The sequence below is a fragment of the Numida meleagris genome, chromosome 4 (assembly GCF_002078875.1).
Source record: "Numida meleagris isolate 19003 breed g44 Domestic line chromosome 4, NumMel1.0, whole genome shotgun sequence".
Lineage (NCBI taxonomy): Eukaryota > Metazoa > Chordata > Aves > Galliformes > Numididae > Numida > Numida meleagris.
Window position 1 is genome coordinate 78,536,185 of NC_034412.1, and position 136,326 is coordinate 78,672,510.

General features: G+C 35.3%; 1 protein-coding gene and 1 long non-coding RNA gene across 7 annotated transcripts; both read left to right on the forward strand.

Annotated features, from left to right (window-relative positions):
* LOC110398332 lies at positions 25,620-28,291 on the forward strand. The gene is made up of 3 exons (XR_002438327.1): positions 25,620-26,346; positions 26,588-26,642; positions 27,959-28,291. It is a non-coding gene; the product is annotated as an uncharacterized LOC110398332 (long non-coding RNA).
* Positions 49,407-102,710, forward strand: LOC110399060. Of its 6 annotated transcripts, none has more exons than XR_002438858.1 (6): positions 49,407-49,796; positions 49,918-49,972; positions 88,339-88,400; positions 92,646-92,708; positions 95,038-95,217; positions 102,682-102,710. XR_002438858.1 is itself a non-coding variant. In XM_021397208.1 (6 exons), exons 1-4 carry the CDS (start codon positions 49,577-49,579, stop codon positions 92,664-92,666), a joined length of 555 nt encoding a protein of 184 aa, XP_021252883.1. In that variant the 5' UTR covers positions 49,407-49,576; the 3' UTR covers positions 92,667-92,708; positions 95,038-95,217; positions 102,682-102,710. The 6 variants fall into 6 exon arrangements, 5 of the variants coding, with proteins under 5 accessions (XP_021252883.1, XP_021252882.1, XP_021252884.1 ...); XM_021397208.1 differs by adding an exon at positions 53,043-53,118 and having other exon boundaries at positions 49,407-49,972; XM_021397207.1 differs by lacking the exon at positions 92,646-92,708 and adding an exon at positions 53,043-53,118 and having other exon boundaries at positions 49,407-49,972.

Sequence of the window (136,326 nt, forward strand, 5' to 3'; positions counted from 1 at the left end):
AATGTCCCAAAATCAAGGTAGGCCTTACTCTACTACCGACGATAAGACGGCCGGAGAGCGAGGTGCTGCCAAGATGAGAGACGGCGGGAAAAGGGACGAGGTCTTGTGATCTGCAAGTTTTTATACTGCGAGCTTTTATCTTTTCCCTCCGGCTGGAAAATGGTAACAAAGGAGCAAAGTAACATGGGGAATGTAGTAGTCCTTCTCTTCTGAGAACTAGGTATGTCCACTACATGATGTTATGATGTGGAATAGCAATAACCGAAAATCACAAAACCATGACAGACAGTCTGACAAAATGGCGTCTTACAGGGAAGTGTGTATGAAGCAAAGGTGATTTTTCCATTAGGAAAAAAATGCATCCATTAACATTTAGGGAGGGCAAAGAGTGGATGTGAGCACAGCGAAGCGGTGGGTAGTGCACTTTCAGCTGCAGCAACAGTAACACTGTGTCACCTGAGCTGGTGCCCATGTTTATGAGCTCAACACACAGACTCTTACTGCTGGCAAAAATGCATAGGTAATCATAGAATCATAGAATGGCTTGGGTTGAAAAGGACCTCAAAGATCATCGAGTCTCAACCCCCCTGCTAAGTGCAGGGTCACCAACCACTAGACCAGGCTGCCCAGAGCCACGTCCAGTCTGGCCTTGAATGCCTCCAGGAACAGGGCATCCACAGCCTCCCTGGGTAACCTGTTCCAGCACGTCACCACCCTCTGAGTGAAAAACTTCCTCCTAATATCTAACCTAAATCTCCCCTGTCTCAGTTTAAAACCATTCCCCCTTGTCCTATCACTATCCACCCTTGTAAACGGTCATACCCCCTCCATTTTATAGGCTCCCTTCAAGTATTGGAAGGCCACAATAAGGTCTCCCCAGAGCCTTCTCTTCTCCATGCTAAACAAGCCCAGTTCCCTCAACCTTACTTCATAGGAGAGGTGCTCCATCCCTCTGATCATCTTGGTGACCCTCTTCTGCACTCGTTCCAAGAGCTCTGCGTCCTTCTTGTGCTGGGGGTCCCAGGCCTGGATGCAGTACTCCAGATGGAGTCTCACAAGAGCCGAGTAGAGGGGGACCACCACCTCCCTCTCCCTGCTGGCCACTCCTCTTTTAATGCAGCCCAGAACATAGTTGGCCCTCCGGGCTGCCAGTGCACACTGCTGGCTTATGTCCAGCTTCTCGTCCACCAGTACCCCCAAGTCCCTCTCCGCAGGGCTGCTTTCAAGTACTTCTTCCCCCAGGTTGTATAAATACCTGGGATTGCCCTCGCCGAAGTGCAGCACCCTGCACTTGGCCTTGTTGAACCTCATTAGGTTCTCGTGGGCCCACTTGTCCAGCCTGTCCAGCTCCCTCTGGATGGCTTCCCTTCCTTCCAATGTATCGACTGCACCGCTCAGCTTGGTGTCATCTGCAAACTTGCTGAGGATACACTCGATTCCATCATCTATGTCATTAATAAAGACATTGAAGAGCACCGGTCCCAGGATTGAGCCTTGGGGGACACCACTCATGACTGGTCTCCACCCTGACATAGAACCAGGGTGATACTGGTGACTATGCTGAAAAAGAGTGTTTTGTAGCTGAGAATTTGCTCTATCAAGTAATGTTATTGTGCTCTTTGTTTTAGTTTTCATGGAAGTAGAGTGCATTAGTTTAGGAGTGACTTAACGGACATTTACTGAAAAACTAAAACAAGGTGAGGGGAAGGATATCAGTCTTGTTTTTTCACCAGCCAAGTTATCAGTTCCTAGGCCTACTTTTTTTTAAGTGTGGAAGCAATTCCTCAAATCAAGAGCAAAAACTTAGTCTAAAAGTCAGCCACAGGAGTTCTGCCAGAGCCTGAGGTTAATTTAATTTAATTATAACAAAATAATTTATAAGGCAAGAAGAAAATAAAATGTCTAATATAGGGTCATGTCTAATATGTCTACAGTGTCAGCTTATCAGCTAGGGTGAACTGTTAAAGTAAGTTAAACTATGCTGATTATATTTACTCCAAAAATTCAGTCTATTTTACATATATATTTTGGAAGACATGGAGAGCAGAATACAATAAAGCTATATTTACAAAGAAAAATAACTAGATGAAACAGGTTATTGTACTTTTTGAAAGTATTTCTTGAATTTAAGTGCAATCCAAGTAACTTTCACGATATCTTCTGCTCTTAACCAACTTACAGGCTCCTGAAAGTCTCCTATAATACTACAATTTGTTGCTTATTTCTGTACATAGCAGAACCAGGAGCAGAAAGTTCACTGTGCTGAAAATGAAAGCAGATCTATGTTTTCCAAAACAGTATGCAGAGGTAGAATAATAATAATGCTATGATAATTCTGGATTTTTTCTAATTTGTACATTCAGAGTAAAAGGGTAAAAACTTCAAGGAGATTTTTTTTTCTGTCATTATCTACACAGATATAATATGCATACAAAACATAATATATATGTATATGTAATTGCTTGTGATTGAAAATCCAGGGCGTAGATTTTAGTCTTTCAATTTAACACACAAACAAATTAAATGCATTTTTGTTTCCTCTCCTTTGTCCCTGTTCCCTTGTTTCTGTAATAAAAGATAGCAGATGATATGTAGAAATAAAGTAATCAGAGATGTTCACATTAAGAAAAATTTGTCAATTACATATTTTTAAAAGAGGAGATGCCATTTAAACATTGTCAGAGAGTAACTACGTTTTTTTGTACTATGACAAATGGAATTCTTTGTTGTGAAATTTTTTTTCAAAGGCATAGTAGATGATGATATCACTTACTATTTATGGTGATTTATTACCAATTTTTTCACAAACTAAGAAGAAATATATATTAGACAATTAAGATACAGTTGGGTAGTCGTAAAAAGTTGTTCAGCATAGCAAAGTGCAGGGTTTTGCGCTTGGTCAGAGTAATCCCAGATAGGTATACAGACTGGAAGAAGAACTCCTTGAGAGTACCCCTGGGGAGAAGAACCTGGGGGTCCTGGTGGATGAATAACTGAACATGAGCCAGCAGTGTGCTCTTGCAGCTCAAAAGGCCAGTGGTATCCTGGGTTCCATCAGAAGAGGGGTGGCCAGCAGGGAGAGGGAGAATATTGTCCCTCTCTACTCTGCCCTCATGGGGATCCATCTGGAGTACTGCATTCACATCTGGTGCCCCCAGTACAGGAAAGATGTGGAGCTGTTGGAGAGGGTCCAGAGGAGGGCCACAAAGATGATCAGAGGGGTGGAGAACCTCCCATACAAAGACAGGCTGAGGGAGCTGGGCTTGTTCAGCTTGGAGAAGAGAAGGCTGCAAAGAGACCTCATTGCAGCCTTCCAGTATTTAAAAGGGGATTATAAACAGGAGCAGGGAAGGTTTAGATTGAATGTCAGGGGGAAGTTCTTTAAGGAGAGAGTGGTGAGCTGCTGGCACAGGCTGCCCAGAGAGGTTGAGGATGCTCCATCCCTGGAAGTGTTCAAGATCAGGTTGGATGGGGCCCTGGGCAACCTGATCTAGTACCAGATCTGGAGGTTCGTGCCCCTGCCTGTGGCAGGGGAGTTGGAACTTGATGATCCTTGGGGTCCCTTCCAACCCAAGTCATTCTATGATTCTGTGAAATTATCCTAGCAAAATAATGGCAACAAACAGAAACAGGTAGAATTTAGGTGAAGCTAATGGTTTCTCTCATCTCAAAGAGGAAACTCTTCAAGGGAAATCCAAGATTTCATTTTGAAATCTCTGTGTACAGGCAGGTATTTGTGAGATAAACTGAATATTCACATATTACAGTAGGGAAAGAAAAGGGGAGCACATAACTACCTAGAGCACACGGGCCTGAATCTAGCACAGATAAAGTATAACAAATATCTGAAAGCTGGGTGTGCAGCACAGCAGATGCATGGGACTATTCTGGTTAATGTTATGTGGATAACTAACACATAGGTCAGTTGAATGGTCAGAGGTTTGGAATACATCACATTTGACAGGCTGAAAGAACTGGATTATTTTGGCCTTAAGAGAAGACTATGGACACATCTTTTTACTATCTACAACTACATAATGGGGAGATATAGAGAAGATTGAAAATCTTCTTGACTCTGCATGGTCACAAAATAAAAATAAACACAAATTGGAATGCTAGGAATCTTTATTAGAGAATGGGAAAAATAGTTTTCTTGTGAGAATGGCCAAACATTGGAAGAGAAAATCAGAAAAGTTGTAGAACCTCCATTCCTGGAGACTGGGAAGGCACTGATCATCCCTATTTAACTGCTGGTGCTCTGAGGAGAATAAGTGACCTTTAGAAGCCCCTACCTATCTAAATTAATTTGTGATTCTATTATTAGGTATTTATGCTGTATTTTTAGAGCAGAATACAATTAACGTCTTTAATTACAAAAATTATTTTAAAACTATTTACTTCATTTTCAGAGATGACTAGATATTTTTAATTAAATGCTATGTCTTCTGTAAACACAAAAAGATTTAGGTTTTTGTCATGGCTTTGTGATTTTTGGTTATCGGTATTCCACATCATAAGATCACGTAGTGTATTGGGAGTTAAAGAGTTAGTGCTCCAGTTCCATGGACCATGGATAGTTCCGGGTACCTGGCTCTCAGAAGAGAAGAACTACTGCATTCCCCAGAGGACTTTGCTGCTCTGTTACTATTTTCCGCTCAGAGGGAAAGATAAAACTGTTCGCATATCACGAGACACTCTCTCTTCTCTTCCCATCTCTTGTCCTGACAGCATCTCGCTCCCCAGCCATCTCACCATTGGCACTAGAGTAAGGCCTACCTTAATTTTGGATACTCTCTCTCATTTTATTGGATTTATTAGCTTAAACTGTAATTATATTGTACTATATTGTGTTATTTTGCATTCCGATATCTTATATAGTAAATTAGTTTGTTTCTCTTCAGATCGTTGCCACTGTTTGCTCTTAGGCCCATCTCCCTACCTTTTTTCCCTTTTCCCTTTCCTGGAGCAGGGTCCATGGGTCCCTCTGCCCCAGTAGTCATGGAACCAGGCCGAATGCCCATAAACTGTTGACGGTTTTATTGGGAGAAAGCACTATTTTTCCACTTATCTGTATTTTTCAATGAGAACCGCACTGAGTTATGCTCTTCTGCAAATGCTTTGCACAGCTAACTTAATGTAAGAACTCATTTTGTCTGCTAAAGCTGATGGCAGATTTGTATTTGTGAAATATTTGAATTAAGTGAAGGAAATGATGCTTAAATTGTGGCAACTGTTTAATCAGTGAATAATTTACTCAATGTGTGAAGTATTTTCTATGGGCTCATTTATGATAATAGACATTCAAGGCTCAATCAATGTAAGCAATAGATTTATGATGTATTTAGTCATAACATAATCCAACTTAAGTACTCTTATTTATTACTATTCACGGTTCTTTTTTTTTCCTACATAGAATTTACAGCATTTAACTAAACTCATACAGAGTACTTAGCAGAATTTTTCAAACAGCATTTATTCACATCTGTCTTAGCATATTTTTGCATTCAAATGTTGGACTTCAAAACACAAGTCTATGATCTCATTTGCATAATTACATGAATAGAAGGGTGCCCATTTTATTCCCATTTCAAAGTAACAATTAGAGAAATCATTAACAAGGAAATTGATCCATTCCTCCAAAATTTTTTGTTTCTTTTTGTCAAAATATTGGGGTCTATTTTTCAGTTTATATAATCCTGATTTTCCTTCATAAACTTTTCATTTGCCTTCTGTTTCTTCAAATACAATACCAAATTATTAACACTGTAAATTATGATCCTCTGGATACTAACAGAGGCAAAAAAACCTCTAGATGATTGAATGCATCATAAATAGTATTCAACTTTTACATACTCCAGAAGTCTTCCATAATGATAATGTGTAGAGTGTCTATAAAAGACCCACAAGATTAAATTAGGAGAGAACCAATTGTCACCTACAGGGATACATAGTCTTTGGTTAATTATCCTTAATTGTTAGTATTCTGCTTTTAAAAGGAATTTTTCCTAGTTAAATAAAACAAAACTGATGTGATTTTCATACATCATGTATTTGAATTTTCTGAACTAATAAGAAAAATAGATTGCTACAAGAAATAAATGCAGATCTTAGCATATGACATTTTGTATGATGGTCAAGATATCTACTGTAATGTATAAATGCCAAAGACTTCTGCTTCAGCAGCAAAGGATGATCAGTTAGCCAAAGATTGTCTGGTTATAAGGGCAAATCTTGTGATCTAGCCTGCCAATTTACTTATCACATCTGAAGAGTCTGCTAGAAGAACAGACATCCTTGCAATCCTCTCAACCCATGAAGAGTCTGGTTGATATACAGTATACATTATGACTATACTATAGAGATTAAGAAACTGTCCATGGAGGAAGATGAGATGTAATGGAGCTATATGAATATACAGAATTAAAATAATTAACGTTATGCCAAAGTTTTGCATTTAGGTTTTTTAACAAAAGAGTAATGGACAGAACTTCCAAGCAATTTTGATCTGAAAGTTAAGAAAAAAATTCAAAATTTAATTAGTGAGGTTATTGGCATTGTACTTAAATGTCCATTTAGAGGGAAACTGTACAGTATTTTCTATTTCAGACTGACTAGGAACAGTTTACTTTCAGTTCTACATGAATGGCCAAAATTATGAATAGAGGTAGGTTAGAAGTAATTTTGTCTGAAACAAGCTTTCTAAGTATTTTCATTCTTAATTCAGAAAAAAAAAAAAAACCATTGAAAATTTAAAAGTTTATTTGGGTTTTGGTTTTCAAATTGGAGAAACTGAGATATATTCAACAACTTAGTAAAGGCCAAGGTCGAATATATCCTATTTAAACTAGATCTGCATATAGTTAAAAACAAATTACCTGTAGTTTACTGAAACATCTTCCAGATTCTTTTGTTTCCCTTCATTTTACTATAGTTAATTTCAGTATGTTTTCCCCCATCTAGATCTGCAATTACATACCATAAACCTTTTTAATTTTATCCTATAGGTCTTAACTATGTTGAATTTCTCCTTCTGTTCATAAATGAAACAGATTCCTGTTTATCTTCTTCAAGACTGATAACTTTGGGTGGCATTAGATTAAGCATAACTTGGGCTGTACCCAACTAGTAAACTCTGTGGCTATCCATCATGTCAGTTTAGTGGTGAATGTGCCAGTTTGTCCATATTTTAAACTACACAAATAAGATTAGTTTGCTACTGACTGTTCCATAATACTCTGTGAAATTGCCACTCTAGCTATGTAAATGAATTGGAATTCTTGAAGGTCAGAATGACCAGACGTCTTCTTTTGATTCAAAATAATGTGTAGATTAGTTCAAAACTAATGATACCTGCTTATTTCTATGGAAACTACAATAGAGATGAAGTGCAAAATAACACTGTTTTATAGAGCAAATTCTTAGCTACAAAACACTGTTTTTCAGTGTAATCACCACCATTATCTATGTATTTTCACCAACAATGAAACAGAGCCTGCATGCTCGTAAAAGTCTGCATCAGTGGATGAATTAATTAAATTAATTAAATGACACATCTGTGTTTCATATGCACTTCCATGTCATACTCCATTTTGTCAGACTGCCCCTCTGCTGCCATCTGTTGCACAGCAACAAAATGTAACGGAATACAGGTGGGAAGCTTCAGCCTCTGCTCTCATGCCACCAATGTCTGCTTCTGGAGTTGTGGTCCAACATAATAAATATGAGGCATTACTTTTGGAGCAGCTCTCATACATTCTTTCTTAAACTCTCAAGTTGTTATTTTGGTTATTGCTGAATGATGGGTATGTGTGGGGGCTGGGCTGCTCAGTAGGGGAGAGCTGTTGCAATTATGGTGTGGTAACAGGGTGTGCAGGGGACTATGCAGGATAGGTAGCCTGGATTGCCCAAGGGGTTATCCCATACCACATAACATCATATTGAAAGCTACAAAGGGAGTTGACTGCAGGGCCAGCTGCTGCCTGCAAATTTGCTGGGCATTTTTTGGTAGGTGGTGAGATGTTACACTGTGTTGTGTGTATACATATATATATATATATATATACACATATATATATATGAAGTTATTGCTATTTTTTTTTCTTTCTTTTCTTTTCAATCTTAGTAAATAGCTTTTATCTCAAAAGGAGTTCTGTTTTGTTTCCAGTTCTCTCCCCCATCCTACTTTTGGGGGGGAGGGGGGATGAACAAATGGCTGTGTGCTGCTTAGCTGCCTGCTCAGTTAAAGCACAATACTTTGTTTTACGGGCTAGTAGGAACTAGTCCAAGAATCATGAAAAACTGAGTTTATTTCAAAATTTTAATAGGTGAATCTATCACATGAAACAAATAAACCTTGTTTAGACAGCAAATACTTTCAAATTAACATCAGTAACCAATGTGGATTAAGAAAAAAAGTAGCAATGACAGACAACAAACAGACAAATTAGCTTTTGAAACAAGAGGCCCTTTTCTCAATGTTTTAATGGGCTTATGTGAACAGCATTTCTCTGTTCTGCTTGCTTATGCTGTGTACCATGTTATTTATAATTATCAAAAACATTTCTTTTAGGTCAAAAGTGTGTTTGATTTGATACAAATAACTTAGAGACAAATTAGACAAAATGAACTTTGAAATTCATATCTCATTTCATTACAACCTATCACTAATTGAAGGCCAAGTTGCATTATTTTTTGTTGCAGAAGTTATCTGTGAAAGCAGGAAAAATGTATGTTTTTTTTTTCTTTTTTTTTTTCCTTGCTTTTAAACATTTGGTTATCATTCTGTAGAACTTGCTATAATGTTTCATTTTAATGCACAGTCCTATGTTACAATGTTATACAACCAGTAAATAAATACTTGGATGATGCTACAATTGCATGGTGCTATATGACAGTTTCAATGTCTGTTACAAAGCATACAGAAAACAGTGACATTCTAAGTCATTTCTTACCAACATAGTTTTCTAGTTAGAGAGATTTCCTTCAAGATTTTTTTTTCTCTAAATTCTACTAAAATGTTATGTAACAGTATTAAGGGAAAAGTACAGTGTATTTATTAAAAATTGTAAAGAGACAGAGGGAAAAAAAGACACAATAGGGAGAAAGCTGAAAAGGCTATATTTGGCTTTATTAAGAGAGATCTTTAACGGTGTAATTAATCAGAAATTAATTACTTGAAAGTCATGGCAAAGAGTTGTGGTGATTCTGCAGCAAAACTTCTCTTGCTCATAATTTTTGATAAGTAGATGACATTGTAGAGTGACACAGATTAGGAAATCTAGAAGACATTTTGCATAAAGTTTCCTTATCTTAGATTTTATGCATTTGGAGCAAGACCATGGTTTTAAACATACTTTTAAAATCTGAATTTCGTGCCTACCAAATACCCTAGCAAATACAACTACACGGCTTTTTCAATACTTTGGATTATGGAGTGCTGCCATGACTTCTATCCATATTTAAAGCCATAAAAGAAAAATTGTGTATACTGGATTTACATTTGATATTTAGTTTGAGATAAATGGCAAGCTGGTCCATATTTTTCTACCTTACCTTCCTTCTTTTCAAAATATCTGTTTCTAGTTGCATTTATCCTTCCCTATTGTTTTTTATTAGCAAATCAAAAATGTAATTGATTTTATGGTTTATTATTAAGGGACATTTAAATGCTATTTTTCTATATACTAATATCATGTTGTTCTTAAAATAGCTATTTTACTATTGAAATTATTTTTGTTTTTGACAAAAGAAAAACTCTAAGAATGATTTCAAACATTCATTAAAAAAAAGAGGGAATCAATCTTAATTCTTGGGAAAATAGGTATTAGTGCCTTTCCTATTAAAATGTAGAACTAAATGAAAAAACGATGTATATGTACATATATGCATGTTCACCTGTATATATGTGTATGCTGTATTTGTAAGCATTTAGATATGCACCTAGATGTTACAGTAGAAACTAGTAATTCCAAAAAGGCTGTCCTACAGGGTTTTGTTCATTTGTTTGTTTGTTTAATGCTAAACTTTTTTGTATTATACTTTTTTTGTATTATACTTCTGCGTCAGTCAACGAGGAAAGAGTGATGGATGTCATCTACCTGGTCTACTGTAAAGCACAATATCCTTATCTCTAAATTAGAGAGGTATGGATTTGAAGGTTGGACTATTCAGAGGATAAAGAATTGCTTGGATGGTGCCAGCCAGAGGTTTTTTGGTCAATGATCCAACTGGAGGTCAGTCAGAAGTGAGGTCCTCCAGTGATCAGTCTTGGGACTGGTGCTCTTTAAACATCTTTATCAAAAAGATAAAGAGATTGAGTGCACTCTCAGCAAGTTTGCTGATGACACCAAACTGAGTGGTGCAATTGATACAACAGAAGGAAAGGAGGACATCCAAAGGGATCTGAGCAGGCTTGAGAAGAGACCTCACATGAACTGAATGAGATTCAACAAGGCCAAGTGCCAGGTGTTGCGCTTGAGTTGGAGCAATCCCAGATGTGTGTACAGACTGGGAGAAGAACTCCTTGAGAACAGCCCTGCGTAGAAGGACTTGGAAGTCCTAACGGACAAAAAGCTCAACATGAGCCAGCAGTGAGCGCTTGCTGCTCAGAAGGCTAAAAGTATCCTGGGATGCACCAGAAGAGGTGTGGCCAGCAGGGAGAGGGAGAGGATTGTTCCCCTCTGCTCCACCCCTCATTTGGCCCCATCTAGAGTACTGAGTCCAGGCCTAGGGCTCCCAGCACAAGGAAGATGAGGAGCTGATGAAATGGGTCCAGAGAAGGGCTACAGAGATTATCAGAGTACCTGAGCACCTCTTCTGTGATGAAAGCCTGAGGCAGCTGGGCCTGTTCCACCTGGAGAAGGTTCCAGGGAGACCTCATTGCCGCCTTCCAGTACTTAGAAGGGGCTTATAAAAAGATGAAGAATAACTTTTTATATGGTCTGATGCTGACAGAAAAAGGGGGAATGATTTTAAACTAGAAGAGGGGACATTTGCATCAGATGTTAGGAGGAAATTTAGATTAGATGTTAGGAGATGGTGACCCACTGAAACAGGTTGCCCAGTGAAGCTGTAGATGCCCCATCCCTGCACATTCAAGGCCAGGTTAGATATGCCCTGGGCAACCTTATTTAGTGGGTGGCAACCCTACCCACAGCAAGGGAGTCAGAACTAGATGTTCTTTCAGGTTTCTTCCAGCTCAAAGGTATCACAGAATGGAGCAAAGAAAAATAATTTCCCCAAGGAATTTTATATAGGAAGATTAAAATTAAAAACAAAACAAAACAAAAAACCACACAGTAGAATAAGGGATATTTATTGGATAATTAAAAACAAAACAAAACAAAAAACCACACAGTAGAATAAGGGATATTTATTGGATTTTTAACTATTAATCCACGGATTATATTGTATATTTCTAACTTTATTCAATTAGTGCTTTATGTCTGGACTAGAAATAATGATTATTACGTTGGGTGATAATCATAATACTGCTATCTTCTTTGTGAATGAAAGGGTTTGCTACAACTGCCTCCTGCCAGGGTACAGAAGGAAAATAATGTATGTGAGTCACTTCCACAAATCTATGAGATATTAATTCATTGGGATGTCATTTCACACTACCAATGCTTATATTAATATCTGTCTTTAGCATACTATTTATTAATATCCTATGCATCCTAGATATTGCCTTCTTGTATGTTTCCTGTATCTTGCGTTTTGCTGTAGAAGAAGAGTAGGTAATGGGTAGAGAGAGTTCAAAATATAGTCAGTAATCTTTAGTCTTTTAAATATTAATTTTAACCAAGTATGTTTTAAAATCCTACAAGTAAAAAGGTGAAAGATCCAATTTCCTTTGGCATCTAGAAACTCCACCTATGAAACTGGTTTTGGAGCAGCCTTTGAGTCTTTTCTTTAGATGGAGAGTCATGTTTACCTTACAGCAAACAAACTAAAGAGTTAGACTCTGGATTTCTTCACTACCTAATCACAATGTATTCGATGGAACATATATGGGGACTTCTGGATGCTTTTTGGATAGTAGATACTGTACTTTTTGGAGGAAAGGGGACAAAATTTATTTTTCCTTATGTCTGTGGGTGAATTTGTATCAGCAGAGAGGGAAATGGGAACATTTTTTGCTTTGGTACTCTAGAAGTCTGAAATAAAGTAAAACACAAGTGGCTACCAACTACAGGGAGAATTTTAGGAGAAAAATTAAAGAAGAAAAGTTGAATTGTATATGCTCTTAGATGGTTGTGTTAGCAGTGTCTTATAGAGGGAAATAGCCAACACTGTAAGTCATTATGGAAATTATTATAAATGAAGATATTTATTCAGTCCATGGCAGACCACGGGAAGAGATTTCCAGAAGGCATGCCAGATGGTTAAGAGAGTTTTATTGCAGATCTATGCTGACCCATCCTCAAGTGTTCCAATAGTTGCCATCATGTCTGTGAGACACTGTGAAATCAATAGTAATATCAACTGAAGTTTCGTGTGATGCAGGATTGTCAGAGGTAGAGAATGCATATTGTTGCACCTAAGTTTCAAGATTCTTAACACAGTGTAAGAATTTCCTCTGCTCCTTGGGGAATTTAATGAATTGAGGGCAATTAGCAACTGACCATTTCAAAATGATGTTTTAAAAATAACATACTTTTGAACCTTTTCAGAACTACTCTATATCTAACAGATTTTCCCAGCACCCATTTTCACTGAATTTGACACTTTTCCTGAAGGGCAACTGTTATTTTAAAAGCCTTCAGCTCTGCTATTAACTAAATTTCTTGTATATTTTTAAACATTTATACACTTTAAAGAATAGTTTCACTATGTCAAAATTCCCAGACATAAAGGAACCCTGTAACATGGTAGTAGAGTAATATGTAGCAGACCAAGCTAATATGCAAATAAACTCCCATGTCTTTCTAGAAAATTTTCCTTTGTGAGTACTACTTTCCCCAGTATCCCCAGTACAGTATTGTCCTCTTACAAAAAAGTTTCTTACTGGAAAGTCTTTCCAATGGTGTCCTTAAATTTTATTCAAAACAATAAGATTACTACAACCCCACTCTGAACACCTTTTAACTATTTATCTTTTATTATGCTATTTTATCATAATTCTTTATTTTCTAATCTTGTTCACAATGCACTGACCTGTATTCCTGAAGGTATTAAGAATCAAAAATGGCAACAGGAAAGTGAAATAGTCACTCTACTTTTGCAACAAGTTCCCAACAGAAAGGCTTATTTAGTAGACTGACTAGGATTACTCAATTTCCTGCTTCATCGAGAATCATACCATCTTAGTCAGCTCCCTTGGTTCTGAGTATAAGGAGCTTAATGAAGAAAGAAATTAATTCTCAGTTGCAACCACCTGTAGCTACTAACTTATTCACTCATATTCACTCATGCTGTCAGTCCTCCCTGGCCCCCATCAGACTGTGAGAGCATTTGTCACTCATCTAAATCCCATCTTCTGAGTATTCTAGAATGATACCTTGGTTTGTGTTAGAAAAACAGCAAAATAGAGTGGCTACCAACATTTATGAAATATCTTCTATTAGGAATAGTTGATACATTTCATTACAGTCCCTCCAGACAACAAGTCTAGGCACTTTCTAGGCCTCTGAAATGTGACTGCTGGACTATCAGCTATTGCTTGTACCTGGATATTAAAATAACTGGGTAACTTAATAAGGTACTGCAGTCCATACAGAAGTTCTCAATTCCCAGATCCCTAATCTTAAAAAGTACTTGACTATCTGATTTTAAATCTGTGCACTTGTTTCCTACACTATACCGAAGGCTGTGAACTCCAGCATGTCATCACTCAAGAAAGAAGGCATTACATCAATAAAATCCAGTAGAAGTCTTGATTCTGTAGATAACATCAGTCTATACTTAACACACACTGACATGATTAGACTCCCTAAGAAATCTAATCTTTTTCTTTTATTTTTTAGTATTAATTGTATACCTCATTTTTTTTTTTCTGATCTGGAAAGAATAGTTAGTCACATACCCCTGAAGACTAGACATTTAATGTGTTAGCTGTATCCAAAGAATTAAGTATCTAGGAGCTTTGAAGCAGAACCCAAAACATGCATATGGGTTAATAAGATAGGAAAGAACATGCTGCATTAAATAAAAATCTACACACCTTTCACAGAGTAACAGAATCACTAGTACACAGTCTGAAGACAGATGTCTGCCATCACTGTTGGCTATCATCCCACTTATATGCAATTTAGGTTCATTTTTATGATAGTAAGAGATGAAAATTCACTTTTTTTTTTTCCTTAAAATTAGGGAACATATTTTATTCCATTCATAAATTGGAATAAAGGGTGGTGAGGCATTGGAACAAGTCACTGAGAGATGTGGTGGAAGCCCCGTCCCCAGAGACATTCAAAGCCAGGCTGGATCAGGTTCTGAGCAACCCTGGATGTCCCTGTTCATTGCAGGGGAGTTGGACTAGATGGCCTTTGAAGGTGCCTTCCAACTCTAAGGACTCTATGATTCTATGATTCTAAGTTTCTAACCTGCAAGAGGGATCTTTTGGGTGATCTTTTCTCACCACTGTGGTCAAAATAATCCTAGCATTACTTCTTTGTTTTATAACCAGTTCTGAGAACAATGACTAACCTCAGGGTTTTTGTTTCTCACAGAAGTACCCTAGCCCACCGGTTAGGAAAAAAGTATATATATTCTTGCTTTTTGTTGAGGATTTGATGTATATGGAAGCGAGCTGATTAGCCCCAAAACATCTAACTTTGCCGGAAATCTAATCACATTAAAGCACATGCATAATTCTTGCGGAAAATCATCTGTAATCTGTCTCCGAATGACAGTCAGTCAAAAGTGTCAGGTAAAATATGACAGAAAACATTTTCTGAGAAGACTGAAACCATAATTTTGGTAAATTCACACAAACATAAATACTTGGTTATATAAGTATCTAGGCTTTCAGGACGTGCTTATTTTTTGTAAGTATTTTGATGGAAAAATAATCCATCATCTAAGATTTTTGAAATGTCCTAAGTCTGAAAAGCCTACAGTAATACTGTGTTTCATCTTGGTTTATTTCATCTTCACACTTACTAACAAGCAGTGTGATAACAGTTCTTGCTAGTTGTTATGACAGAGTTAGATGAAATAGTGATCCATCTTACTATTTACAGAAGCTTCATTGAAAGTATCAAGACAAGTATTTTGTGTAATCCATTACAGAAAAAATTGAACAAAAGTACTGAACACTTTTACTGTCATGATCAATGTCACTTCATATTTCAGAACCAACATATGGAAGGTATGTTTAGCATTCAGTAATGACAGATATGGCATATTTCTATTTTGATGTAAAGAGAAAAATAAATAACTAAATAAAGAAATGGAAAAAATAAGAAAAATATATAGATCAGCTACTGCAGCTGGGAAGAGAGTAAATCTTTTTTTTTTCTTCTATAAAAATAATGAAAAATTATTATTCTTTCTCAAAGGATGCTGAACTTTAGAGGTTTATCCATGAACACAATACTGTTTTAAAGAATTTTGTCATTCATTTCTTCTCTAGCATTTAGAACTCTGTAAAAGCCTGTGAACAGCTGACAGAACTCACATCTGGACAAAATCCATATATAGCAGAGTAACAGTCTTGTCAATAGGATTGTTCTATCTATAGTTTGGGTATCTTAATAGCTTCATAAACAGCCACGAAAATAAAGAACCTGCTGTCAGTAGAGTGAAGGATATTTGACAAATGCTGGATGTGCACTAGAAAATGAGACTGTACAGCATTAAACTAGTCATAGAGCATGAAATCACAAACACACAAACTTATTTATGACTTTAAAATTATTGTTTATTTAAAAATGTATATTTTACTGGTGCAAGTAAAGCTTTAACAAGTTTTATCCATTATTAGAAAAGTTTTACAAATTCTTCTTTAAAATATATCCTCTTTAATTTATTGAACAGTGGCTGAGTTTACTAATAAGCATTGTGAGTTAGTGTTATAAGAATTATAAGGTAGCATTTATAAATCTATGTTAAAACTTTCCAAAAATATTCCTCCTAATACAGACTAAAATCTGTTGTTTTACTCAGTAAAATGAGGTTAAGGAAAATCCTAAGAGTGCAGAGTTGTTTCTGCACTGTTGAGATGGTGACTGAACAGAGCAAACATGAAAATTATGAGAGAGAAGTTCATCAAACCAAAAAAAGAAGAGATTTTCCGGTCATAATTCCTGTAGCTGATCTGCAATGGACTCATTAGGTATGACAGATCTCACATACAGAGAAGGGGTAGGCACATGTATAACAACCTGCAGGTGATCTGAAATGTATTAACTGACTCTTTGCTTGGATAGTGTTTCAGATACCTGCCAATTTAAGCCTAAGTATTTGCAGCTTTAACCAGGCTGCTGGGAACCCAGAAATACTGGTTTAGTAGCTAAATTCTCTTTATTTGGTAAATAACTGTAGCTAGAAAAGGAGAGCATATCTACAAACATATAGGAGCACCCAGATCAGTTTTAAATGAAAGTTTTTACATTTAATATTAAACTATGGGAATGCAGAAACAGAGTATGAGGAAAAAATTGAAAGCTTTCCGTAGAATTGCCATGATATTTTCCCAGTTTGCAAATGTACAGAACAAATAACATTTTGCTCTAATAACAGGCCTGCATTTTCAATATTGTATAAACAGCAAAATTAATTTTCTCCTTTTAATTAGTAAGTCTGATGAAATGTGTTTCATTTTCTGTCCACTTCCTCGATGTTGTAATTAACATTTTAACAGAAATATATATTTTTTTGCATAATTTTTAACAGTGAATGGATAGTGCCATAAACTTATGTGGAGTGAAATAATAAATGTGAGGTGACTGAGTAAAGCAGATTGTAAAGTATATTCTTCCATGCTGAAATCTTAGCGATGACAGATTACTGTCGTCATTAGAGACTGAGCTCTATTATTTGCCAAATGATTACACAGTTCTGACAAATAAGCTGGAAATATTTTAACACAGAGTATTTGAGGCAGAAACATACTTCACAAGAAAAATATCTGTGTTAATGAATATCAGAATATGTGAAGCATCCCAGTTTGTAGAACTGCACGTGCTTTCAGTTATACTAATCTGTTTTTGTTAGCTGTTCAAGAAGCTGTTAAAATCTACCTTCACAAAACTCCATTCTTTCCCACTGATTTCCTTTTTTCCTGATAATCATGCAACCCAAGCTTACTCAGCACAACCTCTTCCTACTTTCTCATCACATACTTCCTTTCTTACTGTCAGAAGTCCCTCTGCTAACTTTCTGACTGTATGGATAAATTGTACGGTAGAGTGAATTATTTTTAGATTGTTTAAATTTTGTTTAATTGTAATGTACATTGAGAAAAGGATCAAATGGAATTTGAAATTTGAAAGATTTACACTCTTCATATAATACACTGTAGGGGAAGTGGAAAAATGATACTCATTCTATATTTTGACATGAAAAGACATAGGAATGAAACAAAAACAGACATTTATCACACTCTGACTAGGATTATACTTGAAGGAGTGGCCCTGAGCATTTTAATTTCCATTTAAAATCAGGTAAAAAAACCATGACAGTTATTCATATACAAGAGCAAGAGAGACGCTGACTTGTTATGAACTCAATGTAGAAACATATAATGCCCAGATTTCAAGGTTACAAGAGGATTTTGGCAAAGATCCATTGCATTGTTTAGATACAAATAAAACAAAAACTACTTAATGCTAGAAAATAATGAAGTGCAGGTTGTGATGTACTATAATTCTAAAGGGCAATAAAGCCTGTAATGCACATGAAATCTGGTAACGTATTCAAGCCTTTTATTTAAAGCTGTTAATGAATAAAATGGATTTTAAAAGGAGTATATTGCTTCAATCTTTACTTTTGAGTGAGAAAGTCTCTCATTTGTGAGAACAAATAGCATACAGAAAGTGCTTAAGCAAATGATGTGAATATTATCATCAGTGAACAAACCAATTGTGTTACATGGACTTAAAGAACAGAGATAACTATTTGGTCACTGTCATTACATAAACAGTATCCAGCTGGAAGTAATATGAGCTGATATGAACTCATTAGAATCATTCCTCCTTAATTAGTGCTTCACCAGCAGTAATTTTTGTTGTGTTTTTATTAGCTACTTTAAAAAGCCATGGAAAATTCAAGCAAGAGTGTTAACAGGGAGAAAAATCAATGTTAGATAAGAGAAATAATAAAATAGTTAAAATTAAGGTGCAATTTTATTAAATATTAATGGAATTGTTTTGACTTCCATGGAGAAAGATGTTTTGTAGATGCAATAATTTTTACTTAGATGCCATGGAGGACCCCTGAAAGTAATGTTCTGTTTCTTCATTCCATTTTGTGAGGTCATTTCTCATTTAGAATCATTCACTGACCACTCATACATCAGCCACTAAGATTATACTGGCACCCAAATATTCTCCAAAATTTATTAGGTTCCAAATACAATGATTAGATGTAAATATAATTTTTAAAAACCTTTAAAACATACATATTTTTCTTTCTAGCTAAATTTAGGTTGTTGAACAATTTTGAAGGCAATTCAGTTTGATCCTCCTTTCCCCTTTTTTGTAAATAACTTTCATTGATGTAATTTTGTTTATCATTCCAGAGGAAAAGTACTGATGATTGTTTTTATTACCTAGCACTCACAGGTCTGTGAATGTCATCAGCAGCAATGGTTTTAGTATAGCTATCAAGATGACAGCTACAGTCAGCAAAACAGAATATCAGGAAATGGGAAGAATCTAACAACACTATTTTTATTAAAGTTCTAAAATTCTTCCTTTTATGATTATATAAGTTCTAACTTTATGTAGAAAGTCATTGTAAGACTCTCAGACTACTAGGAACTTCACATCTGCAAGGGTTTCAATGCCCAGTGCAGCCATGAGTAAGTGAGTAAGGGAATTCTATGCTAAAGGTGGTTTGTCATTTGGTATCACAGTGGGATTGCTGGGCTCAGTTAGATTTAAAAATCATTATGAACTACTGAACTACTTACTTTTCTTGCCTGGGCTGTATTGAGTGAAGATCAATTGATGCATACAAAATATATAATATAATTAATTATATAAGTAATTTTTTAATTTTTTTAGATTTTTTAATTAAAATATAAAGAAAAAGGAGGGCAATAAAAGCATAAAAGTACTGTGATATGTGACCTTGTTTTTGTGGAATAAGTAAATCCATGTCTAGTTAATGGAAGTAGATGCAATTCTTAGTGAGTTTTCACGGTGCTCAGTAGAAATTTTTGATCTAATTTTAATCTTCCTGTGCTTCATCCTTGAAAGCAGTTGCTCACAAATGTATGTGATGACATGAATAAGGCTTGATTATGAAGCAAGGGATATTTTTCTCTGGTAAGACAGGTCTTCTAAAAGTCTAGTAAAGACAGATGATCAAATTTTTCTTTGATTTGAATGTCTGATTGCAACTCTATACATTCCATTTGAAAATTTGCAGATAATGTATTTATGTTGACTGAAAACAAAGTCACAAGTATACAAAAAATGATGATGTCTTCGGGAAATCTTGAAACCTATTCTCAAATTCCTTTCACAAATTGGAAAGCATATTTTTTGCTGCTCACAGGACTGTACTTAGCCAACGTATAAAAATGCTTGAAATTATTTGCCATAACTTGAGCTTGCTGTAATTAACTTTCATTTTGAATACTGTTATGGTTTGAAACATATACAGATAAGTTAATTTTCGCCTTGAAGATGCATGTTTAACTCATTTAAATAAGCATTCAAATCTATTTAAAAAGCTAAATCAGTGAGCCATTTTTCATCTGGCACAAATTTTCTTTTGATTCCATAAACGTCTAGATTGCATTTTTCAAATCATAAAATCTTTTTAGCATTTCACTCTGACTTAGCCACTTTCCATCAGAAAAGTATATGATGTCCCCATAACCCGCATTCATACTTTTAAGTAACTCCCGGAGTTGGTAATGATTCAGTCCCCCAGACTTTATGAAATTCACAGCTTTGATGACAATTTGCATAACATTATACATTGTTAAAGCTTTTGCACATAAATTTTTCTTGATGCAGTGTTATTTAATCAAACATGAGTTGCTGGAAGCAACTGCATCACCTTCCAATAATTACATATGTTTCTCTTTTTAATGAACCATCACAGAAGTGCCATCAGTAGCTACAACAGATATGTTGACAGAGATTAAAGAATATCTCTTTAATGTAATTTTTACTGCTTCATACAGATCAATAGATTGACTTGTGTCTTTTAATCACACCAAAGAAACCTTTTTTTCAGTGACATTATATTCATTATCAGTATCTTTAATGAAAATTAAAAGCTGAGCCATATCATAAATCATCATAGAACGGTTTGGGTTGGAAGGGACCTTTAAGATCATCTAGTTCTAACCCCCCTGCTATAGGCAGGGATACCTCCCTCAAAGCCCCATCCAGCCTGGCCTTGAATGCTTCCAGGGAGGGGCATTCACAGCCTTACTGGGCAACCTGTTCCAGTGTCTCACCACCCTCACAGTAAAAAATTTCTTCCTGATATCTAGCCTAAATCTACCCTCTTCCAGTTTAAAACCATTTCCCCTCATCCTGTTGTTACCTGCCCTTATAAAAGGTCCCCACTCAGCATTCCTGTAGGCCCCCTTCAGGCACTGGATGCTGCTATAAGGTCTACTATAAGGATGCCTTCTTTTCTCCAGGCTGAAGCGCCCCAGCTCTCTCACCCTGTCCTTGTAGGGGAGGTGCTCCAGCCCTCTGATCATCTTTGTGGCCCTCCTCTGGATCAGCTCCAGCAAATCCATGTCCATCATATATAACCAAAGCATACAATTCTAAATTAGTATCTTTACTCTACAAATTTCTTTTGATAAATTTCTTATTTCTTTAATTTGCGTGGTTATTGTTTGGTAAGACAACTTGATTAGGAATTTTTTTTTTTTAATCCAGAATAAATTATATCTGTCAGTCTTCCCATACATTGCCTAATAAACCCACAATCAGTAAACTCACCTTTCACTGGGCACCACCAAAAAGAGTCTGGCCACATCCTCTTTGCATCTGCCTCATCCTGTATTCATTTTTGAAGCTGCTGACTTCATTAAATGTTTAAATTTATTGTTAACTAATGCATTCTTTAAAGCAAGGCTGAATATTATTGGGATGCCCAATGTGCAACTTACTAGTTGCAGGAGGCAGAATGCAGTCGTTGTTGGTATCAAACCTCATGCTTGGCTGGGAAATGCAGATGTTTGTGGATGTTCATGCATATAAGAATATGCTCATGCATATGCTCACCAATATGAATGTGGAATATCAATCCATCACAAGGGTTGCAATGGTGAACCTTTACTGAGTTTTAAATCAATGAGGCTTATGTATTGTCCAGATACACTATACAGAACTATACAGGTACTCTAATGAAGATTAAAACCCAAAAACATTAAGATCATATTCACTGTAATGAAACAAAAATAAAATAAAATAAAAGTAGTCAGTTGTTAAAGCACGGTTTCAACTGGTACTAAATTGTATTTTCCTACATAATCTTATTTAGTATTCTAAAAAATATTTTAGTATATTGTTGCCAAAAATCACCCAAGAATTTTTGCAATGTCTATCATTTAAAGGAGCAACAATAATCTCTGTCAATAATCTTATATGAGAATAGACCAGACTAGACCAGACCAGACCAGAATAGAATCAAATAGAATAAAACAGTTGGAAAAGACTTTCAAAGATCACCTAGTCCAACCACCTGACCACTTCAGGGCTAACCAAAAGTTAAAGCATATTATTGAGAGCATTATCCAAATGCTTCTTGAACACTTATAGTCATGGAGCATTGGACTCCTCTCTAGGAATCTGTTCCCGTGTACAACAACCCTCATGGCAAATAAACTTTTCTTGATGTCCAGCCTTGAATCTTTCCTGGTGTAGCCTTTTGCTGTTCTCCTTTGTATCCTGTCATAGGTTACCAGGCAGAAGAGATCAGCACCTCTCTTTCCACTTCCCCTGATCAGGAACTGTATATTGCAGTAGACAAATGTAATATATAGTAAAATAACCCTCTTCCTAACTAAAAGAATGTTCTCAGAATACAGTTGTATATTGTTAAGCTGTTGATATGATTACAGTAAATTTGTATTTACCTATGTTCAACAGATTACATCAAAAAGTCATTTTTGCAGGAGTAATACTTCAGTGGCAGTAGAACTTGCATGTAAGGAAGTGAATAAATTATGAGGTTAAAGATTAATTAAAAATTTAAATAAATGTGAAGGAATCTTGAAAGAAAATGTTGGAAAAGGAAATTTGAACAGATACTCTTCAGGGCACAATTGCATGTGTTTAAGCTTATACAATAAAATGTTAGAATACAAAATTGTGTGATTTTGTTTAATGAGGACTTCCTTACACCACTGATGTTTATTTTTATTATTCCGTAAAAACCCAGAAAGCCACAGAAAAAATAATGTTGATCATTATGTGTATTTTAACACACAAGAGAGGATTAAAGTGTAATCATTTAAGTACGCTTCTGAGACAGCCTTTCTTCAAAAGAGTAATTGAGGGAAACAGTCATATTTTAAACACCTATCTGCATGTATGAATCTTGTATTTCTGTTTACAGTTTACAAAAAAAACATATTTAAAGCATGTACCATTACTAAAAACTCTATTCAAACATTGCTAATCAATTGTTTCATTTGCATTTGCAATTATAGAATTAAAAATATAAGGAATTAATTAAGATTTAACCTACTGGGAAAAAAAAAAAGAGTGGTGGCAATGAGCATTTCAGTAGATATGCCCACTACAAATTCTTTAGTTAATACTGAAAGATTAGACAAAATGTAATTTGACTTGTAAATCACAGTTTAGGTCTGTTTCTCTAGGAAACAATGGTCTCTCAGAGAGTGTAGTAAGAAGGTTGTGATGAAAATAAAACTACTGCTTTTTCTATCTTTTCTCTGCATTGAATGTCTATATTGCACCAGATAATAAGAAGAAGCTAGTTCTGGGAGCCCCGTACAAAAAGCAGCTGAGTCACTATGATTGTTATGGTACTATTCAAGTCACTCCAAGTCAGGATTATATTCTATTCATTTATTCCAGTACATGCAGGATTAAACAAACAAAAACCACAATCAGGTGTCACGCTATAAAATAGCTCACAATTTAGGATTTATAGGTTTTTTTTGCTCCCTGAGCTGCTAGTGGCTTTGATTAGGCTTCCTTTGGAACTATAAGCATTAGATACTCAACAACAAAAGCAGAAACTCCTGAGGAAGTATAGGACAAGAAGGTGTGGGATCTAATTCAGGTATCAAGTACTGTGACAGTTGCTTGCTCAGCATCAGACTTTTAGTATGATTGTAGGCATGTAGGCTAATGCACCAATAACTACAATTCTCAGCCGAGGTCTGCAGAGACCTGGCAAGATGCCTCATACTGGCTTATCCTTCTTTTTCTCCCCAGGGAGAATAAAACTGCACAAACAACTGAAGAATAAGAATAGAAATGTGGCCAAAAATCACAACTCTCTGAAGAGATGTAAACTAAGGCTTCAGAAGTGCAGGTTGCATCCTAGAGCCAGATTCAGATTTTATAATATATTTATCTCATTATGTTTCTATAATAGAACAGCTCCCACCAGATTCTGGTATGGTAAGTAATGAGATACAGCAGAAAGGAGAGTTTAATTTATCTGTACTAATGAAAATGTTTATATGTCATGCATAGCTGTACTTAATACAATGTAACTAAAATCCCCAGTTATGCCAGTGGTTTGAGCACATTCCTAATCTGCAAAAAAAAAAAAAAAAAAAAAAAAGCCAGTTTGGTCTTCTGCCAAAATAAATCACTCACAGAGGATATCACAAATAGTAATAAGATGAGAAAGCATGGCCTCTGAGGAGCAATCATGGTTTATTTAGATGAGAAAAAACACAGGGAGGAACACAATGATGTCTTTGCAATTTAACCAGCATCTTCACAAAGAGGGCAGTGAAAAGCAGCTCTTGCTGTCTGCTGTATTTCCTTTATTGAAGTAGTTTTAGTTTGAGAGATGTTGCTTCTCTGTTTTCCCAAGTTCGAACTTAGTGAGCTCTGTAATAATACTAGGAAAACCCATGTTTAACTGGAGGCTGAAAATTATTTTAAATCTTTCACTATGCCCACCTACACCTATTACTTCGCAGAAGAAATGATGTAAAATGAACATGAATAAAATATCAGCAAAAGGTTACACAAAATTAAAAATCACCAATATAAAGCCCATTTAGCTTTAGTCTTTCCAAGAGGAGTGAGAATAGCCATCAAACATAAGAATTGCAGATGTTTAAAAATAAAGAGATAGGTGAAGTTCCTCTGAATGGAAAATGGTAGAAAACTAGTGAACTGGTGTGTTTGGAGAATGGCCAATAGATTTTTTAGCTTACATTTAAGCTTTTATTTGTAGTGGATGTATATACACACCTTAGGCACTTCAAGATACCTTAGTAGTAATAGTATCAGATATTAGATAGATTACAATCCTTTTCAATCTGTGATGAAATAGATGCAATTTTATTCCTAAAGATTGATTTCCTAGTAGTATCCTTTGAAGTAAAAATTTTAATTTAGACATAGGTAGGTTTTCTTCATTTATTTTGTCTAATAACCTTAAATTCTACATTAGCCTCATGCATAAACTTTCTTTTTCTTATATTGATTCTCTGGTACTTTACTGTTCTATACGGTAATTAAAATTTTAAATTCAATTTTTTGATCTGAAAATTTTAACAGAAAGGAGACCAATTTTTTTACATGAGCAGATAGTGATAGGACAAGGGGAAATGGCTTTAAGCTAAAAGAGAGAAGATTTAGGACAGATGTTAGGGGGAGATTTTTTAATTGGAGGCTGATGAGGCACTGGCACAGGCTGCTCAGAGAAGCTGTGGATGCCCCCTTCCTGGAGGTGTTTAAGGCCAGGCAGGATGGGGCCCTGGGCAAACTGATCTGGTGGGTGGTAACCCTACCCATGTCAAGGTGGTTGGAATTAGATGATCCTTAAGATCCCTTCCAAACCAAACTGTTCCATGATTCTATGATTCTGTGATAAATATATTACTTCAAGATGTAAGTTTCTCTGCGTTCTCTTTTTTCCCAATTTCGATCCTGAGAGAGGGGCTAGAGAAGCCAATATAGTGAACACTTTAACCACTGAGCTATTTTCTCACTGCAATTCCTGTTTGCGCTTCCGAGTAAAATAAAATTCCTGGTAACCATGCAATTACATTCAGTTCTACCTGATTCACAAGTTTACACTCCTGGACCTTAGGTATTATCTTGTTTCAGCAATTTTCAACATGCCATGGTTTTGTGATGTTTTGTTGTCAGTATTCCACATTATAACATCATGTAAAGCACTGGCAGTTAAAGAGTTAATGTTCCAGTTCTGTGGACTGCCATTTCTGGGTGCTTGGTTCTCCGAAGGGGAGGGGACGAGCTGCATTCCCCGCGGATCTTTGCGCCTGGAGGCGGTAGGGGAAGCTGCCTGGCTGACCAGGAGTTGTTCTCTTTGTTCGCTGCAGAGAAGCACGTGGTCCCCCTGCAGTTTACAGAGCAAGGCCTCGGTTTCGGACACTCTCTCTCATTTTGTTTGATTTCTTGGCCTCAATTCCGATATCATATTTAGTGAATTAACGTTCATCCTCAGATGGTTGCCACTGTTTTGTTTAGACCCTACCCTTCCCCCATTTCCCCAGGGTGTGGGTCTGCGAGTCCTCTGCTTTATTAGTCACGGGACTGGTCAGGGCAGGCCTGTAAACTGCCGACACTTTTTTTTTCTCCTTTCTTTCCTTTCCAGGCTGGAGGGCCTGTGGGCCTGCTGTCCCCCTGTCACGGGCACAGATGCAGAGATAACTCTGACAATTATTGGTGGAGAACACGGGCACGCTTAAAGTCAAGGAGTTGCAGAGTGCTGTAGCTAGCTTTGACCTGCGTAGATTAGATTATAGGCCAGGTGGTCTGCCAGACTCTAAACACTATACAGAGCTGTATTTTTTTTTCCTCTTTTCCTAGCAAATGCTGGATCATATACTACTCTTTGATTAATACCAACAATCTAGTTTAATGCAGTGAAACAATCAACAGTCTTTACCACTCTGCTTTAGTAATACTTTGGATAGAGAACTAATATCACAAAATAATTTTAAAATGTATATTTCTGTATGAGAAAAACACTGAACTGAATCTGGAGCAGAGAATGTTGAACTGTGTTTAGTAACTGGTAAGGAACTTAGTTGATTTGACAATATTGACTGTAAATTCTACATCTATTAAATAATTAAATATCAATGCTTGCCATTTTTCAGGATAGCTTTTTGCACTGAAGTATGTTATAGCCACCTTTGCCCATCAGATGCTGAAGGAATAAAGTTACTGGTGTTACAGTATCAATATTAAAGTGTTTTGCATATTCTTCTGATAAAAATTATCATTATTTTCATGTTTTTTCTCAACTCTTGTAGTGCCCTATGGTGGATTCTGCAATGGTGCTGAACAAGGGATTCTCTCTAAATATATGTAAGAATTATATATTATTGAGGAAAGGGAAGAAAATACAGCACAGTAAATTAATAATCTAGGGAGTAAAAAATACGTAATAAAAACTAATGTTTTAAAAAACATTAGAAAAAACGTGATTTGCTGCCTTGATTCAAACCCTCTGTTTGATTTACAGGGCACTTGCTTTAAGTAATACACATAGCATAAGACATTTATAGCTCACTGAAAAATGTGCTCTGGAACAGTTGATGAGAAACCAATGAACACACATACTTAGGTGTAGTCATCTTTTAACAAAGCAGAAGCAATTTAAGGAAGTGACTTTCATAAAGGAACCTTCATAGTGAACTAGACAATAATAAGAGTATGTTTAGAAAAGTTATGAAATCGACTGGAGTGCCCTTCTTTATTTCAGTTTTGAGCATTGTGTGTTTTTTTTTGTTTTTTTCCTCAGGGAAAAAATAGTGATGCAGATTAAAAAAAGCCCACAATATAATTGTCTAAAGCAGTTCCTGAAAGTTGGGGAAATTAATTTTCATACACATTTTCAAGTCACCAGTATGGGATATTGTACATAATATTATGAGTGAATAAATGAAGTTGTTAGAAAAAAAACAAAAAACTTCTCTTGATTTGGGAGGAACAAAAACTAAGTGAAGGTATTAGACATAAGTAGATCACAGTATTACAGTCAATGAATAGTGTGTTTGTGATAAAAAGTGAAATGAGACCAATAATGAAGTTTTACATGAAGATGCAAAGTATTAATTATAGGGCTTTTTTCATACAACATATTTTTTGTGTTTTATGCACGTATATTCGTATACATAAAGACAGAATGTCTTTTAGTGATAAAAGTTTCCAATGTGATTGAAAGGCCTTATACTTCATTTAAAAATATTTATGATATTTGCATTGAATCTAACAAAATTTTATCCTTCAGGGAAGTGTTTCAGAAAGAAATATAACAAATGACAACTTCTCTTAAACCATCTTTTAGACAGAAACCTGCGAAGGTTCCTCCTAGTCCCTTTAGCTCAGTCCTACTGGGACTACTGGGACCATTCAGGAGTAAGACAATAAAATTGTCATTAAGATCTTTATGCCCCACCAAATTTTCCTTTTGCAACTCTTATGTATATATGCATATAGGTGTGACTAGTATAGTAGCACTAGTTGAACTTTTTTTACCTAGGGTAGCAGGCCAAATAAAAGAAGTAGTGATTCAGTTCAGCTTTTGTGTAGCTACTGGTATTTAGGCAAACACTAAAGAACATCTGGCTGCGCTTTCCCACCACAATGAAAAAAGAGTTAACCTCTCTTTAAACTTCCAGAGTCAATGTCCATACAAAATTCAGGTTGAGCGTACTTACGTGTCTGTAGCCAGCAACTCTGGACTCATAAGGTGAGAAGGATGGCAAAAAGTGGAGGAGTGGTGCCTTGTACTATTCAGAAATGTAAGTGAACAGCTTAATTGCAATATCTGCACCAAAGGATTATACCTCTTATTCAATATATTGTTTTGAATTAAAAAACGAGAAATTAAGAATCAAAATGCAGGAAACAAAACCTATGGGAGGTCTGCACCTTAACTGTGTCACTTACTCTTGAGAAAAACAGCACAACAGCTTCTAGATAGACAAAAAACTGCAACACACAAAAAGTAAGTAACTGAATACAAACAGAGCTAACTATTTTAATTAGAACTATGGAAATATTAAAAGCCCTTTTCTTCATTTTTTTTCCTATCTTTTTATTTTACCAATAGCTTAATTTTTTAAAAAATATAAATTATAAAAGCACTTCAAACAACAACTGCATCTAATTATTAGTTTTGAAAAATCTTTTTCAGGTGCTCACAAATAATGTTATAAAAACAATACTGATAGCCAGTTTTGTAAAAGTCACGTAGGGACTTAAAATAATCGAGAAAAATACTGAAACAGATATGTGGTTATATAGAAAGGAAGTCTTTCCACTGCTTACAAAATTACTTATTCTGCAATTGAACTGATACAGCTATTACAGAATAATTATTAATGTGTGGGGATGATGGTTACTAAAAATGTACTTTTCTAAAAGGAGTAACAGTAGCCTAGCAAGAATGAAAATAATTAAAACTTAAGTAGTGTGTAAAATGTAATCAGCTTGATTCATTCTGTGAACATAAGGAAACATGGTGTTTTCTGCTTTCCAATGATTTGCATTAATGTGTAAAGCAGTACCTCAAATGAATCTGTTTTTAATAGGGGTTAACTTATAGAGGATTCTGCCTTATTTTGCCTCAAACGATTTTTTTTTACAGCTGCAAACAACTTTTTTGAAGTAAACCTTGTTTCTGTGAAGAGGAGTATTTTAATGTAGATGTTGATGGTGTGGGAGACTTGACATTCAGAAGTTTCTGCTGATCAGCAGTGTTTCCTACAGAATTTACTACAAGGACAGAAGAACTAAGAAGGAGCTAGTGAAGAAGTTACTGAAATAAGAACTGAACTGGGGTGAACATAGAGAGAGAAACTATTTGAGAGCTGCATTCCCATAGGATTTAATGTTGTCTTGCCATATAGTATAAAAAAAAAGTGATAGGTGGTGACTTAAGGGGTGACTCTATCAGACTGTCAAGATCTGTGTTTTGATAAATATAACAGAGACAGCTCCTAGACATGATATGAAACTATACTGTAATTCATGTATGTTTGCTTTACTTATTTGCTTTATTAAATGGTGTGTGATGGTAGAGAGAGATTATGAAACAAGCCAACAAATGATAACAAAGCAGCATTCTGACAACTTTGTGTAAATGATGAATGCATTCCATACACTTCAGATGGTTTTACTGGTATTTTCCTCAACAGTTACTTGTTATTCTGAGATAGTCACTTGTAAGGAGACTTTAAATGAAGGATTGAATTAAACTGTTTCCCTTACTTATATTGAATCACCTGTGCATGAAGCTTGAGGCATGAAGCAACAGCAGGTTGCAAACAGTATTACTTTCTATGCACTCTCTTGAACCTTTTTAGTAATTAAACACTACATACATACTAACAAATATGCTTATAAAAAATTCTCATTATAGTTATCTTCATTTTAGAGGTATAAGTGAAACCAATTAACCTACTTTTTCCTCTAAATAGTGGCTAAAGCTGTTGAAATGTCAAGTGGTATATATTGGGGATTACCCTGAAACATAAATATTGCCTAGCAGCTTTTAAGAAAATTGATTTTTGCTAAAAGTTGCCCAGCAATAATTTTTTACAGATTTCAATTCCAAAGTGAGGTCTGGGTGCTGGATTCCTTTCATCCTAACAACAGATGAAATACTTGCAGGAGGAGTATAGGATGGCCCAATCACAGATGTGGTGTTTTGAGTGACTTCGGAACAGAACATTCTGTTCACTTGAAAACTGATCATATTCTGAAGAACTGTCGTGATTCCACTTTGATGTAACTCTATGAAAAAATGAGTTACTCAAGTTCAAAGCATGCAGTTGCAGTAAGATAAAACTTAGCATGTCACAGCTAAAAGTACTGTCCTGCAGCCTCTGTTCATAAATGTAAAGTACCTTGAAGTGTATGTATAGGGTGACTGAAGAATGGGAACAATTTAGAGAGATGTATTGGGTTTGTAGCTACTAGATGAGGCTGCAAATAAAGGCACTGAAGAAATACTTGCTATTTATTCAACCTGTCCATAGCACAGAGTTGATTGTGTGTGTGTGCTATGTTACTAGTTCTACCTTTGTGTCACTTAGCCTGTAATCAACAGTTATTGAGCTATAAAACACATGGATATTGATTTCTTTTAAGAACAGTATTAGTCATTATGCAGTCCACAAATGTAGCTACTTTCAATCCTTATGCACCTTAGCAAAAAAAAGGTAAATGCTGATGGCACTACTGTATGATTATTGATTGTTTCTATAGAATTATGTTTCATTCATGATTGATTTTTTCTTTTAAAATTCACATCTTCAAAAGGGTGTTATTAAAGGTTCCTGATTATTTTAGCTGCCCTGAGCAATTTTTCTTCCCCAAACTGATCTGAAAAATTACAGTGCACTGTGCACAGTGTATTAAGGTAAAACATTCAGACATCCTTCATCCTCATGCAGAAAGGGCAAAACTAGTTCTGCCAGTTCACTCTGAGATTTGATTGTACAAGTGAAAACACACACCTCTTATATCTATGACAGAGTTCAGGGGAAATCTAATCAATGCAAAACTCAGGATCCACAGCATCACATTAAGTGAAATTATATGTATTATATTACATTTAAGTGAAGTTTGGTCTGTGAAAATTAGTTGGTTGCAAATATTCAAGTCAACTTATAGCTGAATAAGAGTAAGTTAAAAATAGAAACTAAAGTTTATGTTTGTTCACCCTGATATGTGCTGTATTTCTCTGTTAGTATCATACTCTGTTTTTCTAATACATTATGCTTTTCATACGTCTATACTGGTTTCCTTATCCCGAGATACCTTTTGTGAAGTACTGCTTTGTGTCATGAATACTTAACCAGAAATGCACTTCTTACATGATATATGCTATCACAGAAGAGTTTGTTTTCATAGAGGATTTTTATATTCCTCTGTAAAGTAGAACCTATTCTGTCAATCAGCTTTGGATGACCAGATATACCAGAGATACGTTCTTGCTGAGAGCTTGATTATTTTCAGGTGAGGTACTAGCAGAGATTAATTTGACTATTAAATAAGAAATTCTGTTTTCCCTAAAATGAGTTGTAGTCCTCCTGTTCATCTAAGAAGCCTTCAATATCTAAAATTAGATTAGGTTAGATAAACAAATGAATAGGCTTAAAAACTATGCAGAATATTTTACATTTCCAGCCAGTTAGATGCTTGCAAGAGCACTAGCTGAGCAGAATGTCTCTTGATTACAAGAGGAATGGTTAAATAGTTTTAAGAACACTGAGTATATAACAAATACTAAGAAGCCTGTGAAAAGTAAAAAGATGCAATTAAACAAACTTTAATTGATTTATTTTCCTGATTGATTTACTATCCTGACTAATTTTCCTCAATAGTATTTAGGGTAGAACAAATTTAACTGCATTTCTTCTGATCCAAAATTATTTTTATTTACTTTGTAGGAGAGGAGAAAAATGTCTAATGGAGCTCAACAAAGATGAGATTGTTTTCTGAAGCACAAATCAGAGATGCTTTAGGCATTGTGATGACATATTATTATTGTATTAGTATTATCACTTTATTAAAGAAAATTGGGAATGTAAAGTTGACATGCACTGCAAATTTGTGATGCCTTGTAGATGTGTATTTTTTATATACAAACACTACAGTCCAGTATGAATTTCTATATCTTCATTACTACTAGGGACAGCTTAGGAATCATACAGTTTTTGTTTATTCTAACTGCAAATTCACACTTCCAAAGTGACCTAATGATATGCATAGCATGTGTTTCAATTTCTTATTATGTAAGAGAAAAGTAAAGTAGTTCAGAGGAAGGCTGAACAGCTTTTCATCTTTCTACAGAAGGAATCCTGTAACTAAGAAGTTCCTTCTGATAGTATGATTTTTCACCATTCCTTTGAAAGATAGGGAAGAGGAGAAAAAAAAAAGGTTTCTCATATGTAGGAGTAGAATGTGGAGATATACAATAGTAAACTAAAACCATTATACACACGATTTTTCTTCTTGAGAAGTCAAGCGGTTTTCAGAGAAACAGAAGATAAATGGTGGACAGAGCTTGAGAAGAATGACAGCCGTAAGTGGTGAAGTTTCCCACTCAAAAGACTAAATTTTACATTCAGGGTGTAAATACACAGATATTTTCAGGATTTCTGTGGAAGAACAGTAAGATATCCAAAATGTTCCTTTTTTCTTGAACACTTCAAGAAGGAAATAATTTATCCTGGAATAAAAATGAAGAATGAGATGGATTCCAAAACTTCATATGTAATTCCAAGCTTGGAGCCAGAATTAAAACTGTATTACAAAGAACAAATTATAATAATGACTGTTCCCTAAGCCAGGGAGATGAACTTAAAAATAGTTTTATATCTGACTAACTTCCTTCAGATGTTTATTTCTTTATAAGTAGTTTTCTCTTTCATGGTGTGAATAGAGGTTTTTTTGTTTTTGTTTTTTGTTTTTTTTTTAATGTTGAAGGCCTTACTTGATACTAACTTCACTACTCTTTGCATCAATTTCCGTATGTGCTTTACATTAAAAGAAGGGTTATAGCTGAGGCTGTTGCTGCGGAGAGGCTTTTCTGCAGCAGAAATATATCTTCATTTTAGGCCTGGATTTTACAAAGATTTTCCAAGTTCCACAAATAATCTTTGTTTAAAAATATTTCATATATGCATTTCCATGCAATAATAAAATATTATTAATTTTATCTTCAGCATGTCCTGAGTTTTACCTTAGAAAGACTCTCACTTATGATGTCTTAGTTAGATACGTGGTGTAACTAAGCTGTGCCAAATCTGTATTCAGCAAGAGAATTCTGTGAAAGTCTATACTATAAATGGAGTTGAATATTGTATCTCTAGAGGAATTGTTATAATTGGTACTGCAGTTAAGACGCATGCATTAGGTAATAATTTGCTCTTTGTGGTGAGAAGTGTAACTATATTTGATTGATTTAAACAATATTTAACAGCAGCAAAAATCCTTTTTAACAATAAGGACTGCAACTTTCTGAATCACAAAGTAAGAATTTCTTAAATATCTGGCTAATATCATTAATTTCCTGACTTAATACTCAAATAAGACTTATCTTACTGGTTTTATTGTATTGATTTAAAATTTAATTAATTTAGAATTAATCACAATACGCATACTTCAAATAAATAAAGTCCATAGAAAAATACGCACATAAACCAACGTAAGATTAGAAAGTGTAGTTTTCAGTAATTTCACACTTAGAGCTATTTAAACCCTGACCCTCTTGAGCTTTGGATAATAGGTCTGGAGGAAGAAGGAGGTGCTGGTAAGAGCCAGATAAAGAAAATTCATATTAGAATACTAAACTGCCATAAAAGCTTACTACAAAAAGTTGCCAATAACATTGCTGCAATAGAAAAGTCAGTGAAGATAATACTTTGAAGGACATAAATAAAAGAGTGAAGCAAAGCAAAGCAAACATTTCTTTAGCTGAAGAAAATGCTAACAAAGCAGAATAAAGGATTTTAAAATGAAAAATTGTATTCAAATGGTCCTCTTGCATTAAGAAAGCCAAGCTTGGAAGAATAAAGTTCAGTGCTTTGTAAGCATTTGTTAGGAAATGGTACTACAACGAAAAATTCTAGTTCTTTAGGAAAAAAAATGAAGTGGGACTCTTTATGACAAAATACAAAAGAGATAGCTAAAACAATAAGGTAGAGACCTAACATGCTTTTTAGATATTGTAAGAGATTATTCTTTTTCCACCTTTGCCTCAAAGCTTGCTGAGGAACACAGATGGACAAGTCCAGCAAGTCCTGGTCAAAGTTGATAAGATCTTTTGTCTGATGATTTGCAGGCCAGGGGCAAGGAGGGAGAGATAAGTAGCAGCTTAATGGCCAGGAAGTGGTCTTTTGTGTGGGCTCATCTCGAGGGAGATAGACATCTCAGGGGTGCTGCACCTGACTCTTACCTAAGAGCCCGGGAATGCCACGTTGGCAGAAGAAAAGGATAAAAAAGGGACCTACAACCAAGAGGTGAGGTGTCTGACATCAGATGCCTCATGATGTGATACCTGCCAGCTGCTGGACTCTCCTGGGCCTGCTACTTGCTTGCTGCCTGTTTCTCCTGAACTCGCTGTCACTGTACCTGCTTTCTGCCTAAGGGTGGCCACTCTGCTGAATCCTTCTCCTGTGCTCCCGCTCCTTTATCGGCCTTGAACCATAAGAACATCATGCAACAGGATGCTGCTGGATCTTTGGTGGTGACTGTCCCCACTTTATGTAATTCTTGCTCCTTTCCTATCTTTCCTATCGCCCACTTTCCCTTCCCCATCACCCTAATTCGTAATAATTGCTGGCCTTCCCTTCCCCATCTCCCTGATTGCCTAGGATTTGTAATAAACTGGTTGCACCAACATTTGAACCATTGTTTCTTAATCTCATGTTGAGTATACGTATATCAAAGAACCTCCTCTCGCTATGATAATCAGAGTGAGACAGATATATGGACAGAAAAGGAAGTTTATTCAACAGTTCTGAAAAACTATGCGTCTTATACAGTCAGATGATTAGCATAGGTTGCAATAAGGCATTTAAGTATTACTTATGGATTTATGTCATGTTTTTAATAGAAATGGATATTGAGGTAACAGCAACAGAAAGCTTAATGTTTCATAAGTGTGAATCAAGTTCCTTCCTTTCTCATTTCACTGTCTCTCCCTTCTTGTATGGCTAGCACAGCCTTCTCCCTACTAGCACAGACATACCCATCTACAGAGCACATGTCCTATTTAAGAACTCTCTTCCTAACTCACTGAGTTCACAGAAGCCTGTTTCAGCTGAGCAGCTCTTAAAGAAATTACACTTTTTTCATTTTTCAAAACAACAGTGCATTACCTATCTTTATTAGTGTACTTTACTCTTCTTAACTAGGCAAATCATTAACTAATGCAAGGAAGATGAGGGGGTTGAGGGCACCCTCAGTAAATTTGCAGATGACATCAAGTTGGGAGGAAGTGTCAATCTGCCTTGGGTTAGGAAGGCCCTACAGAGGGATCTGGACAGGCTGGATTGCTGGGCTGAGGCCAGTGGGATGAATTTCAACAAGACCAAGTGCCAGATCTTGCATTTTGTCCTGTCATGGTTTTATGATTTTCGGTTATTGGTACTCCACATCATAACATCATGTAGTGAATGTACCTGGTTCTCAGAAGAGAAGGACTACTACATTCCCCACGGCATTTTGCTCCTCTGTTACCATTTTCCAGCCGGAGGGAAAACATAAAAGCTCACAGTATAAAAACTTGCAGATCACGAGACCTCGTCCCTTTTTCCGCCGTCTCTCGTCCTGGCAGCACCTCGCTCTCCAGCCGTCTTATTGTCGGTAGTAGAGTAAGGCCTACCTTGATTTTGGGACATTCTCTCTCTCTGTATTGGATTTATCAGCTTAAATTGTAATTATATTGTATTATAGTGTGTTGTTTTGCATTCTGATATCTTATTTAGTAAATTAGTTTGTTTCTCCTCAGATTGTTGCCGCTGTTCTTTGCTCTCAGGGCCATCTCCTTACCCTTTTCCCCTTTTCCCTTTTCCCGGGGCGTGGGCCCGTGGATCCCCTGTCCCCTTCGTCACGGAACCGGGCTGAACGCCCGTAAACCGTTGACAGTCCACAACAAACACAGGCAGTGCTATAGGCTTGGGGCAGAGTGGCTAGAAGACTATGTAGAAGAAATGGACTTGCGAGTGTTAATTGACACTCAGTTGAACATGAGCCAGCAGTGTGCCCAGGTGGCCAAGAAGGCCAATGGCATCCTGGATGCATCAGAAATAGTGTTGCCAGCAGGAGCAGGAAGGTGACTGTCCCTCTGTACTCAGCGCTGATGAGGCCGCATCTTGAGTAATGCGTTCATTTTTGTGTCCCTCAGTACAAGAAAGATGTTGAGGCCCTGGACTATGTCCTGAGAAGGGCAACGAAGCTGGTGAGGGGTCTGGAGCACAAGTCTTAGGAGGAGTGGCTGAGGGAGCTGCGATTGTTTAGTCTGGAGAAGAGGAGGCTCAGGGGAGTTTGTGCTTTATTTTGCCAGTTATTCTTTACAAAAAAAAAAAAAATTCTTATATAAATTAAATTCAGTTCTTCCCTCTTTGTTACTGAAATGAAAATTGCTGCAGAACCTGTCTAAACCAAGATGCTTAACATAAGTTTTTTTGAGGCTATCTGAATGAAGTGATGCTTTGCAAGCAAAATTCAACTTCTGTCAACATTCATATTCTTCATATGCATTTTTACTTCTTAATATCCTGAAAACTTGATGTAAAATAAGCAATTATAAACAGGTATGTGAGGATTCAAAGATCTAGAGCAATTTAAGAAATTCAGTAGGTTAAAACTTCCTGTGTGCTTCTACCATTTCCCTACTTAATATTTGATCTTTTTTCCATCTTGAGAGTAGGAAAAAAAAAGACAAAAAAAACACAAAACCACAACAACCTTGCACTTATATAACATCTCTTTATTTTATCTTCCAAGAAATTCTAATGCTGTATGACCATAAGTAGGCATGTAAATTTTTTGTCATGTAGAGGTTTGCATCATCACTTACAGTATCCAACCATTTTATTCTGTATATATCAGACATGTTACTGCAAATACAACATTGAAATTGTTGCTTTTAACATTAGGGGAAAGAAGACAGGACTCAGCGTTTGCCATTTCATCTCATTTAGTACTTCTTTTGCCAGAAAAAAATAACTGAGGATCTTAAATAAGAGTTGATACATATTATACCTTCAACTTATCCTACCTTAAAACAGACCTTTCTAACTTAGTCTCTTGATGGTTTCTTCCTTGTCTTCATTTTTCTTGGGGCAGTTGGAGTTTATTTCAGCTTCTTATTAATTTACATACCTTATAAATATAAGAATAGTGTCTCCATGTCTGTAATGTTAAAGTATCTAGTTATCATAAAATTCAGACACTTTGAATATATCTAATTTGTAGACATCAGCACTGCAGCGTGAGAACGACATTTAGGGATCTTGGGTATTTCTTGTCTAATAGTTGTTCATCAGCTTGTACTGTAGCATTATGACATTTGAAATTCTTTTCTTAGTCTTAGCAGGAGATCCAGTGTTTTAGATTTTATTTCCTTGACAGTTACAGACTAGCAAAGTGAATGTTTTTTCTTTTTTCTCATTTTCTTTTCTACGAGAACTGCTTTTATCAGGATTGTTTACTGACGATAAAGAAAATCTAAGTAGACTTGCCTTGCTCAAAGATGGAAGTGACTGTAAAAGTGCATGTCTGTCTAAAAAAGTAAATAATTGTTTTTCATTTCCTCTTGAAAATTTCTAAGTGTCTTTCTTTCTGTTCTTGGCTTTAAATGACAAAAACTAAGACAGTGAAAGAGCCTGAAAATCAGATATTTTGGATAGTATTTTGTGTACGTTACGACTTTCTTTTAATATACTTGGTAGAAGGAGATAAGAAACTGATGTAAATAATGCTTCAAAAAAATCTTCAATTCAATGAAACATTTTTTACCTTTGTCTCATGTCCTGGGATGAAAAAGAACTCCTTCCTGCTCGCTGTACATTTTGTCTACTGTTCAAAATCATAATGTTCTAGCAAGACTACAATATTTTGTCTGACATGTATATAGAAGTATTATTTTTTGCCCTGTAGTGTTGTAAAAATATTTAATAACTTTAACTTCAAATATGTCTTTCTAGTTTCATTTGGTAATATACTCCAAAACTATTGCAGAGTATTTAACAATGTACTTTGTTCAATATGTTTTTAAAAACCCTATATCTTCTATTGCACAATAGTATTCTTTATTCTGTATTTTTCTATATTTTGAATAAAAATAGAATAAGCATTGGATCTCTTTTAAGTTTTCATTTATGTCCATTCCTCGCAAGTTGTAAATGTTGATTCTAGCTAATATGAAGTAAATGTGTAATGACTGCAGTGCAGCTCACTATCTTTAATGTTTTCATCAGTATTCTCAAAGAAAATTTGCAGATTTACTGCAAGAAAATATGTTCCTGACAGTAGATTTTGGGATATGAACTGTATGTCACTCATGACAAACAAGACAAGCTATGTCCTGGAAATCTTCACAATTCCTTCTGTGTTGAACGTCACTCAGATTTCTGCTCAGAGAGAAAAAAAAAAAAAAGGGAATAAAAGTTTCCGTCCTTTCTTCATCCCTTAACAAATAAATTCTCAACAGCAAGCATTACTGATCTTTTATTTGTTCATTAATGGAAATTTATGTAACTCACTTCTGATCCTAAAGATATGGGTTGCAGCAGCTCACTGGGCAGCACTGTGGGCTTTTTAATTTATTCCTCTGGAGATCTCATTCTGGAGTAGATTGACGTAAGTAAGTAAATTCTGATTTAAATAATCAATTTTAATGTTTTGTTTTCTAATTAAGGTTTTTCCTAAAGAAATGCTATTCTTCATTAGCTGATAAAAGTTGTTGCCATCTTTATATTTTGTATCTGTTTATTTAAGCAATTAAGCCATTTAATATGCATTTATTCAGATACTGCTGAATTTCTATTATGTTTGCAAATAAAGAATGAAGATCTTTATTATTATCTAAAGAATGGTCTACATTTACTCATTACTTTTGTCACCTTTATTGAAACGGAAATTGGAATTCAATTATAAATAAGCAAAAGAACAATTTGATAAATAAAGTGTCTGCACACATTAGGAAAATATTTATCTGAGGTTTTTTTTCAGTGATAACTACTTGCTTTATAATAAATGGAGCACATGTATCGTAGTGAATTCACTGAAATAATTCTTATGTTCCTGGCCTTTTCGATCTCTTTTTATAACACTTTCTTTACATTTATATGCTAGAAAATTCTTTCTTGATTTTCAGTAGTCTTTTGACTTTGAATGAACTAAACACTGACTGCCATTAATTGAATAAATACAAAGAAATGTTTTCTCTAATAAGAAATAAACTAGTTTAGAATATTCAACTTATTTTTGTCTACTTTGATATACAGGTATGCTCTGAAAGTAAAGTCTCCCATTTTTTTATGTTGTCCCATAATGTCAGAGGCAGATGGTGGTGGTATGGCAACAGAGGTTGAACCTTCCCACCAATATTCCCTTACATTTTGTAATTACATGTGACAGATGGCAGCAGAGGGGTAGTCTGACAAAATGGCATCTGATGTGGAAGTGTGTGTGACATGAAAGCGTGTCACTGAATTTCTCCATGCAAAAAAAAATTGCATCCATTGTCATTCATCAGCACTTGCTGAACATGTATGGAGACAGAGGATGTGAACAAAGTGAGGCAGTGGGTGGTGCATTTCAACAGTGGCAATAGTGAGAGTGAGTCACCTCTGCTTGTACAGATTTGCACTAGCACAGCGTGCAGGCTCTTATTCATTGTTGGTAAAAATGCGTAGCTAATGGTGGTGACTGTGTCACCACTGAGAATTTGCTTTTTCAAATAGAGTAATTGTGCTCTTTGTATCTGTTGTAGTGTTCATGGAAATAAATAGGAGGCATTACTTCCAGAGCATACTACATAATAAACATTTGAAAAAACCACGGTTCAATAATAAATTATTCTTTAACAGCAAAGCAAATCTACTTCAGCCATATCTTATGCCAAATACTGACACCTGTTTTGGAACACGTTACTTTTGATTATCTATCAATAGGATAGGTTTATTGTACATGAAAAACTCAGCAGCCAGACACTGTCTGGAATTTAAGTAATACCAGGAAATCCTTAAAAGCTGCACATAATCTTTCATACATTTTTAAATACTGGAATATGTTTATGTCTGGGGCTTTATCTTGCATTCACTTCAGTAGATTACATGGTGTCTGACCATATAAAAGCCTGTTTTAATGGAAAATCAATATTTTTCATTACAATTAGTGGCTGTAAATTAATTAGCAAAGTAAAATTATTCTAATTTAGTCAAGAATAACAAAAAAGTTCCTCAATGGAATCATATAAGCATAACATATAAATTTCATACTGCTTTCTTACAATTGATTTTTTCCCCATTTTTTTTTTCTTCTCAGCAGACCTATTTTTTCAGTAGCTCTTCTAGAAACCCCCTTGAGAGACATCAGATCTTTTAGTAGCACACTAGCTGACAACCAGCCTGATGAGTTGAAGACGTGATCCCCAATCAGCAGAAAGCTTAATGATTTATTGCTTTTGATTTGTTGAAGATTCTCATTTGTCTTCAAAGACCTGGAAAGCCAGTCAAAGTCTTCTGGGAAGTAATAGACTTTTAAAAGCTTCAGTAGTTTATAGTCAAGAACATACCAACTGATCACTGAGCCACAAGTTCATAAGATCATGTGAGATACTTTATCTGATTTGTATGGCATGTTTGTCATGCTGGAGCTAAGGAATATTTGTTCATTTTACTTAAGAATTGTTAAGTAATACGCTCGTATAAATCTGCATGGCTGGTAAGAGGTAGCTTGTCTTTTTTGTCACTGTCACCACTGCTGAAACACACCACCCACTGCCTCACTGTGCTCACATCCTCTGGTCTCCATAAACGTTCAGCAAGTGTCGATGAACATCAGTGGGTGCAATTTTTTCTGCACAAAGGAATTCAGTTACACACCTTTGCTTCACATGCACTTCTATGTCAGATACCATTTTGTTAGACTGCCCTCTGCTGCCATCTGTCACACATAATTACAAAATATAATGCAGTATTGGTGGGAAGGTTCAACCTTTAGTGCCATCCCACCAACATCCACTTTTGACATCATGGGCCAACATAATAAGATAGGAGGCATTGCTTTTGGAGCAGCCCTCATACATGGTCTCCTACAGATGTCAAATCTCCATAATTGAGATAAGATTCTAGGAAAGCGTAAAGCTTGCCACCAGATGAAAAAGCAAGTCATATAAACAGGATTTGGAGTAATATATTACTGCTGACTAGATGCAAGCAGAGGTATGTAAATGCTGTAAACATAAAAGCTATTTCTTTCTTCCCATGGTGGTACATTTTACAAGATGCTTTCATTTTTGTACTGCATTTCTATGACATTTGCTACTGGAATGCGTTCTACTGTTCTACTGTTGTTTTCCCCTTCTCTGTTTTCTTTTTAAAGAACAAGAATTAGAATATTGACATAATTCTGAGAAGAATGAAACATATCTTTCATTCAAATGGAAGTAAAACTCTCCATTGATAATATGGTGTCTTTTACCAGATTGATACATGTTATATATTCATTGTTTGGATGGACTGCATAATGATGCAACTAGACTGCTTCTTCCATAAGATATAGGATAGTAATTGTCATTATCACAACAGGTTAATTGATTTTATATTGCAGCTAGAACATATGATATAACTCTGCATGTAAGCATGCGAATAGTATGTTTTCATTTAATACTGCATATATCAATGAAATATTAAAGCACAACTAGATACATTTCCTGCTTTTATTTCTTGGAAATCACAATAATATACTCATCCACTGTGCTATTAAGCAAGATTACTGGTTAGTTTATTCCATAACTAATCGATACGCAATATGAATAATCAGGGCAGTACATCTCTAGAACACCAGAGTACTGGTGGTGTACAATATGTACAATGTACAGAGTGCACAATGGTATACTCATGCAGGATTGTGCCACAGTACATGGTAATGGTAAGTACACACTCCTAATAGATCTGGCCTTGGAACAGACTGATCTGACAACTCTTTAAACAGTAGTTGTTTGCAGCACCTGGACCTCTACCTGCTTCACCAGTGCAACTCTAAGCATGAACACTGCAAAGAATTTCAAGTGCTCAGGGAATTCCCCAAGTAAGCTTGGTCTGGCTGTCTATAGATCAGTCTTTGAATCACAGCTGTCAATTTAAGTGTCCAAAGATACAGCCTAATGAAGAACTTCTATCAGGCTTCCCAAGGAATTGTCGCAGACATTGTCAGTGGTACTGGATGGTATTTGGAATGTTTAAAGATGTGTTAGGTAAAGCAGAGGTGTAATAAGATGTAAAAGTATCTGTAAAAGTATATTAAGTAGACTTCAGTATGAGCTTGTTTTGAATTTAAACCTTAAGTTTATAATTGTGTAAACATTTTTTTTACCCAATGCTCCAGTAAAAATAGAATTTTCATTGCTTGACTGAGGACAGAGGCCCCATGGTAACTGTGCTTTACGTGCAAGGCTCGAGTCATGGCCTATTAAGCTTGTTATCAACATGTTATGAGAACTTGTTGCGTGAACCAGAGCTTCATATCAGGTGTCTCTTGTTATGATGTAGTTTTATCATGCGATAACAGCAAAGGCCTGAAAATATGGGCACAGGTTGAAACAGAGGTCCCAGGACTGTAAACAATTTACTGGCGGCCAATTACTGATCTCTGAGAAAATACAACTTTGGGAAATGAAGAGGACAGTTTTTACTTTTAGAAAAGCAGCAGCAGCTAAGCAAAGGAAAAAGAAATAGCAAAGCAGAAGGATAAAGCAGACGCTATGGTCTAGGAAAGTAATCCTGCCTCAGTGTTGCAGAGTGCATAGTCTAGAGGGAGGGGAGTCCAAGGTTGAGCCATTCTCTATAAGCTCAACAAAAGGAAAAGATACCAATTTTGAGGAGGAAGGAAAAGATAAAAACAGAATGCTACTGCATTTTCAGCTTCTCTTAACAGCAAGCTCTCAAGGCTGACTACCTTGACCTTGATGACTAAGACTTACAAAGGCTGTAGCCATTAGCTATGCATACCGTGATATACAACTAATTCAGAATGTGATTATTATGAACTGTTTGGAATAAGTAGAGATAATGATAAAATACACGTAAGAGCTCCTTTGATAATACAGTGTATTGTTAATGAATGTCAGTCTAGGAAAGTTTCATTTTAAAGTTTAAAACTGACTTATTACTCCTTTATACACTACTATCCCAACTTAATTCCTTAAGTGATATATGTATAATCAGTTGTAAAACACAGTGCGTAGGTCAAGAAGGCCCATCAAAGGCAATAGAATAGTCATACAAAGGGAAAAAAGTCTCTTTATCTCTATCTTGAAAGTCTGAACAACAGTAGCTAAACCATTGATTGAAGAGTTTTTGTTCCAGCCTGCACATTTTGGCTATCATTGTGGCCCATAGGCATGTAAGCAGTGACTTCTTCCTTATCTCCAAAAAATTCTTGTTTGTTGTTATGCTGCTTCATTTCTCTCTCTGAAAATTTTTTCTAAAAGATACTATTGACTCTAATCAGATATTGTAATAAACAGAAATTCTCATATTAAATATAGCTGCCTTAATTCTTAATGCACAGGTGTAATATTATAACGCGTACAACTACCCTTCATTGAATTTGCATTTCTAAATAAAATGAACCTTGTAGCATCTACCTACCTTTGTATGCAATTTCATCAAGGAAGTGGCTTTGTTGTCATAGTGATTAATGAAAACAGTGTGAAAAGTATTTACCATTATCTGTGTCCAAACTCAGTGGCTGCTACTGTCTGCATTATCTGTAAAATCTGCATGTTGTTTTTTTTCTTTAGTAATCACTCCATTCAGTGGTAACTCTTACCACTGACATTTATTGCATTTCTTTCTTTTACACGCTACTATAATGGCCTCAACTGAATCTATCACACAGAAAGAAATGCAAGGCAAATAGCACATTCACAAACATTTCTTTATATAGCACTAAGATGAAGTCACAAGAAAAATAAGTTTTACTGGTTGAATTTGTTACCAATTCATAGTTAATATTAAGAAAAATATGTTTATGCTATCTTGCCATCTTCTATTACCATGCATGTTTTATGATGCACTGAAGGAAAGCATAGCCCAGCAAAATGAGCAAATGTTAAAAAAAAAAAAAAAAAAAGCCATTAAAAAAGCAGGGCTCCTCTGCTAGAAGTGCAAGATACAATAAATACTTCTTTTCAAGTACTTGCTTTGTTAAAAAGGATACATTTTCCATGTGCTAAAACTGAATATATTTTAAGCCATTCCTGAGATTTAGAAATTCCTTTATAAAGAAATATCCTTTAAAAGATTTTACTAAGTAGACAAATGAAATGCAAAGCAGAGGACATTGACAGATTGTAATGTACTGAAAAACTTTATTACTTACAGAATGTTAGTTAAGATGGCTTTTTAAAAATCTGACACATAACAATGATTTCCTATCTTCCCTCTACTTCAGAAGAACAAAAACTTTATACTGAGAAATTTTATTTATTTCTATAATTGTTATTTTCTAAAGTTAGTTGCCATTATTAGTCAGACCTTCATTTTGCCTCATTTTTTAAGCCAAAATATAAGCAGTTACATGGTGTCTACTTTAATTCTCTTACAATGTAAGAATCACCTTAGTAAAGTTATTTTCGTTATTCTAGAAATAAGTAGTACATTAAACTCAGAGTTTGTGGCACATTTCAGTACCTTTCACCTGCCAGGAATAGCAATAGCCAGATTTACATGTTTCATGTTGGACTCCTAGGGAAGTCCTTAACGTTTCTTTTGAGTGAATAGACAGTGTGGACAGGTGATACAGTATAATGCTTCCAAAGCACAGAGTAATAGAGATGAAGAAGGCAGACTACAACTGGCAGGAATTTTGGAAGAACAGAGGTTAGTAAATGAAATGATTTAAAAAAAAAACAACTTTCCTGAGATGTTATCTGTGCACTTGTCACATGAAAAAGCAATTCTAATTACTCTTACCTCTTACTAACTACTTACCTCTTACCTCTAACTTACTAACTACTCTTACCTCTAACTACTCTTACCACTTCTGTCTTGACTGTGTGCAGTATCATTTCTTTTAGTCATAGTTGTTAGCCAGCATGGTATCACCTGTACTGAGCAAAGAAAAAGTGATGTGTAATCAATTTCTTCCAAGTAATCAGCATTATATACCTGTAATATTACTTTCCAGACCCAACAGTCAGCAAAGAAATTGGTTTCTCTGGGGAACTTTGACAACTTTGTACACCAGCTTTGGAACTACTATTGAGCCAGTTTGAATTGTCTTTCTATAATATTCATTCACATGAACATTTCAAAAAATCAAGACAAATGAAAATCAGATCTATTGCTTGTGTTCGGTGAATTATAGTATGACTGTTAGTGAAGTTTCAAGCTTAGAACAATAATATATAATAATATTAAATTATTTTTCTCTCAGAAATTCAGTTTCATCTTAACCAAAATACTTAATGAGAATTCCATCTGCTAAAAGAGAATGTGAAAGAAAAACTGACGTGAGATTTAGAAAGAGAATGGAACCCATTAAAAATGTAACAGAGCATCTTATTTCAACTTATTTTGATATAATTTCATTTATATTGCATTACACATAGGCTTGTCCAGCTGGTCTCATGTGGTCTATATTTTCTTTAAAGGAATGATTTTGATGGTGAGGCTGCTTTGCGGCTTTGATTGTGAGGTTTCTGCTCTGAAAGATGTGAGAGGTGTCTCTTTGCATGACTTTAGACTCTGACTAGAGTCAGAGAGGTTGAAAGTAGGGAAGTGATTGCACAGCTGTGAACTAACCTTATTAACAAAATGGAGCAAAATAACAGTGGAACAAAACAGAGACACTCAATCCTTTCCTAGCACTGTTGAATCTGCTTTTTAAACTATATGAAGTCTCTTCCCCAGCTGCAGTTGTTAAAATAGATTTCAGCAGTAATCTATACTTTCTTTTGTAGTATTCACATAAAAGCAACATTGCATCACTCCTCTCACTGCTTCCCCACTGAAAATGGGACGAGCTTCCCTTGTCTTCCCACTGTATGAAGAAGGCAGGCAGCGTCCAACTGTGTGTAAGTTGGCTGGAATCATTTGCTCAAGATTCTCGGAGACAAGAACAGCACCATCGTCATCTCTATAAGCCGGCACTGTAGCAGCTAATACGCAAAAGCTGTATATGTACTAAATATATTAATGTATTAAAGTAGATAATGTACTTAATGATGTAAGTAAAGGGAGCGAGAACAGTGTGTCCTCAGTGGCTCCTTCCTCACCAACACTTTTTTCCCTGTAGATAGAAAAGCGAGTAGCGCTGAGCGGTTTACTGTGATTGATTTAGCCCATACCTATTTAACACAGTGAAATGTTCACACTATTTTCTCTTGCATACTGAATGCCACGATGTTTTGAACGTGACACGTGTATTACAACAAGGCAGACAGTGCAAATATGAAGACATAAAGAACTGGTGTATATGTCCAAGAAATAAAATAGGTCTTTGTTCACCCAAATTAAGGTTTTAATAAAATCGAAGAACACAAATGTTTGGTGAGCAATAATGAGATTGCATTTGGGATGTGATGTTTGAGCAAAAATAATTCTCTCTTTATTACCTAATGTTTTAATTCAAGTTGTTTGGTTGTGCGTGTGACAATATGTTTTGAATGAATTGTGTTGAACCCTTGTCAATATGTTCATAATGACTGTCAGCTGTGAATCAGAATGAAACTAAGTTCTTCCTGTAACAGTTTGGAGGAAAGGCAGCATTCTGAACAGGAGTGTGATTTTCCTAAAACACTTAGTGCATATTTATGTGGGGTAGACTTTGCCATAAATACACTAATTTTAGTGCAACACGGAAATTTACAGTGGTTGAGGGTGTCTGGATTTATCATCTATAGAATAAGATACAGCCATTTCATATCCATATTTTATATGGTTCCTTTGTTATTTGTTTTAATTGTTCTTTTTTATCCAAATAATAATTATCTACTGCTTTCCCATTCCAGTAAATATTTTGAAGAGCAAGTTATTAATCTTCACATAACTTCACATGCAAAGAATGACATGTTAATATTTCCTTGTGGTTATATATTACTACTTAAAGCAATGGAAGAATCAAAAAACAGCACTGAATCCACCATCCTAAATTCACTCTGCAGTATCAGTTTCATTATTATTAAGAGTGCATTTGCTCTGCTAGCTTTTTGCATATATGATAATCAGTAAAGTTCTAAGCAGTAAAGCTCTACTGTTACTTCAGTAACAGACTTTCAATGCCTTGTGCCTTTGCTTAAGAAAGCATGAGCATTAAGCAAACCCAGTTGGCAAAAGTAGTTAGCTTGTCTGCGATGTAAGAACTAGTTCAGTTATAGCAGGAATAAGTCATTAATGGTAATACTCATACAGATTCACGTATTGTCCCTGAATATTCTACTGCTGATACCTTAAGGAAATTCTACATTTTTAAACCTGTATATATGGAAGTTTCCTTGAAGAAATGGTAATCTAAATGTTTAAATAATTATAGTGAAACAATTGTCTTATCAAATGATTTTTTTTGTTTTGCACTTTTTAACATCTAAACACTTAGAATGTAATATTTGAATATAGTTTCTTTATACATTTATAACAAGTGTTACTTAAAAATCTGCAGGCATAAAGGTGAGTCTTTTTTTTTAGAAGTACTGTAAAAATTTGATTAATACACATAAATCTTGACAGATATGTGAAAAATCAGAAATCAATTAATTTGATTCATCTCTTAAACTGTTATTACATAGGTTACTCTGAGAATAGTGCCTCTTATTTATTTCCATGGAAACTACAAGAGATACAAAGAGCATAATAACACTGAGTGAGCAAATTCTCAGCTACAAAACACTATTTTTCAACATTTTCACTGCCATTAGCTATGCATTTTTACCAGTGATAAATAAGAGCCTTCATGCCACATTTGTAAAAACCTCCGTGGTCGTCTGGAACATTACTTGTCATCACATCACTGTCACTACTGCTGATACACACCACCCACCGCCTCACTATGCTCACATCCACTGTTTTGTCTTCATAAATATCCAGCAAGCATTGGTGAATGTCAATGGATGCAATTTATTCTTCACAGAGAAATTCAGTTGCACACCTTTGCTTCATACGCACTTCCATGTCAGACTGACTCTCTCATGGTAACAAAAAGTAATAGAATGCTGGTGGGAAGATTCCTAACCTCTACTGCCATAGGACCAACATCCTCCTATAGCATCGTGGGCCAACATAATAAAATAGGAGGCATTACTTTCAGAACAGCCTTCATAAAAATTCCACATGAATGGAGAGTGATAACTAACATTATAGGTACAGATACTTACCGTATTTCTGGTAGTAATCTGTCAGAAACATCAGTACTATAAAGCTGAATTGTGTATAATTAGAATCTAAATCAGTCTATAGTAATATAATACTCAGTGTCCACAATTCTAGGTCAATGCTCATACAACAGAAAGAAGGTGTTGTAATAGGCGGTTGTGAGGATACGAGATGCGTGAGTAAGATGTAACGAGAAAGGCCCCTCCCCGAAAGAAAAAGGACTAGTCAACCAAAGAATGTACCCGTGACGCAAGAAAAATGGCAAACTAAGATGATCCGATAAGCTACCTTTTGATATGTCAATAGATGGAAAATACTGCTTCATGCTTCACTGCTACATGCCTCAGCAAAAATATCCAATCAGCATTAAGGGAGTAAGCTTTAGATGGCAATAGTAGATAACAAGTATCATAAAAGGAGTGCTACACTTTTGAATAAAAAAAAGCTTTTTCTTGCTGTGTGTGTGTGTGTGTGTGTGTGTGTGTGTGTGTGTGTGTGTGTGTGTGTGTGAGAGTGTGTTTTCAATAGGTTCCTGAAAAACACTGGAGGATTTCCTTTTCTGAAGTTACTGGGAATTTTTCAGCAACTAGGAAAAATGAAAGATCCTGAGTGTTTTTACTTTATGCATGCAGTAGCTCTTAGCGTACAAGATTCACCTGAATTAACTGCATGTGCTCTTCTAAGAAGCCAAGGAACCGCATATTAGTGATGTGAATAGAATTGTAGAATCACAGAATCAAAGAATCATAGAATGACTTGGGTTGGAAGGGACCTCAATGATCTTCAATTCCAACTCCCCTTCCACAGGCAAGGTTGCCAGACACTAGAACAAGCACTAGATAGGATTGCCCAGGGCCCCATCCAACCTGACCTTGAAAACCTCCAGGGATGGGGTACACACAATCTCTCTGGGCATCTTGGTCCAGCACCTCACCACTCTCTCAGTAAAATATTTCCCACTGACATCTAATCTAAATCTCCCTTACTTTAGTTTAAAACTGTTCCCCCTTGTCCTGTCACTACCTACCCATGTAAAAAGTTGATTTCCCTCTTGTTTAAATATTGGAAGGCTGTCTCTTCCAGTCTGAATGAGCCCAGCTCCTTCAGCCTGTCTTCACAGGAGATGTGCTCTAGCACTCTGATTATCTTTGCAGCCATCTTCTGGACCCTCTCCAAATGCTCCACATCTTTACAGTGCTGGGGGCCCCAGGCCTGGGTGCAATACTCCAGTTGGGGCCTCATACAGGCACAGTAGAGGGGGACAATCACCTTCCTGGTCCTGCTGGCCATCTCTCTTCAGCTGCAACAAAGGGTTCCATTTGCCTTCCAGACTACAAACAGATATTTGTGGTTCGTGTTAAGTTTTTCTTCTACCAAGACCCCTGTAGCAGAAATGGTAAGTCAAGAACTGAAACAGTGATTGAGCACCTGGTAGGAAGGCAGGGCCAAACCATGGGAGCTCAGGTGCATGCAATGCACTTCAGTGATGGGTGGACCCTGGCTCCATCTCTTCCCAGATTTCATTTAACAGTTGGAAGTGGAGACAATGTGTGTACCTGGGGCCTTCTGAAGGTAAGCAGCTTTTGTCTTCTTTCCTTCCTGTGGCTGTTGCATTTTACTGTTCCAGTGTCTTATCTGCTGGTTTTTGGAGATGTGTTAGATACAATGGACATCTCAAAAAATCACTATACACTTAAAATTAAGCAAATAAACTTTTGTCCAGATGTTTAACTCTAAGGCTGTGATCCTACACCCTTCCCCCCCCCCAAAAAAAAAAAAATTAAATATGTTGTAGCATTACAAGTGACTGCATTTGACTTAACTTTTTTCTTTTGTCTCAAAAGGTACTTACTACCTGTTCATTAATAGTCTCATTTCTAAGTCCATCTAGTGTCTTGAAGAAAAATAATTTTTTACCTAAGTAATGACAAATGTAATTATATTGCATTTGTCCAACATATTGGTTTTCAACCAGATTTGTTGTTCCATATGAAAACACAACGGTGACCATGGCTTTTGTTTAAAGCACAGTGGAGAAGATGGCATCTGGCATTTGTTTATAATACAGTGTAGAAGCATGAAGGAAAATGCTGAATTGCTTCCTTTGCATTTCAGCCCTCTTACTTGTATTAACTGTATATGTTCCCAGTTCTCAAGAATTGAAATACAAAATGCTGTCCTCCTTTAAGTTCATCAATTATGAGCTAGCTGTTCTTTCTCTCACAAACATGTATAGAAATGTACAAATATAGGTATCTCTTTCCCTGAGGATTACTTTAATGTAGTCTGTTCTTACATATGGTAACAGGCTTTGGATCTGAATTTAAAAATAAAATGCTGTTCTCTTTCTGTTTCTGAGTAAAAGGAAGTAACTGATTGCCTTTAACACAAGTTGCTCAGGTACAGATCTTAAGCAGAACAAGAAGTCTTTTCTCAATGCAAACCAAAGTATGTAAATTAATATCTAGAGCAGAGTACATTGTTGGCCAATCGCTGTCTACGAAAATCAGCTTGCTTGCTTTCTTTCCTTCTCCTCTGTCTTCTCTCTTTACTTAAAATAATTTCAAGTAAACTACTTCCTTTTATTTAATCAGGAATTACAAAATACAGCAAACTTCTACTTGGTTCTCATATAAATGCAAACAATGATAGTGAAACTAAGAATTCCAATGAAGTGTTATGTAATTAATTGCTTTAAAGTAATTCTCAAGGTTATGAAGTCTCAGAACTTCTCAAGGTCTTTCCTAAACAGAATGCTGTTCCATTTTAATTAAATGTAACTTTATCAAATTTTAGATTTCATACTAGAATTTTTCATAGGAAGTAAGAAATCTTAGTATATATGGAGAAAGAATTAAGAAAATAATTTCCGAAGGAAGTCCAAAAAAAATAACTGCAAGAATGTCTACCCATTTGAAAAGGTATTATAGAATCATAGACTGGCTTGGGTTGGAAGGAACCTCAAATATCTTCTAGCTCCAGCCCCAGTATTTACCTGCAAGTTTATGAGTAAATTTCCCTCTCATCAGTGGTGCAAGCCTGGTTTCTAAACTAGACTGTGTAAATAACAAGTGAAACAGTTTAGCCAAGCTCATACTTCCTTCAGTGATGTAAAGAAAAAAAAAAAACAACTTCATAAATATCCTGTAGAATGCAGGAACAAAATTAAAGACAAAATTTCCCTAAATTTAGGTATTATACAAGAGAAGTTTCTAACATCAAGCCAAAATTAACAACCAAGCAGACATCAACTTTGTTCTATGTTAAATTACTGTAAATACTAGATCTAACTGTACAGAAAAAAAAAACCCAAACCCAAAAAATGCAAGTTATTTTAATTTTTATTGTTGTTAAAAGGTGTCCAAATAGCTCCTGGTTGCAGTCAAGTTTGAGTTAGAAGCTGTTTCTCAGGGAAGACTGCTCCTTCCAAGAATTTCTAACACATTGCACTGTCAAGATTGTGTTCAAATAAAATTTCTGATAATATTTAGCTGATACAACTGTACACAATGTGGACTGTCATGTACACAGTACAATAGTGGATTTTTGCAGCAACAGATAAATAAATAGAAATGGCTCTAAATTTGGTATGATAGCCCATGTTATTTCTCTTAAAGACATAATCCCCTCTAAGGGAAAGATGTTGGAGCTAGTACTGTAGCAGTTCTGTGTCAGCTGTTTACTTAATGATCATTTTGTCTACATTGAGGTACTCCACAGATTTTGAGTGAACCCTTTTACCTTTTAAAAGGCAAAGAGGCAGGGGACCATGACATGCCTTGTAGGGTTTGTATAGTAAAGCCTTAGTGCATTTATCCCCTGAGCTGGGCATCTGTCTTCTCCTTCTTCCATATACCTCACCCCCTGCATGGATCAGTACTTTGGAATTTGATAGATAAAGCAATTCAGCCAAAGAAACACCTGGCTATTTAGGCTAGCCTTCTGAACAGCTGGAATCCTCTCTCCGGGAGAACCGCTGCTTCAAAACTTTCTATGAAGCCTACTTTCAGAAATGAAGGCACTGAAAGAAGTTTAACTATGGGCACAGATTAAAATCAGTTTTTTTTATAAAGAAAAGTGTCCTCCCAAATCTCTGGCACTAATAATGGTCTTTAGATTCCTATCAACTTCTCTAGTTTGTTACTCAACCTTCCTGCGTATCATTTTAGTTCTTTAGGCACTTTGGAAAAGGTTCTTACCAAACAAACAGTAATTACTAGAAATAATTGCAAGATTCTGTCCTCCAGCCAAAGGTTTCTATCACTTCAGGAAGAGTGTAATCACAGAAAGTATCCATTTTTCCACACAGCTTGAGTTTCTTGGAAGAGACAGGAAGCCAGTGGAGAAGTTTCTGTTTCTTAGCTGTAGGTGCAGTTTAGGACTTCTCTGTCTGTTCCAGACATATTCCTTTAGGCACATTCAGGAGATTTCTGTACTGTTATCTGTTGGATGTAAAATCTGTTATTTCTGTGGCAAGTCTCTGAAATGGAACAACTCCCGGCAGAAGAGAGAATGAACAGTTGGCATCATGGATTTGAATCAGGAATCTCTCATGAGAATAATTAAGTGTAGACATTCTTTTATGGGGGGAGGGGGGGAGGGAAGTATTTGAGTAATCTTTTTTTTTTCTTTCTCTCTTCAGAATTGTTTTACCCTTCCTTTTCCTTGTGTAAAGGAGTCCATAGAAATAAGATGGATGGATTTAAACACAATTTCTAGTAAGAAACATGCCTTAAGTTTTCCTTATTTAAATATTGTGTTTTGACCCAAACGAATCTGTTGACACATAATACACAAATGCTTCTGTGCAGGAATAAGTTACTCTTAATCAGAAAAGAATTTGAATGAGAGTACTATTAGATCTTTCACATTATTTGTTCATGAACTGTATATTTCAAAAAATTAGTCTCTGACAAAGTGAATTTGGTTTCTCTACATCATATCCTTGCGTACACTATTTCCAAGAACGCTTTCAAAGTGTGTTACTGAATTTTAACTAGTAGATATGACCTGGAAATGTCAAACATGTTTTTAAGTCCAGAGTGAGTGAGTTTCAGCTTTCAGGCTGACCAGAAATCAGCGGCAGCAGAAGTACTCAGTTGTCTCTTTTTTTTGTATTCCCCTTACCAGACTGGTTAGGCTGAACTGTAAAACAGTGTGTATGTGGAACTATCAAAAATGAATTCCTTCAAAGGTCAGAAACAATAGCTATAACATTCTTAAAATTAAGAATATTAGGAGGTGCAACATAGAAGGTCAAATGAAAACACTAGAGATCAAGGCAGACAGGGAATGGACTTGCAGACTCAGCAAACCAAGAATGCATTTATGGGCAGTCATTGTCTGCAAGCTGACATGCAACAACTTGGTGTGTGCAAATTCTGTGAGACAGTAAATCTCTGGAAAATTTAAAAGAAAAAATACATACCAGAAAACAGCAAAGAGAGTGACTGACAAGCAGATTGAGGTTTTGGAAGTGCTCATTTTCTGAGTTTACACTTACTTGATGACCATCTTTTTGAAGACTAAATGAATAACTGTTCTTCACACTCCCATTATGTAATTGTAATATATTCCTCATTTCTATAGTTTTTCCTATGAAGAACGGCTACGTTACAAACCAGAATATGAGAGCACAAAACTCCTGGTATTGTATGTTTACTGTAGTCAGAAATTTTGTTGTATTTTTTGTCTGATATTCTTGAAATTAAAAAATCAAAAATAACAAAAAAAGACTATTCAAAAAACGTCTTTAAAAGAAACTTACCTTGAATTAGAAATTGGCAAAAGTATACATCATCCCCATACATGAATTTTTCAGGTAGTTATGAGAAAGTTTGCGATATTAAGTATGCGTTTCAAAACAGTAACAAAAATATTAACGATATGTAAAAAGATTGTTTCCTTAGTTAAAAAGTTTTTCTCCTGTAAACATTATAAGTTTAGAAGTTAAATTATATAATTAAGTTTTACAGCTCTACAATTTTAGATGTGCTTGATCTATAGAGAATTTGCTGTTACATTCCCTGATCAAAATATTTTATTATTGATGTCAAAAAGGGCAATTCTAATAATGAAGCAATGTAGATGTAAAATGAACATCACTAATTTTAATTTGCCTGGATCATGTGGGAGGTTTTTTAAAAAGTAGGATGGAGAGATATGCATAACTTTCTTAGTACATCAGTATGTCTCTCTTGAACTAAGACAATGATACAGATTTCATTTTAAAACAAAAATAATATCAGGTTCTGTGCAATTATTAAAATAAGATGTTTATCTAAAATTCCTACTCATTTATATTACTCTGAAGGAAGGGAGAAATTACACAACACATGCAGCAGATATTACTACTATTCCTTCTACTGTTATTTTTTGTTAATTTAGAAGATAAATTGCCTAGAACTGTATATCAGTATCTCTTGGACATAAACCACACTCATCTCTTATCTCCCTTAATCAAGAGGAGATAGGTCATTTCATGCCTCACCAATTTATGACAATGCTAGACAAAAAAGGTCAGTTAATACACAAGTAACGAGAAGTGCTTGGAATAACACATCACAGCAATAACTCGCTTTCTTATTACTCAGCTTCAAATGTACTGGCATTTTTAAAGATTAATTGGTTAGGCCTAACTTTCTTAGAGCTTGACTTTCATCTCATTCCACAGTGTAACATCTATGAGTAATACGACAAAATGAGTGATGGTACCTATTTTTGAGTAGGATGCTTTCCTTTAAAATAATCTGAAACAAAGTTTTGTTCCCCTGACTTTTTTTAAAATGCAGAGGACCTATTCTATATGTAGTATTCTATATGCATTAGTACACAGTACTAATGACCAAATTGTCAGTTGTGTCTCCTGGGAAAATAACCATATTGTTTTCCATCTCAGAATATTTTAATCAAAATAGCAAGAAAAATGCTTCTGTTCTTCAGGATATAAATATTCTTCAGTAAGTTATCTACATGAGCTGTGTCCTCAAATAATTGTTCAGCCTGCAACATTCTTAATGCATCATTTATATGAAGATTTTAACATTTTTAGAATACACAATTCCTTTAGCATATTGCACTGCAGCACTATAGTTAGCTTTAGTAAGGAGTGCTGCTGAGCTCATTAGCTGTTTAGTCCCATGAGTAATCAAAATTTGTTACTACAGTTGACTCTGGGTATGACACATCTCAGTCATGTCTTGTAATGAAGCATTTCAATTTCATTTTGATATGAACGGTTCTTTTTATTCTGACCTCGTTTCCAGTATGTTCTGCTTGCTCTTACCTTAGAGCTTCTTTAATCACAAAGGAATGCAGAATGTAGAGTAAGGAGTGTTTTGTAGTCTATAAAATGTCCTTTATTGGTCCAGTCCCTGTTTTTAACATGTAAGCTCTCAACCTGATCAACCTGATTATGGCTGCTTTTTAGAGGCAGCTCTTTGCAGTCTACCTACTTCCTAACATAGAGGGCAACTCCTCTACTTCTCCTGCCCTTCCTATCTCTTTCAAATGTTTGTGCCCCTCAGTCATAACACTCCAGTTGTGTGATTCATCTCACCATGTTTCTATGATAGCAAGGGCATAATACTGGAAAATACTTTTAGATTACCTAAACCGTTGATTGCCATAGGCAGATAAGTTGTACTATTGTGGTTTAACCTGGCAGGTAGCTAAGCACCACACAGTTGTCTGCTCACTCCCCTCCCTTCCCAGTGGGATGAGGGGGAGAACAGGGGGGGGGGGAAGTAGAATTCATAGGCTGAGATAAAACTACTTACTAGGATAAAGAAAAGATAATATTTACGACTATATATATATGAATGTATATAATAAATGATGCACAAGCAATTGCTCATGACCCCCTGAGCAGCAGAAGAGAGAGATGAACTTCCACACTCTTCAGAACTCCTACCACAAATGTCATATGGCATGGAATATCCTTTTGGCCAGTTTAGGTCAGCTCTCCTGATTCTGTTCCCTCCTAGCTCCTCGGGCCCTTCACTGCAAATGGCCTTGGTTATGTACAACACTGCTTAGCAGCAACTATAAACATCACTGTGTCATCAACATTGTTTTTCTCCTAGAACCAAAACATAACATCATACTGGACGCTCTGAAGAATACAATTCCATCCCAGCTAAAACTAAGACAGCTATAGAAGGCATATACTATATGCTTGCTCTTTTCGCAAGCATCCATTACTTTCACTGTTGGTAACAGAATGTTTAGATAAATATAGACTAGAAATCTGAGCTAATTTCTGCTGTTTGCTCCAAAGTATGTTCTGTTTCTGAACACTTTTTAATGTACAAATGTCTGTGGGTTTTTGGGACTTCTGATTTCTCTGTGCTGTATCAACACTGATGGATTTGGTTTGAAGCCTTAGACATATTTATTTAACAGCAACAACTTCTGTGTATACAAATACATTTATCATATGCTGTTCTCACAGACATAGCTGCAAAATTACATGAACAAATAAGTATAAGAAAGTATAGTGGGTGTTTTATCCTATGCAGAATTCTAGCCAACAGTAAGTATAGCAGTAAAGTTATTCTAACAATCTTATAACCATCTACTACAGTTTAGAAGGGATTTTCCATATGCATCATTTGTTCGTAATATATTTTATTTGATCTGGAAGCTATGGTGCACAGGGATTATTAAATCCTAACCTGGATTATAGCTCTCCATAGATAGCCAGAGGTTCAGAACCAAGGCCATGAAGTTTCTCTCTCCAGCATGGATGGTTGAGAGACTCTTGGGAAAGTCCTCTGAAACCAGAACCTGGCGAGGTGTTCTTTCTTATCACTTCAGAGGGATATTCGCCAATAGTTGTATCTGCAAGCTAAATCTTGCGAATACTCTCTCACAGACTGAGTATTCAAGCAATCAGGCTCTTTTCTAAGGGAAGCAGTACTTCTAGCTGCTTTTCTTGCTCATTGATTAAACCAGCTGTATAATTACTTCTCTATTGTTCTGATTACAGAAAGGACATTGAGCTGCTGAGCATTGAGGTGCAAAGAAGGGCAGCAAAGCTTGTGAAGGGCTTGGAGAATATGCCGTACAAGGAGAGATTAAAGGAACTGGGGCTGTCTAGTCTGGGGAAGAGGAGGCTGAGGGGAGACCTCATTGCTCTTTTCTAATACCTGAAAGGTGATTGCAGTGAGAGTGGGGTTGGTCTCTTCTCACTGGTGACAGGTGACAGGACAAGGGGAAATGGCCTCAAGTTGCTCCAGGGAAGGTTTAAGTTGGATATCAGGAAAAACTTCTTTGCAGAAAGGGTTGTTAAGCACTGGAACAGGCTCCCCAAGGAGGTGGTTGAGTCCCCATCCCTGAGTGTGTTTAAAAACCGTTTGGATGTGGTGCTCTGGGACATGATTTAGTGGTGGGTTGTTGGAGTTAGAGTAGTATGGTTAGGTTGTGGTTGGACTTGATGATCTTGAAAGTCTTTTCCAACCTGAGCAATTCTGTGATTCTATGATTATTCAACACCTACATGTATTTCTTTATTATTATTAAATGTGAATTTATATTCCTGTGTATTACCCCATTCGAAATATCAAGAATAACAAGAAAATCAGATTGACTGCCTAGACTGTGAATCAGGTTCCCTCTTTGTAAATATTTCTGTTATTTGTTACAGTAGTTCAGGGGGGAAAAGCCATTTTGTATTAGTCTCCTTATTCCATTTCCTAGGGACAACAATTAAGTAAAAACAAAGTGATCAAAGAGAAGCTCCTAGTCCTCACCTTTATGAAGGATGAGTTCCAAATAGCTCAATATGTTCTTCCATTTTTCAAAGCAAAGAGTTTGCAGTTTAACTGCAAAATTAATTATCAAAAGGGAAGGACTGCTGATAAGATTGGTCATGATAATTCAAGTGCATTAAAATGCTGTTCTTACAAACAAAAAAATTTTCTGGATCAAATAAAGACTATTCTTTTAATTGTCTATTTTTTTCTACATGCATTCATAAGTATGATAATAAGATCCTTAAAAAGATCTGATGTATTGTAGCAAGACAAAATGTTTGCTAATATGAGACAGAATTAACTCTGACCTTACTGCAGGAGGAAACATCATATCATATTAAATTTTTGTTTTTCTTCCTGCATTGCAGTGGTTACATAGTCTGCTTCACTGATGATCAGATTACTGGGAAGAGAAGTACTTCTTTATCAAGAAGGTTGGTTTTCCACAAACTCATCATGATGCAAGAAAACAATTTGTTATAAAATTCTGAAACTGTATGAACAGTTCATATTTTCTAAACAAGTAAGCAATGCACTCAAAAAATGAGTAAACCATATGTTTTAACAAAAAGAAGGAAAAAAATTCATTAAAAAATCGAAGTATAATTTGTATATTACTTCAGAGAAATCTAGACTACACTTTGAAATAAACACATTTGTACACATAATATATGCACTTATATGAAGCATAAACATTTTTATTAATGCACACCATTTTCTCACATTCAGAAAAGTATTTGTCAACGGTTTACGGGCGTTCGGCCCGGTTCCGTGATGAAGGGGACAGGGGATCCACGGGTCCACACCCCGTGAAAAGGGAAAAAGGGTAAGGAGATGGCCCTGAGAGCAAAGAACAGTGGCAACAATCTGAGGAGAAACAAACTAATTTACTAAATAAAATATCGGAATGCAAAACAACACACTATAATACAATATAATTACAATTTAAGCTGATAAATCCAATACAGAGAGAGAGAATGTCCCAAAATCAAGGTAGGCCTTACTCTACTACCGACGATAAGACAGCTGGAGAGCAAGGTGCTGCCAAGACGAGAGACGGTGGAAAAAGGGACGAGGTCTCGTGATCTGCAAGTTTTTATACTGCGAGCTTTTATCTTTTCCCTCCGGCTGGAAAATGGTAACAGAGGAGCAAAGTGCCATGGGGAATGTAGTAGTCCTTCTCTTCTGAGAACCAGGTACATTCACTACATGATGTTATGATGTGGAGTACCAATAACCGAAAATCATAAAACCATGACAGTATTAAATAATGAGATTTGCTAAAAAGGAGACTTACACATTGGTCTCAAATGTATGAAGTTGCATAAATGATCTGGTTTGAATTGCATATTTTAAAACAATGTGCTATAGTTACATGTGTGCATACATAGTGCAAGAGAAATTCAGATGCTAAACAGATCCTCCTTCCAATGTAAATACTGTACTGTAGATACTCCATAGGAAGTAGTAGTTGCAGCATCTTTAACCTACTGGAGCAGAAGCTCTGTATGCAAATTACTGTAAATGCCCTTTTATATAATTTTACTGTTAAATTATAAAATTGAAGGTCAGAATTAAATTTCTACATTTGTACTGCAAACCAGTATGGCTAATACATACATACAGAGAATAATCTAAAAAATATCAAACTATCTATTTTCTCTTGTATGTTACAAATATTAACAACAAGGTGGGTAATAAGTCTCATTCCTAACACTATCTACAGCTTCTTAAAATACAAAATATTGTTTCAAATATTTGTTATGTAGACAAAACTTTCACCTTAATTCAAAAATCAATACTGTGTAAATGAACTCCGTATACACACAGTTCCACATCATTTCTCCACCATTGTTTCTACAATGACAACTAAAAGATTATAGCATTGGTGCTATTATTAAGCCTTTTTTGAAATTTATCTGAATATTCATGAGTGCCAGAGACTGTAACTTTGAAATTTGCACTTAGACATCCTCAGTTCATGTAGTGCTTTGAAGGTCTAAAGCTCAACAGAAGAAAGGAAGGTTGGTCATCTGCTTTGATTCTGAAGCAAGGAGAGTCAGGCATGAAACATCAAAGAATCACAGAATGGAAGAGCAGAAAGCAGAAATTGAAGGGGAAACTGGGAAGGACAAGGAGGAAGACTGAGAATATGATTGCTTAATAGCAAAAGAGGGAATATCAACCTAAGCCAGGAAATGATGACTCCTTTATGTTAGTTAACAGTGATCAAAAAGATGTGTAGAAGATGAGTTCAATTTAATAATCTTATTGAAAGATTCTCTTTTTCCCTCAATTAACTTCTGAAAGAATCATTGAACTCCATGTTTACCACAGGACCGGACACAAACAAATTTGAAAATACTTCAGAAACTTTTAGCCTTTGTAGTACCATCCATTGTGTATCCAAGGAGCCAATCCTTTCCAGAAAAAAAAAAAAAAAGGTCTTCCAGTAACTAAGTTCCCTATTTTTCTAAAATGTATTGTTTCCAGCGTTCAGAAGTTCTCACTGTGGCTGTCAGGCACTTTGTAGGAGTGTGCCTCAGGGTACAGAGGACCTGGTGAAATATTACCAAAAATGTAATACAAAATTATTTCAGTAAACAGTATTTGATCTTCCCATTGTTTAGAAGCCCAGAATCTACTGTAGTGTGCATGTATTTTAGTGTCAAAGGCCTTACTGAAGTCCATGTAGACCACATCGACAGCCTTACCTTCATCCACTAAGCGGGTCACCTTGTCATAGAACGAAATCAGGTTTGTCAAACAGGATCTACCATTCACAAACCCATGCTGACTGGGCCTGATCCCCTTGTTGACCTTTAACTGATCCACAATGTATCCTGAGATTATCTGTTCCATAACCTTCCCTGGCACCGAGATGAGACTAATAGGTCTATAGCTACCAGGATCATCTTTCCAGTCCTTCTTGAAGATGAGAGTCACATTTGCTAGTCTCCAGTCAAATAATAAAGAATACATGTGTAGGGATACAGTCAGGCTTATCTTTGAATGAACTTGTCAATTAATAAAGGCTCGATGAAGTTGTATAAGAAAGCTCAACAAAGCTTGATATCACAATATGCTTGTGTTTTTAAAATTTACTTAGTATTGTTTAAATTAATAGAATATAAAGTAAATCATACTGTTTAAACATTCTGAGATGTGGATTTCCTGAATTGCATTAGTAGCCAGAAAAAATATATTTTTCACATGCTTTATTTAGTAATGTAACTTAATTATTGCTCAACTATAGCCAAAGAATTATTTATTAACAGCCTCACTTTGTTCTCTAAATATATTTCATTTTCCACTTATGCTATTTTCTCCTTTCTAAAGCAATATTTTCTCACTATTTCAAAACTGATACAGAATAATTTGGTTGTGTCTTTCAAATGAGGAGTTCCAGGCCAAATAGAACACAAAATTGTGTAGTAGTAAATGTATATGCAGTGAGAGAGGTATCATGTATGGATCTTTCCTGGGCTATGTATAACACTTCACGTTTTAGCTCTTTTCCTTAAGAGACTTGTGTTTACTAAATGTGTTACAGGTCAGTTAGAACACATTTGTTGTGTGCTCTCACATATGCCTGGGGCTCCCAACACTGTAAAGATGTGAAGCATTTGGAGAGGGTCCAGAGGATGGTTCAAAGATGCTGAGAGGATTGGAGAAGACAGACTGAAGGAGCTGCGCTTGTTCAGCCTGGAAAAGAGAAGGCTATTGGAACACCTTATTGTGGCCTTCCAGTATTTAAAAGGAGATTATAAACAGGAGCAAAATCAACTTTTTACACAGGTGGATAGTGATAGGACAAAGGCAAATGGTATTAAAGTAGAAGAAGGGAGATTTGGATTAGATGTCAGTGGAAAGTTTTTAATGAGAGTATGGTGAGGTGTTGGAACAGGTTGCCCAGTGAGGCTGAGGATGTCCTGTCCCTGGACATTTTCAAGGTCAGGTTGGATGGGGCCCAGGGCAATCTGAACTAGCACTTGATCTAGTGGCTGGCAACCCTGCTTGTGGCAGGGGAGTTGGAACTGATGATCCTTGAGGTCCCTTACTACTCAAGCCAGTGTATGATTCTTTTATTCTGTGATTCCTCGGAAGATGAAAGAAAAACAACTCAGAGACTAACCTGATACTAATCCTCATGAGCTATAAGAACTTCACATTTGTTGCATACTGTGTTGTAAGTGTAGTTAAATGTTCATTAGAATAATAGTTGTGGTCCATGCACTGAGAAACATCAATATTACTTTCATATATTTTATTAAGTATTGTAAGATTGTAAAAATATGTTTATGTACATGACAGTTCATGACATCAGACAATCATTTTTCATAGTATGCTATGAGTCATTTGTCCCTGACCATACAGAATGTAATACTTCTATGTTGATTCTTCGTAAGATCCATAGTTGATAGAACCAGTAGCATCACACAGAAAGGATTTCATACTCATGCAGATTTTTATATTTAAATATAATTGATTTATATCTCACCTTCTCTGCAGTAACTTCCATGAAACTTCTGTTTTCTTCATATGCTAGCAGTGTTGTGTGTGAGGATTAAGTTTGATGCTGCTTCAAGTAAGTGTCTCTAATACTACTCTGAAATTAGCTGAACAGCACCTATACATCAATTTCTTTGTTAAAAGTTACCAATTCTCCAAATTATATATAAAAAAAAGCAATCCAAGCAACGCCTGTCTTAATTTTTTTTGAATCAAGCTTCTGTTAACATAATGGACTATTCACAGTAGATTCTGTTGGAGATAGAGGGTGTGATCATTCCTCATGGGGAATGACTCATCTAAGGGAGCCTTAGCTCCACCTTCAGTATCACTTCCTTCAGAGCTCAAGGCTTTCCATTGCTGAAATACTTGAAAAATCACTTTCTGGATCCACTCTCTGTATTCAAATTATGAATTTAGTCAGGTGCAGAAAGGCACTCCTGAATATTTCTTGTGAATTCCAACATCTGGTTCAAAGCAACTGCTTCTACAAGTGTTTAATATTTGTCATGTGCTGTTCCTGCTGATTTGCCTGTTTGCTGTGCTAACACCACAACATCATCTTACAATGACACGTATTGTCACCACCTTACAATGCAAAAGAAGGAGACAGAAAAGAAATATTGTCTCTAATTCCTAAAACTAAAGTTGAATATTCTGTTATTCAACCAACAGTTAAATAACAGAGAAAAAAAATGCAGCAGAAACATCTGTAAATAATTATTCTTTGAAATCACTGAGCCCCTTAGACTAATTCATTCATGCTTATCCAAAATAAAATAATACAGTTCAGCGACACTAAGGGCTGGAGAATTGCAGGACTTAGATTATAAGACTCTTTGCTTTGGTTTAGGGAGTTAGCTAAGTGATAGTTGGAATCAGGCTTGAGTTATAATGAAAATGTGGATTAGGTATTCCAGGAGGAGACCCTCTATCCCTCAACTCTATAACTTTTTTAAAGGAAGGTTAACTAGCTCAGAAAGTGGATAGTTTGCATACAACTTTCTGCTTAACAATCTCCAAGCAGATAGATTTGAATTTCTTTGCCGTAAGCTTCACATTCAGATTGCTAATCTACATGTTTTTTATGCACACACAATTACATTTTCTACTGTCTTTGTTCCTGAACTAGATTAGCATGTTCTTGAACTAGATTAGCATGCTTTGTAAAAAGCAGAGAGACTTGTTGATATTTAAGCCAATAGAGACTGTGATAACTCCAGCACAAGGTACATTACAGTTCATCAGTGGTGGCATGGCATCGCTTTAACTATATTGCTTCAGAGAACAAATGTGTCAAAAAACCTGTATTCCAGCATAAGGACGTGCTAACTCCATTTTACAGCTGCATAAGATCTATGATTTTTGCTGTTGTGTAGTCTAGAGAAATTCATTTATACTGATATAATGGAAGCATCAATCTTTTAGATCTCTTTACATGTGGCTTTCACTATTTATAATTTGGATAACCTAATATTGTTGATTTTTATACTCCTTTTCAGATTGACTCCTGTTTCCAGAGTCTATTTCAGTCAATTTTTAATAGGACAGAAAAGGAAGGGATAATAATAATAAAAGAGTATACAAAACAAGTGATGTACAATGCAGTTGTTCACCACCAGATGACTGATGCTCAGCCACATCTCAAGCAGAAGCAGCCTTTGTCCACTCCTGGCCAACTTAGTGTAACTTGACTTAGTGTAAGCACTGCTGAGCAACAACTCAAATTATTAGTGGTTACCAACAGTAATCTCATCTTAAATCAAAACCAGGGCACCATAACAGATACTATGATGAAAATTAATTAAATCCCAGTTAAAACCTGGGAAACAGTCCATCAGGAGCAGACTACTCCAGTGTGGGCTGCTGTCTAAAGGCCACAGGCCCTGCCCAGATCTTCTATGTTAGATCTCCAGGGACTACAGCTTCCTTCAGGGTATATCCCCATGTAGTGACATGGGGTCTTCCACAGGTTGCAGTGTGGATGTGTTCTCCAGTGTCTTCCTCCATGGACTGCAGGGGGACATCGTGCATTGCTGCAGTCTTCTCTACAAGCTGCACCACTTCTCTCTCCTTCTTCATGAACCTTGATGTCTGCAGATTTGTTTCATGTTTTTTTTTTCTTTCTTCTGTCTCTCATAGCTTTCTTAAATATGAATTCTCAGAGGTGCGAGCAGTGTGATTGACCAGTTCAGCTCTGTCTGGAAGGGGTCCGTTAGAGAAGGCTGGAACTGGCTGTATCCACCAGGGGGTAGCTGCTTCTGCTTGTTATGTTTCAGGCTTGAGGAGGAGTGGCTGGAAAGCTGCCTGACGGAAAGGGACCTTGGTGTACTGATGGACAGTCAGCTGAATATGAGCCAGCAGTTTGCCCAGGTGGCCAAGAAGGCCAATGGCATCCTGGCTTGAAGGTCTTTTCCAACCTGAGCAGTTCTATGATTCTAAACTGTGAAAAAGAGTCCCTTGCTCAGTTAGGTCTGCTTTAAAAATGAATCAGTTTTAGTTCTTTGTGCTTAAATAACTCAAGCTATTGTAAATGCATATTGGTACATAGCAATAGGTGAAGTTTACTCCTTCGTTCCCAAGTGTCATAAATGTGGAATGGAAAGACTAGATGTGACTACACTCCTACATAGTTTCAAGTTAGTGAACATTGAATACTGAATAATTTAAAAGAATTTTTAGTCCCTAGTTTGATGATTTTATGATTTTTGTTATTGGTATTCCACATCATAACATCATGTAGTGCACTGGGAGTTAAAGAGTTAATGCTCCACTTCCGTGGGTCATGGATAGTTCTCAGAAGAGAAGAACTACACACCCCAGAGGACTTTGCGTTCTGTTACCGTTTTCAGTTCAGAGGGAAAGATAAAACTGTCTGCAGTTCACGAGATGTGGTCTCTCTCTTTTCACTTTCTTCTCATCTTGGCAGCATTTCGCCTTCAGCATTAGAATAAGGCCTTCAGTTTTTGGATGCTATCATTTTATTTATTATCTTCAATTCCAATTATATTGTATTAGATTGTGTTATCTTGCATTCCAATATCATTTTTATTGTAAATTAGCTTTTCCTCCTCAGATCGTTGCTGCTGTTTTGTATTTAGGTCCATCTCCCTACCCTTTCTCGTTTCCAGGAGCATGTGTCCATGGGTCCCCCAGCTGCATTAGTCATGGAACCGGGCCAAACCAGCCCATAAACCGCTGACACCCTAGTTAAATGGAATCAGAACAAATAATGAGAAGCCAAGAAGCTGAGTTTGGTATCTATGCAGATAGAAGAGTATGTCATCCTCTATCTTCAGCCCCCGTGAGAACAGGACATGGTAATGTTGAAGTGTGGGAGAAAGGCAAATTATTTGCGAATTTACCTTTCCCTGAGGAATGGTTATTAAGATAATTTTGGCTCACACTGGATCAATTACACTTGGAAGTATAAACATTAATGTAGTTGCAATCTAATTAAACAACATTAAGATATGATCATCCTTTCTGTTGTGTCTAACTCAATATGGTTTTGATATTAAAAATATTCCCTCAACCATTCCAGGAAGTATAATTCAAAAATATTTTAATTAAATACCTAGACAGAAAAACAATTATATTTTCTAAAAGGAGATTTTATTTTTCTGTGTTTTCCCCTTTCTGACTAGTTTTGCTTATATACATTTTATACCATATCAGCAATAAGCGAATTGTAGGTATGCCCAGCTTAGGTTCTTCACATACTTATTAACTTTATGCCTATTGCAGTTTAGAAGAACATAGTTTTTTTGCATCTGCAGTGAGTGACCTATTGCAGTCAATGGCATTGCATGTAGGTGATGTTCAAAAAAAATCTTATTTTCAAAGCTCTATATAAACACAGATGAGCAACCTTTAGTTGCTCCACTTTCTTGTGGGGTCTCCTCAGAGTTCTGGAATCTAAGCAATAAAGTCGTTAGAAATTGCTTGGAGCCAAATTCTGAGATTTATTTTGAGAATATGTGAAGTATTTCAAGATGTATAACAACTGAAAATAGAATTCAGGAAGTCAGTGTAAATCCTTTAAGCTGTGTCACGATCCTCTAAATTGCAAGAAAAATGGAGTAGTGATATAACATTGCTCATACAAAAGAATATTTGGAAATGTTCTAAAATTGCCTTATGCAGTTACCACATTCCAACATGTTCACAATGTGAGAAAGAAGTCTTAGAGAAGTAACAGAAGGCACCTGGTGTAATTAAGATCACTTTAAGAATCCCCACAGTTAATGATATGTCAATGTGAAATTTTACATATTTAAATTTTGGACTTCTTAACTGCTGCAGTGTGCTTTCAGTGGAAGAGAGATTTTATGTTTTATATACCTGATGATATCAAAGGATTATATTTCAAAAAGTATCACTGACTGGCAGAGAAATTCTAAAATAATTTTTGTCTAATAAACAAGAAATATAAATAATTTGTAAGTGTTCTCATAAATGCATTTATGTTTTCAAATGAAGCAGAACGTTTCTAGTTCAATAGCATTTGATGAAAAATAAGAATCTCTGCATCATATAAAAACTTTCTTTTTTAGCTGTTTGGTTGGATATAGGCTTCATGGAAAAAAGAAACAGCTGGTATGTACAAACACTCTGTATTTCTAGTTTTGCCTTTTAGTTGTAATGAAAATTAAATCAGTATAGGGTGTGGGTATTTATTGTGCTTATTTCCAGAGTCTCTTATACTGAAGTTTACTCTCTAAAAGACTTTTGCCCCACACCATTTTGATAACATGCTTTAGTAACTAGACGTTTTTTGCAAAATAAGATGGAATCTGATTATTTGAAAATTTGACATCATTTTCTTTTTTAATATATGAAACATGATAAAAAAAAAACTGTAGTTCCTGTGCATCTTAGAAGTTTAAAGAGGTACAATGGAATAGTCAGAACAATATATATATTTTTTAAGAAAAAGAACTGAGGTGCCTGGTACTTGAGAAATAAGAGAGGAATAGAGGGTGTCAGAACCTTCTCCATTAATAGAGGCATGTGTATGGTGTGATAGCTGGTCTTTTTAAAATGCAAAACTACAAATTACAATGCCAGATAATACCATGTTTAGCAGCTTTGCCTCTGGTTTGTATTTGGAACAATGCTTGACAATTCCATTGGAGACAATAAAATAGTTGTTGGCACATTTTAATTACTATATAAAGTCACAGTCATTTCATGGAACTTCAGGGGGTAAGGAAGCCATCAATTACTGTGCTTAGCTTGACTTTATTTAAACAAATGATTTTCTAATTCTGGTACATAAACTATATGCTTCCAGTCCTTCGTAATATTTAGTTCCAGGAGCTTTTCATTTGGGTTATAAAATATCCCAGGCTAACCATATATATTAAAAATCAATGTTACAAAGGACAAGGTGATTATAGACACTCTACAAGTGCTTTGGAAACAAACATGCATTTATAGAAATCTCTGTGCCACTATTCACTGAGCAAAGCAATATGCTTAACACTAAAGCCCTCAGGCATTATAAACCCTTAGTAACAGAACACAGAAATAGTTTTAGCTCACAGATCTTGAAGTTCACCCTACTGATTCAGCTCAGTTTCAGTAGGGTTTAGCAGTAAGCAAATAAACTAACTATGGAACAGTATAAGTGGTAGATACACTCTAGGAAATAGGTATATATTATCTTATTAAAACTGACTGTTACACGACGCTTCATATTCTTTTCAAAATCAGGATAGCCATAAATTCTTCATTAAGGTAGACACAAATGTTATGTAAACGTAGATATCTTATTTACATTTTAAATACATTTTCAGTAATAAGAGCATAAGGGGAAAAAGCTTAGCCTGGTAGTAAACAGTGCACTGATAGTATTTTCTAAACTACTTTAGAACCTCTCTCTCTAGTTCACATGAACACTAATAAACTGAGTGAGGACCTCTAATACATATATGTATAATTATTTGTTCTCAGTACTTGTGAAAGATGATTCCTGCCATCTGTTTGGGCTTAAAATGTTTGTTCTGGATTTTCTAATGCTCATCTTATATTTAGGCTGAATATGTTCTTCACTGAAAGAAAGAACATTATCATGTTTTACAGAATGCTGCTTTGAATTTGAGAGGTAATATTCTACACTTGACAACAACATTACTTGTGAATATCAAACGTATAGGTCCTAAAAATTTAAGGGTTTTGGAGAAACTACTTCTAACTACTTTGGATAAGTACATTGACATACAGATATTAATTAATGCCATAATCTATATAAAAAATGGACAGAAAACCTTGGTTCTGGTAGTTTGGCTCATGAAAAGTCTTAATAAGAATCACTGGAACTTAAATTTATGCTAAAGGTGTATGATGATCACCAGTCTTCCCACTAAACAGACAGCATATTTTAATGTTATACAGACATGCTAGAATATTCTTCATAGCAGGTCTAGCTTTGACTTATTCTCTTCAGCTATTCCAATTGTAGTAGGCGGCAACCGAAGGTACGGGATGGGACGCGATAAGGACCTCCCCTGCCCAGAGCTTGTGGGCGTAGACAAAGCGAACAAAGAGATAAGGGAGATAAGGAAGGATATATAAGACTTTGTAACGATGCAATAAATGCCATTTTTCCACTCACCATATTGGTGTGTGCATGCGTCAGGATGGTCGGGGACTAGGTGTTAGTCCTTGCAAACAGGGTGCAGTTCACGAACAGAATATCTGGTGCTGAGTAGTCAGCATATTCTTCATAGCAGGTCTAGCTTTGACTTATTCTCTTCAGCTATTCCAATAGCGCAATGGTGGACACAGCAGTATTATTGCCAGAATAGGTGTCTGGGACCAAATAGACTACAACATAAGACTCTGTTTGAACTTTAAGCTCAAAAAACTTCATTATGAGCATTTAAGCTCTACTTGCACTCCTTAGGATTCCTTTTTATTTATTCTAATTCCTTGATCCATACAGTTGTTTTTTTTTCTGGCTAATACTTCCTTCGTTTTCAGAGATGGCTCCTATGTCTGTTTACAGTATTTTCCATTTCTAAGTTATTCACTTCGTCATTTACATTTATTTCCCTGGAACAGCTGATTAATGCATTGATATTTTTCAACAGTAAGTGGTTACAATACCTCTCATGCACTGCAACCTATGACGTGCTATTATACAGCTAAATAAATAAATAATATAAAGTATTGCTTTTAATAGGCATAAAGGAAACACAGTTTTGTTTAGAATATGGTAAATGAATTTTAATAAGAAACCTGTCACAATCTGCAGGTGGGATTTGGCTAACTTTTATGTAATTATTAGCATTTTAGAATTTGGTTTTGAAATATTTTTACTTCAGTGGTCATGGAACTGTTTAGTTCAAAAATTACAGTATCTTCCCATAACGTGCTATCTCAACACAGCACAACAGAAATGTTTAGGTTTCATCCTGACTTGTTAAAAAAAAAAAAAATGTTCCTGGGAATTTCCTGGAATCTCCCTTGCATACAAGTATATCATATCATAATGATATGCAAAAGAAAAGCAAAAACTCACAGTTCATGTGTGGGCAGACACTAATGCAAATTTGTTATTTGATAAATTCCTGAATACTTTCAGATGTCTTTACTGGTATTTCTGAATTTAGTTACAGTTTCTGGAATGCTTCTTAATATGCATCTCAACATATTCTATGATACTAATGTCAAGAGTAGATGAGAATGTGCTTTCTAAAAGTGTTCACTTTTATAGACAATGACCTGAATCCTTTAGATGATCCCAAACTAAATTGGTGGCAAGTACAAGAACTTAAAAATTGTATATCTATGTCTGGAGTATTACATCCAGAACTTAGAATTTGCTACAAATGACTAATGGGAGAAAAAGGCTGGAGTTAGTAAGAGAAACCTGAATTCTCTCATGGCTTCCTGACTTCTGCAGGCTCTCTTTTCAGCTCATTTACAGATAGCTCCCTTTCTAGTGTCAGTAAAACTGTATTTGCTACCTAGAACAATTTCTTCCTGATCCTGTACTCTCCCTGTGTATTTTTTCTTCACAAGAAGCAAATGTGATTTTATTTAACTACTCCATTTTTGTACTCATTTGCAAATAAAATCTGAGGCTATTTGAAAATATATTTTCATCCTGGCAAAATTTTGAAGGAATAATCTGTCATTTCCAATCATTAAGTCATTTTAACTATTCGTTTCAGTTCACTTTGAAGTTTTTAGAATCCTCAAGTCTTTTCTGCTCTTCGAATCTCTCAAAAATTATTGCAGCCATGAAGACTAGTTTTACAAAAATGTTAAAAGAAATGAGATGAATGTCTTCAACTAAGCAAAATGTTTTACCATTTGATTTTATGAGCATCATCAGCACCAATGACTGAACTATGTAGCTGAGGGCTTGAAAGGGCAGGATATCCTGTATATCTAGACAAGATTGGCTGAAGCTCATGTGCAGCTGTGCCCTGAGTCAGTAAAGACAAGCTTTTTTTTCTCCCATTCTTGAGATTCAGTCATATATTGATCAGTGGAGTCCCAGAATATAGTGTAAAAAACATGAGTTTTGATCTCTGTAGAAATTGACTTGTGTACTTCATGAAGAATAGTTATCAGTCTATATATTCTAATAAAAAAGGAAAGAAAAAGTTAAGTGGGTTTTAAACTGTCTAGACCCTCTCAACTGTATCAGTTGGAAAAAAATCAGAAAACCTAGATGTTAAAATATGAAAGAATTTTCACTTAAAAAGTAACCTCAGAAACAAGGAATGCAGAAGGATGGAAACCTTGCCATAATATTGTCAAATGTACGAAGTTGGTTTGATGGACAGAAGAAGTGAAGAACTTTCAACAATTCTGTCTTTTTTGCTACCTTGTTTTCTTTTCTTCAACTACATCTTTTATCAAAACAAACAAGCTGTGAATGAATTACTTTTATTTTTTTACTAGGCTGTAAGCTGTCTTGAGCTCAAGAAGATTTTGTAAATGCCAACAAGGTTTTCCTAACTGAAGAGTCTGACAAATGCACACAGTGAGAGACTGGGTCCCTCAACCACTGTTAGCTGTCAAAAAAGAACAAAACGTTCCCAAATAGAAACTGCTTGGACTGAGCGGATGGCTGCAGTAACAGCAGCCAGGAAACAAAGAACTCTGTTCCAATAATCAGAAGTGACCATGTAACAAGAGAAACAGAATTGTGCATAAACTCAGAGGGTACTTTGAGATTATGTCAACAGTTGGCTAATTTATTACATACTTTTTTTTTTCAGTATCAATGTGACTGTAGAAGTAGCTATATTAAATAATTCTCCACATAAACTTTCTAGTATGTGGTTTTGTTTTGTATTAAATATATCTCTAGTTCTTGATGAATTTGAAAATAAATTTATTAACGTATGTTCTTTACTGAATTATTTGGATGTTAATGACATAATTCAAATCTGATTTACCAGCTTCCTAGAACTGCATAGCAGCCACGAGGGTTTTCTTTTAATGATAATCATTTTATTCAGTGTACAATTTGTTAATAACTACTTCTTTTTAAAGTCAGTAACAGTAATTACAGTTGATCTTAAATTATATTTTTAATATTTTTCAGTGTGCTGAAAGTAGTGAACTATAGCTGTATCTTACTTGTTTTAGCCCATCAACTGTAAGAAGTATTTCAAAATAAATCATTAAGTACATTAAGAAAAAAACCCGGTCGCTCATATAAATGACTTTATGAGATTTTGTCAGTCTAAACTTGTATACTTCATGAAAACTTAAAAAATAGGTGAGAAACTCAGGGCTGGTAATATTAAAATGTAAAATCCAAGTCCTAATTCTTACCTTGGCCATATTTTATTTTTAACTCTGTTTATTCTGAGAAGAAACCAAACCAACATATAATGTACATTAACTAAAGAATTATGTGAAAAAAAAGAATTTATTTAGGAATTTATTTCAAAAAAAATCCCACTTTCTTCAGTTAAGCATATTCTATGTGCACACATATAAAGAGATTTTGCTACTATCTGCATACAGTTAAACTTAGCATCTGTTAAACTGTCTCAGTGGTCTGTAGTATCCTTACATATTCTGAAGGACATTTGTAACATCTGAAGTGACAGCAGAAGGTTATTCTGGGTGAAGGGAAAGCATCTACTTCTATCTTTATGAGGAACTAATAATTAATAACATACTGCATCATTTGGTGTTGTCTTCCTAACACTCTTAGTCAGAACTAAATAGAGGAAAGCTGCTTACAGATGACTGGGAAGACTAGTGATGTTCCTTTTGATCTGGAAGCAAGAAGAACTTAGCTATGCCTTACCATTAGCTTCTACTAAATTTGTGGCCTTAATCAGTTAGTTTTCATATAACTGAAATCCCCAAATGAACTCCACGATTCTGGTTCTGAAAAAGTGCCGTATTATCAGCATTGTTTAGATGCCATGAATTGCCACTTTCTCCAAAACAGAAGAAGGAAGGAATGTAGAAAGGCAGGAAATAAGGAAAAAAGAAAAAGCAGCTATGTAGGCTGCACATAATTAAACTAACGAAACATTAACACATAAATCCACTGAATTTAACGGTAGCTAAAAGTAGTGAATTTGAACATAAATTAGTCTGTATTTCCATAAACAGTAGCAATAGTATGAAAATAGTTGAAAGTCTTTCCAAGAAGCAGATGTGCATCTTGTTTTTGAGGTAATTTTCTCAACTTTGAAGAAATACAAAAGAAATATGCTGGGGAAAGCAGCTTGCAGTGGAATGGGAGAAATATGAGGAAAAGTTACGAGACAGGGAGAGCAGGTATGAAAATGGTATAGCACTTATAAAGGGGGGTCAGAATGCTGTGCACATCTGAGCATCACATGTCCTGTAGATGTCAGTACTTGTCACAGACTGTACTATCTGTATTATCCTTAGGGTAAACTCAATGCAATCCACACAAACAATTGTTAGTGTACATCTCCGTCACCACGCATTACTAAGAGGCAAACTGTACTCCCAGATGATCTTAGCCATCATTCTTTGAAGTCAAGAGTATTACCAGCTTTTCCCAGGGCAAAATTTTGCTCTTGCAAGTTTAAACACCTTTATAAGTCATATTAGTTGAGGGAGGAGGGAGAGAGAGAGAGCAACAACCACAGTCTGTGCATTTGTACTCTGGTTCTGAGTTTCAGAGGTAGTTGTAATGAACTGCTTGAAGCAAACATTACAGGTTGTTTTTCTGCTGAAAGAAGTCAAATGAAATGACCTTCTTTTCATCTCCTATTCTTTTCAGCTTTTGAAATTGCTTCTTTTTGAAGAGACAATCCATTCATCAGTCATATCAGTATGAAAGTCCTATATTTATCTAATAAAAATTCCAGTAATTTGCTTTAAGGTGGACTATGCAGACTAAAGTCACTATTCTATTGTTGTTCCTGTTGCTGTTGAATAAATTAGTGAACACTTTAAAGAGTGAAAAACTTAAAAATAATAGCATAAGAACTGGACTGTGAGTGAAAAGTGATTCCTATAGCCTATAGGGATGAGGGGAAAAAATATTTCAAGCTGTACAGTTTTTCCTCATCTTTGAGGACTGATCTTTACCAGTCTGACTCTAATTTATATCAAGTGTTTATGATCTCAAGAGCAGGTAATAGCAGATCATGAAATGGAATTGCTAGGCTGATGAAATCCAGAGCTAGCAGAAAGAAAATCTGATGGGAATTGCCAGTGCAAGGTTATTATATAAAGCTTTCTATAGCCATTGGAGTCATATTTACATGTGAGCCTATAAGAGAACGTGCATACATTCTATCAATATGGGAGCTGATAAAGGCCATCTTATTTATATATTTATATAATCAAAATACCTAAAAAAAATTCTTTGCATCTTCATCAAACCAAGACATTTGAAAAACACTTACAATCTTCTTTCCAAAGGAGACAGAGATATAACAATAGTAAAAAAAAAGGGGGGGGGGGGGGGGGCCTCAATTAGGATGTTATAAATCCAGTTTGAGCTTATTAGTCTTATTTAGACCACTGTCATGATTTCAGTGTTCTGTATCCTTCACAGATATCCTAGCCATCGGTCTAAAAATTCTTGGGTTCCCTTCCGCTCTTTAACAAAAAATTGTCCTCATGTTCTAGGAGCCTCTCTTCTGTATCTTCACAACTGGAATGGTTTGTTAGTTTCAGAAACTATGACAAGTTAAAATGTTTGAAAAGAAACCTAATTCCCATCAGTTTACATAATATATGAGACAAAACACATTCCTTATCCTGAACTGTTTACAACGGGAATGACAAAGGATAAAAAGGAAAGAGAGATGAGAAAACAGGAAGACAACTTGCTAAAGCCCATGGAAAATAAGCAGTACTATCAGGATAAGAAATCATGCATTTTTGCAGAATAATTTGTTTCTGACTGCCTTCTGTCTACTGAAAAGCGGATCTGTTGTTTCTTCCTTTGTTTTTGTGTTTAATGGATACCTGCTCTCAGTTTTTTAATTAATAGTTCATTAAAGTGTAAGAATCCAGATGTACCTCAGACACACAAATGTTACAAAAACTGTAAAAAAGCATGAAATATATGTTATGGCAGTTGAATATTGTCCACTTGTTTTTCTAAAATCTTTGAGATGTTTGAGAGCTCAGATTCACATAAAAAATTACAGTAAATCTGTGTAGAGCTGAGTCCTGGTGTGACAGGTGTTTGCCGTTAAATAATAATGAGTAAATGTGTGACACAGATAATTGCAATGATAATCTCTTGCTAAATGTAAGAGAATGAAGCAGTTTACTACCTTTGAAGTATAAAGTTGAAAAGGAAAAACATGAAAATCTTAGAAAGATGGAAATAGGCAAGACAGCTTATTACTTTCCTCTTAGTGTTTCGATGCTGACACTGATCAATGAATTATTATTTTTGTTGATTTGTTGTTGAGATGAACTGATAGTTGCAATCCAGATCACAGGACATCTTTATCACTTTTACCATTTCTTTTAGTGGCAGTAACTACTTCCTTTGTTTACATCCTTGGAAGCACTGTCTAGGATTTGCAGAATTTGCTGACATGCATGTCTACCTCCAGATCATGCCTGTTCATAAGAGACAGAGATAACAAGATGGATTTGTGGTTTGTAAGACTAACAGTCCCTGATATGTGTTAAAGTTTTCCCATGAGAGGAGCAGGTAAAAACCCAAGAAAATGTGAACTAAAGGGGTGATATTACTTTTAACTGTTTCTGGAAACCTCTTTAAATTAATATGAGAATCCACAAAATAAACATAAAAAACACTCATTATACAAAATATTTGTAGATTACAGGTTTGTTGGTACTAAAAAAACAATTGTAAATGGATGAGACATACAAACCTTGTCATGGTTTTATGATTTTCGGTTATTGGTACTCCACATCATAACATCATGTAGTGAATGTACCTGGTTCTCAGAAGAGAAGGACTACTACATTCCCCATGGCACTTTGCTCCTCTGTTACCATTTTCCAGCCGGAGGGAAAACATAAAAGCTCGCAGTATAAAAACTTGCAGATCACGAGACCTCATCCCTTTTTCTGCCGTCTCTCGTCTTGGCAGCACCTCACTCTCCAGCCGTCTTATCGTCGGTAGTAGAGTAAGGCCTACCTTGATTTTGGGACATTCTCTCTCTCTGTATTGGATTTATCAGCTTAAATTGTAATTATATTGTATTATAGTGTGTTGTTTTGCATTCCGATATCTTATTTAGTAAATTAGTTTGTTTCTCCTCAGATTGTTGCTGCTGTTCTTTGCTCTCAGGGCCATCTCCCTACCCTTTCCCCTTTTCCCGGGACGTGGGCCCGTGGATCCCCTGGCCCCTTTGTCACAGAATCAGGCCTAACGCCCATAAACCATTGACAAACCTCAAGAATTTTTTTTTTATGCCCTTACACAAACATTCAAATATGTACAGGTGCCTATTACTTTACTATTTTCTGAGTTAATCACTCAAAATTCAGTGTATAAAAAACTACAAAGCTTAGAAGAAGTTTTGCTGTAGATAGCAGTAGTAAGTTTCTGCCTTATATTTTTACCCTGCATATTTGTTCTACCATATTTTCAAGAATTGTTCTCTCATCTCCTATCTCTCACCAAGTTCAGTTTCATCTGTGTCTTTGTTTTCCTAGTCCCATGTCTATATGTACAAATGTTATCCCTGCATTCCTCCCAGGCCACACATCCCTGCTTTTACTGCCTAGGCATTTCCTTATCCCTCAGTTTAAACAGCAGGTCTTTGTTCAATCATGCTGGGTTCCTGCCTCTTCCACTTCATTTCTTATGCAAGGAAATGGAGATCTGTTGTGATCTCAGAAGGGTGTTTTTAAAGAGATGCCAGCTCTGTTCTGTTCTTGTGTCCCTAAGAACAGTACCCACCCAATAATTCCTTCAACAGCTGGAATTTTGCTCTTCTGAAGTTCAGGGTGCTGATTCTGCTCCTTGTCAGGCCCTTATTTCTCAAGAACTCAACCAGGACATGGTCACTACAGCCCAAACTGCCTCCAATTTTAACCTCTTTAATGATCTCCTCTGTGGTGGTGAGCACCAGGTCTAGCAACACTTCAACTCTGTTTTTCTAGGAAGTTAACTTCAGTGCACTCTGGGAGCCTCCTGGGTTGACTGCAGCCTGTTGAGTTTCTTCCCCCAGTAGACATCCAGGTGGTTGAAATCACCATCAGGATGAGAGCTTGTAAGTGTGATGCTTTTTGTAGCTGAAGCAAGTATGGTGAGACAAAACCCTCATCTTCAGATTTAAATGTATTTTGCTACTTCAAAACCACACATAAAAAATCCATTAAAATAAATATATTACTAATAAAAAAAATATCCTTCTACAGCACTGATTTCAAAGACTGGATCATTACAGGCTTGGAGCAGAGTGGCTGGAAGGTTGCGTGGAGGAAACGGACCTGGGGGTATTGGTCAATGCTCAGCTGAGCATGAGCCAGCAGTGTGCCCAGGTGGCCAAGAAGGCCAATGGCATCCTGGCTTGTATCAGAAACAGTGTTGCCAGTTGGAGTAGGGAAGTCATTGTCCCTCTGTACTCAGCCCTGGTGAGGCCCCACCTCAAGTACTGTGTCCAGTTCTGGGCCCCTCACTGCAAGAAAGACATTGAGGCCCTGGAGCGTGTTCCGAGGAGGGCGATAAAGCTGGTGAGGGGTCTGGAGCACAGGCCTTATGAGGTGTGGCTGAGGAAGCTGGGATTCTTCAGTCTGGAGAAGAGGAGGCTCAGGAGGGACCTTATCGCTCTCTATAACTACCTGAAGGGAGGTTGTAGTGAGCTGGGGGTCGGCCCCATCTCTCTTATAACTAGTGACAGGACGAGGGGGAATGGCCTCAAGTTGTGCCAGGGGAGATTTAGGCTGGACATTAAGAAACACTACTTTTCTGAGAGAGTGGTCTGGCTCTGGAATGGGCTGCCCAGGGAGGTGGTTGAGTCACCGTCCCTGGAGGTGTTCAAGAAACGTTTAGATACAGTGTTGAGAGGCATGGTTTATTGGGGTTATTGGTGGTAGGTGTATGGTTGGACTGGATGATCTTGTAGGTCTTTTCCAACCTACCTAATTCTATGATTCTATGATTAGATTAGAATTCCCTTGTTTGGTTTTTTGTTTTTAATATCAGGCCAATAAAGGGAGAATAATGAAGAGTATTGAGCTCCAATTATTTTCATTTCTCCTTTTAAATCTCTTTAGTAATGCTAACAGATTTAAAATTCTAGATATTTATACCCTGTTTAATAAGATAACTCTAGAATAGATTTAGGCCTATGTCCAAAATAATTTTTTTTAAATCTGGTTCCCAACAAATCCAGTGAAATTTATTCATCTGGGCTTAATAGGATGTGAATCTATGCATGAGTTGCTGGAAGGAGAGAAATGTGAGCTCCTGACTTCTTGAAGTTTGCAATATAAAGTGAATTAAAGAACTGTTGTAGCAAGTACAGTAATTCGTTTTGTATCACTGACTTATTGTACAACATTTACTTCCAACTCTACTTTATCATCACTAGTTTAATATAAAAATAGCTATTTTCCCTAGGTCCAAGTGTTCATTGCAGGGTAGGAGACCTTTAAAAAAAAATACCTATGTTTGGAACCTGAATTAATTTTTAACATACAAAATCTGACTTAAAAATATTATTGTTTTTGGATTTGTAATATTAAAGATTGAAAAAATATATTGTCTAGAGACAAAATTAGAGTTTTCTTCAATTATCTTTTAAAAATCTATGTATATATTTTTTCAAGTAGAAAGTGCGTTTTGCATTAAAGAAATTCAAAATAAATGGAACTTTTCAGCTATGTAACTCTGAAGTGTTTAAGAAAATGATGAGTCTTGTTTGTCTTAGATATTTACTTAGGTAGTGGTAATTATGTTAATGTAGATTTAAGGATATTTAAAATGAATTTTTGAAGGTATAACCTATAAGTCTGAGAGATACATAAAGATGATTCACTGAAACTTTTGACATGGAAGAAGATGTTTAAAATATTTTATATTAGAAGTTATGAAGCTCAGAATGAATGTCTCTACTAGGAAAAGAGGCCTAAAAGTTTTTGGGAGGGAACGTACATTAGACATGTCAATTTTATTGGCAGTGATGGTTTTGACAGGTTCATGACAAGATGGAGAAATAATTTTTATTAGCAACAGAGTATTGAAAGATTCATGATAAGAAATAGGAAACCAGTTTCATTGGGTGTTACTAGCATTAGATATTTGCAATTCAAGAATCCCTTTGAGAAATACTGAATTTTAGAAATTCATGCTAGGTTTTCATTTAATTAACAAAAAATATCACTTAACAACAGTGCCAATACAACCACTGCTGAATCTTAACGTTATCTTTTCAGTCTCATTTTCTGTACTTTCAGGAATTGTTTTCCTGTAATTCTTGCCTTAACTTCTCTGTTTCAGAGCTGCTAATATTTATGTTCATTGGAGAAATGTTCACTGAGTCTAAGAATAATATAGGCACAATAACCTGAAGGTGAAAAAACTTTCTAAACCACAGTTCTTACGTTTTTCTACGTCATTTTCTCAAGGCAGCATTGTGTGCATGAATGTAATTGTACAAACATTGTGAATCAAATGTGTTTTCTTGTGTCAGTACCAAATAACTGCACTGAATCATCTATTAATCTCTGCAGTAACTATTTGTAAAAACTTTTGCATACCAACGACTAGAATTCCCTCAAAAATTGATGAGTTTCCTATTATTTTTTTTTCAGTGAGGAAAAGTGGGGTCAAGTGTGAAGTAAAGAATGTGTCTAAGGAAACTTGAACATATGACAGTATCAGTGTTTTAAAATTGTGCAACATAAATTTCAGTAGAGAGGAAAAAATTATTGTATGAAGAGTTTATGTTCTGCTTCCAAATCACTGTATTATATAATACAGTAACATCCTTTCCACTTCCTCCCCCACCCCTGACCTCAGCTCCCTTTCCTGCTTTGAATATCTAGTGAAGTTCGATGGATAATTCTGTGCATATTTCGTAGGTTTCAGACTCCTCTGACTGAGGGAGAAAATTAATTGCCTGGATTCTTCCACAAAGAAGACATGTAATATTTCTATAAAGGGCTAACATTTTAAAAACAAAACAAACAACTCTCTGCAGAACAAAACACTGACAGTTAGAACACTATATTTAGGTTATTTGTCAGCCTTCAAAACTTTTAAAATAGGCACTTGAAATGATTAAGACATTATGCCTATGAAATTTAAGAAGTCTTGTTACAAAGATTTTTTTATGGCTGTCTTCTGCATGGTGCTTTATTTTTAAGAAGCTGGTGATTGGTATATCATATAGTGCAGTTTAATTTAATACAAAATGACACTTAGAGAAAATTTTCTTGTAATACTTTTGATCTGTATAAGAAATTAGCAAGAACAACAATAAATAGTGGTGGACATCTGTGATGCCTGAAAACATAACACTAATTGAGATGCTACCTTTTTACTTTGTGGGAATAAAATCTGCACTGTTGAGTACCTGGAGGCTATATTTCATGTGTCTAAGTTGTTAACATTATAAAAAGCAAGTAACCCATAAAATAGACCTGATTATTTTAAATAGATAGATAGATAAGAATTAGAATTTTTTTTTTCCTGTTTGTTTTTTTCCCACTGAGAAAGCTTTTACTTTACCACTAGTTTGGCTGGTAACAACGAGTGGGAAAGACCCAGCTAGGTTGCCAGCATTGGTCTTCCAGCTTTTTCAGTGTCAAAAATGCTCAGTCACTGTTCCTTCTGCTATTTGTATGAAATGTTTGTCTTAGTCCATGCTGTTGAAACCATTCTTCTTTTATAGATAGTAAAGATCAGTGTGCTGATCAGTGTTTTCATTTTTGATGGCAAAATAGTATATAACCAGTAAGATATTCTTATCTCTTTTGTTATCTTCCATATTTTGACCAGATTTTTGTCACAAACCTAAAAAATAAACAAAAATATTTGGTTTATACATATGGAAACTGAAATATTTTATCTATGAACATTGTTTTCCTGAAGAGTTCATGTAGTGAAGAACTTCATAAGGATGGAACATTACAGACAAGTGCATACTTTTAATAGAAGATACCTTGATTGATTTACTGTGTTACAATCAGAAATGGCTTCTATTTTTCCTCCAATTGGAAGTGCATTTAATAACAGAAGATTTAAGCCAACGCAGACATGGTATCAGTTTGAGCTGACAACAACTATGCCCTGGCCTCTTCAGGACTTGGATCACCATTCTGACCCTCAGCCTATCCACATCTACATGGAAATGCCTGATACCCTGAGCTGGGACTGTCCCTGCTGCCTGGTCCTGCCCTGGTCCTGGCTGAGGCAGTGGGACAGGTCTGGCTGCCAGGCCCTGCCCTGGTGTCCCATGGGAAGACCCTGTTCTCTTGCCCCTCTGCCCCCTGTTGTGCTGCATTGTAGAAGAAGTACTTGTGGTCAAGCAAACAGTCTCATGCACATGAATCATTCTTGAGAATAGCAGTTCACATGTCTAACTAGTTTTAGCTCTCGGCTAAACTTAGCTCTGCTTTTCTGAATAAGGAAAGAGAAATTAGTCACCTTTTTTTTTTTTAAGATTCACTCATCAAGAAATGGGTGGGATTTCAAAATGTGTAAGGAAGTTCCAGGAAAAATGAAAGTGAATGTTTGGAGATCGGTAACATGGATGACGTATCAAAGACAGTGGGTAAATTTTAGTAAGACTCAATGGCTCTTTTTTTAGGTACAAATATTTTTGGAAAAATCTTTTTAGGTTTGGGGAAATATTTACTATTTAAGCCTTTCTACTTTAGCTGCATAATGTACTTTGCATTGGTCCTGTGGCAAATAGATTTCATGCTGTTTTTCATCACCTTCTTCCATCCCATTTAAGTAATCCACACTTCACACTTCTCTCTAGAAAGGCAGAGCTGAATCTGCATAGAAATACTATTAATTTTCTTCCCCTTTCTCCACATTGTTTAGTACTCTTAAATGAGGACTAGTAAATCCTTAGCTACTTAGGATTACTCTGATGTCACTATGCCTTATAACATTACTCTTCACTGCTACTTACTATTTGGCAAAGTGAACAGAGCTCAAAATTTCCTGAAAAAAATTTGAATGTGTTTGATCATGTTTAGAATGAGTGATAGTTCCATGCTGTATTTTTCAAAATCAGATCTAGAGTTAACTGAATGAGAATAAACTGACTTACAAGAACTGAAGATAAGATTTGTAAAGTTCTTTTTCATAGGCTCTGCAGGTCTGTAGTTAAGTCTTAAATTTCAAACACTGATAAACTGTATACAGTTAGTGGAGTTTTGTCAGTCCCCCTGTGATGGAAAACAAATTGTACCTAAATGCTTAGAATATTAAGTCTTCTCTTGATAACTATGTAGATAAATATATGATATTTATCACTAATTTTCAGTTATTTTTAAGTCATAAGTAGAAAATTGTTAAATGGATTTATTATTATTTCTATGCCTTAAAAAAAAAGAATTGTTAATAAAACTGCCTCAAAATCTACAAAATCCCTCAAAATCTGCATTAATAATGCAGAAATAATCATACAAGATTAACTGTGAATTGGACCAGGTTCTAAAAATGAGCATTTAGAAAACTGTGCAAATAATTAAAGGTACTTGAAAGAGGTGCTTAACTCTTTGTGCAGTATGTGTGTGTGTATGTGTGCTTGGAGTACTCCTTCAGTTGATGTGAATTGTCTTAGAATAATCCCAAGGAATACACAATTTATTGGTATTTGGTATTGCATACAGTTAAAATATTGAAAGAATTAATCTTCAAGAGAGCATTCATATTTGTAAATACTCTGCATAATAGAACTAGAGCAACATAAGAATGTAATTATATACACATGTTTACTCCACGGATTATATTACATAAAAAATTGACCTCCTTTAGCTAACAACGGCCAGCATGAAAATTATATCATACAAAAGTTCCTTAAATTACTTGAAAGTTTTAGGTTTCCTCATGAAATGCTGTGAGCAATTGGACAAGATACCTTTATCAAAGATATTCCCAGTAACTGGTCTTGGCTGAATGTGGATATTCTTGGAAGAAGGACCAGTATTGTTCTCATTTCTCTGGACTTCTAGAACATCCCTCAGCAACTGAGTCATGGTCAAAAACTATTTTAGTAATGACGCCTATTTGAAAGGAGATGCTTATAAGTAGGATACAATTACATGGAAAAAGAGATTTCAGTTTGTCTGTGTGAGTGAGAAACTCTGAGTTTCTTCTCATAGAGGTTATAGGAACAACACCTCAGTAAAGTCACTATTATTTCAGCTTAATCACTACTATAGCTGAATGTTAACAACTTGGAACAAATGACCAGATGCCAAGAGTTTCAACTTTACTGCTGTTTTTTTTTTAAAGAAAGGACCAATAAAGAAAGACAAAATCATTTTGAAGTAATACAGATTTCAATGAAAATACTAAATGATTTAAAAGTAAGGATATATTGAAGAAGGTCATTGATTAATTTTTTTTTCCCCTAAGGTTAGTGTGATACATATCCAATTTTATCTTTCTTGATTTTTTTTTTAACAGGTTCTCAGACTAGAATTTCTCATCTTCTCAAAAATAGGTATCCAAGAAATCTGAAAGACTTCAAAAAATATGTTAAACATCTCATTGTAATGCTTATGATGCTAATGATGAGCTGATTGATAGTTCAGAGAACAGACTATAATCATAGCATTATACAGTAGGTAGGATTATTCTCACAGCTGGAGTACCATGCTGATTTTTGCAGAGTAGGAAAAAAGAAGAAAAAAGATATAAAATAAAGTAACAGTAAACAACAAAAGGAACTAAAAACTGTTATGCTAATATCTGATCTTGAAGGAGGACATTAGGAGTTATGCAGTGGACACATGGTGAGGTCCTATGGGATACATTTATGGTTATTACAAGATGTATTAAATCAGGCGATTTAGATTTTCTACTGACACGTTACAAAGATGTGAGCATGAACAAGACCTGATGCTGACTGGATTTATCCTACCTAGCTTTCCTTTACTTACAGTGTTCTGATGTGTTTTGTTGCTATAGCAATTCACTAATATTTAGTAATATTGATTTATATCTTCATCTTCTTGTGAAGTTTGAAATCAATGTTAAATCTATATTTCCTTTAACAAACAATGAAATGAAATCACAGAAAGGTAAAACAGCTCGTTTTCAACCTGCTAGTCCTAAATGTTTAACTAAGACATAAATGCTAGAAGTGGAAAAAATCATTTGTGTTGCTACAGCAAGCAAACAAATAAAACCAATAGAAAAAAGAACAAACCCAAGATTGATACTGAATCAGCGCTTACTGGTTTAAAAATAATATGGAGAAATAATCATTCCGTGATGTAGATAGCTAAATACAATGTACCTTAGTCAAATCCAGTGGACCTGGTAAGCCATTTGTAGCATCGTATTTAAGTTGTATTTTTTCTAGAGTCAACTCAAGTCTAGAAGTGATTCTAGCCATTATCAAACACAGCAGAAGTTGATCATGTCTAACATATTAGGGCAGTGTTGTATGAAATTAGCCTGGGTTCTTCTGAGCTGTGCTTTCCATTAGGAAATTTAAGTTTCCTAGATGTTTCCACTGTCTATGTTATTACAATAACTCTGCAAATGATTGTTTAGGCTAATAATAAATTGTTGCTACTTGTTCAAAATATTCATCTTAGTTCTGTGGTTTGCAACATAATTTCTTGTGCGCACAATAGCTTCTTGCATGCAAATTCTAACATGAAAATGGAAAGACAGATATAATATTATTACTATAATTAATTTTATTTATATTCACAGAGAGTAAGTTCACCACTGCCATGTGGGTCATAAAACAGGGAAATGCTTGCTGGAAAATTCAACTATATTAAATAAAGATAGGCATCATAGGCAGTGCTGAAGAGTGAAATGGCATAACTGAATAAGCTATGAAGCCAGTGGAGCAAAATAATCAGATAATCAGGTTGTTTTTGGTGAAACAGAGCAAGAAAGTGGGAAAAGATGACATGGTGAATGCAGTGAGAAAGAAAAATATCTTGCAGATGAAAATGTTGCATGAGTTTGCATTTACCAAGGCAAAAATATGGCATGGTGTGTGCAGAGGTGTGACATGGTAGGAATCTTAACAAAAACTTTACATGTAAGGCAGAAATAATAATAATAGCATCTTTCTGTAATAGCAGAAAGATGAAATATGTTTCATTACTCTCTGAAGCTGCCCTTGCATGCATAGATAAATATAAATCACCTTTACCATATAGTGCATTATTATACTCTTGGTATATTACGTTCAACACAAACCTCATCCTCAGTTTGTAAGGGGTAATTTTCATTTCAGTGTAATGTTTCATAGCATACTTTGTGATGCTTTATTGTTTAGACTAAAAATATGTTTAACTAGTTTCTTAATATTGGTGTTTTCTAACTGACATCCAAAATTGCTAAAGGAAACACTTTTCTGAGATTAGGAAAACAGTTTGATTTCATGGATGTTGAGACCAATGCTATTCAATCTGAGACCAATACTATTCAACATTTTTATTAGTAGCATAGATAGGGGAATTGAATGCACCCTCAACAAGTTTGTAAATGACACTTAACTGAGTGTTGCAATTGATTCAGTAGGGAGAATGGATGCTATCCAGAGGGACCTGGACAGGTTTGAGAAGAGGGCCTATGTCAGCCTCATGAAGTTTAATAAGACCAAGTGCAAGATCCTCAAGGTCCTTCACCTGGGTCTAGGCAATCCCAACAACATCAATACAGAATGAGTGATGCTTGTATTGAGAGTAGCACTGGAGAAGGACTTGTGGATGCTGCTGGATGAAAAACTGGATATGAGTGGACAAGGTGCACTTGTAGCCAAAGTCTGCTGAAAGAGAATGAGCACATTGATGAAACGGATCTTCTAGCAAAGTGTCTTTCCGACTTACCTCCATATTCCTCCATCAAGAAACATAAAGTATAAGACATCATTTTCTGTAGCTGAATCAATACTTAAGAATTATATGCATGCTGGAACAGCATCCATGAGAAAGCAGAGGGAGAGTGACATCTGATGAGTGGCTTGGGTCTTATCCATAGCAGAAGTGAGGTAAAAGAGAGCATAAACTGACATAAATTGTCCCAGGCTAAACAAACAAAAAATTACATTTAGATTAGCCTGCGGCATTTTAAGTACTGAGCTGTTTTGCTCCTTCTAATTCTCATGTTAGCCTACTCTTACCCCTTTCTTTGTTGTTGTTGTTGTTGTTGTTGTTTTTCCCCAAAAACACTATGAATTGATTTGGAACAGCCCAAACTACAATTTTTTTGCCGGGTACCACTATGTGGTGGAAGAACCTGTTCACAGAAAAGATGATGAATGTCTAGTGGCAAGCTCTCTTTAGAAACTAGCTACTTTGTCCTGTAATGCAGGGACTTGAATGATGTCAGATAGATACTTTTAGTGTAAATACAGGCTGATGAACTTATAAATATTAGTGTGCAACCAAGATAGCCAAATACTGCTGCTGTATAATAGCCAAGCAACGGAACTGCCAGAAACCATCAGGTGAACTGACAGAAAACTCTGATTTTGATTCAAAAATACTATTGTAGTAACTTCTGGAAAATACATTATGGATATCTCAAGCTACTGTAGTTCTCACTTCATGCATAAATCACATTAGCAAAAATGTGAGATGTGTATCTGTTCAAGTAATTGCATTTATAGTGAAGAATAGGGACATAATGTTCTGATGTGCAGTTCATTAAACATTTCTGGGTTATCATTTTTTCCAAATCTTGCAAAGATCTATACTTCCCCTTTAAGAAAATAGAAGACTAGTAATCTTATGTTTATACCAATCTTTCTTATGGATATTAACAGATGAGTATTAGGATAGATCATTCAACTTCCAAAATTAACCTGAGATCACATCAAAGATTTCATTGAGGTTGAAACATACAAAACATTATTCATATCATGTATTTCCTTTTTGCATACTTATTTGTGTTTATATTTGTGTATATTTATATGTCTTTTCTTGTCAGTGTAATTCCAAAATGATTTACAAACTGTTAGTATCATTATCCTCATTTTAAGCAAGAATAAATGATATATAGAGGGTTGATTTAACTTTTTAACAAAGCCATCAGTACAGGAAACACTATTTAACAAAAATAAATACAATCCTAATATGACAAATGAATTAGAACAGAACAACTGAATTGATTATAATTAATTAGTTACTATGTATATGGCTTGGTATTTTATTGTTTCCTTTTTTTTTGTATAGAAAGCTGTTCTACATGAAATAGAATGCATCTCTGAGAAGCAGCACAAATAGAAATGAAACCAAAGGCCGTGATAAATAGCATAGGCCTTCAGACATTGTGAGCAACACTAGTTTATAATCTGACAAATTTGTTTACAAGACAGAGCTGTTGTGGAACAACTTTTTGCATGAAAAGAAATGCTCAAAGGAAAATGCAATATGGTAAAAGAAAGGTCAGAAACATGATCTGTGAGACAGCTTTTCTAAAAAATATGTTGGCAACTTTGCTTAAGATGTAGTGGGAAAAAGCTACAGATGTCATATAGTTCAAATAATAATTAAAATTTATTTATTTGGTATCTATTTAAACAATTAGGGATTTGATCCTAGTAGCTGTATCATAAATCTGAAGAAAGAGTAAGAAGTTATGGTTATGGGTCACTGCCAGAAACAGAATTGCATGTTTGTTAAATCTTAGCATAGTAGAGACAGATTTAACCAATCTATATTTATTAAGCATTCTACAAAATCTTGTTTGATAAATGAGACAGAATATTAATCAAGTAAACTTTGTAAGATGTCAGAGAACCAAAACTCTTTAAAAACAAATTGAACCCCTTTCATTCCCTTTGAAATTTGAGGATAGAGAGAATGAGAGTGAGAGAGTATCTTGTAAATCTGCGCGTTTTCTTAAAGCTTTCATATATCGTAAATGATGACCTAAGGATAAACTTAACTTTGCAGGAATTGTTGATGAAGCACTGCCATCTTTTGGTTGCACAAATACTGAATATGGAGGATGGATATAATTGTCACAGAAATAATGATACAGGTTGATGTAATAAAATGACTGTTTAGTCATAACATTCATTTACTTCGCTTTTATAGAAAATTGGCTGCAATTGTCCATTAAAAGACTTCTTCATGTTTATCAAGAATCGATTAGCAAGGTAAGTTTTCTTACGTTCTAGATGGATTTTGAAATTCTGAAATTAATAAATTGTAATATAAATGAAATATGTTGTGTAAGAATTTTGTAAGAGCCTATTGTGAAAGATTCTTTGCCTATGAATTAATTTATGACTCTAAAATCCACTGTGTTTTGTATTAATAGAAACACAAATTGTTTTCCACTCTTTGTGTTACGTATGTAATATGAATACTCTCAGATTCAGTTTTGTGGTATCAGAAAGTTGCTTGAAAATGTATTTTGCCACTTACCCATTTAACAGCTTGCAAAGGATATACAGTTCTAAATAAACAGTGTTGTATGATAACATTCTTTTGTTGCATGTTGAAGTATTTGATATATTTGATAGGTTAGTAGAATGCTTTAAAAAGGCAGCATACAATTTGAAGATGGAAGCCTAGTATGAGAATCTATTGTGCTTAGTACATGTAATATTTTGTTTTCAGTCTCACTGCCATATCAGTTTGTTACTTCTTCATAAATAAGGGTATCATAAACTTATAGTAAGAAAATGTATAGAAGAATAAATGTAATTTTCACTTAAGGAATAAGTTTAACAGGTTGACCATGAGCCAGTAGTATGGCCACTGGTATTCCAGGGTTCAGGCTGAGGGAGGTAGTCCTCCCCCTCTAGTCTGCCATGATGAGGCCACATCTGGAGTACTGAGTCCAGTTCCAAGCTCCTCAGTTCAAGAAAGACAGGGAACTACTGGAGAGAGTCCAGTGGAGGCTGTAAAGATGATTGGGGGCCTGGAGTATCTCCCTTATAAGAAAGAGCTGAGAGACCTGGGACTGTTTAGCCTGGAGAAGACCAAGACAGGGTCTTAACAACACTTACAAATATCTAGCGTGAGTGTCCAGTCTTTTTACTTGCCTGGGCTGCATTGAGCATAGAGGAATTTTTTCAGGGTGATGCTTGAGTTGTTTTTAACAATGAATGAAGGTCCAGGACCAGGCTGGGCTGTTCAGCAGGGAAGAGCTGCTACCATGACAGCACAGCAGCAGGGGAAGGGCTAATTACAAGATATGCCAGACCACATGTGGTCCATGGGCCAAGGGATGGACAAGCCTGGGCAGTGAGTGTGAAGAGGATGGGGCCAGGCTCTTTTCAGTGGTACCCAGCAAGAGGACATGGGGCAACAGGCACAAATAGAAGTTTCATATAAGCATGTGAAAGAAGTTTTTGTCTGTGAGGGTAGCAGAGCACTGAAACAAGCTGCCCAGAGAGGTTGTGGAGTATCCTTCTCTGAAGATACTCAAAACCCAGCTGGACACTTTCCTGTGCAGCTTACTGTAGGGAACCTGCTTTATCAAGGAGTTGGATTAGGTGACTTCAAGAGGTCCTTTTCAACCTCTGTGATTCTGTGATTAATGTTTTTTTTTTTACAAAAATGCCTTTATCTGTTTTGCTTGTTTGTTTGCAATTGTTTGTTTGTGTTAGTTTGGTTTGGTTAGTAGCTGTTCTTTTTTTTTTTTTTTTTTTTTTTTTTTAAGGAATGCAGACTATTTACCAGAGAATATAGTTGTTATAAATGCATGTGAGGATACAGCATGAAAAAAAAAATCAGCTGAAAGCTCTAAGGGATATGAATACATGGGGAAATTACAAATGAGCAATTTAATGAGAAAAAAATTAAAAGTGGGAACACCTGCACACTTTCTGTACTTTTCAGGGTGATCTATTTCCCTTTCAATATGCATACATAATTCTCACTAACATAACTGGAGTAACACCCATACATTTAGTGAAAAAATAGCCAGAAGTGTTTCAGTCACTTTCTTAGGTATCATCGCTATTTTGGTCAGTTTCTATAGGAGAAGGTCATAACCAGAAAGCTAATAAATCTCATTTTTTTCTGTGTATATCTGAATATATAACAGAGCAGTTACTTAGAAATTCACATCTTGGGCTTTATTTTCCAGTGGGACTTGTCCCAAGCTTTCACATATATACCTGTATGAACATATCCAAATGCTAACATCTGTATGTTAGTATTAAAATTGATTGATGCATCAGAGTATCATCGTTTTGCCATGCAATATGTTTATAATAGGCAAAAAATATATATTCTTCATACAAAGTATAACTAATTATAAGTGTTGTAGAAGACTAAATTTATAAAGAGATTAGATATTCTTCTTGAACCATAACCTGAGAGTCCATATTTGCAACTTTGAGAGTCCATATTTGCAACTTTGTATACTCTTTCCTTGAATGTTTGTTGTTGCTCACTTCAGAGACAGGATGTTGAGCCAGATTAATCTTTAGTCCAATCCAGAATGATCATCTTTTATGTTTTCATAGAGAGTTATATGGAGTTACACTTGAAGGCACAGTACAGAGCCAAGATCTTTAATACCTACTTCTTAAGTCTTAGGAGTTGGGTTTAACTCTAGTGCACTGGTATCCTTCAGTAAGAACATGTTCTTTAATAGAACTCCTTCAAATTTCCAATTATATGGATGAGCTACTTCTCAGTACAGGATGACCAGTCTACTCGTTTATAAAGGAATTGAACATCTCTTATGAAAGAAAAATCTTATGAAACTGAAGGCTTAAATGTTCATGGAGATATTAAGGTTGTGAAAGGGAGCATGCAAATGTCAGGGGATGATGGAGTTTCCTCACAACCATAAGGGAACAATTTTATTGCCTTATTTTTATCTTATGCATTTTCACACGTGCAGAATATCTTTGACAAACTTAAATATTATACATCTGATTTTCCTCTATCAAAGACTCATCCAAAACATAAAAATCAAAGAACCATTAATGTTTATGCTGTCTAGGTTTCAGGCCTTACATCTTCACACAATGGACAGAACAATTCAACAGGTGTTTAAATTGGCCTTCTGTTTTCCAGGACTTTCAAATGAAGATTGATATTCTTTCTGGTAGCTGGGCTTTATCGAAGCAAAAATTATTGAAATCAGTTCAGCAATAACTAATTAAGTTAAAAACCCTGTAGTATAAAGAACAGAACAGATAATATAGTAGCATCCAGTTTCTGATTTCAGTGAATGTTTGAATCTAAGTGCATAGATCTTGAACTATCAAACAGCCACTCATGAAACATACTTTTTTAAAATTACATAGCACTGAAATATTTTATATAATAAGTTTTTATGTTATTGATATATATGTACTAATAAATACATTTATTGAAGGAACCTCATGAGGATTTATATGTAGACGAAAGAGGGGCAGTTTATGCACTTTGTAAATGGCTACACATAATTTCATTAATACTGCATTATGTTATAGCTTCAAGGTTGTTGTGACTTAATAAGTAAACTGGGTCCTGAGCAGTAAGTAAACAAGGGACATGTGCTCTGAAAGTAAAATCTCATAAAATCTTAAAAGAATTAACTAATTTTTCTGTCATATTCTTCATAACAAGTTCTGGCAACTTCACAGGACAAGAAAATGAAGGATGAATTCAAACGTAAAATGTAATGTATCTGTATGCCATGAATGCACAGAAGCTCACAATGCTTGCCAGAGATTTGGCTGATATTGCCCACATGATGACAAAATCTGCTAAGGCTTTCTTCTTTGCTATTTTATAAATAAGTAGGTCTTCTTTGTGTTATTGAATTAAAATGACAAAAAATTTTTTTAAAATACAGGAAGAATAATGAAATTTACTTTGCAAAACCACAACATGTGTTTAAGTGAAAATAATTATTCCAGAAAAAATTTATCAGAAGTCAAAATAACTGTGAAGCCTGGAACTTGTAACCTATTGACAGCAGGAGTAGATAGATAGCTGAAGGTAATACATTATTGGCCCTTTGTCCATGAGTTCACAGAATCACAGAATTACAGGGTGTCAGTGGTTTACAGGCAGGTTCAGCCTGGTTCCATGACTAATGGGGCAGGGGGACGCAAGGACCCACACCCCGGGAAAAAAGAAAGGGGAAAGGGTAGGGAGATGGGCCTAAAAACAAAACAGCAGCAATAATCTTAGGAGAAACAAACTGATTTACTAAATAATATATCGGAACGCAAAATCACACAATATAATACAATATAATTGGAATTGAAGCTAATAAATCAGATAAAACGAGAGAGTGTGTCCAAAAACCAAAAGGCCTTACTCTAATGCTGGCAGTGAGATGGCTAGGGAGCAAGATGCTGCCAGGATGAGCGGGAGGGGAGCAAGAGAGCAAAAAGGGAACATCTTGTGATATGCAAACAGTTTTTATCTTTTCCTCTGAATAGAAAATGGCAACAGAACAGTGAGCAGTCCTCTGGGAGATGTAGTTCTTCTCTTCTGAGAACCAGGTACCCGGAACTATCCACGATCCATGGAACTGGAGCATTAACTCTTTAACTCCCAGTACACTACATGATGTTATGATGTGGAATACCAATAACCAAAAATCATAAAACCATGACACAGGGGTTGGAAGGGACCTCTAGAGATCATCGAGTCCAACCTTTCTTCTAAAGCAGGTACCCTACAATAGGTCGCATGGTAGGTGTCCAGATGGGACTCGAATATTTCTATAGAAGGAGACTCCACAACCTCTCAAGGCATCCTGTTTCAGTGCTCCATCACATTGCTGTAAATAAGTTCTTCAGCATGTTTGGAACTTCCTATGTTCGAGTTTTATGCCATTACTCCTTGTCCTATCACTACACACCACCGAGAAGAGCCTGGCCTCATCCATTTGCCTCCCACCTCCCTTTAGATATTTATAAACATTAATCAGATCCCCCCTCATTCTTCTTGCATGGGGATTGGAACTAGATGATCTTAAGGGCCCCTTCCAACCCAAACCGTTCTATGATTCTATGATTCTTTTCCCCAGGCTGAACAGACTCAGGTTCCTCAGTCTTTCCTTATACTGGAAATGCTTCAGTCCCTAACTCACCTTTGTCACTCTCCTCTGGACTCCTTCTCAGAGACCCCTGTCTTTTTGAACTGGGGAGCCCAGAACGGGACACAGTATCCTAAATGTGGCCTCATCAGGACAGAGTAGAGGGGAAGGATCACCTAACTTGATGTGCTGGCCATGCTCTTTTTAATGCACCCCAAAATACCATTGGCCTTCTTGGCTACAAGGAAACATTGCTGGTTCATGGCCAATCTATTGTCCACCAAAACACCCAGGTCCTTCTCCGCAGAGCTCAATAACTAAGAGCAACAACTAAGAGCACCTAGAAAACTGTTTTATTTCACTATGAAGAATGCTGACTCTTGAGAATTATTCCTCCTGAGGACCTGCATCATCCGTAGGACATAATGGTCCTGACAGCTGCACTGTTGATGGACACACTGCTGTGCCCATCCCGCTCCACTCTACTGGCCTGATCCAGGTCCAGCTGGGAGGCCACTGCCTGCTGCCTTGGGGGTACCCTCCCATCCTCTTTTTCCTCCTCAACCTTTACAGCTTTCCCTATAAGACTCCAGTATCTTATTGCTTAATGCTTGAGACTTTGCATGAATTCAAGAGACAGTGGAGCACAGAATAAGGGTAATAATGAATGAATAATCTGATAAGCAACATTCATAGTCTCCTATTTACATAGATGTTATCTAATAAATTGTAGGAATCATAACAGATACTAATTTCAGAATCTGAATGTATAATATCAGTTAGTTAATTTAGAGTTCAATACAATTATATTGCTTCATATTACTTTAAAAATCCTGTCAAATTTTTTAAAGATAGTCAATTAAGAAAATCCACATCTTTAAAAATATTATGCCTCTTACTCAGTTAGAAGTGATGGCCTAGAACTCTTTTGTCATCAGCAAAATACTGAAAAGTATATTATGTGATTTTACTATTTCTGCTTAACAAAATTATTGTGTATATTATAATTATTTTTTTTCATACTTAAAATGTGACATAAAATTAAAAATGATCCTGGACATATTTCTCCTAGAAATTGCTAGTTACTACTCTTACTTTGAGTTATTGAAAACTATTAGATTTGTGCAATACTTTGCTAACCTCAGAGAAAATAAGAATATTTCATAATTTGAGAAAAATTAAGTAAAGAAGTCATTTTAACGGCATATTCAAATTAAACATCTTTGCCTTTGCTATGCATGTTATATTTGCCCAAATTCCTGCTGCACTTTTCTAAAAGAGTGTTACTTCCTGTAGGTCTCAGAACATCAGGTAATCCTGATTATTAAAGTGAAGTGATTTTTAAGGAGTGAGCAGATAGCAACTTCAGTCCTTCTTCCTGAAATCAATATATAACTGTCATTACTTTTGCAATTTAGGTGCCAGAAGTGATGTACTTTGCTTTGTAGTTCTCTCAACCTCGTTACTCACAAGATGATAGTATTATAATATAAGCTGTATTAATGTATGATTTAAGCAAGTATGGGGATGGCATGAGTTCTTATCCTGGATTTCCACTGTCTTCTTTCTAATATTTACACTCCTAGTGACAGTTCCATACCTCTTTGCTTTGAGTTCCAAAGCCAGAAGGTTAAAGTCTTAAGTTGACATTTCAAAAGCCAGATGTTCTAGGATTAGAGTTATACCTTTAAAGAAAAAGTGAGACTTTTTTTTATTCCCTACATCAAGACTACAAACAAGCACCAGGAAGCTTTTGTAAATAATTAGTCTCCTGTCCTTATACTATGCAGGACAATCATCTAATTGAGGGTCACCTGAGATCCAGGATAGGATGCAATGCAGGAGTAATCCAAGATTAAACTCTATGCACTCAGCATCCACAATGGAAGAGTCACCTGTGAAGAAGTCCAGAAAAGGGAAGGGAACCAACAGCAATAGAAGAGGCAATGCTGTGATCACAGGCTAAAATGGTGAGTATTCTCCTACCAGATGCCTCATAAGGGCAAGTGGTTGGGAGTTAGTAAGGTGATGGCCCTGACAAAGGAACTAGAGGTACAAAAGAGCAAGGAGAGTTTAGGAGGAATTAATGGGCCTGAAGCTAGTCGTACTAGATATTATGTGCAAAATATTGCTGGTTTCTTGTGAGGCGTATGATCAATAAATCCATCTGGTATGTTAAGCATAACCATTATGTGGAGAACAAAGGTTGTAGTAGTATGTCCTGTAACTATCCACTGTTAGGTAGCTTGTTAGTACATGTTAGCCAGAGCATAAGTGTGTTAACTGTGTTAGTCCTTTGAGCATTCATATCTAGTACACTGGGAGAAATATACCTAAAGAGATCCATGTTCATCTATGTATAATGGGTATAGTGCATATATAGTACATACTACTGGAACCATAGTATATGGCAGATATAAAATTTGTGCACAATTATGCTATCATGAAGTGAGGACCAACCCCTCTCCTCTTTTACCTATAGCTTTTTGAAAAATTTAGTGGTTTCATAACCATGGTTTTATTTTTCTGCACTATTTCTCTTAATTCCCTTCAGAAATTGTCTTATTTGTCTTCTTTGATTATTTTGTGAATTTTGCATCAAAGAATACAAGACATTTCTTAATTTATGACCTCATGTAAGATTATGTTATCTAAAGTTCTACTCTAGTCATAGACTAGGTTATCATTACTGTATGAGACTCTTTTTAACCATGAAGTCCAGGTGTTACATTCTAATGTGCTTACTCATGAATGTTTCCACTAATATTTGCAGAGCAAAGAATAATTTTCATCTATTCTTGGGCCTGAAATAAAAAAAAAATCAAAATTTCAAAAATTCAAGATGTGATGGTGATCTTCTGTTTTCAGTTTTCTGGTGACTTGATTTAGAAATGAGAAATATGAATATTTCTCTAAACAAAATGCAGCTATGAAATAAGATTAGAATTTTTGAGTAAAGAGTTTCTATTTCAGAATAGAAAATATTATTTTAGATACAAGAACAGATTCTTCTCATTGTTTTACTGTCATAAATCTAGTGTAAGTATTTAAATCATTTGATTTAATTCCTGAATGAAAGTAAAATATAGTCATTTTCTAGTACGTGTTATCAGAGAACTTCTTTGAGAAAATGTTTAATGTTCTAATGAAAGGCTTCTTATTCTGTCTACAATAAAATAAGGAAAAATAATAGGATTTTTATGTCTTTAATAGGTAAACTAATTGAGATATCAGTGTGATTGTTCTTGTGTGGATCTGTACAGATTGATAGTAAATAAAAAGGAAATCCTGCACATACATATCATCTACTAATGTGCATATTGGCCATATGATTAGATGTGGGAATCTAGATACAGTGTTTTTAGTGCTTGTATGCCAGAAAACATTTTTAAGAATTTTCAGATAGTGCAAAGAAATCAAATTAATTCAAAAATGGGAAAGTGGACAATGAGTTTTTTTAAACTTTGAAGTTAGACTATGAAAAAAAGAGGGAGACACTCTAAAGTTGTAGTGAAGTTAACTCTTAGCTATACAGCAGTTTACTGCATTCCAGTAAATTATTTATACCGCACAATTAAGAATTGGTTTAATGGAGAATAGACTTCATTTTCACAGTGTTTCAGAAGAAGACGTTAAAAGATTTCACTCACAAGTCTTACTGGTTTTATGTTATCCCATCCATCTACTCATCACCAGGTCTGCTGCTGAGAACTAGAAAAAAGAATGTTCAAGTACAGAGACTTCTCCCAGCTGAACTTAGTATAAAAGTATAAAGTATATAAGAATCTGATTCTCTTTCAGAGTGCAAAAGGAAAAAAAAGACGTATTTAAACAGAAATAGTTTTCTCCACAAATCTCAAAAAATAGTTATTATTATCAGCATTTGAATGTATCTGCATGTGAATGCAAATGAAAAAATTTGACAAGGGTGAATACATCTGAAAGAATGGTGGAATCAAATATCAGGGATTGATTTGAATATATAGATATTTTTTGTTGACAAAACTGAATATCTAGTGGCAAACCATATGACGTAAAATTCAAAAGCAATTAATTCAAGATTTATTCCAAAAACATTAACATAGTGAAATAGTATTGTTAGAGAAACCTTGCATTTTATTCTGAAAAGGAACTTAATATTATCTTCACAAAATCAGGAAATGTTAAATAATCTGAAATGGCTGCCAAAAATGTGATAAAAAAATCTTGTTACTCTAAAAACAAGAAAAACAAATTAGAATCCAAATCATGGCTTCTTCTCCCTAGCTCTACAGCATGCAGGCAGATATCTCCTTATTTCCTGCTATACCAAGACTTCATTAAAAAAAAAAAAAAATCTTATTTTAATAAAAACAAGAGCATTTTGAAAGCACTGTCTTCATCTGAACTTTGATGAAAGTGTGCTGACAAGGCAATCCAATCAAAACAGAGACATCCATCTTCAAAACTGCCATATTTTAATTTATTCACTGATCTTTCCATCATGTCTATATTAATTCAATGAGAAAAAAATATGCCTGAAATAAATAGATATTAAGCAGTCAAGCAAGCAAGCAAACATGTTCTTCATGTTTTTGCTATTCTTGCAATGTCCTAAAAAATTGTTTCCATTCTTTCGAGTCTGATTCTCTACTTCAGTTTTATTGGGCCTCACTAATCTGTTGGTGTTTTATTGTTTTATTTATCCAGATTTTTGTTTTGTTTTGTTTTCTTTCTCTCTCTTCAAAAAGACAAAAGACAGTGTATCAGAGGAGACACAGTTTAAGTTTTGTATCTCAATTTAATTTTGTATTTTCATTCATTCTTAATGTTTTTAATGTTTACTTTTATGAAACAACTTAATATAATATTAATTAATATTAATAATATTAATAACATCTTCAAATTTTATATTTGAAGAAACACATTTCACTGTAAAAAAGGGAAAGATGGGAAAACCGGTTTTTGTAAGTACAGGAAAATAAATGAAATTGAAAAACATTTGTAGTGATAGATGAGAGAAATAGCATTAGAAAAGAATGATGCAACATGGGGATGGATATCCTTACACACAGAGAGTATTAATATACAGAATTACGACTTTTTATATTCTTAAATGTAAATGCTTTATTATTTGTTAAATTCAAGGAATTTTCATGAGAAAGAACTTACACATATGTACACTTAGACCAGACACACTAAATTTTAATATCAGCTTCCTAAAAAATATTCAAATTCTGCTGTATTTTCAAATTTTTACATGTTAATTATCTGCAACTTGCTATTCCTTCCTTCTTTCCTTCCTTCCTTCCTTCCTTCCTTCCTTCCTTCCTTCCTTCCTTCCTTCCTTCCGTCCGTCCGTCCTTCCGTCCTTCCGTCCTTCCGTCCTTCCTTCCGTCCTTCCGTCCTTCCATCTTTTTTTAAATTAAACTTTAATAACCAAGGAAATTGGAATGGAATAAATAATGACATTGCCAGCTGCAACTTCCAGTGACAGTCCAAATATTCTTGATATGTATCTTAGTTCAAGCAGATATTAGAATGACTACACACAAGACTTCCTAGTCTGCAAGTATTCTCGTGCATAAATGACAGCATGTAGTACTGTTTTATATTTCCTTTGAAGAGACAACAGTTTTTTTACTCAACCAACTTACGAGAAATGACAAAACAATTCTGCACAGATTAGCTAAGAGATGATTTATCCTTTGCTCAGAATGAAAATATAGAATCATTAAGGTCGAAAAGAATATTTAAAATCATCTAGTCCAACCATCAACTCATCACCACTGTGCTCACTAAATCTTGTCCCTAAGTTCCACATCTACCCTTTCCTTGAAAACCTGCAGAGATGGTGATTCCACCAGTTTCTTGGACAGCCTGTTGCAATGCATTACCACTTTTTTTTCTGTGAAGAAAAAAGTGCCTGAATCTCTTCTGGCGCAACTAAAGGACATTATCCCATCACTAGTTATCTGGAAGAAGAGGATGGCATAAGAATCCAGACAAAGCAACTGAAGTGGAAGCATTGCTTTCAAGGTGGATATGGGGGAAAAAAAGTTTTCATTGAGTAACTGTAAAACTTCCAACCCTGATTAATGTTTGAAGAGGTAAACTTTTCTGTTCTCCTCTTTGTTGTCTTCCCATGTATTCTCATTCTTCAATTTTGAGAACCCCAAGAGCTATAAAAGAATGAGACCATCAAACAAAGGCTGATACATATGTGTTTGGGGATGAAAAAGGTGAATGGAGTAGCTCTTTAAGGCACTTGACATTTAGAAGATTGATGGGACTGCTCCTAAATACATCATTTGAAGTCTTTGAAATCTCTCTCTATCCAGCTGAAGCTGGATATTGTATTGTCACTGCATTGTCCAAGTCTTTTCACTCAAAATGAGAGAGCTTCATCACAGAACCTCTTCAGAATCACTTTTTAAGGGAACTCTTCGTATGGGAATGAAGATGAAGGAGAGGAAGTTACTGATAATTACATCACATTGGGGGCTGAACAGGTTACATCTGTTTCCTTTGTCTGCTCAACACTAACAGCAGGAACATGCTGCTATATCAGGAAAACTGTTGACATGGTCCTTTATTGAATCAATCTGTGAAAGCCTGGATATGAGAAATGCTGCCAGCAGATCAGAAGATGCTCTGAAACAATAATGATTTTCAAAATCTATATTGTCTTTCATGCTGTTGTTTCTGATTTATACTTTATGAATAAGTAATATTTTTCTTCAAGTTTCAGTTCCTAAAGTGATAACTTTTACTCAGCTCAACATTTCTAGTACAGTTCCAAATGGAGTAATAAAATTTGTCTATTTATAATACAAATTTATAAAAAAAAATTATCAAGATAATGCCAGCATTATTATCTCTGAAATTTTCTCTATAAACTAAAAGAGATATATTTGAGATAAACCAGTCTTTTATGATTCTGTGTTTCCTAGAAGGTCTATACAATATTTTGATTTCAAAGAGGAGAAAACATTCTGCTAATCATTCAGCATCATGTATCAGCTTTCTCTTAGCTACACGAAGAAAAGTAATTTCTTTGGGGGAAAGCCACTTGCCAGAACTCAGCATTAGGGATGGGAATTCAAAAGTGTTTTTGGCGTAAAACGTAAGTCACACCTGTGTCAAGAACTGTGCGATCTGTTTGGGAAGTGATGCAGATCAAAATATTAGCATTCATTATATTTACATATCAAACAGTTGCACATAGAAAATCAGTGGAAGATGGAAGTCAAGGAAGATACACCCCAAAATTTTGAAGAATGCATCAGCTGCATGAAAATGTTATCTGAAACCAAAATATGTCATAATGACCCCCTAATGAAAATAAAAAAGAGGCTGACATAAGGCTCTAGGGATAATTGTAAGCAGATGAATATGAAGAGGACCTGCTTAAGCAATGTAAGGAAGGATCAATTAATTAATTATCATTGTAGACAAATAAAATCAGTAAAGGTGACTCTCATATGATAGCTCAAACTATCAAAATCTGATAATAAGGACAACTGTGACAGATGTATCTGTTATTAATAAACAAATCAGAAGCATAGTTAAGAGATTGTTGGCAGTATTTTCTCTGCCTTCCTATGTCAAGACTGTTAGAAAGGACAGTATTGATCTTAAGATCAGCAGAAGCATTGATATTTTAGGTATAAATAAATGATTCAGTAGGTCAGCAAGTCTAAAATAGACAAAAGTAGAATTAAGACAAATATAATATGATTTTACATAGTTGCAAGTTCTTCATTGCATTCTCACTTGAAGGTTAGCAAAGAATACAGAAGTTACTGCTAAGTCTGTAAAATTCCTTAGACCTGCTTTTTGAAAGAAGTAAGAAAATGAAAATAATAAAATAAATAATATAAAGTAAAAATGAAATAAAATTAATTTTACTATAGCTTATGGTTTGGCTCTCATTAAATATTTCAACTCCTCTGAATTACAACTCTAGTACTTACCATTATTATCTTTCTTATGACTCTTTATTTCATCCATGTCACTGTTAACAGATTTTGCAACCTGCATATAAACCAACCTTCATCTGCATTAATATCTTGAGAAACTTATTAATATCATCTTTAATAACTCTTCATCTAATATGCCAGGAAGACAGGTTTCTTTGATCAAAAGGAGCAAAAATACTGCTTTCTTTACTTGTCTTCCAGACACTAAACTGCCCTACGCTAAAAAATTCTGCAGCATGTGAACATCCTTTCAGAGATACCATGATACCATACCTTTCAGATAGCCATGTTAATCTCTACTTTGACATGGTCATGACAGAATCAGCAGCTTATCCACAGGATGAGAACATGTATATAATGAGTACATAAAGTAGTTCAGTGTACTTTAAAATATACTGCAGATGGCAGATGAACTCTGCACAAAGAGGTGAAAAGATACCTGACTTTTTCAAATCAGGATTTGAGGAATTTGTTTCAGCAATTTCCAATTTTTGTCACAGAAATGCCTTTTTGCCAAAAACCTTTGAGTCATTCAAGACTACTTACCTGCTTGCTGTTATCTTATTTCAGCTTACAGAGGCCGATACTGTTATCCTGGCTGAATGGCTTTTTTAGTTCTGTCTGTGAGATTACAATGATATTTCACTATTTGTTCTAGTGCAGAAAATTAGTTGTGTGGTATTACATATGTTCTGAACAGGGATAGTCATGCATAGACATTGATTATCTTAATTTGCATTTTTACACTGTTACTCCTGCTATGTTAAATATATCTCTAGAACACATTTATTACTGAATGCAGGGTTTTTCACCTATGAGTCCATATAGCAGTTATTGGCTGTGTCTTTTGAGAGACATTTTTCACCTGATTATGTCACAACACTGAGTGCATATTCTTTTTTCAGTTCGCTTTGTACTGAATCTCTGTAGATGAGAAACACAGGTAGATTAACTTTCATGTGATTTGTTTTGATGATGTCCCAGGAAATTCTTTTCCTATAGATGAATTTTTGATTTTATTACATTCAGCGAAGACAGAATTTTTCTTTACATCCTTAGTATGGAAGATGTTTGACTGGCATCAGCATCCCTTAGCCTAATCAAATGCCTATAAATTTAATACTGGTTCTTATTACCAACCCTTACATAGGTATATCCTGACAACTGTTGAATGCCTTCAGCTCCCATCTCCGTCAAAGCTGGAAGGACTTATGAACACTCGGCATAAGATCATCTCCATAATGATTGAAAGAAAAATAGAAAAGTAAATCCTTGAAAGCATTGAAAAAAATGGCAGATGTGCTGAGCTATTATTGATCTGTACTTGCTTCAGGCCTAAATATGTCATAGTCTTCATAAATATTGCTTGAATTAGTGTTGTTTCCATTTTTGTATTGCTGAATGACTGTGTAGCAATACATAGATATAAAGAAAATTTGATATAATTTAAATTACTTGGATTTTTCCTTGCAGAAAGAAGAAGCTTCTGAACCACCTTTTTTAAAAACTGACACACAATGGAAAATTTCAACAAGACTTTACACTTCATCAAGGACAATAGCCAAGAAAAGAAAATTATTTGCTGTACTCATACAACATACAGTTGCGGCAGACTCAGCTGTTGTCCTTTATATAGTTAGGAATTAGCTTTCCATTTGAAATCAATAACGTGTTGTATGAGGTCATTGCTTATTAGTCTCTAGAATGCTTTGTGACAGAGTAATTCTGATAGATCAACTCACAAGACAGCTTCATAGGTTTTATTTGGTGATAATTAATTTACTGAAAAGGGAAGAACTGATGAAGTATTGTGAACCATAGCTTTTGACAATTTTTTTCCAGTGGATATTTTTTACTCTTCTATAATAACTGTGTGACATCCATTTTTACTTATGATTATATGATTTGCTGCTCTAAAAAATACCTCTTTTTAGTGATAAGTTGCATCTTCTATAATTAAAATGTATTTTGAAATTGCATTCATAATTTTGATGAGATAGTATTCTTATGCTAACTCTGAAAATATCCCCATGTTAGTGTGCAACTGCTATGAAGTTCATTTATTCCACTATCTGGATATGCAATACAGCTTCAAATGTTTCATATTAGAATAGGAAGCATTAGGGATGATAGCGTTAAAGACTGCAGCTTCAGATAATATCTATTCAATTTCTTAGCAATATGAAGAATAAACTTTATGGGACATCAAGGTATCTGGTTCATCCTTTGAGTCTAAGAAAGAATTGTTTATGTCTAAACAGTTCTTGTTGAATGTTTGTATAAACTGAAATGTAAGCCTCACCTAGTTATGGAATATATCCTTAGGTAACCACTGTTGATGTATACTTGTGTTTATAGATGATGAACTGTTTATTTCCCTCAATCTTGCATTTATCTAACATAATGTTAAAGGTTTGTTTCACCTTCTTAAGTAGTATTATTTATTAGATCAATTAATATAGTTGAAAAGAAAATACAAGTTTTAGATAACTATGAGAAGAATGGTTATGAGTAAAGTATAAGCTTAAGCCTTTTCTTAAATCACGGTGTATAATGATTTGTGGATCAATTATAAATAAGTAGTGTGGAAGAATTACTCAGTACTATTCCTTTTAATTAACTTCATTTGTTTACATGCATGCGTCTACATCTACTCAGGCTTAGGCTTGTTTCAGATTCCACTGTGATCAATGAAAATGCAATTAAAACAACACTGAAAGCGCTAAATAAATATAGATACCTACTGTACTTATATTTTCCTATTATTTTATATATTCTGTAATATGTCAAGATTTTCTTGAGTCTGACTTCAATAATCCTTGTTTTAATTCATTTCCTTTAAATTCGTTTTGATGCTGCCTGCTGACTTAAGGAAAAGCCCCTAATTAGAATATTGACTAATACCTGGATGAGGATGATGGCTTTTTTTTGTTGGCCTTTATCTTACAGCTACTGTACTTGTGTAATATTTTCATTTTCCTTCTACATTTCTTGCCAACCACATCCCATCCTGAGGTTAGCTTTTCTTACTTTATTCTGTGGATACAGATCTGCTAGTCTTACCCTCAGCAAAATGACCTAATTAATACCTGTTCCACACTCTGGATTTTGTGAGCTGCAAAACTTTTGAGTTTATCAAGTCTGTTTCTTGCTTCAGTTCATATTTTTCCTGAAGATTAGGACAGTGCTTACGCTTTTAATATTAATTTTTTTAGGATCTGCCAGCTCTCTGGACTCTTTCCACTTTTACTATTCTTTCCTGATGTTACTGTTTTTCTTCACGTATCTTCTTTCATAAATGTTGGATTATGAATGTACTTGATAGGCAGTTAAGAAAGTTTCATAGAAATACATCCATAAGTCCATGTGTATAAATATTTATCCTTTGCATAAGTGACAGAATCTTTCATTTGAGCTTCTGTTTGATGCTAAGCCACTCTGCTACTTCATGCATGTGTCTGAGTATACAGAAATTATTTTCCAATTTTTTTTCTTTCAATGGTTAAACTGTTCCTTGTATGAATATGTAATAGTTACTCTTCCTCCAGGTTCTGTAGAATGACATCTAAATTCAAAACAGGAATATTCATTAAAAAGTCTATTTTCATTTCTGCAGACAAATCAAAATGATGATTTGACCATAATGTCAGATCATTCCTGGTTTATACTTTTTCTGTTCTATTGTAGTGTAACTGGTCATTTAAGATGTCTGCTTAAAATGTACTGTTGTTTGTTAAATACATTTTGTTTGACATTGGATTCTTAATCCATGTCAGTTCCCCAGAATTCATGTAGTCAGCAAGACCCCTATATGAACAGCAGTTTAGATAATTAATAAGATAATAGTCTAGGTCTTTGTTTCTGTTGAGTTCTCTGTGATAAGAACTGATTTACAATTTTGTCATGATCTGATGATTTATTTTAAGTCAACATATCTAGGTATAGTATAATTAGAAACATTTTAACTTCCTAATTTTTAAACCACTATTTCACAATAAATATTAAAACTAACAATTATTATTTTAATTATTAATAGATTAAAATATTTATCATTTTATTAATGTTGATAACTATAGTAGTAATAATAATAGTTAGATTTTGTGGAGAATAGTCCATTTTCATGGTATCCTAGGAAAAATTGTAAGATTGTAGATCCAGCTCTTTATGTGAATCCAGCATATGCACTGCTGGATTCAAAAAATATGATATTGTTCTTTCTTTTACTATTTCTGATGGGATTGAAGTCAAGAAGATCTTATTCCTGCTGGAGAAGAAAACAGCAATACAATCATGCTGGGTTGTATATTTAATTTTCACCTTTATATCACTTCATCTTTATTTCACTTGATGAAAGATGTCATGAGTGAAAAAAACATATTTTTTTTCAAAAGCAATTTGATGTTTATTTTTTAAAGATGATGCTGATTCAACTTTTTTCAGACAGATAATCTCCTTCCACTGTTGGCCTAAAAGAAGTCAAAAGTATAAGTGAAATAAACAAACAACTGTCTTGCCAAAATGAATGATATTAGAATAAGTTTTTGGTTGTGTAAACAGATGTGGGATATGGCCAGTTGTTCTTTTTATTCCTTATCAGTTTAAATATCACACACATGTTTTTGAATTTTCTAATCTTTATCACTAATTCCAGTGTGTAGAAAAATAAATTGTAATGTTTTATTAGTAACTGTAAAAAATTTAGATGCAGTTGAAGTATTAAGAAGTCATATAGTCTCCTAATGAGAAGAAATCTGATCAAGTAACTCTAACTAAACTTTAATTCAAATATTTCTTACAGTACAGTTATGGCTGTAAGGAATTAAAGTCCTCCTGAACAAATTAGAAATGTCTACTCTTCACAGAAAAAAAATCTGTTTTTTGTTTTTGTTTTTGTTTTTTTCCCAAGGAGTGGGTATGTTGTAGGTCCATAAAAATAGTCCATTTTATATTGTTTTCAGATTTTTCATACACATAGTCAAATATATGTACATTTATGAAAACAAGACTCTATGTCTAACCTGCTTATTAAATGATAAGTAGATATTGACCAGAAAGTAACATTTATTGCATGAAACTATGAGCATATCAGCTGTAGGTGGAACAGATAAATTGTGGTAATAAAAATTAATTAGCTTATTTTAATCTACACCATACATATTAACTATCTTCCTCAGTCTTTTACCAAAGACCAGATTGTTAATTTTAATTGTTCCCAGAAATAGCTTCAAAGAGGATGGTGAGAAGACTGCTATATTTTTCAATTACAGTTCTTGTAGTCCTTGAGACAAGTGGCTTCTATTTGGTAGATTTCTAAGGAAACTGATTTATGTCGCCAGCTTATTTTAGTCCACTGAGTTTTGGACATAAATTCAAAGATTCTAAGCTCTGCAGACTATTAAAAAAGGAATCAAAATAGTGAGATTGCTTGTAAGAAATCATATTTTATTTTATACTGTTGCAAGTATACTTAATAATTCTCTATAAAACACTCATGTTAAACACTAGTGATACCTTTGGCCAAAGTTGTTCCCCTATATGGCAGCAAGTACATTTGCATATCATGTTGCTAGCACAAAACATCAACAGAAATGAGAAAATGGTGAATTTATTTTGCTGTTGTTTCTTTGCTCATTTCTAAGATTTTCTTGCCTATTTTTGATGTATTTCTCTCTACCTTACTTTCCTTTCCTTCATTTCCTTCCTTTCCTTCCTTTCCTTCTTTCCTTCCCTCCTGTCCCTTTCCTTCCTTTCTGATGAAGCAGTATGTGCATGATTGTGGAATTTTTTTGGCATTCCATCACTCTCAGGACAGTAAAAGTTCAGAATCCTGAGATTTTCAGCAAGGTGTTTGGCTTAACCATAATGCTCATTTTTATTTCCTGTTATTTTAACTTTTTTACACTTTTTATCAGGATATATTTTGATTAATGTTACAATACTTATTCATTGTTTTCACATCTATAACAAAAAGCTATGCAAATCACTATTTTTTTCACTAGTGGGTAAATTAACACCAAGTAAAAACAAATACTGTATGAACATTACAGTGCAATACAAGTTCAAAAAAAAAAAACATGTTATGTATAACAAATTATTTTTATTATGAAGAATCAGATGATAATGCCAATCTGATAGTATTTAATATGCCTATCTTTTCATAGTTTATTCTGTAAAATTACAATGGGTTATTTCAACATTGCTACAAGCGCTCATTTTCCAAACAAACCGCATAGCATTTTGCATAGCTTTAGCTTATGTTAATTAGAAAGTTGAGGATCTAGTCATTAAATTAAAAGCAGAAAGGAGGAAGGATTGTAAAAGAATAATTCTGACTCTACATCCAATTAGTCAGCCATATCATTCTACAATAATTAAATAAATAAAGGATCTTAAAAAATGAATCTACATAGGTCAACATGACCCTCACTATCTACAGAATATAAAAATATAAAATATAGACGAGCTTTTCTTTTGGTGAGCTTGGAAATAGTATTAATTCTTATGTTCCTGCTGCTGTACAATGATGACAGTATTTATGCATGCATTGTGAAGGGTTGTTGACTAAGTAGCTAAAGTTTGCAGATTTGTTTACAATGAGAAATAAAATTAAGGAGAATAGAAAAAAAAAATCAAAAGAATAACAAACAAACAAACAAAAACACCATAAAATCAAAACCAGCCAACCAAATAACTTATTTCATTCTACTCAGTGTTTATTACTTCCTCCTAGAGATAAAGAGGTTAAACTTGAGAGGAGTAATAGAATCAGTAAACTACTACAGATAGCCTAGTATATCTGTATTTATATGTTTGCATAGAGATGTACATGTATCCTAGCATTTTCAGTTGTTAATGTTTTGTTTTACACCTACATTACAGAATTACATGACAGACTAAGAATGATCAGAATTTCCATTTCCATAAAGAGGCAAACCTGCTGGAACTGCTGAGATCTTCAAGTCATTTAAATCCATCTGCATAACCAGTGCAGCTTAGCACTTTTTTGGTGATATAAGTCAGGAATAGAGCTGTAGTTCCAGTTCTTCCCCTGTGCTTGCTTTTGAAGGATACACAGGGGACATTAAAGCATACTGACACTCATAAGTTTGCACATCACATCTTAAAATGACTAATAGTTTTAAATTATTATCGGTCGAGAGACAATACTTAGGAAAACAACATACCTACAGTTTGAAACAGAATTAAAGTGTCAAAAACCATACATAACGTAGATGCCTGAGCTTACTTATACGGAGGCAAAATACAGTGGGGGCTGGGGGGCATTTTGCCCTTAACTCCAAATTGTTGCCTTCCTCTTACTAACAGCTGTTTATTTGTCAAAATTATCTTGTTTCACTGAAAAATAACTGGCACTGCAGAGATAGGTTGAGGATAAAGAGTAGAGTAACAAACTCAGCTGTCAACAGAGCTGAGCATGGAACACACCTTTACAGAGTAGTAGAGAACCGAAGTCTATCAGCATTATTATCCCAGAGGGGCTGTGTAAAGGTCAGATACATAATACACCATATAAAACTGTGACAGCTATATAAAAATGTTAACTGTAACTGTAGTCTTCCCCAATAACTTCAATATATGTTTCAGTAGACTCCTTGCAAGTAAAAAAAAGTAGATAAACAGAAAGACAATGAAAATTGTAATTATAAAATAACAGAAATTTAGTACCTTTTAATACTCTCCCTGAATATGAATCTGTTAAAAATGAAAGCAATTAATTGAAAGAGAAGGCTGTGAGGTGACCTGATAGAAGCCTTTCAGTATCTAAAGGGGAGCTACAGGAAAGAAGGGGAAAAACTCTTTAGCAGGGTTCATGGTGATAGAACAAGGGGAAATGGCTTCAAGCTCAGGGAGGGTAGATTTAGATTATATATAAGGAAAAATTCTTTTTGAATGAGGGTGGTGGGGAACTGGAACTGGTTACCTAGTGCTGTGGTTGATGGAGACTTCCAAGGTGAGGCTGGATAAGGCCCTGGGTAACCTGATCTTGCTGTGGTGCCCCTGTTCATTGCAGGAGAGCTGAACTAGATGGCCTTCAGAGGTCCCTTCCAACTCTAAGGATTCTGTGATTCTATGATTCTACAAAATGTCCAGAATTAATTAGTTGTGCTAACATTATCACTAGATAGGAATTTAGAGATATCTAAAGAAAAAAAAAAAAGTATGAATATACGAAATACTTAAAATTAGACATAATATAAATATAATATAAATAAAAATTAGACAGGTTTTTAAAGTGCTATGAGCTTTCATGGACTAATATATTATTTAATAGAAAATGTAATTGCACTTTATTTTAAACTTCAACAATTCTTGAAGATTGTCTACCTCCACTGAAGTGACTTTTTCCCCTTCTACTTGGCTCACGTGAGACACCACCTATAGTACTGAATCCAGATCTGGGGCTCTCAACATAAGAAAGATAGGGACCTGTTGGAGAGGAGGGCCAGGGAGGTGATCAGAAGGCTGGAACAACTCTCTTATGAAGACAAGCTGAGAGAGTGGGGGTTGTTCAGAAAGGTTCCAGAGACATTCCAGAACCAGAATGGGGCCTACAGGAAAGATGGAGAGGCAATCCATATCAGGGAATGCAGTGGTAATAAAAGAAGTACCCTACAATTGGTCACACAGGTAGGCATCCAGATGGATCTAGAATATCTCCATAGAAGGAGACTCCGTAATCTCTCTGGGCAACCTGTTCCAGTGCTCTGTCACTCTTATCATAAAGAGGTTCTTCCACATGTTAGTACGGAACCTCTTATTTTCATGTTTTAGGCCATTACTCCTTTTCCTATCACTGCACACCACCAAGAAGAGCCTGACCTCATCCATTTGCCTCCCACCTCTCTTCACATATTTATAAACGTTAATCAGATCCCCCTTCGGTCTTCTTTTCTTCAAGCTGAAAAGTCCAAGATTACTCAGCCTTTCTTCATATGGGAGATGCTCCAGGCCCTTAATAATATACAGTTTTCTTTCAGAATGAAATGTCTTTCAAAAAAAAATTGCTAATGCATTTTGTCTCAACCTGCATTCTTTTATCTAGTATTGTATTTTTTCCTTAAAGAAGCAGTTTTGAGTTATATATTGCCTATTAATTTTGAAGTAGTAACAAAGACAAATATAATTGTCTAGTAGATATGCAATATTAAACCAATATGATGCTGTGTGGGACATCTACACTATCTATATGACCAGTTGTTGTCTTAGTACCCACCTAACTTTACATTTTCCACATCACTGATATTTTTTCCTATAACCTACTAATAAAATGCAAACTTTATTATTTGTTTTTTTGTTGCTACTTTTGCAGAAAGAATAGCATCATTTGACATGAATAACATTTGAATAATAGGCCCTTGACATTTGAATAACAGTTGGCAGATTGTAAAGCACAATTGGAACTTGGTCTTTTATGTATTTAAGCACCTGCTTAGTGCATTAATTTCATTTGTACAGTGTCTACAAGACATGATGAAGTTTAATTGTTGTTCATTCAGCTTTCAGAATAGTGAATTTTCTTCAGTCCTATGCATTCTGGTTGTGCATTAGGACCTTTTATGCATTTTTTTGTGTGTATGGGAAGTAATTGCAGGTTTATTTTATTATTATTACTTTTAATGTAGCAAGCAGATGTCCTTAAACTAAAGAAGAATACTCCAAATTCGAAGAGTGGGATTCCTTAATTCCACAAGAAGCTACATTGCATTTGAACAATGCTATGACATCATAATTAATAGCATCAGTCAGAAAAGTAAAAATACTTTTTCCTGGGAATTGAGTGGGTGTAAAAAAAGCAAAACTTCTGGATGCAAAGTTCTCATTTAGAAGTTTGTCAGGGTAATTGGTAGTTCTGCCAACAAAATACCTACCCTGGTTGATAATAACTTTCTGCTTCTCATTAGCCAAATGACTTTCAGGTCATATGTCACATCTCTGACAATAAAGGCATTTTCATGCTTAATTGTTTAAATCAACATGTAATTAATGCCTGGTAGTAGAATTATGATTCTATGCAGAAATAGTATTTTAATGAAATGGACAAATTGCCTTGTTATGCAGTATGTAATAAAAATATTTGTATGTAATACTTTTTTTCTATTTTTCTTTTTAAACAGCACAAAATAAACAATGTTTTTGTTTTACATGTGAAAGAATAAAGCTCTTCTGGGAATTACAGAAATGTTTTTTAACAACTTTGATAAGGTTTAAGGGAGTTAACATATCACTTACCTAAAAGAATACAAAATGTTAAGGAATGTCATCCACAAAAAATGAGCAGTACAGATACATAATCAAAATTTTTCAATTAAAATCTTTGCATAAAGTAAACATTGTCCTTTATAGCTTGTTAAGTGTCAGATTTGTTATTTTGTGATTTTTTTTGTTTTGTTTTACAAATTTTGCAATGGTATTGACAGAGTAAAAGAAGGAAAAAAAATGGTTTTGTAGTTAAAAGTATTTACTTAATTTATTTTTCTTGTTTCCAACTTGCAATTCCTCTCTTTTCTTTTCACTCAGTTTAATTAATGAGAAAATTTCAGTGAAGTTGGACATGGGACTCAATCATGATTCTATAGAATTATGTGAGTTTTGAATGTGGTTCAATGGAATTTTATCCAAAGTAAAATCTGTGTCATAATTTTAACTTGCTCTGTTTTAATTCTTTATGGACTCTATGTGTTGCAGCTGGTTGAAGTTAGGAGAAAAAGTAATTAATTTCAAATTACTTTATGAGTCTAATTATCCTTTACAGTAAGAAGGTCTTTTTTATTTATCTGGCACATCATAGAAAGAATTTGAGAAGAAATTCTAATAACTTCAGAGCACAAATTTCTATCTTTTATAATCTTATAAAACAATCTATTCCTTAATGAAATCTTCAAGCTTACAGAGAGCTGGAATACACAATGGGGTAAAATAAAACTGCTCATGTTTTTATAATGAAATACTATATAATGAAGTTTAATATTAAAAGAAATATGAACATGTTAGGAAGATGGAAAATTTACCATGAATTCAGTGGGCCTGTAATAACAGTTTTAATACATATAAGGTCTAAACTGTGCTTTACAAAAATAATTACAAGACTTTGCATTCATGATTTCTTGTTCACAGTTTATCACTTTTAGCTACTGCAATCAGAAGGAATAAGCAGCAGGATAGCTGCTGAAAAAAGTGAATGTATACATTATCAAGCAAAAATGAGTGCAGAAAATTTTTGTGTTACTAATCACAAGTTCTATTATAAGGTAATTAGTTGAAAAGGACTTCTGAAACGTGAAATATATCAATAATAAAGAGAATTGAATTTGTTGCTGGATGATGGCCCACTCATTTCCGTGAATTGCTCTGAACTAATCTTTGAAAATCTAGCACTTCTGGTTGACTTCATGGCTTCGTGGCATGACTTCATTCATTCACTGAATGTATTCATTCATTCACGTTCAGTAAACAGACTTTTACTAATAATTTACAAATTTTGTCATGGCATGGAAAATATCTTACCTCATGTGAAAGTAGATATATAACATATGAAATGAATCTTACCATTTTTTAGTTATACCCAACAGAACAGGACAGCAAGATTGAATTTGTATGGAGAAGGTTCTGATTTTAGACAGTATTGTGGATTTTATAAAAAGTCAAATAAAGCTTTACATCACCAGATGTGAAATTTCCTGTACCAAATGAAAACTCTGTGATTTGAACTTTTTTTTCATCTAACTTACACATAAATTGTCTTTCTTTTTCTACTTACTTTCTCCTAGAAATTTTTCGCCATGTTTATATATGATTGTCTGTTAATATAATTAAACAATTAGGATAAAAAAAATCTATCTACATAACAGGTAATGAGTACTGAAAAATATCTAGAAGTCAAAAAGGACAAGTAATAACTAATTAAGCTTGAATTTTCATATGGAAAAAGGTGAAGAACAGGTGAAAAAACTCTTTAAGTGTAGTTGATGAGATTAAACTCAGTTTTCTTGTGTGTTATCTTTACATAGTTGGCATTTATAATATATAGGAAAAAAAGCCACCAATGTGATTGAAGAACAAAAGAAATGCTTCACTCTGTGACATAAGTCCTAGATATATATTTTGGTCCTTTCCGACTTCATCCATTCTGTGATATTGATCTTATCATTATTTTAATTTTTTAAATTATTTAATTAGAGTACTATGTCGATAGTATTAAAATCTTCACATATTAAACTACTGAGAATATTAATAAATGTAAAACTGGATTGAAGAATTATATCCAAAATAATCTTTCCATTTCCAAAACAAAAAAATCATAATTTTAATGACATCACCCCAAAATTGATATATTCTTAGAAGTTAATAATTTGCTTTTATTTTGTGGGGTTTATATTCATTCAGTCTCCTTGAGTCAAATGTATGCGCTGAAAGTCACATGAAATGTGTGAACATATAGACAAGTGAACAAATAAAACAATAGGCAAGTGAAATGTTGCATATCAGTCCAAGACAAGAAAGAAAATATTTTAGCCTAGAATGTTGTCTCTGGTAGAAATTTATGAGACCAAACTCTATCAGTTCTATGATTACCTTACCACTGCAAATGAAGAAATTGGTCATTACTACTAATGTTACCTAGGTGCAACAGTCTAATCTGTTTCATTATTATTACTTTCTTATTATTGTACATAGAGACATATTTAATAACATACTCTTCTGATATAGAGGATTCCTTACATTATGAAAAATATTTTTATTTTATGTTTTAAAAACACTTGGTATAAATTACATTAAAATAAAAACTATCTTTCTTATCTGAATTCTTATTTATAAATTTTAAAGCCTAATGACCAGTATTTGCTAGGTTTTTTTTCAAAGTAAATTTTATCACAGTCATATAATAAACCACAAAAATTTATAATTTCCAAGGTTAGAAGGTATGGCTTGATTTAAGCACAGACAGTTGTTTTATATCTCTCTGGTAATAAGGTTGTGCAGGATTCAGAGTAAATATTAATTATTCATGGAACAATAAGTTTTAATTAGTACTCTTGTAGAGGCCCATATGGTTTCAAACATCGCTAGTTTAATAATGTAAACTATTTGAAAGATGATACTGTGAACGTTTGAAGAGCTTTTCTGATGACAATAAAGGTTATGAAGAAAAAAACTATTTCTTTGTATGCAAAAAAAAAAATATACATATATATAAACACTCTTTTATTTAAATCCTGATTCTGCACTCCATTATTTCTGTGATCCAGAATAAATTGCATGAGAAAAAAGTTTTGCCTGCGCAAAAATAACCCGACTGAAAACAGATTTTTTTTTCCTCTTCTGTTGATCACAGTGATCTTATACTTTGCTAAAACTGACTGCTATCACAGTGCTACAGAGTACTTATTCACTTGTTAGATACTTTAGTTTTGCATTTGTTTCAGTTGAAGTCTAATATTAAGCTAATATTAATTACATTCAAATTACTAAGCTTCATAGATATTAGCATCTTCTGTGATGGCTTTCTGTTCCTCCCTCATTCCTCCTCCGAAATTTTAGACAAAAAAAAAGAGAAAGAGGAAATATTTATAGAAGTAAAAGAAAACAAAGTTCCATTTGTAATAGTTCAGAAAGTTTTAAACTTGAAGGACTTTCAAATGATTTTGAGCAAGGGAGATTGGAGATTATGCTATCAATGGGAAAGGCTAACAGCTAGAAATGGATGTATAACAGAATGACTCTATGTGAGCTAAAGTGCTATAACAGGCATGTTCTGGCAATGGTTTGATAAGACACAATAACAAATGCATTGGCTCAAGGGTACCAGATCAAAACTATAAGCAATCAGAAAAGACAAACCAATGATCGTGGCAAAAATTTCTGTATGAGTTCATGTTTTTTCAGAAAAGTACTGAACAGTAACACTTGTGTTTGCATAATATCTACTGTAGCCATGTACATGAGAACTTTTCTCATGGCTTTCCACTGGTCTCAATTCCTTCCTTTGCTAAACTGCTGTGCTGTATTGTGGAAGACATTTTATGTGAGGAATTAGTGGTCTTGGGCAAGCCATGTTTTCTTCAGGGAACCTTGCACTAATGGTTTCAGAAGCCCATATATTAGCAAAAGTGACAGCAGCAGTATAACACCATGACATAATGCAGTGTGCTGGAATACTTTGGATAGGTGTTGAACCTGGATACAGTTCCCAGGTATGTGTGGCTGGACATGCTCTGGTGAACATTCGGAGACAGACAGATAGCATTTCTTCCTGTCGAGATTTAATATATAGTTCTGTTTTTACAACAGATACAAGGACACATGATATGGAGTGAACCCCTCTACAAAGAGAATTAATACAGTGTACTGTGGCCGTCTATTGGAGGTCCATGCTGCATGATAGCAGAGGCCCCAGAGTCTGAAGAGATTTCAGTTTCACTCTCTATCTGTATTTCTCTCTCTATTCCTACCATATCATTAAAGCAATCTTATTACATTATTTTCTGTTGTACCTTTTGTATTTAGAAAGAACACTGCACCTCCCTCTGTGCAGAATATGTACCTAAATTTCTTTCTCACTTTTACGAAAATGTTTATTATAGACTTTCTCATTTCCTTTAGACAGATTATATAATGAGATCTAGCTACTTGGGTAACAGGATGCTGTCCACAAAGTGTTGGATAGAATCATGTCTTCATCTGAGAAGCATCTATCATATGAACAACTATATATTCCTCTGACACAACACTCACAGTTAAAATATGGGCAAAAGGTAGCACTCATTATTCCAGTTGAAGTTGTAGTAATGCAGAAAAGCATAATAAAAAAAAAATGATTAAAATTATTATGCAGAATCCTTCCACTGTTTGGGTCCTCAAATTAACAATTAATTTCAGCCTTCTGAAAAAAAAAGAGGAGGGTTTATCACAAGGCCTTCTTAGATAATCAGTAGGTAAATTCCTGTTGTCATTAATAACATTTTGAATGTGATGAAATGTTTATCTGCTGTCACATAAAGAGTATTTCATCAGAGATCTCCAGAAATAACACTTTGTCCAGGTTGAAGGTGTGCAGTTCTGCAGTGTTACCTACATGAATCTCTACTGTTCATTTCTGTTTTTCTCATGAGCAAAGTGGTTCTGTGCAAGGTGCAGTCAGTCTGTCGGGCCATTAGCAAACTCCATCAAAATAACCAACATCCAATGAATTATTTCCAAGTTAAAGGCAAACTGTTGATGGAAAAGCTTAATGGATTTTAAAACAAGTAGTATTTCTTATTCCTAGTCCTCATATGCTTAAATCCAAATCATGGATCATCTATAAGTTCTGGATACATGATGTGATTATTATCTAAATAGTCTACAAATGAATGGTGGCAGGCCAGATACAGCTGCTTTCTGTAACAACTGTTCACCTTATGTATGAAATGAAGGAGAAGCAGGAATTTTCAGCCCAAATTCTATTTTTTCATGAACTGCCAGTGGCTAGCCACAGGAAAAACAATCATCAAACTGAAAGATTCCTGGAATATATTATGAGACCTCCAAGGCTTTTGCCTAGGTAAAGTTCTTGATATATGATCATGCTAAGTTAGCAGTAATTCTGGCAATCCAGGCATGTAAATGTACCTTGAATTACCTTCAAAAGTCAGCATGCATAGACAGACTCTCCAAGAAAAAGTGGTGTCATAGTGTTTTTACCAGATGACCTAGATAAGGACTATTTTACAACTGGGAAAGCTTCACCCAGTTTCTCAGTCCTTTTTCTGACTGTCTTAGAAAATTGGTGCTTTTCTCAAGTAGCTATCAAGTAGAAATGTCTTTTCTGTACCTTATTATACAAATACTCAGGTCATGTGATATGACAGTACAATTTTATGCCATTTAATAATTAAAGAATTTCTATTTTGTTACATAACCCCATCCTATTCAGCTAGCAGTATTGGTTACATTTTACAGTAATTTTATATGACATAGTAAAGATTCTAAATATATTGTGTCAAGTACCCTACCTACATGCTTGAATTTAGGCAAATGCTAAAGTGCTTTGCAAGTTCTTGGCATAAATTACTACATAAGATGCAGACATTGAAGAACCATTTTTTTTCCAAGATATATTCTCTTAAAATATTCCCTTTCTTACGTCTTCTATGTGATGCATGATAAGTTTGAAAAATGTTCAAACTGAAAAACAAAGTACACTTCCCCTTCCCCTTTCCCTTCCCTTTTCCCTTTTCCCTTTCTTTCCCATAAGAATCATGTGATTAGGTTCCACTCATTTGTTAGGCAGTTGAAAATAGCCTGTAAAATTGTATTTTCATAAAATGTAGGATTCAGTAGCAAAGACTGCAAGGTTCTCTTTGTGATAGGAAACCATGAGCCATCTTGTGCTGTGCCTGCAGGGGAGGAATGGTGCCTTCGAGGACTGCTGGCTGTGGGTAAGCCATACTGGGATGGAAGCATGCCCAAGGGACTGTGGCCCATGGCAACTCACATTGGAGCAGTAATATGCAAGGAGAAATAAAGAAAACAAGTAAGAAGTGAGAAGCATCAGAAAGAAACTGCTGTGCTCTGACCTCAACTTCTGCCACATCTGTCTCCTCACCAAGGTAGCTGGAGAGGGCTGACTACTACTGGTGAAAAGAATAGGAGTTGACACTAGAAAGCAAGGAGAAGTGTTCTGCTTCACTTTACTTTTTCCAAGTTATTCATGTGAGAATAAAAACAATGAAGTAAGTAATAAAAGTGAGGATGGAAGTGAAAGGTATTTTTGTTTAGGATTTTTTTTCAATACATTTTCCAATTAAAATCTTCTGTGGCTTCCTACAGTACTAAAAAAAATTGATAGCCTATTTATGAAATCATAGAATCACTTTTTATCTGTTGTATCACAGGATGATATCAGAAATCTAATTCACACATAAGCCTGATCTTCACCTGTGAATCCTGACAGGAGGTTGCTTGGTCTGGATCTACTCTTTTCTTAGGATTCCAGGGCATCCATAATTATGCAATACAAATTCTGCCCCAAGTAATATAACCTCTGTGGGTATGTTGTTTCTGTTGTTTTTTCTAATAACCTTGTAAGTAAAAATTTTCCGCAATATGTCAGAACAACAAATCACAACCACTGCTATGACAAAAGGAAACAGTCTAACTCATTTGAATTATGAACACTTCAAGAAGTTTTTTCACTTGTTTAGTGAACTAAGTTTAGTTTAGTCACTAAATAAGTTTACTTATTTTATAAAAGTCTTTTATTACTGAGGCATTGTGACTAATATGAATGTCAGGAAGATGACAAATGATTCAAAACCACAAATTTTCTCATTTGAAACAAAGGATTTTATTCCAAAACAAGTAAACGCTATTAAGCAGACGAACAACAACAACAAAAAATCTCAAAAGAAAGATTTACTTTTTAGACAAATCCTAGATATCCAGAAGAAAATTTCATTCACTTCAGATTGCAAGTCTGAAAGTATTTCCTGGTTCCAGACTCATTACATTCAGTAAAAGTATTTGCTTTAGCTACACAGACACTCTAAGTTAAACAAACAAACCAACAAAAACCTAACCACAATTTTAAAACTGACTTTGCAGAAAAAAACTTTGAGAAATTTTTACTTAGAAACAAAACTTTCATAACCCAAACAATTCACACAAGCATGGATTATTACATAAGATTTCACACTTTGTCAGATTTTATTAATTAGACTTTATAAGCCATCTGTGCAATGTTATTTGCAAACATAAAATTAAGAAAAATAAACATCTTCACTTATACATTGGTTCATAGTTTGTCAAGGTTTTTTTTGTGCACATTTATAGTAGAAAAGAAGAGCATTAAGATATTATAGCAGAATAAGGACACTGGAGTTATCAGGATCAAATAGTCAAACCATAGTTTTGAACTGGATGGACTGATACTTAATGTTGAAAAAAATATACTCAAAGGTTCTTGTTAATCTTTGCCTTAAGATTAACTCCATCTTCCCATTCCTTTTTGTTACTTTTTCTACAGGGTCTAAATCTTATGTAGTTTGGTTACATGTATTACAGCTGCACATCCCTGGTGCTTATAGATTGTCTATAAAAATAAAAGGAAAAGATTTGAAAAGTTGTATTCCAGATCTGGGAAGTCAGAAGAACCTTTGGTAAAATCTTCAAATTTTCCCTAACTTATCTGTCACAGAAATTCTACAATATATACATTTCTACAGTTGCAGCAATTATTTAATGTAGCTCTCATAAATCTTTCTGATGTGCACTTGTTTCTTTATACATGTTTTCTCTTTACAGATTTTAGGACCCCAAAATGTTATTGACCTTTGGCACTTATTTTATTATAACTTATTCTATGACAGCTATTTTGAAGAGAGCAATAAAAACTACTGGAATTAAAACTTGAGATAGCAAATTACTGCAGGTATGCTAAAAATTTGTAAAATGCAACATAAATGATCTGAAGAGACAAAATACATTCATTTAAGTAATTTCTCCTTTGCCTTAAAGTAGTCCTCAGGCTATAATAAGATAACTCACTCATTTTGCCTACATTTTAATTTCATTACCTACCAACACTCTGGGTTATAATAACAACTATTAAATTAAAGCTGTGTTAGTGGAGTGTCCCACTGGTCTGGCATGTGAGGTTTCAGCTTCAGTAGATCCAACAGCTTGCTTTCTTGAAGCTTTTAGATCTTCCTCAGCATTGTTTTGTAATGTTGGATGTTCACCCAGGACAGCCTGCTCCACTCCCATGTATTTCCAATATTTCCTTCCAGCGTTAACAGTTCTACATTTCAGCTATCATTGTAATTTCATCAGTTAAAGATAATACGGATCTGGGTAATCTTTTAGCTGCAATCCAAATTAGTGTAGCTTAATTTTAGAAGAATATTACTTCAGTACCGTAGGGCACTAGTGTGCTAAATCCTATATTGCTGAGATCAGGCTGGAGTAGGCTGTGAGCACTCTGATCTAGCTGTAGATGTCCATGTTCATTGCAGAGGAGTTGGACTAGATGATCTTTAAGGGTCCCTTCCAATTCAAACAATTCTACAATCTTATATCAGATCTCATATCAGAAAGGCTAAGTGTACAGAACTGGCTAAGTGGTAGCACAGATTGACTCTAAGCTGTGCAAATTCTTCAGCCACCTGGAAAGGTAGTAAATGATAGCTACAGAATGCACATTTATTTTCGTGTTTGAAGCCAGGTGCATCCCTCATGCTACTTTAATATCCCAGATACTGAGCCAGCTTTTGCTGTTCGCTGCATGGCATTGTCCCCAGTCTGATTCAGTATGCTGCCAAAGCAGTGGATTTTTTCTACTGATATATTCCTCCTTTTTCAGAAGACATATTTACAATCAAGTGAGGGCTTAACTTTTCTTTTAATGCAAACTGGCAGTGTGAATGAAATAAAGTACAATGACTTCTCAGGTAAATCCATGATATACAGACTTTGTGAAAGAGCAGGCCAGAGGACACACCATAGGTGACTTTATTTGTATGAGGAATAAATGTTTATTCAATTAACTAATGTTCCACTATTTATGTATACCATTTTTGATGAGAAAAGTGTTCTATACACATATTTGAGAAGAACTGGAATTACAAGCATGTAAATGACTGATTCAATTCCAAAGCTAAAGTGAAGAAGAAAAGCAGAATTTTTTGTTGTTGATGTTTTGTTTGAATACTTAAGCAAAAAATTCCAAGAAACTAAGGAACTAACTTCAGGATTTTCTCAGACATTTGATGAAACTGCATATTTCAAACAAGAATGCGGAGGACTGACCAACTGTTAGAATACTTCTTCAACTCTTCTAAGTACAGAATGGGAAACCTCTTCCCTTTCCTTTTTTTAAGGAATAAAAAGTTTTAAAAAAACAATTAAAATAGCAACAATCAGTGCTAGTGGGACCTAAATAATAGGTTTAGTAACAGCTCTTGCCAAATCTCTGACCACATTAACAGCCTTTTTTCAATTAAAGCACTCAAGTACAGTCTAAAAAAGCATCGAGTCTCAGTTTTTAAAACATTCTTGTAAATAAAATATGAAATTTGACAGAATCAATATGAAATATGAAATTCAACAGAAAAGCATCAAAAATATGTTTTTGCCAAGTAAATAATGACATTCCATTATATTTTTTATGTTTCTGGTAACATAGTCTTTTTTAAAATTCTGTAAAAAATGTATTTATATTTGCAATATACTTTATAAAAGAGCAACATTTTCTTTGGTTTGCATATTGTCTCAGCTTCAGGTTGGAAATAGCCTTGACTATGAGCTTTAAAATTGCTCCAATTTTGGCTTCAGTACAGGATCATCGAAACCACTGGAATTTCCTTATTTAGGTCATCTTTTGGAATAACTCTGATACTTGCCAAAATATTCAGAAATTCTTTTGAAAAGACCAAAGCTTTTCAAAGTTCTTTTAAAACAAAGTTAAAAACAACAACAACATCAATGAAACCAACACAAAAACAAAACCAAAAGCAAAATACATATACACTACTATTTTCTTAATTTCACACTTTTCTGTAGCAGACCAGCAATTAAACACAAGGTTGCAATTCTGTGAATGCTACCAAATGGATTCCTTCTTTTAGGATGACTAGGATTATTCATGTTTCTTACTCTTAATATGCCTCGTATGTTATTTTAAAATGAAAATATGTATATTGTTTACCTTTACAAAGGAATAAAAGAAGAGAACAATTCTATTGTTTGCCTCTTCTTCAGAAACGCTGGATCTTCTTTTAGTGTTAAGTAAAATTAGGAAGTAGCTCTTGTGAGCTGTTGCATACAATTTAACTGGAGCAACTGTTGAATTCTAATCCACTGATTAAAAAATATAGATGGAGATAAATGAAGAAAATTTTCAATAAAATTTCCACCTCACATTTGTATAAAATTTTTTTAGGAATCATTCTCAAATGTTCACAGACCCCCCCCAAAACAAAGTTTTTAAGAATGAGCTTCAATTAAATAGCATTTAAATAAAGCAGTTTTAAAAGGTCTACTATAGCACTTAAAGCTCTCCTGAAAAATAGAAATGAAAGGGCCGCTTATTTCTTTTAAGGTTTGGTATCATAAAAGTTCTAAAAAGTCTAGAATCTTATATTCCTTAGCAGTGGAAATGTCTTCATAAAGAGAAAAAAAATGGCAATGTTAATTCATTGCAAAAAATGAGACAGAACTATATTGAAAAAGAAGTTTAAATTACGACTTTACTAAACCTTAAAAATGCATCCTAGGATTATTTTTTCTCCTGATATGGGTTTCTGAAGTGTGTTTTTAATAGCAGATCATATTTCATTACTTTTTATTATATATTAATTATTGTTTATTATCAATTATAAAGGATGGGATACTTTTTTTCTGAGTAGCTTCTATGCTCCTATATTTTGGATTTGTGATGAAATCAATGTTGATAATGCATCAAAGAAATACCACATGATATTGTGTCCAGCACTAAAAGCTGGGGAAAAGGAAGAGGAAAGGGAGACCATTCAGAGTCATGGTACTTGTCTTCCCAAGTAACTGTGATGCATGATGAAGCCTTGCTTTCCTAGAAGTGGCAGAACACCTGCCTGACAATGGGAAACAGTGAATGAATTCCTTATTTTGCTTTATTTATTAAACTGTTCTTATCTCAACCGATGAGTTCTCTCACTTGTACTTATTCTCTTCCCCATCCTACTTGAAGGGAGTAAGCTAGAGGCTACGTGGAGCTCAGCTAACTTCTGGGGTTAAAATACAATATCAATTCTGATTAATATTATGATATTGTCTCTACGATACCAGAAGTAGCCGTAATGGGTTTATGTGATAAAGTCCTAGTAGGAGGGCTTCAGGGCTGGCTCAATGAGAAGAGACCAGGTTCTGTCCTTATGTCTGATGAAGCCAGTTACAGATGGCACAAAAATGGAACAACCATTGTCCAAAACTGAGTCCACCAGTGAAGCTGGTGGCAACTCCAAGATAATGTATTTTTTTGAAGGGCAAAAAATGCTGCACAGAAGATGTGAGAAATAGAAAAAATGCAAGGGAAACAACTTTGCAGACACCGAGGTCAGTGAAGAAGAGATGCTCCAGGCATCAAAGCAGAAGTTCTCCTAAAGCCTGTGGAGAGGACCATGCTGAAGCAGTTTGTCCTTCAGAGAGTACCATGCCAGAACAGATATCCAAACTGCAATCTAAAAAGGACTTCACACCACAGCAGGAGGATAAGGCTTGAAGGAAGCTTCAGCCAGTGGAGAGGAGACCTCTCTGGAGAAGGCTGTCTGTCAGAAGGTGTGGTCCATACTGGAAGGGTACATTCCTGAAGGACTGCACCCCGTGGTAAGGACCCATGCTGAAACCATTCTTGGAGATCCACAGTAGTGCAGTTCATGAAGGAATGCATTCTGTGAGAAGAATCTTCAGCCAAAAAATTTTTCCAGCTTTGACCATGACTTGCCTGGACTTGTCCATCTGTGTTCCTCAGCAAGATTTGAGGCAAAGATGCAGAAAAGAATAATCTCTTACGGCTCTCAGACATGTGGTCTGATTTTTGGGTGGTCTGTGGAGCCAGGAGTTAGATTAAATGATTCTTATGGGTCCCTTCCAACTCAGGAAATTCTGATTCCGTGATTCTATAATTCTGTGACTGTGACAGGTAAAGCAGGCCCAAAAAGGAAATTGTGAGAATTACTTGATAGCTCTCCTAAACTCCAGGTGTAGGTCTGATGCTTGGACTGCATGGTTAAGGTAAGCATCTAGACAGCAACCGTGGACTTCTGGGATGGGGAATGAGGATGGAAATAGTTTTGTGTTTGTCAGAGATTAGAAGTGGCATAGAAATAGTGGTATCATTGACTGTTAAAGATTTGTGTTCTGAATTCAAAGGAGATTCGGGGGAAGAAGGCTAAGGATATGAAGCTGAACTAGATGCCAGAGCGTGAGTATGGAGTAATGCACTGTATGGCAGTATAAGGTAATGGGTATTTCATGTTTATGTGTAGAGTGGCAGGAAATGGGGAGAGGCAGAGAGTCAGATAAAAGACTGTGGTTGTCCTCTGTTAGCAAAACGAAATTTAAAGTTTCCAAATATAGTGGTCAAAGACACTATGCTTTAACTCAAGTAATAAAGGTCTGTGTTTTAAACCTTCTAAAAAACTATGCAATAAACTGGTCAGTGGCAACTGCATGGAGGAGTGAGGCAAAATGAAAGCACATGGCTGATAATGGGGAAAATGAGACCATGATACAAAACAGGGATGAATCAAAGTCTTATTCCCTGACAACTGGGATAAAATATTTTCCAAAATCTTACTACGAACTTTGCATAATAAAATATTACTTGCTGTACCTATTTCAGAACTGGAATAAATTATACTGTATGTAGTTAAGCATTCGATGTAAAATTGAAGATAATGAGAAGAGAGTGTTTCTAAAAGTATTTGGATAGCATTCGGAAACCCAGACCTCACACAATGTGTTCTGTCAGCTTTGTGCTACTGGTTTGGAAAGTGAGATAATTTAAATGTGTAGTATCCAGTAAGATTTTATCGCGTGGACAGCATAAGAGAAAACATAGAATGTCCCACAGCTTTGTAAACCAGCACACATCACAACCTGCCAACTGTTCAGAATATTTTTTGTTAGTTTAACACATATCTAAACTGTCTCAGGGCAAAAAATCTTTAAGCTAACAAACTATTTGGTATTAAGGTTGTGTGCTAGAAGAGGAACGTATAAAATGATTTTGCAGAATCAAAGAACTTTTTACAATTAATATCTGCAGTGTATCTAACGGTACTGTGGAATTTTAATTATGTAACTCAAACTTGTTTAGAATATTTGGGTTCTGCTGTTACAATTTTAAATAAGATTTTTCTTATCAATTAATAGATTTTCATCTTACACATAATTTCCTATTATTTACTGAATCATCTGCTAAGATCTAACATTTCTTTAAAAGATCTGATGAAGTTTCTGTTATAAATGATGAGACAAATTCTGCAATGGCTTGTTAGCATTAGTCAAACTCTGCAAAGACTTTTTTTCAGAAAAGTGGTGTTTTTTTCAGACTTTCAGACTTTTTTGAGAAAATCTGGTGTTTTTTTTCTTCTTCAGAAAAAAATGTGCATCTTGCAGGAAATAAATTTGCAAAATAAATCTAAAGAAGTGATGTTTTTCTAGGCTGTATACTCAAGTGGTTACTTGTGCAGTGGCATTAATACCCCCAAAGGATAATATTTATCCTTGGAAAATACATTTTCTTTTATTTTAGCAGTGATAAAATATAAAAATATAAAAATTCTCTTTTTATTTTGTAAACATGGAGAGGGAGGAGGGATAGGATAAGCTGTCTAATTTGACCCACATTTCAAGGCTTTAAAGCTTTTCTTATGCAGTTCTATTTTACATCCATATTCTTAAGAGAATGCAATGCATTTGCAAAGGAAGATGGAATACATCCAGGATTTACACAGCAACATTATCAAGAGAGCAGTAAATTGAAATAATACTCAGAGCGATCACAGCTTGAAAATGAAAATGTCTTTGGAGAACTATCTTACCATTTATGTCAGGAGGGTGGGATTTTTTTGTTTTCTTTGTTTGCTTGTTTGTTTTAGTATGTTCTGTCCAGTTCTGTACAGCCAATAAAAATCTCTCTGTTATAAGAACATTTTTTACTGGAAATTCTGTGGAACATGGATTTTATAATTGCTGGTTCAGTGAGCAATTAATTTCTTCAATTTCTTTATAAAAACCTGGAAAATGAATTCAAGTTTTATGCAAATAAATGACCTTGAAGAAAGAAAAGATATCAAGCCAGAATTCTGAAGCCTCTTACGTTCAGTTGTAGATATATTTTCTAGGTATAAACAGATACTAAACTCCTACAAGGAGATGGTAAGATTATAGTGACAGGTAAAGTTTTTCTCTGACAGAATGTTTATTATTTTAGAATATGATTAGAAAATTAATAACCATGGTTTTCCACAAAAAACAATATCTTCATCAAAGTGAAACTGATTTTGTATTCTAAGCTGGATTTTAAATGAAATGCATATTCTCTTCTAACTTTTTAATTTACTTTTTATTTAGAAAGGTATATCATTTTATAAAATATTAATTTACCCATTAATTTTCCTATCTTTTTTTTCTCATTTTCTTTCAATATTTTTTCAAGGAATGGAAAACAAAAGAAACATCAATGATGTACAAGACTAGTTTGACCCCTTTGTTTTCTTCCTTATTCTTTATTTTTTTTCCTTCTGTTTAAAACTTTTCTTAACTGAAACAAAAATCCTCTCCCTAAGGAAAAAAAGAAAAGTTATTTCAGGATGTGATTTTGCAAGAAACTATATTGTTCATAAAGCCTTGAATTACCAGTTGATATTTTGAAGTCTGTATAGGACAGTATCAGACTAAAATTTGTGGATAAGTAGCCTTTGCCTACCATTACGGAATCACAGAATCAAAGAATCATAGAGTCTGGAAGGGACCTCTAGAGATAAATTACTTCCTGTGTTCCAGTTTGTTCCCACTGCCCTTAGTCCTGTTGCTGGGCAACGCTGAAAACAGCCTGGCCTCCTTCTCTTGAGAAGATTAATATCTTAAAGGTGAACATTATATCTTTACGGTGAAGAAAAAAATAAAGTACTGTTGAATAGTAAATATTAACTAAAAGTGATCCTTTATGAAGTACTTCAGAAAGCAAGAGTTTTGCTAAAAAAACCCATCATTTTAGTTATAGACCCAAAAAGCAGAGTTTTGTGATTAGCTGTTAGGATTGATCAGTAAAGAAAAGAATTTGGAAATTATACAGGGCAGGAGATGCTTCAGTAAGAAAAGAGATGACTGCAAGAAGAATGAGAACAGGTTTTGAGAGCAGCGTAGTAGTATGGCCAATGAAATACAGAGAAGATAAACTGAACACTGTTTCTCACAGGAGTCATCAGAACATCCAAACTTCAAACAGAAACAGAAATGAGAATTAGACTGAAGTGTTATATTTGCAGGGTGACTGCATTTCTCTAATTAGTTACATCTTTATATGCTTTATTGGCAAGAAATAAAGTCTTTGACTATGTACGCTATTTTATCCATCTAGTTTATGTATGTTCTCTCTTCTTATGGGTTAAACACAAATCCAAATGTTTACAACTTCAAACTTCAGAAAGGGTGAACTGTAGTCTTCTGAAAGCAATACGGGGAATTTGTAGTAGAATCTAAAATAGATATCTTTCTCTCTTCGTTTTTTTTTTTTTTTTTTTTTTTTTTTTTTTTTTTTTTTTTTTTTTTTAATTTCTGCCCAGGACACATAGAAAACATTCTCTAAATTCTGCAGTTTCTAACTGGATTTGAATATTTCTCAGATCATCATAGTGCAAATATAAAACAAACTATTTACGGAAATAACGGTATAAATAAAGCAAAAAACTTATTTATGGAAATAACTGTATAAATAAAGCATCCATAATTATGTCTCAATAGGAAATATATCTGGAATGCTGTGAACGTGGCATATAGTACATGAGCTTTGCCTCACCATCTGACAAAAGTATATTCATCATAAATGCATAAACAGAAGAGTATTGTCCTCTAATTATCCTGAGTATTTTATGAATAATTTGTTTCGATACATGGAAGAAATAGTGAACAGTTTAAATCCTACTTTTATTCCCACTATCCTGACACTAAATCAAAATATCTGAGAATTAAAACATGTATTATGGAAGTGTCATTCTATTTTTAGGGCAATTTTACAAGATAGAGTTGATTGTATTGCTTTTCAACAGTCTTTGTGCTTAGTACTGTTGGAAGGATGGGAAATTGTTAGGTGAGTTCATTGCTAGAATTTCATAGAATCATAGAGTCATAGAATGGATTGAGTTGGAAGGGACCTCAAGGATCATCAAGCTCCCACCCCCCTGCTGCAGGCAGGGCTGCCAACCTTCATATCTTATACTAGACCAGGGTGCCCAGGGCCCCATCCAACCTGGCCTTGAACACCTGCAGGGATGGGGCATCCACAGCCTCTCTGGGCAGCCTGTTCTGGCACCTTACCACTCTCTCAGTAAAGAACTTCCCCCTGATATCCAGCCTAAATCTTCCCTCCTTTAACTTAAAACCATTTCCCCTTGTCCTGCCATTATCTACCCTTGTAAAGAGTTGACTCTCCTCCTGTTTGTAGGCTCCCTTTAGGTACTGAAAAGCTGCAATGAGGTCACCCCACAGCCCTCTCTTCTCCAGGCTGAACAAACCCAGCTCTCTCAGCCTGTCTTCATAGGGGAGGTGCTCCAGTCCTCTGATCATCTCTGTGGCCCTCCTCTGGACCCTCTCTAACAGCTCCCTCTCTTTCTTGTATTAGTGGCCCCAAACCTGGATGCAGTACTCCAGATGGGGCCTCACGAGGGCGGAGTAGAGGGACAATCACCTCCCTCTCCCTGCTGGCCACCTCTCTTCTAATGGAGCCCAGGCTACCATTTGCTTTCTGAGCTGCAAGAGCACACTGCTGGCTCGTGTTCAGTTTTTCATCCAGCAGGACCCTGAGGTCCTTCTCCGCAGGGCTACTCTCAAGGATTGTTCCTCCCAGTCTGTATATATGTATATATGCCTGGGATTCCTCTGGCCCAAATGCAAAACTTTGCACTTTGCTGTGTTGAACCTCATTAGATTCACCTGGGCCCACCTTTCAAGTCTGTTGAGGTCCCTCTGAATGGCATCCCTTCCTTCCATTGTGTCAACTGCAACACTCAGGTTGGTGTCATCAGCAAACTTGCTGAGGGTGCACTCAATTCCATCACTGATGTCATTGATAGAGATGTTAAGGAGCACCAGTCCCAAGACAGGCTCCTGGGGGACACCGCTTGTTACTGGCCTCCACCTGGACATAGAACCATTAATCACCAGCCTTTGTCTGCAGCCTTTCAACCAATTCCTTATCCACCAGGTAGTTCCCCCATCAAATTCACATCTCCCCAATTTGGAGATAAGGATGTGGTGGGGGACCATGTCAAAAGCCTTGCACAAATCCAGGTAAATGACTTCAGTTGCCTTCCCTTTGTCCACCAACGCTGTCACTCCATCATAGAAGGCCACCAGATTGGTTATTAGTTAACTGAATTTCAGTTGATTGATTAAACTGTTCAATGTATGAAGAACTGGCTAAAGAATCAAGTCCAGAGTGTGATGGTCAATGGCTCAGTGTCTGGATAGACATCAGTGGCGAGTGGTATCTTCCAGGAGTCCGTGCAGAACTCTTTAATGTCTTCATCAATGACATTGACAGTGGGGTCAAGTGCACCCTCAGCAAGTTTGCTGATGACATCAACCTGTGGGGTGTGGACAGAACACCAGAGGGACGAGATGCCATCCAGAGGGACCTAGACAGCCTTGAGCAGTGGGCCCGGCAAACCTCATAAGGTTCAACAAATCCAAGTGCAAGGTCTTGCACCTGGGTTGAGGCAACATCCACTAGCAATACAAGCTGGTGACTGAAAGGATTGAGCACAGCCCTGTCAAAAAGGGCCTGGGAGTACTGGCAGATGAAAAGATGAACATGAGCCAGCAATGTGCTCTCACATCCCAGAAAGCCAACCATATCCTGGGCTGTATCAAAAGCACGGCCAGAAGGTCGAGGGAGGTGATCCTGCCCCTCTGCTCTGCACTGGTGAGGCCTCATCTGGAGTACTGCATCCAGATGTGAAGTCCTCAGTACAGGAGAGACTTAGATCTGTTGAAGTATATCCCCAGGAGGGCCACAAAAATGTTCCAAAGGATAGAACACCTCTCCGATGAGGACAGGCTGAGAGATCTAGGACTGTTCTGCCTGGACAATATAAGTCTCTGAGGTGACCTGATAGTGGCCTTTCAATATCTAAAGAGGAGTTACAGGAAAGAAGGGGACAGACTGTTTAGCAGGGTCTGTTGTGATAGAAAAAGGGGAAATGGTTACAAGCTTAAAGAGGGTAGATTTAGGATAGATATAAGGAAAAAGTCTTTTACAGTGAGGGTGGTGAGGCACTGGAACAGGTTGCCCAGAGACATGGTGGATGCCCTGTCCCTAGAAACTTTCAAGATGAGGCTGGATTAGACTCTGGGAAAGCTGATGTAGTTGTGGATGTTGCTGTTCATTACAGGGGAGCTGAACTAGATGACCTCTAAAGGTCCCTTCCAGCTCTAAGGGTTCTATGATTGTATGATAATTTAGAGGTTAAAAAAAAATGATGTAAAAGTGTATATTGTAATGAGAATAACTTGCTTCTAGGGTTTATTTAATATTTGAAAAAGTACTTTGAAATTTTAAAGCTAAATGTTGTTTTGCAGTGCCTAATACTCCTCATTCTCAGGGCCTTAATTATGATCTGAAATGAAGAATTTCAAATGGAATCTCAAAACATTGTTTACATTACAACATAAGAATGAGAGAAAGTGCTAAGAGAAGTTTTGTACATACTTCTAGTATGACAGTTTCACTGTTTATGGCCAATAATCTGTTACAGATCCGTCCTATACTGCTATGGAAAAAATAGGATGGGACTCTGCGAAGACTGTGAATGACATACAGTATTCATCATAGAATCAAAGAATGGCTTAGGTGGGAAGGGACCATAACACCCTGCAGTGAGAAGGATTGCCACTCCCCTAGATCAGGCTGCACAAGACCCCATCCAGCCTGCCCTAGGGCATCCAGAACCTCCCTGAGCAACATGTTCCTGTGCCTCACCACTCTCTGAATAAAACTTTTTTTCCTAACACCTAACCTAAATTACCCCACTTTTAGTTTAAAGCCATTCCCCCTTGTCCTATCATTATTAGACTGCGTAATAAGTAGTCCCCCTCATGCTCATAAGCTTCCCACAGGTACTGGAAGATTTCAGTGAGGTTTCTCTGGAGTCTTCTCTTCTCTGGGCTGAACAAGCCCAGCTTCCTCAACCTTTCTTCAAAGGTGAGGTGCGCCAGCCCTCTGATCATCTTGATGGCATCCTCTGGATCTGCTCCAACAGCTTCACACCATTCCTGTGCTGGTGGTTCCAGACCTGGACGCAGTACTCCAGATAGGGCCTCAAAAATGGCGAGTACAGGTGAACAATTCCCTCCCTCTCCCTTCTGGCCACTCCTCTTTTGATGTAGCCTAGGATACTGTTGGCCATCTGGGCTGCAAGCACATACTGCTGGCTCATGTCCAGCTTTTCATCTACCCGGACCCCTGTGGTCTTCACCACATCCGATATTCCGTTCATAACTTGTCGCCCTGCCCGCAAGGACTTTTACCTGTCCCTGGCCACCCGCCGCATTTACACATCAATATGATGAGCAGCAAAATGGCGTTTATTGGTAAAAGCTACAGAACTATATAGTATTTCTTATCTTTTTACTAGACTGTTCCAGAAGCTCATGCAGGCTCCTGGCCAATCATATTGAATCTCCCGCTTCTGGCCTCTCACTTCCGAAAGGCCATATACGGAATTGTTATACACCTTGATATGAAAACAAAGAAGGACAGCCTCTCCTTCTTATGACATGGGTTCAAGTAAAGTAGGTGAACCAATAGCAAGCATATGGGGAAGGGCCTTCCGCGTTACAACCCGAATGCCCTGTAATACGCCTGATACAACAGACCCCCAAGTCCTTATCCACAGGGCTGCTCTCAATGAGTTCTTCTCCCAGTCTGTACACATATCTGAGATTGCTCCAAACCAAGTGCAAACTTGGACAAACTTGGCCTTGTTGAACCTCATTAGGCTCCTGTGGGCCCACTTTTCAGGCCTGTCCAGGTCTCTCTGGATGGCATCCCTTCCTTAATTGTCTCAACTGCACCACTCAGCTTGGTGTCATCACCAAACATGCTGAGGGTATACGCAATTCCACTATCTTCGCCATTGATAAAGATGTTGAAGAGCACCTGTCCTTAGAAGGACTGCTGGGGGACATCACTCATGTCCTGCCCCACCAGGCCATAGTGCTATAGATCACAATGCCCTGGCTGTGACCATTCCACCAACTCTTTATCCACTAAATATTCTGCCCTTCAACTCTGTATTTCTCCAATTTAGACATAAGGATGTGGTGGGGGACTATGTCAAAGGCTTTGCAGAAGTCCAGGTAGATGTCAGTGATAGTACAGTGATATTCTAGCTAGTTCTTTGGACTATTTTTTATCTGGATACAAGCCTATCACATCTGTGTCTCTTTTCTACATCTTTAGATAACAGCAACTTGTCAGCTATAGTAGAAATCTTTTCTGACATAATATCTGATTTAAAAGGTTTACACAAATGCACATATTCTAAAGACTTTAAACACTATTTTTGCACTACATATGGAGAGAGTGGGAAGACTGCTTCGTGTAGTTATCTTTGTTGAAAATATTATATTGATATGGTGTTTCAGAATGTCTATGCTTAAAGTATAAACCTACAATACCTTGAATTTAATTAACTACAGGTCAGTTTCATATAATAAACTGAAGTGAGTCATTGTTCCCTTTCTTAATAATGTCTTGCAAGCATGGCATTTAAATTGTACATCTTTCCCCTTCACTGTACTTTGAATTTTTTGTTCAGAATATGTATAATTACTGATCCTTTACTTCAGTATTTAATAAATGATAGATTTTTGCTCTTCCTTGTACAGAAATCAGTACTGTATATATAAAATCTCTCAAAATATTCTGTTTTAATTATCAGTTTTACCAGCTGTTTAGTACACATTTGATTTGATATCCAAAATAAATATAAATTACATGATTTCCAGAAAAATCAATGATATTTTAAATTAATATGAGTTATTAGTAGAAAAAAAGAGTCCGTGAAGAAAATACAAAACCAGTCAGACTTGGCCTTATTCTGAGTGTCATAGTAAACTGTCCTCAGCCACAGGGTTGCAGCTTTAAAGTCACTAAATACGGTAACAATTCAGGAAAAAGTGCATCTTCATTTGAGTAAATGCAATTGAGGATTATATCCATACAAAGGGGGAAAATGTGAACTCTGGAGAATAAACACTGTGGAGTTCTAATTAGGAAGAACAGTCTCATCCAAGCAAGTGATTCTGACGTTTATATGTGAAGTGAACATCATTTCTGAGCAAGAAACTCAGTTTGTGTTATCTTCTGTGAGGCATTTTTTCTGGTGCTCTTTGCAAAACAGGGTAGGTGGAGATCAGATTTGAATTGTATCTTAAACAACTCTATTCTGATGAAGACTGTAGCTTCTTTGCACATACATTTTTTTTAGTGCTATCATGCTTCTATTACTGAAAATTTAAAAATTATTCTAAGCATTAGAGAGGAAATGTTTTTGTATTATTTCTCATAAATTTCCTCAAAGAAAGTATGATGTTGGTTCTTCGGATACCAAGGAGTGACTTTGATTTGAAGATCAAGTTGTCCTTCAGTTTCCTTTCAGAGGTACTGGACATTCAAACAATGAAATATATTCATCTCCCTGTGTCAGTGAATTTCCCCAATCATTTCTCCAAACCAAACATTTATATATTTACAACAGTTTCCAGGTTTGGTTATTTTAATTGCTTGTATTTAAGAATGCAGCCTCTATCTGATGACAGATATTCAGGCAGATCTCAGCATAATTGTTCAATCATACAAATCACGGCTGTATGATGATCCAATTGCTTTCAGAAAAAAATTCTATGCATTTAAGAAGTCTGACTAAAATACCATTGTCTTTAATAGCCCACAGTATATGGGGGTTATTCTAAACATTTTTGTTCTAAACATTTTTTTTCTAGTTCAAATTTTTTATTTCAATACTGAGTACTAGTGAGCATATTCTAAGTATATGAATCTTTTGTATATTACAAACAAGATCTTATGAATTAAGTTCTTTTCATGGACAGCACGACACAGTCTTTTTTTCATGAGCCTGACTTCCATCTGTGTTTTTTTATTTGAGAATCTCTTCATGTAACTTTTTGCTGAGTAAGGGCAAAATGACTTGCAATTATTGGCCTTGTAGAAACTGAGAAGACACAAAATAATGTTTGGGATAAAACAATCTTTTAGAAGTTAACTAAACTAATGTAGTATCAGGGTGACATAAAAGTGAATATGAGTTTTTAAAGTCACTGTTAATTGTGACATAAAATAAAATCACTGAAGCAGTAACCTAAATTATTATTCAAGCAAGCCAGTTTATATTATGTATAATTTATATATTATATATCATTACATCAGTCTCTGAATTTGTATAGAGTTTTGTCACTTTAAGAGCATTGTTCTCATTTTACTGACTCAGTCATATTGAAGCATCCAGACTACAATTTTACTAAGCAATAGTCACATCTATAATTTAGTTCAGCTCTGTAAATCAGATTAAAGATTATAAATCAGTTCCAATTTTGTATTTTACCTTTCTGCTTATATTTATTTTTTATTTCTGGCTACTTTTTAAAGGTTTACATATATTTGTGTGAATGTGTTTTTTGCAGTCTTATGAGTTATCAAATGCATATAAACAGAAGTAGATGACAGAGATGTTTATTTCTACTCTCTTATACTGTAGCTAATCTTTCCTAATACCCTCCTGAAGGAGCAAATGGTAATGTTCTTCTAAAAGTGGTCTAGAACTGGAGAATGTGAAACAGCAAGGAAACAAGTAACAGTGTTATTGGCCATGATTCACATGTGCCCTTGTGGCCAAGAAGGCCAAGGTTATCCTGGGTTGTGTTAAAAAAAGAGTGGCTGACAGGTTGAGGGAGGTGATACTCATCATCTACTCTGCCCTGGTGAGGCCACATCTTGAACACTGTTTCCAGTTCAGGGCTCCTCAGTTGAAGAAAGACAAGGAACAGCTGGAGAGAGGCCAGTGGAGCCTGGAGCATCTCTCTTATGAGGAAAGGAACAACCTGGGACTGTTTAGCCTGGAGAATAGAAGACTAAGAGGAAATCTTATCAGTGTTTATAAATATACAAAGTGCAGGAGTCAAATGGATAGGGACAGGCTCTTTTCAAAGAAATTCTTTTCAGGCTCTTCTTTTTTCTTTTTGTCACTGGTGCCCAGCAACAGGATGAGGGGCAACTGGCACAATCAGTAACACAGGAAGTTCTATACAGATACAAGGAGGAACTTCTTTATTGTGAGGGTGACAGAGCACTGGAACAGGCTGCTCAGAGAGGTTGTGGAGTCTTCTTACCTGAATATATTCAAAACCCAGCTTTATGTTTTCCTCTGTAAACTACTGCAGAGAACCTTCTTTAGCAGAACGGTTGGACTGGGTAATATCTAGGGGTCTCTTCCTACCCCTATGATTCTGTGAATAGAAAATAATGCAGATACCATTGAAATGTTTTTATACCAAAAATTTAAAAGATGAATCATTTTTTTAACTTTTATTGACAACAGGTGACTACTTTGTACTATCTGCATCCATTTAATGCAAGTACATTTTCATAGGATATATATATTCTATACAAGTCAAAAGTTAAATGCCAAACTTCTTCCACTGAATATACAACATTTTCTTAGATTTATCACTAGGAAATTGTGTGAATTTTTAGTAACAATGGAAGAAAAATACCTGAACTTCAATAATTCATCTGGCATTTCCTGTAGCTACTGCAAGTTACAGGATAAAATTTTGCATCCACTGTTGTGCATTTTATATCATAACACCTTCAATAACACACTGTGCAGTTTTAAATTGATTGGCAAAGTTAGTCCTATACAATTGTTTTAATCTTTCAGAGATGGACAGCCATTGCTTTAAAATTGTCATGTGTTAGTTCTAACAAGTTTTAAGCCTTTAAGTTTTTATATCTGAGAATGTTAAGAACTAAAAGTAACTTCTTTTTAGATCAATGTAGAGGTTTATTAAATTGTAAGGTGATCACTGTTATTTCCCCTTGTAGCGGAAATGCTAAGTCATGGCCTGAACCAGTGATTGAACACCTGGTGGGAAGGCAGGGCCAACCCAGGGGAGCTCAGGTGCATGCAGGGCAACTGAGTGACCAGAAGGGGTGGAGCCAGGATCCACCCCTTCCCAGATGTCATTTAAGGGTTGGCAATGGCAGCTGGGATTTCCTGCTGGAGTTCCCTACCAACCTGAGGTTTTCTGAATGTAAGCAGTTTTTTTTTTTTTTTT

Coding starts and splice junctions, on each gene's coding strand:
- LOC110399060 (XM_021397207.1), top strand. CDS start 49,577: ATGCTCCACATCTTTACAGTGCTGGGGGCCCCAGGCCTGGGTGCAATA. Junction 49,973..53,042: donor GTACCTGGGGCCTTCTGAAG/GTAAGCAGCTTT, acceptor TTCTCTCTTCAG/AATTGTTTTACCCTTCCTTT. Junction 88,401..95,037: donor ATCAAGAATCGATTAGCAAG/GTAAGTTTTCTT, acceptor TATACTATGCAG/GACAATCATCTAATTGAGGG.